A 144,179-nucleotide genomic window follows, 5' to 3' on the forward strand; every position below is an offset into this window, starting at 1 on the left:
GTCTTATTCAACTATTCCGTCTCTCTCCTTTTTTGTTGCTTTGTCATATACCGGAGCACAAAAACCTTCAATTACACACACAACACTTCACAAAATTGCTCATACAATATTCTCTCTCTCGCATACCATAATATCACACTCAAATGAATCAATTCCATGTCGCCTTCCAAAAACCACATAACACGCAACATGAAACATGTAACCATAGGTTGGCTCAATCCGATTCCCAATCCATATGTAGACCTAAGAAAATTGATAATAATCTTCCCACATGTTTTCTTGATCACCTCAAACTCAAAACTAATCACCAAAATCATCCCAAGGATTCTGCACCACACGTTACACCAAAATAACTTTGTTCTTCCTAAGTTACCAGTTATCAAATCTTCTATTTTACACGAGAATCAATATCGGAGGCTAAGATTGTGAAATAAGATGCCTCAAACATCTAATCATCTACCTCTTACACCACAACCAAAATGGATATCTGCACAATGTACTTATACTCTGCCACATACTCTATTCCACCTTCTAGACTTAAGCATAAGTGAATATCAAATATCTCAAACTTCCAATAGATCACTTCTACATATACCGAATATCATATCTGATCTGAGTTGCCATCAATGACAACTTCAGAACAACTTCTAAGAACATATCATCATTGGTATAGTGTCTCTTGCCAACACATTAAACTTATCGGAAGTGAATTCACCACCTCTATCAAATTTGAGTCACTTCAACTTCAGTCCAGTTTTAGTCTCAACCATAACTTTGAAAATTTTGAACTTCTCCAATGCTTTAGATTTCTCGCTTAAGAAAGTAACCTACATCATCCTTGAATAATCATCAATCAGCAACATGAAATGTCTGTCTCCCTGCAAACTTCTCACTCTAGAAGGACCACACAAATTAGTATGCACAAGATCCAATAATTAATTAGAATTATACTATTTTCTTTTGAAATTAACTCTTGTCTACTTCCCTAATGGACATTCCTTACATACTAGATTAGTAGGCTCTACCATCTTAGAAAGATCTCTTACTGCTTGAGTGGAACTCATCTTAACCATGCAATCCAAATTCACATGATGCATCCTCCTATGCCATAACCAACTTTCATCAACCTGAGCAATCAAACAACTTTTACCACCAGCATTCAAATGAAAGATATTAGCTTTAGTCTTTATCCCTAATGCAATCTCAATTCTAGAGCCACTAAAGATTTTACACTTGTCATTCTTGAATTGCAAATCATGTCCCTTTTCAACCATTTGTCCAACACTAAAAATATTATGCTTTATACCTTCAACATATAAGGCATCATCAGTATTATGATTACCATCAAGAGAAATAGATCCTTTACCATGAATTATACCAGTTTTGTCATCATTGAATCTTACTACACTACCATCATACTTTTCTATACTCACAAACTTACTCTTATCACCTATCATATGATGAGAGAAGGAACTGTCAATAACCCATTCATCTTTCTCTTCAATTTTAGCAACCAAATATTTCTCCTCATTAATGCAGCTAGTAGAATTAGTAGTAACCATATAATCTTCCTTGATAGAAATGAATTACCCATTTGTCTCCTAAATTTCCCTTATCAGACTCATCATCTATCACACCTTCATCAACAACATAATGTTAGGTCCCAGAGACAACTGAGAGGGGGGGGTGAATCAGTTGTCCAATAAATTCAACCAAAATTAACTTAACCAAAACTTAATGCTTAATGTCGGTAAACCAAACTTTATGCCGGTAGACAGTTTTATCAGTTAATTGCAGTACCGGTAAAGGTTAATGCATGAAATAGAAAGACAACAAAATCCACAACACATAACACAAATATTTGTACGTGGAAACCCTATAAGGGGAAAAACCATGGTGGGAAGCCTTACCCACAATCAAATGATACTACTGCAGATAGTATGTGTGTACAATATGGAGTTTGCACATGTAGAAAGGCCAGCTTCCTAGAGTTCACCGCTCAATCAAAAAATGGGAGTCATACTGACTACAATTGGATAGTTAAATCCAATGATAATGTACTACATAAAATAGCATCTTCATATGCTAGATTCAGTACCGGTTGTTCTGATTGTCTTCACAAAAACCTTCCTTCAACCTTCAAATGATGTTTGTGTGTATAGCTCTGCTTATGTTTGCATATATCCTATTACAATCATTTTCCTTATCGTATATCAATCTCACAAATGAGATCTTACATTTATTCCATAACCTAAGACCAATTGAATAGGTCGGATCACTAAGAATATTACAATAAAATCAATTACAAATGAATCAATAAGTGATGCCTCATGTCGGCTCAATGCATTTATAATAATAACAAATCATCTCCATAACGTGTCATGCTGATCTGGAATAGAGATGCTTGTCGGTGCATAACCTGGACCTATTTGTCGGTAACAACAAATATGCAAACCCAAATAGACCAATAACCAAATCACCAAAACCAAGTAATCAAATAATGTCTTTCACATAACCAAGTAGTCTCCAATTCATTCTAGGTGCCGGTGAACAATATAACCTGCCGGTGAACCAAATACCGGTGACTGTGCATGTCACTGACTTGCTGATGAACATAACCAAAGATCTCCAAGTGCTGACAAGTGTTGATAAGTGTTGACATTAATGACAAAACCATATCAACATATCCAAAATACCAACAATATCCCCCTTTTTCATTGATGGCAACACAAGATGGAAAAACCATCAAAGTGCCAAAATAGAAATGCCAAAAACCAAAAATCAACAATCTCCCAAAGAGATCATTAACCAGAAATCAAAATACATAATGTCTCTCCCCTAGGAATGATTTCTCCCAAAAGATATCTCTCCCCAACATGTTTTTCCATAATATCTCTCCCCCTTTGACATCAAATGCCAAAGCAATACAAAACCAAATACAAAATACCAACTCATTAAAAAATACCAACTACTCCCCCTGAGAAGTAGCTCTCCTCATCAAAGGAGGAATAAAATATTTCTCTATTAATTCCATCGGTTGATGACAAACATCAACGGTCTAAGTGTCTACCAGTGGGGGTAGAACTCCAAGCTGCTCTCTGAGATATTCAAAAGTCTCCTTAGGCAAAGGCTTAGTAAAAATATCTGCAATATACTCTTTAGTATTCACATAAACCAATTTTACTTCTTTTTCTTCAACATTTTCTTTTAGAAAATTGAATTTGATAGAAACATGTTTAGTCTTTGAATGAAATACTGGGTTCTTTGATATATCAATTGCTGCCATATTATCATAGTAAATAGTTATAGGTTCCTTGCATTTTACCTTTATGTCCTTCAACATTTGTTTGATCCATAATACCTGTGTACAATTGGTTGTTGCTGCAACATATCCTGATTTAGCTGTTGATAGTGATGTACAACTCTGTTTCTTGCTCAACCATGAAATTAGTCTGATACCAAGAAAAAATGCTCTGCTGATGGTGTTTTTTCTGTCATCTACAACTCCTGCCCAATTAGCATCTGTGTATGCACATAAATAAAAATTTTCATCTCTAGGATACCATAAACCAATATTTGTAGTGCCTTGTAGGTACCGGAAAATCCTTTTCATTGCTGATTCATGATTTTCTTTAGGATTACTCTGAAATCTTGAAACAATACATACTACATTCATAATATCAGGTCTTGTTTGTGTCAAATACAGTAAACCTCCTATCATAGACTTGTATCTAATTAGATTAACATGTGTTGATTCATCCTTTAAAGATAGTTTATCAGTTGTAGTCATAGGTGTGCTTACCGGTTTAGAGTTTTCCATGCCAAATTTCTTTAGTAATTCCTTCAAGTACTTAGATTGACATAAGAATATACCTTTATCAGTCTGTGAAATCTGCAATCCTAAAAATAATTTTATCTCTCCAATCATAGACATTTCAAATTCTTGCTGCATTTTGCTAGACAAGTCTTTACACAATCCATCATCTCCTCCAAATATTATATCATCAACAAAAACTTCAATAACCAAGATTTCATCATTAGTCACTTTGTAGTATAGATTTCTATCAGCATTACCTTTAGTGTATCTGAGCTTCAAAAGATATTTGTCCAATCTAGCATACCAAGCTCTAGGAGCTTGTTTTAGTCCATATAAAGCTTTCCTTAACGTGCAAACCATATCTTTGTTATCTATCAAAGAAAATCCATCAGGTTGTTCAATATAAACTTCTTCCTAAATATCTCCATTCATAAATGCACATTTAACATCCATTTGATATACTTTATAGTTCTTATGTGCCGCAAAAGCCAATAAAAGTCTGACTGCCTCAATTCTAGCTACCGATGCAAAGGTTTCATTGTAATCAATTCCTTCTTTTTGTGAATATCCCTTACACACTAATCTTTCTCTTTTTTTAATTACCTTTCCATCTTCATTAATTTTATTTCTGAAAACCCATTTAGTTCCAATTACATTTTTGTCTTTAGGCCGGGGAAGTAATGACCAAGTGTTATTTCTTTCAATTTGTTCCAATTCATCTTTCATAGCTTTAATCCAATATTTATCTTCACATGCCTCATTAATTGATGTAGGTTCAATTTGAGAAATAAGACATACCTATTCATTTTCCAATCTTCCTCTAGTCATAACTCCTTGAAATTTGTTTCCAATTATATGATCTTCAAAGTGATTCAATCTTACATACCGGGGTGTTTTTACTTGTTGTTGTTCTTCAGTAACTATTGAATCCTCTGATGATGCCGGTGTAACTGGATCAACATTCTATACCAGTGTACTCATAGTAGGTTCATTTGTGATTATCTCTATTCCCAGTTCAGAGTCCATGTACCTTGAATTTCCTCTAAACTTTTCATCAATCTTCATATTTGCACTCTCAACAATTTTCTGCAATCTTTTGTTAAAACATCTATATGCCTTGCTCTTAGATGAATAACCAAGAAATATTCCTTCATCACTTCTAGGATCAAATTTGCCAATATATTCATCTCTTCTAATATAGCATTTACTTCCAAATATTCTGAAATATTTGAGAGTAGGAGTATTTCCAAACCATAATTCATGAGGGGTCTTACCGGTTTCACCTTTGATATGAACTCTGTTGAATGTATAAACTACTGTATTGACCGCTTCTCTCTAGTATATATGAGGTATATTTGCTTCTGATATCATACTTCTCGATGCATCCAAGATAGTTATGTTTTTCCTTTCAACAACTCCATTCTGCTGGGATGTCCGGGGTGTTGATAAATGTCTTTTGATCCCATTCACTTCATAGAATGTATTAAATTCCTTAGATGTGAACTCACCTCCTTGATCTGATCTCAAACATTTTATTTTGTTGCCGGTTTCATTCTCTACCATCACCTTGAATAGTTTGAATTTCCTTAATGCTTCAGATTTCTCCCTAAGAAAAGTAACCCAACACATTCTAGAATAGTCATCAATAATTAGCATAAAATACCTATCTCCTTGTATACTTCTAGTTCTTGCTGGACCACATAAACTAGTATGAATTAAATCAAGAACATTGTTAAACTTCTCTAGAATACTTTTGAAAGTTTCTCTAACTTGCTTTCCAAATTGACATTCCTTACATATCGGATTGTGAGGTTTAACAATCTTAGGTAAATCTCTTACTGCCTTAGTTGTACTGATTTTCATAATGCAATCAAAATTTACATGACAGTCTCTTATGCCATAGCCAACTTTCATCAATATGAGCAATCAAACATGCTTTCTCATTATTGTTCAAATAAAAGATATTACCTCTAGTTTGATTACCGGTTGCAATTTCCAAACCAGTTCTATTTAAGATTTTGCATTTACCATTCTTGAATTGTAACTGAAATCCTTTCTCAACTAATTGACCAACACTCAAAAGATTATGCTTCAAACCTTCTACATAGTAAAAATTATCAGTATTGTGCTTACCATCAAAAGATATAGTTCCTTTTCCTTTGATCATACAAGCTTTATCATCTCCAAATCTCACTAGACCTCCATTATAATCCTGAAAGGTAAGAATTTTCTCTTATCACTAGTCATGTGATGTGAACATCCTAAATCAATGATCCATTCATCCTTATCTTCAACTTTGGCTGTCAGGGCCTATTCTACCAGTTGAACAATAGGTGCCAGTTGATCTTCTGTTATAGCAACAAAATCCCATCCATTGTCTGTCGGATCCTCATCAGAATCATCAGTAACTCCCTCATCAACATAATAACAAGATTTGTCTCTATTCTTCTTAAACTTGTACTCTGATAATCAAGGTTAGGCTTATATGTTCTTTTAGCTTCTTCTCTTAGTCTTGCATGTCTATTAGGACATCTAGAAGCCATATGACCAATTTTATTACAGTTAAAACATTTAAATGGTGCTTTACCTTCACACTTACTTCCAACTGGACCTTTAGGCATTTTCCTTGTAAATAGTGCTTCAAACTCTTCCAGTTCTTCATTCTCCTTCCTGATATCTTCAAGTTCTCTTGCATAAAAGGCTTTCCAATCAGATTTCTTGGATGATGATAATGATGTTGCAGATGATGATGATGCTTTAAAAGCTAGAGCTGTCTTAATAGTAGCAACAGGACCAAATTCCTCAAGTTCAAAAGCTGAAAGTTTTCCAACCAAGGTGTCTCTAGATATTGATGCATTATGCATTGTTCTTAATTCATTTATAGCAGCAACTTTCATTTTATATGCCGGTGGCAATGCTCTTAAAGCTTTAGAAACAATCTCATCTTCACTTAAGGTTCCTCCACAACATTGTATACCCAAAACAATTTCATTTACTCTTTCCATAAAAGGAGAAATTCTTTCATTTTCTTCCATTTTCAGATTTTCATACCTGACCAAAAAGCATTCAATTTATGCAATTTTGACTGTGGAATCTCCTTCATTCCATGTTTCCAATTTGTCCCAAATAGCTTTAGCAATAGATCTATCTGATAATCCCATGACTTGCTGATCTAACAATGTGTTCAAAAGTGCTTCTCTTGCTTTGCAATCATTTTCCTCATCTTTAGCCAAGTTAGGTGGATTAGGTTGACCTTGAGTAGGAGCAGTATAACCATTCTTTGTAACATCCCATATGTCCTTTCCAATGCAATTCAAATTTGTCTCCATCTTGATCTTCCATATGCCATAGTTGGTTCCATCGAGTTTCGGACTGTCCTTCCTGAAATAGCTAGAAGACATTGGATCTCCTCAAGCTGTTAAACTTCTGCAAAAAGAGGACTAAGCTTTGATAGCAATTGTTAGGTCCCAGAGACAACTGAGAGGGGGGCGGGGTAAATCATTTGTCCAATAAACTCAACCAAAATTAACTTAACCAAAACTTAATGCTTAATGTCGGTAAACCAAACATTATGTCGGTAGACAGTTTTATCAGTTAATTGCAATACCAGTAAAGGTTAATGCATGAAACAAAAAGACAATAACATCCACAACACATAACACAAATATTTGTATGTGGAAACCCTGTAAGGGGAAAAACCATGGTGGGAAGCCTTACCCACAATCAAATGATACTACTGAAGATAGTATGCATGTACAATATGGAGTCTGCACATGCAGAAAGGCCAGCTGCCTAGAGCTCACGGCTCAATCACAAAATGGGAGTCACACTGACTACAATTGGATGGTTAAATCCAATGATAATGTACTGCATAAAATAGCATCTTCATATGCTAGATTCAGTACTGGTTAAGTTTTGATTGTCTTCACAAAAACCTTCCTTCAACCTTCAAATGATGTTTACAGCTCTGCTTATTTTCACATATATCCTATTACAATCCTTTTCCTTATTGCATATCAATCTCACAAATGAGATCTTACATTTATAACATAACCTAAGACCAATTGAATAGGTCAGCTCACTAAGAATATTACAATAAAATCAATTACAGATGAATCAATAAGCAATGCATCATGTCAGCTCAATGCATTTACAATAATAACAAATCATCTCCATAAAGTGTTGTGCTGATCTGGAATAGATATGCTTGCTGATGCATAACCTAGACCTATTTTCCGGTAACAACAAATATGCAAATCTGAATAGACCAATAACCAAATCGCCAAAACCAAGTAATAAAATAATGTCTTCGACATAACCAAGTAGTCTCCAAGTCATTCCAAGTGCCGGTGAACAATATAACCTATTAGTGAACCAAATATCAGTGACTGTGCATAAGTCACTGACTTGCCGGTGAACATAACCAAAGATCTCCAAGTGCTGACAAGTGTTGACAAGTGTTGACAAGTGTTGACATCAATGACAAAACCATATCAACATATCCAAAATACCAACACATAATAACACTTCTTCTAATATTTAGGCCTATATATTTTAAATGGCTTCTTAGAAACTCTTTTCGGACACTTTGAGGCAAGATGTCCTATCTTGTTGCATGAAAAGTATTTAATAGGAAGCTTACCTTCATACTTATCGACACCTTTAGGCAATCTTCTAGCAATAGGCACTTCAAGCTCCTCAAGTTATTTTTCTTCTTCTTCAAGTTCTCTCATTTTCTTTTCATATATGGACACTTTTGTAGAACTTTCTCCCGGATCATATCTTTGCTTCCCAGAAATAGTAGCTTTGAATGCAAATTCAAACTTAGGAAGGGATTCTCCAAATTGCCTCAACTCAAAGGTAGAAATATTACCAATCAAACTATCTCTAGTTACATCACTCACCATTTGGATCTCTTCTATAGAAGCAACTTTGTGTTTGTAGGAAAGAGGCAAAGATCTCAACACCTTAGATACAATCTCAAATTCATCTAACACTCCACTGGCACATCCGATATTTGGGACAAGCTCATTCACTTTCTGCATAAATCATGTAATGTTTTCATCTTCACCCTTCTTTGGCATCTTAGAATTTCCTTTAAGGCTCTGCAACATAGCAACTTTTACATCACTCTCACCTTCATACATAGTCTCTAGCTTCTTCTAGATCTCATGTGTTGTCTATAGATCCATCACATTAGTCATCTTAGAGTTTATCAAGGCACTCAGCAAAGCTTCCATTTCCCTAATATTGAATTCAACTTCTTTAATCTCATCTAGAGATGAAGGGCCATTCTGAGGAACATTATACACATTCTTTGTAATCTTCAAATAGTCTTCACCAATGCATTGTAAGTGACACTCCATTTGGTTCTTCTACAAAGAGTAGTTTGGTCCATCAAACCTCAGACTATCCATCTTGTAAGTGTAGGTTGTCATCTCAGATCTCCTCAAGCAGTCAATCTTCTTCCCGAGGATCTAGCTCTGATACCAATTATTGGCAACAAGATGAAAAACTGAGAGGGGGGGTGAATCAGTTTGCACAAATAATTATACAACTTAAACTTAAACTCATATCTGATAATTAAGAATTAAGCCACAAATAAACACCACATCAATAACACACATAAAATCAAGATTTTTGACTTGGAAAACCTGGTTAAGGAAAAAACCATGGTGGGAAGCTACCCACAATAAGATGATCCTCTGCTAGAAGTATATGAAATATCACAATGGGTAATGCACATGCATTTAGGCACATTTCCTAGAGATCACTGCTCAAACTACAATAAGGGCTACAACCCTAGGGAAGACTCACTATCTTATAGAAAGTTCAAATTATATCTGGAAGATCATGAACTGCTAGAATAGCATCTCCTGATGCCTAGTTACAGTTTCAATTAAGCTCATATACTACTCTACAACACTTCTCTCACACTTATCTTCTGCTACTAAAATATCAAAGTGTTATTCGCACTTTACATACACTTGTAGATTTCACAAATAGATTTGCAACAAAAAAATTACATCATTTTATACAAATCATCAACCTTTATTTCAAGGTTGGCTCAAACCACAATACAAATTACAAAATCTAACCACACATGCTACAATGAAATACATGCAGATCAAAACAATGTCGGGTTAGATATAGTATGGACCCAAATCACTACCACAATCATGAAACACCTCCAATAATTATGCCTCGAACTTTCGCTACACACCACAACCAACATGAATGATGCATAACACAAAGAACACCATCGGACCAAGAGAAACATAATCAATGCACATAATGATCAACGTGGACCACCAACACAAATAGAACACGATCTAGAAACATCCACAACATTAAGACTTACTAGAATATTCATCATCATTATATCGAACCTCAAGAAAACTAACTCAACTAACTATCAAACTGAAAGATACGGTTGCAAATATCCAAATAAAAAACCATCTAAATTGAAGACACAACAAAATGTCCAAAACACTCTGCCAAATCTGCAAACAAAGATATTGCAATCCTGGAGAAATGCGGAGCAAAATCCAAAATACTAAATAACATGAACAACTGAAAAACCAATCACAATACCAGACCATATAACTGAATTAAATTGTCATGTGAACCACTAAAACTTCTTTTGAATAAACTAGAGATACTTATCTCAAAACCCTTTAATCCATAGTAACTCAACTAGAACATACTGACCAAACCAACTCATTTAATTTGACTGCAACACTAGAATACACAGAACAATATGTTGACATCAATGAGAAAACATCATTCCAAAAAACTTGTCAACAATATCCAACATTTCCTTCTCTATACAATATCTTGAAATGAGGTATAGTTTCTAATCAGGTCTTCCTCTATGAATGCTTCATGTGAAATAGTTTTAACAAAAGAACCAAAGTGATACTCATGATCACACATTCTCTCTTTCTCAAACCTCAATTAATAGTTGATCTTCATATAATTCTACAATTTTTCTAACATATTTGATCCAATGAAAAAATTTGCAAACGTAACATGATGGGGCAAGAATGTCCCCTTCTTCCTTCTCTCTATCACTTCCTTCTCTAGCCACAACATGTGTCACATAAATTCCATAAAATCAAGTCTATCTAACACAAACAAGGGTAGAAAATGAGGAGTCTTGGGGCACCCATATACCTTGATTATGGTGTGATCTCCCATGTAAAACCATTCAGCAAAGTTGTGAGTGTGACCCTTTTCAAGATCATAGGCTAGTGGCCTCAAAACCCTCCTTATATCAAGTGATAATCTTTCAACCTGATGATTAAGGGAACCAAAAATAACAATGACAAAGGAGTCACGAAAGATCTTGAAATCAGAATCCTTGCACCTCTTATCCCATAGGTAACACCAGAATTGTATCGGTATTATGTTGCTATTCTCATCCACTATTCCCAAAATCTTGTCCATTTTGGTATAAGATAATATAACACAACAAAGAATAGTGGCGGAAATAACAACTCCTCTTTTCTTTCCATGCCACCAATTGATCATTAATTTTCTTTTGCAAGTAAGATGCAAAATCAAATTCAAGATTTACCTTAGAATTTTGTATTCTCATGGCCATGTACATCAATGATACTAGAATTTTAGCCTTGGCATCCTCTCCAAACAATTGACATAAGGTAAAGTCTATTCTCTGGAAGTAGACAAGAAAATCATCCACAAGGAAGGATTCACTACTTGTAATCATCATGGGCTTATTATTTATACCCCTCCTCCTATAAAATGGAAGCTCATCATTCCTGAATGTTCTCTATAGTCTATTATAGTCCATTTCAAATTGTTCAAGGTCAACCTTGGTTAGGGCTTGCTTGTTCAACATAGAAAAATCAATGATGGTCGATTTTGTGACTACCAACAAAGGATTCCCACTAGGAATCCTAACTGTTCTCGTAACAGGGTGGTAATGGTCTGCTAGCAGCTAAATTAACTTGACATCTATGAAAACATTAGCCACAATTAGTTTAGCAATGTCAAGGGTCCAAGGGCTTGATACAAGGATCTTTCCATATTTTTTTCTGTAGAAATACCAAAATAAATCCCTCCCTAAGATGGGAATTATGGCATCCCTACAACCTTCCATTTTATCTTTAAATACATTTTTACCTCCCATGTCTACCGAGCTAGGTAATGCATCTAACAACAATTTTTGCATGGGACTTTTAGCAAGGTTGGGCATTCTAGGTTTTCTTTCAAAAGTTTCTTCCCCTTTTGAACTTTCACTTTCCCTAGGTTCTTCTTTCTTCCTAGGCATTTTATCCTATGCTCTTTCTTGAAAAATCAAATGTCTTTTACAAATTTGACAGTTGGAGAGGTAACTGAGTACTTGTGACTGTTGCACACAATTTTGGCTCATTCTTCCTTGTCATAGAGCTCACTTCACACAATTCCTCAGCTTGAAATGAGAAAATTGAGGTACAAATTAGTTATTAATGGTGACCTTTTGAGGTCTTTTCTATATTAAATTTGTGTGTGCCATTAATAGCTCAGCCACCCTTTTTAAATTTTGATTTATGAAATTGCTGACATCAAACTCAACTTGCCTCAACTCATTGTTTTCGCAATATTGCAAACCTTTGAAATAAATCTTTTTTTTTTTTTTGTGAAATAGTGATAACATGTATCACTATATTGTAATATTCCTTTTCCCTTTATTTTAGCTCCCTACAATATAGCGAAACCAATTTTGACCATTATCACTACATCGTAACTGTTGGCATTATGTGAACGGGTATGAGGACATAATGATATTGTATGTTGTCATTGATGTCAATATGTGAAGTGAAGTGAACCGGCATATGTGATATGTGAAGAGAGAACCAGCATATGTGTGAACCGGTATATATGCCAAAGTGAAGCGATATATTTGTTCTAGATGAACAGGCATGTCAAGGTGAACTGGCATGTAGTTATGGGAACCGACACATGGAAGCATTGTATGACTACCGGTTGGTAGGTAGTTTTCCACTTCAGGATTTCCGGTTGGAGTATCTCAAGCCTATGTGACTCAATCAGTGATCTTTGTGTGATGAGTTAGCAGTATAAGAGAGAATAGATCATGTTGCCACATAAGCCCTATGTGCATGAAGGATCTTGCATGAAGAAGACTATCCCTACACACCTTGGGAATGTGCGAGGTTTGTCAAACCGTGATAACGCATGATGGGTTATCAGCCGCCTGAAATCGGTGGATAATGGACGATGTAGAATGTCTTGAGATCGATTCAAGAGTGTTGCATTTAATGCAGTATGATTCAACGGTCAGGATTGAACCGTTTGAATTGCTTAACCTAACAGGATTAGGGTTTAGGGTTTTTGCTACCGACTTGTCTGTTTCCTATAAGGTCGATGTTGTGTTTCTTTCTAAAGTTGTTGGCAAAAGTTGTATGTGTGTATCCAAGGGAAGTGATACGTAATTCTTGCTAGACCAAAGGAGAGAAGAGATACCTGCAAAGTGAATGTGTAGAAGGTGGAGAGGAGCCAAAATGGATCTGCATTAGCATTGAGTGTTGTTACCAGATCATTGTAATTCTTGTTGATCTTTAACCACTTCAATAGTTGTGAAATCCCTTAACAAGGTAGCCTTAACCGGGTTGATACGCAAATCCCTTAACAGGGTAACTTGAAGATATTGAGTTCTGGGAAGCTATAGAGCTCTGGAGATCCTTTAGCTATTGAGTTCTTGAAATCATCTAACAAGGTAACCCTAACTAGGTTTAACCCTTAACTAGGTATTATAGCCATCCCATAACCGGGTAATCCCTAACAGGATCGGTTCCTAGCAGAACCTATTGTAATGTCTTTAACCGGACAAGGCTCCTAACAGAGTGGACTTCTAAAGAGTTCAACAACAAGCTTGTGGGTACTCATCCCCACCGTGGTTTTTCCCAGTTGGGTTTCCATGTGAAAAATATGTGTGTCATGTGTGATGCTTTTATCTTGTGATGCTTTGGTGTTACCTGTTAAGCATATGATGGTTCTGTGTTTTATGCCTGTCAATAAAACATGTTGAACTAGCTGTTGTGAAGATATGATGATAGATTACTTGTTCATACTTAAGGGTGAAATGGTAGTGTAGTTCTAAGTTGAGTAGGAAGATAAGTGAGTAACCGGTTTATGATTGTTTTAGTTGCTCTGGGTTTTACCGGTTTCACTTTGCTGCAAACCGGTGTCACTGTTTGCCAGTCATTTGGAGTAAAAGCTGGGGAACCAGTTTAGAAACAGTATTTTGCTTGTACTGACTCACCCCCCCCCTCTCAGTACTGGTTTGGTACTATTTGCTAATCATTGAGTTATCAATTGGTATCAGAGCATCCTCCAAGTCCTCTATGTTTTAAGCTTAACCACTTGAGGTAAAGATCCCAGTCAAATGATGAAGAGGGAAGGTCCAAAGTTTAATAGGGAAAATTTTGGTATATGGAAAGATAGGATGAAGATATTCATCAGAAGCATGGGTGCTCAACACTGGAGTTATGTTGAGAATGTCTATGTTGTCCCTACCAGTACTCTCACCGATGACCAAAAGAGAGAGATACAAGAAAATGGGCAAGTCATGGAAGCCCTTATTAGTAGTCTATCTGACATTGAGTTTATTGATGTTTAGGACAAGGTAAATCCCAAAGAGGTATGGGATGCTCTTGAAAATATCTATGGTGGTGAAGAAACATGTAAAATAGGCTAAGGAAAAAAGCCTGAGAGGGAAGTTTGAAGATATGCAGATGGTTGAAGGTGAGACCATTCAGCAGTATGGAATAAGGATCAAAACAGTTGTTGGAGAAATCAAGAGTGCAGGTGGGAAAATAGAAGATTCCATTGTGGTAAGCAAAGTCCTGAGATCCTTGTTGTTGGTCTATGCAATAAGGGTTGCTGCTATTCAGGAGCTAAGATCAATAGACAAGACTAAGGTATCCTTGGACTCCATCATAGCCAGGTTGACAGCCTATGAGCTAAATAGTTGTAATGCCCCTACCCTAGTCGGACTTGTAAAACCCATTTGACCTTGATTGACTTCCTATGTGGCATTCTTGAATGGTAGGTTAATCGTGATGCAATGTGTAGTTTAGATAATATAAATGATTGTGTATACCTATTATTGTGCTCTTGCATCGATTCTTGTGTAAATGTAATTGTTTCCTAACCCTTGTGATAAATCTCGAGCTAACGACTTCATTGAATATGTATATGTACATGTATGCTTGCGTGATTCATGGGTGCAGGAGATTGTAGGTACAACACCACCTAGGGCGAGGTTCATCTCCTTTGGGATTTGCAGGGTTGAGTATACCACCTTCATCCTTAGAATTCAGATTTGGTGGTCATAAAACTCTCGTCTTGCCTTAGCCATGATCAGGTGAGCATCGTGTTTGGATTTGTGGGGCTTTCTTTTCATTGGGTTGCGTGTCGTGTGATTTGGTGGACTTCCTCGATTTGCATGCCTTGTGCAGGGTAAGTGGAGTTTGTTATCCTAAGTATTTAATCCTATTTAATGTGAGAATGTATGCATTAGTAATGTAGAAAATTTAAAATAGGTAGTTTCTTTTATATGATGAATCGTTAATTTAAAGAGATCGCTTTAATTATAATTGTAGCAAGCTTAAAGCATTTAAATTGAAATAATGTGTTCATTTACGCATTAAAAGTTGAGGAATTAAAATAAATAGGTTCCTTCATGAGATTAGTCATTTATTTAAAAAGGGTCATTTTATTATGTTGTAGTGAGTTAATTTAATAGTTAATTTTAATAATAACGAATTTAATGAGTTATGCGTTTTAGAAAGGAAAGATTTAAAGTCATTTGGGAAATAGAAATAAATTAATCATTTTCGCATTTTGGAAGAGAAAGGGTAAATTTTATTATTTAAAAGAAATTATTATTTTTTTTACTTGTAAAGTTGATATAGTATAAAGGATTGATTTTTGAAAATTTAAATTAATTTAAATACCTTACCCTTGTTAAATAGTTCAAAATATAAATGTTGGCTAAAGTAATATGGAGAAATTAAAATTAGAATTAAATAAGAAATAGAGGCATTTTAATTTTAATTAGAAAAGCAATAAGATGTATTGAATAGTGGAAAGGAATGATTTTCCATTCTCATTCTCTTTTATTTTAAAAATAAAAATGCCTAAATTCGAAATTAAAAATTAGGTCAAAAAAAAGAGGTTTCTCATTTAACCTAGTTTTGAAAATATTTTTGGGGGGTTTTTTTTTTGGGGAGTTTTTTTTTGGAAAAATGGAGATGGGGAAATTTTGGAAAAATGGAGATTTGCTTTGAGTTGTAGGTGGGGCTCTTCATCAAAACTCTTCCCGGAATGCATTTGGAGGTAGGATTCCAATCTACCCTTTTATTTATTGTTGAATCAAAAAAATTTGGTGATTGAATGCTCTCCATGAAATGCTGGAAAAAGAAATGATAATACCCATGAATGTTTAAAGATTTAGTTTCAGTTTCTTTTTGAAAGCTTGGTTGTCTTGGATTCAAGGGTTAGTATGTTTTCTTGAAACATTTTGAAGAGAGAAAACGGTTCTGAAGACCCCTTTTATTTTACTGTAAAAATGGTGTCCAAACTGTATTTTTTTTTTTATTAGTTACGTTTAGGCCATGTGTTTCTTTTTTAAAAAAAGAATATATATATATATATAAAAGAAAAAAAATCTTATTATCAAAATGGCAGGCGTTAGGGTTTGGCGAGCGGAGGAGCCGAGGGCTCAACTCATGCCGCCATCCCTGCCCCCCCCTCTTCTCCTTCCTCATGGGTTCGCAGTCCTCCTCGCGACCACATTGTGGGCCACAAGGACCTGCGTCCACAATGTGGGCCGCAGGGCCTGCGTCCACACTGTGGGCTGCAGGGGACCTGCGTCCACAATGTGGGTCGCAGGACCTACGTCCACACTGTGGGCCGCAGGGGACCTGCGTCCACAGTGTGGCTCGCAGAACCTGCGTCCACACTGTGGGTCGCAGGGACCTACGTCATAGGTTAGGGTTTATTAAAAAAAAATAAAGTTTGTTTTATTTTTTTTATATATTTTTTTTGTTGTTAAAAAAAAAATAATATATAATATTGACATTTATAAAATGAAAGAAAAATGTCATGGGGAAGTATAAAAGAAGTTGTAATATATTTGTAGGAAGACCTATTTTATTTGAAATTAGATTTTAAATGTCAATATATATATATATATATATATATACACGTTAAATACAAAGTTTGCGTATATTTAAATTTGTTGATAAAAAAAAGGGGGTATTCATTAATCATGGATTATTAGATTTATATTAGTTAACATTTAATTTTGGGGACAAATTCTAATCGGGGAGTAATCTTTGGAAAAGAGATTAAATATGGTCTTATTTGGAGATCTTTGAAATAATTATACTCTGGTTAACGTTTGGTAATACATGTTAATGAGAAGTTTTCATGGAATATGAATCTAAATTTATCTTCGTATATTTTGTTATTACTTCAACGATATGCTAGTAGGATGCATGTAAATTTTGATATCGTATCGATTTTAAAAAAAAATGTTGTAAGTTTAAGTTCCGTATTTGCCTTGTTTAGAGTGGCGGCAAACCTTGATGTATTTGTTTCAGACCCTGTCATCTAGTTACTTGTGTTGGTCATAGCCAGATTACACCCCTAGTCAGAGTATCGTCAGTCATTAGAACCTGTATTTGCCTTGAAGTGTTCAGTTGGATCCGCTTCAGAAGGGATCATTATGTAAATTCCGACTGAGGTGTCTATTGTATATTGGTTGTGTTCGCCTAAGAGGCAAAGATGTAAAAGACTTATAAATTATGTATTCCTAACGATATAATACCAAAGGGGTCTTGCAGTTGAGCAGACCCAGAGATGTAGCCCTTTAGGGGTGAACTCCGAGATCATATCTATGTTATGCGATGTTTTAGCTTCCTTTGTTTCATGCTTTAAGTTATCATGTATGGTTGTTATCTTGTAAAGTGTACGATGGGAAATTAATGAATTCAAATCTAAGTGCATAAAATTATTCATCTTGACAAATGTAGTAATCACGTTCATAAAAGATTGTAATTAAGATTATGGAAAAGTAATTTGATAATGTTAATTAAAGGTAGTAATAGTGGAAAGAATCTTGCTGGGTTACATCATTGGATTAACTTGTTATTAAGCATGTAAATTTAACGAATGTGAATGGAAAACAAAGTTAGAATTAATGTTATAATTCCTAGATTGAAATCTAAAGGATGAACATCATATAGGTATTTACCTTTTTATCTTAGTAAATGAGTAACGCCATGTTAATTATGTTACACTATATTGGATGAATTTGTTTAGTTATTTCACATTTTAATCTTAACAAATAATCCCTACCAAATTAACTTGATAATTGGGTGAACTCAACTATATAACCATAATTATAACCCTAATAAAAGAATCTCTTATGATTGCTAAAAATGAACTAAAATGGGAAGTATTTGTATAGTTGTTTATATCTTAATTTTAGTAAATGTATCTTTTCATATTAACTTCATTTAACTAAAAGGAGTGACATGCAATAAGATAGTTATATTCTAATCCGAAGGGGAGAACGTCACTATGAACTTATATTTTAATCCTGTAATGATGAATATCATCTTGCAAAATATATCTTAATTTAAAAGGGATGAACTCATGTGGCCCTAATTACATTTTCACCTTAATGAATTTAGTCCATCTATTAGCATTATTAAAACTTCGATGAGTGAACTCTATGGCTACTTGCATTCTATCCTCCATAAAGAACTACAACTCTTCAATTTGGTTATGCTTAAACTTTAATGAGGAAACCTCACGCTATTAATTGTAGTTTAATCCTTAATGAATGAACCTCATCTTATTAACCATACTTTTAATATTTAAGAAAGATATCAAATGTGGGTGGTTATCTTAAAACCAAATGAATGAACTTCGTAGATTAATTGCATTGAACCTTAAGGGAGGCCTCTTAAATTAGATAGGTGTTAATGTGCATTGAGTAAATAACCTCACGATGGCCTCCTAGCCACCCAAAGTAAATGAACGCTTCCTAAAATTCTAAGATGTCAATTCATTGAACATTCATATGACCATGTCGAATGCATTATCTCGTAACTAAGTCATCCAGTTTATTGGATCAATTGACGCAAGTTGAGTTAGGAGTAAGGTTATGTAATCGCATTGGGAAACTCCTTAGGTTTGTTTAGCCTTCCGCTATGGTATCTAAGTTTTAGATGACTCCTAATTATCTTAATGTTGTAACTAGTCAGTAATACTCTTAACTATTATTATAAAAAATATATATTTACACTCTATTTGAGTGTTTTTAACTTAAACCCTTAGGGGTTTCCTGGCAGGGCATTACAATAGTTTTGATGGCAGTGTTCAAAAGACTGAATCAACATTTAAAGCCTCTGCTATACCATCCAGAAAAGGAAAAGAAGCTAGCACTAGTGGTGAACCTAGACAAAGCAGAGAAATGAATGATGAGGAGATTTTGATGGCATTTGAAGCTCTCCTTGCCCTGAAGCTTCCTAAAGGAATCGGTAAATACAAAGGTAAGTTACCTTTGAAATGCTTTTCTTGTAACTAGATAGGACATATTGCTATAAACTGTCCTAATGGCGATAACAAGGACAAACCAGAAAGGTTCAGGAAATTCAAAGGAGGAAACCGGAGAAACTATTTTGTGGCAATTGATGAAGGTGTCATAGATGAAAAAATAGAGGATGAAGAAAATGAAGATATTGTGTTTGTTGCTATGAAAGAATATGTGTTAGACAAGAAGGCTCTTGTCTCCCGGTTTGATAATTCCAATGAGTGGATCATTGACAGTGGTTGTTCTCACCATATGATAGGTGACCGGAGCAATTTTCTATCCTTGGAAGAGTATGATGGTGGTGTGGTTCGCTTTGGCAATGATGCACCATGCATGGTCAAAGGCAGAGGGTCCATCTTTGTGAATGGAAAGAGTAGTGCTGACAATGTGTACTGGGTTGATGGTCTCAGAGACAACCTTCTGAGTGTTGCCCAGCTGAATGACAGTGGCCTCACTCTAGAATTCAAGAATGGAGTCTGTAGAATCAAAGAAAAAGATGGTGAATTGGTGGCCATCGGCATGCAGACCAAAGGTAACCTATTTCATCTGAATTCAAATATAAGTACATGTCTTATGGCTAAGTTTGATGATAGCTGGATATGGCATAGGAGACTCTGCCATATAAACTTTGATAACATTGTGAAGGCTAGTAAGATCAAGGCAGTTAGAGGGTTGTCGGTGCTAAGAAAACCAGATAATACCTTGTGCAGAGAGTGTCAATTGGGTAAAATGTCTTCCTCAACCTTTAAAGGTAAATCTTTAATTGCTGACAACTTGCTTGATCTTATGCATACTGATTTGTGTGGTCCTATGAAAACTAGAAGTGTGCAGGGTGATAAGTACTTCATGATTCTCACTGATGACTGCTCAAGAATGATGTGGGTCACATTCTTGAAAGACAAGTCTAAAGCCTTTGTGAAATTCAAAGCTTTCAGAGCATTAGTGGAGAAAGAAGTGGTAAAAGGATCAAGTGTCTCAGAACTGATCAAGGAGGGGAATTCACTTCCGGTGAATTCAACAAGTATTGTGAAGAATTTGGCATCAAGAGGCAACTGTCTGCCCCTCGGACTCCACAACAGAATGGCCTAGTAGAGAGGAATAACCGAACTGTGGTTGAAGCAGCTAGAACCATGTTGATTCAAGGAAAGGTAGCTCACACCTTTTGGAGAGAAGCAGTGAGCACTGCAGTCTACACAATGAAGCGGGTACTCATCAAGAAAGGTAAGGACAATACTCCTTATGAGTATTGGACCGGTAAGACACCTGTGGTTAGCTACTTTAAGGTTTTTGGTAGCAAATGTTACATCAAGAGGAGTGAACATCAGGGCAAATTTGAAGCTAAATGTGATGAGGGAATATTCCTAGGATATTCAACCAAAAGTAAAGCTCTCAATTGTTACAACAATAGGACTCAGAGAATTATGGAAAGTATCAATGTAAGAGTTGATGAATCCTCTGAGAAAACTGAGGAAACCGTAAGCAAGCAAACTGTAAATGAACTGGTTGCAACCTTTTGGGAACTGGTTGTCAGTCAACCAAGTACCAGTAACAGTGTTCCTGAACCAGTGAATGCTGATACTGATGAAGATGAGGATGAAGAGGAAAAGAAAGAAGAACTTGTAAAGACCATTCCTCGGTATGTCAAGCTGAATCATGAGCCTAAGCAGATCATAGGAGATAAGGATACAGGAATCCTTACAAGAAGAAAGATCAGAGAAAACTCATGTATGATCTCTGAATTTGAGCCTAAATCATTCAAAGAGGCTCATAAAGATGAAGACTGGATCAAGGAAATGGAAGAGGAACTTGACCAGATAGAGAAAAATGGTACATGGTCCTTGGTACCTAGACTAGAGCATAAAAATGTCATTGGCACCAAATGGGTGTTCAGAAACAAGCTGAATGAGGATGGCACAGTGATTAGGAATAAAGCCAGATTGGTGTGCAAAGGATATGCTCAAGAAGAAGGAGAAGACTATGGAGAGACCTTTGCTCCTGTAGCCAGATTGGAAGGAGTTCGTATGCTTCTTGCATATGCAGCTTTTAAAGGATTCAAGGTATATCAAATGGATGTAAAATTTGCATTCCTAAATGGTGTACTTGAAGAGGAGGTGTATATAGAGCAACCAGAGGGGTTTTCCCTATCTGAAGATAGTGATATGGTATGTAGGCTACATAAAGCCTTATATGGTCTAAAGCAAGCACCTAGGGCATGGTATGAGCGCCTACATTCCCATCTTGTGAAGATAGGATTTGAGAGAACAAGTGAAGATAGCAATATCTACTTGAAGTCTGGAGGAGATCGGATCCTGATCTGTGAGGTTTTTTGTTGATGACATTATCTTTGGTGGAGATGACAAGATGAGTCATGAGTTTGATGATGAGATGAAGAAAGAGTTTGAGATGTCACTCATAGGGGAGATTAAGTTCTTCATTGGACTGCAAATCTAGCAGATGAAAGACAGAATCTTTATCACTCAGTCTAAATATGTCAAAGAGGTTTTGAAGACCTTTGGCATGGAAGATAGCAAGCCGGTTGGTACACCGATGGTGACCAGTTGCAAATTGTCAAAAGAGGATGATTTTGCACTAGTTGATGAGAAAAAATACAGATCAATGATTGGTAAGTTGCATTATGTAGTGCATAGCAGACCAGATATTGCACATGTAGTTGGCATTACTGCAAGGTTCCAGAAAAGTCCAAGAGAATCCCACTTGGTTGTAGTCAAGTGGATTCTTAGGTATCTGAAGGGAACAGTTGACTATGGATTGTGGTACCCATATAGCAATGATTTCATTCTAAAAGTATTCACAGATGCTGATTAGGCAGGTAATGTAGATGACCGGAAAAGCACAACTGATGGTGCATTCTTTCTCGGTGGTAGACTAGTCTCATGGATGAGTAAAAAGCAGAGTTGTATCTCTCAGTCTACAGCGGAAGTAGAGTATGTTGCAGCTTTCATGAACTACACTCAGACAATCTGGATGAAGCATGTTTTAAATGGCTTCAAAATCCCTGTATCTGAACTGATAAGTATATTCTGTGATAACACAAGTGCTATCAATATTTCAAAGAATCCAGTTTTACATTCTAGAACCAAGCATTTTGAGCTTAAGTATCATTTATTGAGGGAAAAGGTTCAGAATAAAGAGATTGTACTGGAACATGTTTCCAGTAAGAAGTAGTTAGCAGACATATTCACCAAGCCTCTCCCAAAAACTACATTTGTGCATTTAAGAGGTGAATTGGGGGTATTGCCCCTTCAGGAGGTGAACTAAAAGTATTTGTTCCACATCAGTTAGGTATTGCATAGTCAATTTTTTGTTGATTGATGTGTTGAAGAATGCTACTCCTCAGGGAGAGCAGCATAATGGAACAGGGATGTTTATGCCTCCACTTTGGCATTGTTGTCAAAGGGGGAGAAGATGTGAAGCAGAGAGATATCTTTGTATATTGCCATCAATGCCAAAGGGGGAGATTGTTGGCATTATGTGAACCGGTATGAGGACATAATGATATTGTATGTTGTCATTGATGTCAATATGTGAAGTGAAGTGAACCGGCATATGTGATATGTGACATATGTGTGAACCGGTATATATGCCAAAGTGAAGCGGTATATTTGTTCTAGATGAACAGGCATGTCAAGGTGAACCGACATGTAGTTATGGGAACTGGCACATGGAAGCATTGTATGATTACCAGTTGGTAGGTAGTTTTCCACTTCAGGATTTCCGGTTGGAGTACCTCAAGCCTGTGTGACTCAAGCGGTGATCTTTGTGTGATGAGTTAGCAGTATAATAGAGAACAGATCATGTTTCCACATAAGCCCTATGTGTGTAAAGGATCTTGCATGAAGAAGACTATCCCTATCCACCTTGGGAATGTGCAAGGTTTGTCAAACAGTGATAACGCATGATGGGTTATCATTTGCCATGAAATCGGTGGATAATGGATAATGGAGAATGTCTTGAGATCAATTCAAGAGTGTTGCATTTAATGTAGTATGATTCAATGGTCAGGATTGAACCATTTGAATTGCTTAACCTAACAGGATTAGAGTTTAGGGTTTTTGCTACCGACCTATCTATTTCCTATAAGATCGATGTTGTGTTTCTTTCTAAAGTTGTTGGCAAAAGTTGTATGTGTGTATCCAAGGGAAGTGATATGTAATTCTTGCCAGACCAAAGGAGAGAAGAGATACCTGCAAAGTGAATGTACAGAAGGTGGAGAGGAGCCAAAACGGATCTGCATTAGCATTGAGTGTTGTTACCAGATCATTGTAATTCTTGTTGATCTTTAACCACTTCAACAGTTGTGAAATCCCTTAACAGGGTAGCCTTAACCGAGTTTATACAAATCCCTTAATAGGGTAACTTGAAGTTATTGAGTTCTGGGAAGCTATATAGCTCTAGAGATCCTTTAGCTATTGAGTTCTTGAAATCCTCTAACAAGGTAACCCTAACCGGGTTTAACCCTTAACCAGGTATTGTAGCCATCCCTTAACCGAGTAATCCCTAACAGGATCGGTTCCTAGCAGAACCTATTGTAATGTCTTTAACCGGACAAGGCTCCTAGCAGAGTGAACTTCTAAAGAGTTCAACAACAAGCTTGTGGGTATTCATTCCCACTGTGGTTTTTCCCAGTTGGGTTTCCATGTGAAAAATATGTGTGTCATGTGTGATGCTTTTATCTTGTGATGCTTTGGTGTTACCTGTTAAGCATATGATGGTTCTGTGTTTTATGCCTATCAATAAAACATGTTGAACTAGTTGTTGTGAAGATATGATGATAGATTACCTATTCATACTTAAGGGTGAAATGGTAGTGTAGTTCTGAGTTGAGTAGGAAGATAAGTGAGTAATCAGTTTATGATTGTTTTAGTTGTTCTGGGTTTTATCGGTTTCACTCTGCTGCAAACCGGTGTCACTGTTTGCCAGTCATTTGGAGTAAAAGTTGGGGAACCAATTTAGAAATAGTATTTTGCCTGTACTGATTCAACCCCCCCTCTTAGTACCGGTTTGGTACTATTTACTAATCATTGAGTTATCAATAACATGGTTTTCATTATTTACATCCTCCTTGTGATATAGCAATAGTTCATTAAGTTATCGCTAAATCGCATCCTCCTGGACCCCTTAGTAACCTTCTTCAGTGAAATAGAAATACACTTTTGTTCTATGGTGATCACTATATCATTGTTCCTTTTATTTATTATAAATCATCCCTTGCAATATGGCAATATTATGTGGGCTTAAATCCTCTCATCACTATTTTGCGGATCGTCCAACTCAATAGGATATGAATTCTATGAAATGGCAATAACACTTCATAAGCTCTGTCTCCTTTATCACTATTTTGCAACTTTTTCAATATGATAGGATGTGACTCTCACAAAATGGTGATACTTTTATGAACTATTATCCTCCTTCTCGCTACTTCATGGGATGTCCAATTTGATGAAACATGAATTCTGCAAAATGGAAATAACATAGTATGCATTGTACCCTTCATAAATGGTTTGCTGGGTGATTAATATAATAAGATGTTAGTCTTGAAAAATAGCGATAGCTATGTAGACTACATTTTCTTTGTCATTTTTTCGCAAGATGCTCAATATAACAAAATAACCATTCCATGAAATAGCGATAACTAACGATTTTTCTTTATGGTGGGTCATGTATGCATTTTCAAAACAATGAAGCAAGGTATGAATGTATTAGCTAATGAATAGGGTTTTCATTAAGGATATGATATTTGTATAGGGTCTATTTGTAGCTCAAAATTTGACTTATTTGTTTTTACCCCCTACCTTCTTTTTCAAGAGTTTCTCATCCACGGGAAATCTTTTCTTCCTTGTCATTATTGCTCTATCGAAGGATCCTTGCCGCATCGGAACTACGTTTGTCTTTCCTGACTTATGGTTTCACCTGATATCGCGATAAAGTGAAGAGTTAGAATGTAGTACCCCTACCCTGTTCAGTGGCTTAGGTGGATGGTTGATTTATTGTGATTGTGATGTTTTATTTTGTTATGATGCTTTGGAGTGTGATTTGGTGAATATGAATATACATTATTGCTTATTGATGAGTAGTTGTAAACTCTACTTGTGCATCATATTTTATAAATGATGAAATGTTAAGTTTATTTATGTGTTGCTAACGATGAACTAACACATTTTCTTCATGTGCGAGTTGCTTTATGTATATGTCGTCATGTTGTGTGGAAGTGTATGAGGTGCGAGGAGATGATTTTTCATCACTCATTTCGGTGAGACACGAAAAACTCACAATCCTCCTTCACCAGTGTGTTTACCATGTTTGTGTATATAAGTGTATGTGTGGTTCGGTGATGCAGGAATTGAAGGTACAAGGTACCGACTCCACCTAGCTCCACAAGTCTGAGCATACATAATTAACCCAATGGAAGTGGAGAAGATAGTTCTACTGCCCTAATGTTAACCCTAGCCTTGTTTGTTTATGAGTGTCATCAGTCTTGTGTCTACCCTGTCGGATTGCCAAGTAGGCCATCATTCTGACGTTGGTATGTACATCATGTTTGTATTTGGTTTAAGTTGAGTGCTGAGTGTTATGTGTTTTGTGTATTTAATTATTCTCTTCTTGATTAGTTAATGAGTAATTAATGTGTGTTGTGTTTTTTAGTTGAAATTAAGGATAAATTAAATTAAGATCATTTTTGTGGTTAATTAGATAATCAGTTACTCTTAATTGTCTAGTTAGAGTGAGTGTTGAACTATTAGTGAAAAATTATATTATGGCTTGAGTAATTTTTTTAAAAAATAAATAAAAGAGAAACTAAATCAATTTTTACTCATTAGTTATTAAATATTTTATGACTTTTGTGTTGAAAAGAATAATAGAATTTTTGAATATAGTCATGCAAATGTTTTAAAATGAAATTAGATTTTTCAATTTTTATAAAAAAAAGTGAATTTATGCCCTAAATGAGATTTTTGAAAAAAAATGGCTTTATCATTTGGAAATTTTTGAAAAGGGGGATTATTTTCATGGTGGAGATTTTTTTTCTCCTCTCTACTGGTTATCGGGATTTGGTGTGAACTCTGGTATTTTGGGGAGGATTGGGATGGCTCTTCTCAAATTTCCTCCAAGAAAGCTCTTGTAGGTTGGTTACCAGAATTCCTTTGCTTGTTCTTTTTTTTTAAATTGTCTGTGATTGTGTAATTGTTTGTTCCTTTCTGTTGGAGAAAAAATGGATTCTTGGGTTTTGAGATTTCCCCAATTTTCTGTTTGGGAAGAAAAAAATTGGACAGTTTTAGTATTTGAATCTTTGATTCAGACTGTTTAACAACTATTGTGAATGTTTTACCCTTTTATTGGGTTGCCAAATATTTATACCCAGTTGTTGGGAAGAGGATTGGTATTTTATTTGTTTATGCTACTGGAAAACTCTATTCTAGAATTTCATTTGAAAATTTTGTTTAAAAAATTTTTATCAAAAAATTTATAAATTGTTCCATCAAATTTGGCAGAGGGGGAGTTGTTTTAAAAAAATTACAAAATGAATATATTTTGCACTCTTTTCAAGTATGTTTTTTTGTTTCCATTAGAGTTTCTTGGTGGGGCATTACACTTGGTATTAGAGCCAGGTTTGCAAACACTAGGATCTCTGGTGCAACTTGTGCCCTTAGTTTGGTGTGTGGTATGTAGTCTTTTTGTTGTATTCTTGTCTCTCTGATGTATGCTTATGATTAATTCTTGGGATCTTGAAGATCTTTGATGTTGGTGCTCTGTTTCTTAAACTCACTCTTTCTTAAAACCCTAAATGAGTGTAACATGTGTATGTAGTTCTTGCTCTTCTTGATTGATGATTAGTGCTTTTTGTGTGATTATATGTGTGTTGTTTTCTTCTAAGATGTTTAGGTCTACAATTACTTTCATTTTCTGAGATAATTGGATGTATCTTCTTAACTGATAGTATACTCTTTAGACCAGCTTATTAGGTTGGATAATGCATTGTTTTAATTCTGAAAGTATGATCATGCGCTTGTGTTATACCTGTAATTGTACTTAGTGTTGTAATTATGAGAGCTTGTAGAGAAAATGTTGAGTGCATATTAATAGTGAATTATATGTATTTCTTCCATCCTCCTCTCTAGAAATTAAAATATTGGTATGTTGTGTATTTATGTTTGGGTATGTCCTCTTGCTGCGAATAAATGTTGTGATTTCCCAAAACCCTTATGTGAACCTTGGACAGGTTAGTGTGTGTTTGAATGTTAGAAGATATCTTGGATGGGTAAAGGATTATGTTATAGTGGTATAGGAGGGAATTGGATGTGTTTTCATTAAGGATTTCACTGTGTGTTTTATATGACCAACTCGGATAATGATCTGTAAGAATAGTACAATAATGTAATTGTAGTTGGCATACTAAATTGACTTTGTATTAATAGGATGTGTATATGTGGAATGTGTATGATGTTCCTACATAACCCTTTATTAGTTAATGAGTAATCACAATTTTTCGTCATCTCCTCATGTTTTGGCATTCAATGAATGGTCATAGTTAATGATGTGTTTATATCAATTAAGAGTAGTTAGTGGTTTCGGTATAAAGTTAGCATGTAAGGAAAGATTGTATTTTATTATTCTCATCTGGAAACTAAGACATTAATGGCATACTTAATGTAAGGAAATATCATGATAAGCCAATTTGCATTCTTTTATATCGATAGTGAAATGAAAAATGGTATAATAAAGGCGATAGGCATATAGGGAGAAATCTAGTCTTACTTATGTAATCTTGTTAGTTTACGTACATGTGTGTGAATTGGTTGACTATTGAAAATTTTCTCCCTTCTCTTTTTATCTAATTATGAATATTTGTAGAAATTCTATCAAATTATGTAATTGAAAATTAAATAGAAATAATTGATTGTTTGCAAACGAATATTATGAGGCATGTACTAAGGAATGTTTATTTCATTTTGCATTGAAAACCAAAGTGGTTTGTTTTGCCTATGAGTGCATCATGTTTAGTAAGTAGGTAAATGGAATATATTTTTGCATATACTCTCTAGGTAGTCCATGTAATTTATATGTTGATAGATCATGATGGGAAAAAAGTATTGATTAAGATAATCTTATTACTACATGTAGAATGTGTGTGGAGAATAGGAAATTAATCTTTTGTGATTTCATTTTATTTTGAAAAAAAAAAAAGAATTGTTAGCTTCACAAAAACTTTTGTGTAATTGTTAGGATCTATGATAATATAGTGTTTGGTTATTGAAAATATATAAATGATGTTACTTCCTTACCTTATTTGATTTGTGAATTCTAGTAATATGGATAAACGATAATGTTGGGAAAGTAATATTTGTGATAGAGATTGTGTGGCATTAAAGTATAGTAGTTAGTCTAATGGCCTTAGTGTATATGGTTCACTCTCTAACATACTCAAGACGTGTGATCTTAGATGTAGTGTAGGGGTTACTCCCTATGATGTGGCTGAAAATGGTCACTTTGTTTTGTGTTTTTATTGTGACAGTGTTTTGACTATCTTTTGACTTGTGTTTTGTGGCTAAGGAGCTAGCATTTTTTATTTTATTTTTTGAAATTTCTTATGACGAAATGACTACTAAACTCTCGTTCCTTTTTATTTAAATTTTAAACTTGTCATGTTTTTTATTTTGTTGATTTTCAAAATTGTCGGCATTTTTCTTATTTATCATTGTATTTGGCGATCACCATTTGGATGACATTCTTTTGGGATCTTTGGTGGTCATTTTGAATGTTTGTATTGGCTGGCCCTAGCTATGTGTTAAGTGTTATATCTATCATGTTCACTTTAACCTCTGATAGTGTGTTAAGGGAGAACACCATAGAGAGTGATTCTAGGCATAATGAGGTAACTAAATAAATAATGAGATTAGTTAAGGAAATAAGCATATTTTCTTTAATGAAATTGGTTTGTAATTGTCATAATTATAAGATGTAGTAGGAAGAAGTGTGAATTGGATATAATAGATTGTGTGATAAATTTTAGACAAATATTTTTGATCTGTAGACTTATTGTCTCATTGAGTGTTTGAAAAGCCTACATGAGTTCTAAATTAATTAAGTAGATATTAGATGGTTGGATGTAGGTAATTATATTTGTTTCTTCTTTCGCATGAGGTTGTATCTTGCCTCAGGAGTTATGTTTTGGTGTTGTTATTGATATGATTATGCACCGTGAACCTTTATTCATTTAATGTGTATGCATTATGTACCTTAGAGGTACTATGAAATAATAGTTACAACTGAATTTTAGAGTTTAATTTGAAAGTATGTTGTGATGAACCTGATAATGCAAGGAAGTGTATATAATTAGGATGTTGTAGTAGACGTGTGAATATCATCTTTATGATGCTTATTGATGTAAAATAATTTTTTCCATGTTTGGATAGACTAAGTGATGATGATTTGTACAATATGATATGTATATTTTTGGATAAGGATTTATGTGGAAGATCTTTTCTTGTATGAATGTATGTTGGAATAGTGGTTTCTAGAAGTTGAATAGGGGTGTAAGTATGTTTAACCTAGGTAATTAAAGATGACGCATCTTATTGTAACTCTTTTAACGCATTGAGTTTTTTAATTAAGGAACATAAAAGGAAGATTGTTCAATGTTAACTACTTGATTTAGAAAAGGCGGGAAATGTTTATGTTAATATAGTTGATTTGGGATTTGTATTTCTATACATTAGTATTTTGATTTTGTGGATTGCATTCTTCTTAAGTTAAGTTAGTATTTTGGGTTATGATATGTGAGTGTGATGACTTAGGTGTCCTTGTTGTTCCATCCTAGCCTTACGACTTCCAAGAGTAAGTCGGATCCTAGGGGGTAGAATGTACTACCCCTACCCTGTTCAGACCCTTTTTGACCTCGTTGACCTAGGGTTGACTTTCCAGTGGCTTAGGTGGATGGTTGATTTATTGTGATTGTGATTTTTTATTTCGTTATGATGCTTCAAAGTGTGATTTGGTGAATATGAAGATACATTATTGATTATTGATGAGTAGTTATAAACTATGCTTATGCATCGTATTTTATAAATGATGAAATGTTAAGTTTTTTTTATGTGTTGCTAACAATGAGTTGCTTTATGTAAATGTCATCATGTTGTGTGGAAGTGTATGGGGTGTGAGGAGATGATTTTTTGTCGCTCATTTCAGTGAGACATAGAAAGTCATGATTCTGTTTCACCAGTGTGTTTATTGTGTTTGTGAATATATGTGTATGTGTGGCTCAGTGATGTAGGAATTATAGGTACAAGGTACCGACTCCACCTGGATCCATAGGTCTGAGCGTACCTAATTAACCTGATGGAAGTGGAGGAGATAGTTCTAAGGCCCTAATGTTAACCCTAGCCTTTTTCATTTGTGAGCGTCGTCAATCTTATGTCTACCCTATTAGATCGCCAAGTTGGTCATCATTCCAACGTTGGTATGTGGGTCATGTTTTTATTTGGTTTAAGTTGAGTGTTGGGTGTTATGCATTTTGTGTATTTAATTATTCTCTTCTTGAGTAGTTAATGAGTAATTAATGTGTGTTGTGTTTTTTTAATTGAAATTAAGGATAAATTAAATTAAAATTATTTTTGTGGTTAATTAGATAATCGATTATTCTTAATTGTCTAGTTAGAGTGAGTGTTGAATTATTAGTGAAAAATTATATTAGGGCTTGAGTAATTATTTTAAAAATATATATAAAAGAGAAAGTAAAACAATTTTTACTCATTAGTTATTAAATGTTTAATGACTTTTATGTTGAAAAGAAAAAGTAAAAGATAATAGAATTTATGAATATAGTCATGCAAATGTTTTAAAATGAAATTAGATTTTTCAATTTTTATTAAAAAAAAAAACGGTGAATTTATGCCCTAAATGAGATTTTTGAAAAAAATGGCTTTATTATTTGGAATTTTTTTGAAAAGGGAGATTCTTTTCATGCTGGAGATTTTTTTCTCCTCTCTGCTGGTTATGGGGGTTTGGTGTGAACTCTAGTATTTTGGGGAGGATTGGGATGACTCTTCTCAAATTTTCTCCAGGAAAGCTCTTACAGGTTGGCTGCCAGAATTCCTTTGCTTGTTCTTCTTTTTTTTAAATTGTTTGTGATTGTGTAATTGTTTATTCCTTTTTGTTGGGGCAAAATTGGATTCTTGGGTTTTGATATTTCCCCAATTTTTTGTTTGGGAAGAAAAAAATTGGACAGTTTTAGTATTTGAGTCTTTTATTCAGACTGTTTAACAACTATTGTGAATGTTTTACCCTTTTATTGGGTTTCCAAAAATTTATACCCAGTTGTTGGGAAAAGGATTGGTATTTAATTTGTTTATGCTGCTGGAAAACTCTATTCTAGAATTTTATTTGAAAATTTTGTTTAAAAAAAAATATTATCAAAAAATTTACAAACTGTTCTATCGAATTTGGCAGAGGGGAATTTTTTTTTTTTTTAAATTACAAAAAGAAAAATATTTTGCACTCTTTTCATGTATTTATTGTTGTTTCCTTTAGTGTTTCCCATTAGGGCATTACATAGCACTTATTGGGTGATGAGCAACGAGTTTTACATTTCCTGCTTTAATTTTTTAGCCGACACCTGATAACCTTTCCCAATGCATATTGGAATATTGGGGATTTTCAGACTATATTCATGTCCACCTCTAAATCATCCATCACCATGCACAATTTCCAAGAAGGTGAACTAATTGGGATTTGTAAAGTACCATCATTATTAATGAGATGAAATGGTTAAAGACATGCAAAGGTGGCGACACAAGTGATAATTCTTGATGTTGTTATTCTCTACAAGCTAAAATAAATGTCGTCTAAAGTAATGTATGTCATCATGAACTTCCCCTGTCGAAATGGTCTTCCCTCATGATAAATTGTCATTTGATAATCCAGACTTGAATTGGCCAAAAAATCAACAAGGAAACATGAAAAAACATGAACGAATCCTATAGGAAGAGTTAGCTATTGGAAGGAATCATGGTAATTAGTTCTTAAGATATTTGAGAAAATGGTGCTTAAGGGAAAAGGCCCCCTTATATAGCCAGATGTCGAATACATGCAGGATGATATTCTCTTCGACCTAACTAACCTCACCTAGGAACTCATGGGAGATGCAGATGAATTTATAGTAGTCTTGTGGGTCCTTAGAGAAGAGGAGACGAAAGCAAAAATCATCGACAGACAGATAGCTAGTCAGAACCTGGTACCTAAGGAGGAGGAGGTGTAGAGCCAACAGTTTTTTATGATATGGTTTTTGTTTTTCCTGGTAATTTTTGGTTTATCTAAAAATCATGTTCATGAAGGTCATTTTCAAAACCGTTACGAAAAGACAAACTGTTTCTTGGAAATGGAAAAGTTTTGATTAGATATAAAAAGGGATGATTATTAGATAGAAAAGGGGGGGGGACTTTCAGAATATCAGACTTGGTTTTGCTTTTTGAAATGCAGATGGATTATATAGTTTATTTCTTAATATGGAAACCTTAGAACCATTTATCTATACTTAGACTTTGTGCTAATATGGATAATCTTTGTGTTCTTCCTATGTGAATGCTTATGGTTCAAGTTTCCATATGATGAACTATTTCAAAGCTTGTTTTCCCTAATTAATCCAATGCTATAGGATGTTCATCTTTGTGTGAATACTGTATGGCAATGGATAGTTAATGAATTGAGAAAATTCATTTATCATTTTTATGGTTGTTATAGTTAGGAATTTTGCTTTTCCTTCTTTCTGGTTAAAAGCACACCCTAGAAAAACCCAAAATCATATCATAAGAGGGAGTTGTACCTCTAAAATTCAGAGGAAAGTTGCAGAGATAATTGCAACTTATCCAACTGTTGATTGATAGTTTGTTCTCTTGTGGGACATAGAGTCATATTTTTACATTTCTTAAGGGAACAAAATCTGTTAATGGACAAATTTTTTGGGGACACTATTGGGGAAAATGAAAAGATTGATGCCTTCTTGCTTCAAATATCTATTAGTGCTTCCCCAAGAATGGAGGCTGGTGACTCAATTTAATTAAAGATCACGGAAAGATGATTCAGTGCTAGACAAATGCAAGAAAACAATTTAGATCCAAAGGACGGCCTACACCAGCAATTGAAGAAATATTAGTTAAAGATAACAAGATACTTCATTCTTTTTGGAATTCTTTCAGAAAAAGTATCTTTGAGGCTGAAAATAAAAGATTACATCCATATAAAGCTTACAAATATGCACTGCTAGTTAGAGGTTTATGGCATAGATATTACTTTCTCAAAGACCTTGAACAAGAGATTCATAAGTTACAAGTAGCAGTAGAAAGATTAATGAAGCAGTCACCGATAAGGAAGGACCTCAAGGAGATCAGTCCAAATCGGTCAGCAAGAGTAAACACAATGGAAACACTTGATATGATGGAGGCAATGCAGAACAGATAGCTTTATTACATGAAATTTGATTACATCCAACCGACAATAACCGGGTTACAACATACCGACACACAGACCTGGTAGAATAGGTCACACTGGACCTTGAATCAAAAGATATATCTTCTAGGCACATTCTATCTATCTGATACTTCTTTTATTCTCTACTTGATTCCTTACATTCTAAAGAATGATTAAATATATATATATATATTGATCCAAAGGATCCAATTGGCCCAAAAGGGATCAAAACCCAAAGAACAAGACCAGACATGCAAAATGAACAAGGTCAGCCTCCACCAAGAGATTCCTCCAGAAAATCCAAAGGATGAAACATAGAAGGTCAGCTACACGCCAAGAAACATCGAGATCAATGTCCAAGGCTCTGCAAGCTTCGAAATAGGTTCCTATAGATCACCAAAATAGGTCTCAGGCAACTGATAACAAAGGAACAACTAGAAACAAGAAACTATCATGGAAAATGGTAGCGATATCTTGTCAAAAAGTGATTCAAATGAGATGCATTTTGAAAGAAAGAAAGATGATAAAGTCTTCAAGTAGAATCCAACTCCACAGGATCCAGTGAGCCAAAACTGGGACACACCGAAAGGAAAACTGAAACTACAAACAGAAAAGAAAATAGAAAAGAAAATATTTTTGGTTGATACAAGATTGTTGTGAACCAGGGATGCTCCTACATCAGACATCTAGGGTTAATGAAAATTGATCCTCACACTTTCTTGGGGTTAGAGGGAAACCAAGGCAGTCTACCTCTACCTGAGAAATCCAAGATGAATCTTCAACTGGTCTACTCTTCCACTTCACAAGATATTCTTTGTACTCACTATTTCAGGTACTACGCCCAATCCTACTATCCAAAATCTCTTCATTCTGATCTAGTTCCTTTTGTGGCAATTGTTTCTCAAGGTCTACAACACTGTCCTCACTAAATTTTGGTTCATGGTACTCATGAAGATCTGCAATGTTGAATATAGGTAAAGTACTTAGACTATCTAGTAGATCCACTTCATATGCATTTCCAAAATTGAACTTTCTCAAAATCTTACAAGGTCCAAACTTCTTCATCTACAACTTATTATAAGTTCCAACCGGAATCTCTCTTTTCTCAAGTATACCATCACCTCATCGCCAACTTCAAATTCCTTGTGTCTCCTCTTCTCATTTTCCTTCTCCTTATATTTTCTATTCACGTCTTCCAAATGTTGTCTAACCTGAATATGAAATGTTGCCATGTGATCTGCAAAATATTTAGCTCTGAACTCTTTCGGTCTTCACTGTTAATGTCTCTAAATTCTATTATTCGTCTAGGATGCAATCTGGTAACAATCTCAAAAGGTGTTTTTCTGGTACTTCTATTCATTGAATTGTTATAGGAAAACTTTGCTTGTGCAAGGATCAAATTCCAACTTCCCATTTTATCTCCCACTAAACATCTCAGCAAGTTTCCCAAACTCCAGTTAAATACTTCTATCTATCCATCAGTTTGTGGATGAAAATTAGAATGGAACTTCAAATTCTTCCTCATCTTCTTCCAAAGTGTTCTCCAAAAATAGCCAACAAACTTAGTGTCTCTGTCTAAAACTATGCTCTAAGGTAATCCATGCAATCTCACCACTTCCTTGAAAAATAAGGTCTACTACATGCAATGCATCTGATGTCTTCTTACAAGGTATGAAATGAGCCATCTTTGAAAATCTATCCACTACAACAAATATAGAATCATTCCCTCTCAGTTTCTTAGGCAATCCAAGTACAAAATCCATGCTTATATCTTCCCAAGGTCTTACGAGTACTGTCAAAGGTTTATACAATCCCACATTCTGACTACTACATTTTGCAACTTGACAAACTCTACAACTCTGCACATATCTCTTAACATCCTTATGAATCTGGGGCCAAAAAAACTGCTCACTCACCAATGCAACTGTTTTATCAATGCCAAAATGTCTAGCTAAACATCCACTATGTTTCTCTTTGATTAGGTTCTCTCTCATGGAACTCTCAGGTATGCATAATTGGACTCTCTTTAATAACATCCCATCCTGAATGAAATAATCCAGCCATTTGCTTCTATCAACCATAACCAGTTCTCTACATGCTTTCCAAGGTTCTACAAAATCTAGGTCTTCATCACACAAGGTCTTCAAATCTTCAAAACCTAATACTGTCACTCTCACCTCTGTCAGCAAATTCCTTCTCCTACTCAATGCATCAATAACTTTGTTAGATTTTCCACTTCTATGCTTCAACACAAAGGTGTGACTCTGCAAGAGTTCGACCCATCTCATATGTCTCGGATTCAACTCTGACTGTTCAAATACTGCAAAGCTTGATGATTTGTATACAATACAAACTCCTTAGGCAACAAGAAATATCTCCATTTCTTCAAGGCTTGAACTATGGCATAAAATTCCTGATCATACACTAAATATCTCTTACGGGCATCATTCAATTTTTCATTGAAATATGCTACTGCTCTCCCTTCTTGACTCAAAACTGCTCCTATTGTTGTTCCACTTGCATCACAATCCACTTGAAATAGTTTATTGAAATATGGTAAAGCCAACATAGGTTGCTCAATCACTTTCTTCTTCAACAATTTAAAACTTTTTTTTGCTCCGGTGGTCCACTTGAATTCCTGCTGATCTCCCCTCATGGTCTCAGTCATAGGGTTACAAACTAAACTGAAATTTCTGATAAACTTCCAGTAAAAACTAGCCAATCTATGAAATGATCTTATCTCTCCAATACTTTCTGGTGTAGGCCACTCAATAATGGCTTTCACTTTCTCAGGGTCTATCTTCAAACAAACTTCAGATATCACAAATCCTAAATAGACTCACTCATCCTCCATGAAAGTGCACTTATTGATATTAATCAGTAACTTTTCTTCTATCAACCTCTGCAAAACTTGTCTTAACTGCAACAAATGCTCCCCTTTTGTCTTACTAAAAATTAGAATGTCATCCAAATAGACAATAAAAAATAGCCAATAATTTCTTCAATACCTCATTCATCAGCCTCATGAAAATACTGATGAATACTAAGAGCGGGGGGTGAATTATTATGCCAAAAATATTTGCACTTAAACACTTTGTAAGACTGATAGTAAATCGGTAAAACAATTTAGCAAACAAACCGGTTAACAAACATGCAATACAAATAGCTAATAATGCATTCACCCATAGAAGCACAAACACCACAACACAAGAGATTTTGACATGGAAACCCAAATGGGAAAAACCACAATGAGATGGAACTCACAAGTAACTATCTACAGAATAGGAACTAGACCGGTTAAGGTCAAACTGGTTAAGGTCTTACAATGTTCTTTACCAGAATAGATCCTGTTAGGAATCTCAATCTCCGTTAGGAGATAAGTCTGATTAAAGACTACCTTGCTAGAGGATTTTAATTCCACAGATGTGAACCACCTTGTTAGAGGATTTCCAAAAGGCTTTTGGGCCTACCCGGTTAAGGGCTACAGACTTGTCAAAGATGTGAGTAATCAACAAGTGTTTGATCTAGCTAATAGAATAGAATGCTTGGTTAGATCCTTGATAGCTCGTTCCTAATGCATTCCAACATTACTTCAGTCTTCTACACATTCATACTCTCTAGCTCCTCAACCACCTTAAACCCTAGCAACAATATCAATGATAGCAACAATCTAAAACCCTAGACATGATGTCCTTATAAAGGAATTTGATTTCATGTCGGTCCAATAGGATTACATTACAATTTCCTAGGTCAATGAACCTAGACATACTTGGTACCACGACACGAAAAGCACCGTTAATGTGTCGACACCATCAAACAATCGGTGGATGGTAACTCATCACAAAATGTCAGTTGGTAACTCATCACAGAGTATTACTGGTTCATACAAAATGTCGATTGCTGGTTTGACAAAAATGAAGACTGGTAAAAATGTGTTATGCCACTTTAATCCCTCATACTGCTTGGGATCTATGAACTACTTGGGGTCAACATGCTGCTTTAGACCGAGAAACACATTTTGCAAAACACCAATAGTCTAAAGACTATAATACAACATACTGGTTGGAACAAATACCGGTTGTGCTCTAAATCCTACATATAAAGAGGATCTTAATGCAAGTGTGTGTCCATCAATGACAATCACAACATAAACATCAAAAATGCCAACAAGTACCTAGTACATTAGTCAATCCAAAAGGCATCACTAACCAGTCATATAGTCCTTCATTTGTCTTAAATGTTGTCTTCCACTCATCACCTTTTTTATCTTGATCTGATGATATCCACCCTTCTAATTTATCTTTGTAAAGTATTTTTCTCCATTCAAACAGTCCATTATGTCATCCATCCTAGGTAAAGGAAACCGATATTTCACTGTGATCTTGTTTATTGCTCTTGAATCGATACACATCCTCCATTCTCCATTCTTCTTAGGTGCTAATATTATTGGTACTGCACAAGGGCTCAGACTCTCTTTGATCAAACATTTCTTCAATAGCTCCTGCACTTGTCTATTCAGTTCTTCATTATCTATCTATGTCAACTGGTGTGCAGCTTTGTTAGGCAAACTAGCTATGGGGACCAATTCCAAGAAATGAGATACTTCTAATAGGTGGCAATCCATCAAGTACATTATCTCAAATGATGTCCTCATATTCTGTCAACAAATATCTTATCTCTATTGGATGTCCTCCTTCTATTTTCGGTCTCTCAGTCTTCATAGGAATTAAGGAAAAACACACATTCTCATGTCTCAGTCCATTCATGAATTTTCTTCCATCTACTTAACAGATTTGGGTATTTGTAAAGACTTCACTCTTCAAAGGTTCCTCCAAAGGTAACAAGGTTTTCTTCATCCCATTGGCCACAATAGTGTATGTATTCCTCCTCCCATCATGTATTGCCTATCTATCAAACTGCCAAGGTCTTCCCAACAAAAGATGACAAATATCTATAGGCATAATATCACACAAAACTTCATCACGATAATTCCCAATTTTCAATTTTACTAAACACTGTTCACTTACTAACAACTTATGTTCATCCTAAATCCATGCTATCTGATAAGTCCTAGGGTGTTTGAATCTCTCCAATTTAAACTTATTCACCATATCTTATGACACAACATTATCTGAACTACCACTATAACTAACAACTTTACAACACTTACTAGATACCTTACATCTGGTCTTGAACAGGTTCTTCCTCTGCAAGGGTTCTTCATCTCCTCCGGTATAACACAAAGCTCTCATCATCACCAATAGTTCTCCATCTTCCAGTATTTTGTCTGATCTGGTGGGGTTTTCCTCCACCACTTTTTCTCTTCTGGTAGCCTCTGTCTTCTTACTTTCAAATGCACGGTGTCCTTCTCCTCCACACTTAAAGAAGCTTCCTCTAAATATGCTCTTGTCTTGTCTTCCAAAGTTCTCATTTTGATAACCATCTGGTTCTCTCCTCTAGTATAAATTTCTATCATCCTTCCGGTATGAATTACCTTCTTTGCTCACTTCCTTGTCCTTATTTTGATCTGTACCAGTTCCTCTTCTTCTGTTATATCCTCTTCCTCCTTGAAATCTTCCTCTATTAAACCTTCCACCTGTACCTCTCTATCTCTGCTCATATCTTTTGTTCAATTTCTCTTCAGCCTTTATTGCATACTAGTAAGCCTCTTCAACACTCTCCAATTTGATCATACTGAGTTCCTCTTGTATATACATCCGCAATCCATTCAAATATCTTGCAATCTATTCAACTTTGTCATCAACATGTCTAGATCTAATGTTCAACTTGTAAGATGCTTCGGTTTACTCCTTCACACTAGATTCCTTCCGTCTTAGATTCTGCAACTTCTGGAACAAATCCACTTGATAATTCATCGGGACAAACTTTGATTTTAACTTAGAAATCATCATATCCCATGTCTTAATCTTTTCCTTACCTCTTCTTTGCCTATCAACTTGCAAATTCTCCCACCAAAGAGATGCATCCCCTTCCAACCGGGTACAAGCATACTTCCTATCTTCTGTAGTGTTTTCAAAATCAAAATACTTCTCGATCTCCAAGATCCAATCCATCAATTTATCTGAATCTAACTTCCCATCATATTCTGGTGGGGTAAAATGAGGTTTAGTGTTAGCCCTACTCAAAACCCTTAAAAACCTTTCTTCCTCTAGATCAACTATCAGTAGGTTCACTTGTTCTGCTAGTGCTTCTTCTCCTTCATCTTCGCTTACATCCTCAATATGTTGGCCTTTTCTCTAGGTTGTCTCCACAACTTCTATCCGAGCTGCTATTCCTTGCAACATATCCATCATAGAAGGGTCTGCATTCCCACGTGCTCCACCATTACTAGTTCCTCTTCGTGCCATTAATTCATGCTAGTCCTCTGCAATTGCAGGTGGGATCCACAATCTGCCACCCTAAAACAAAATTTTAGGACATGCAACCTCTGGAATGAAACTTCACTCTGATACCACTTGAAGCAGTCACCGGTAAGGAGGAACCTCAAGGAGATCAGTCCAAACTGGTCAGAAAGAGTAAACACAATGAAAACACTTAGAAATGATGGAGGCAATGCAAAACAGATAGTTTTATTGAATGAAATTTGATTACATCCAACCTGTAATGCCCCGCCAGGAAACCCCGAAGGGATTAAGCCAAAACACAAGAATAGAGTGCAAATTTTATTTTTTTTTTAAATTACAACACATAAGATGCAACAAGATATCAGAGATTCAGATTGCATAGCGGAAGACTTCAACTAACACCTAAAGAGTTTCCCAACGAGATTACTTAAATTTCACAATTCATTTAACTCACACAATTAATCCAATAAGCTAATAATCTAACAATGAGATAATTCTTAATCAGGATAATTTCTTTCAAAGGATGGAAATATAATTCACAAGCAATGATTCATCCATTAAGATCCATTTATAATCTTCATTCAAGCTTTTCATTTAAAATTACAAACCATACATCTAACATTCTAATACACTAGGATTTCATCATAACATAAGAGATCTTTCCAAGCATATTTAAATTCCTTAACAACAACTGAGCATAATTCATTACTCTAAGTTACATTCTTTCATACTCCAATTCATTGCATTTAAAAAGACGATTACATACATGCACCTACGATAAATATCATCTAAACCACTAAGGCATTCGATCAACAAGACATTCAAGAAAGAACTGAATATAAGCATTTAAAGTTAATTCCATTTATCCACTTAACCATTCTAACATAAGCTAATCATACATGATAAAGCTGAATAAAGGAAACATAAGAGAATGCATCACATAACACCATAATGATCTCGGAGTTCACCCCTAAAGGGCTACATCTCCGGGTCTGCTCAACTGCAAGACCCCTCTGATAAATAATAAAATTAAGAGTACAAGAGGTTACACTATACAATCCAGCCATCAAGGCGATACGTAAGCAATATACAAACGACCACATCGGTCAATTAATACATAAACGATCCTTGAAACGAACAGGATCCAGCTGAACATAATCAAAGCTAAAAACATAAGTCCAGAATAGTATCCACAAGATTGAGCCATCACTACCCAAGGTCTAACATGAATCCGACACTCACAAGGGCAGAGACAAAAAGGACGACTCACAAAGGTACTCCTAACAGGACAAAACGACAACACACTAGCGAACGTAGGGACAAGTGTCATCACATGACCTGGTATGGATACCATGGCAAGTCTTCATAGGTCCCGGCCCCATACACTGGGTCACCCTGGCAACCTAATCCGAGCTTCTGGCCCATCCAAGCCTCATGTGGACCCACACATCCTCTCGTGAAGACAAGAATGGTGGTTTGCCATTTCAGGCCTTCTCACAGCATGTCGAATTTATGATAGCACTCGTCTCATGTGTGAGGCACATTATCTTATTTAGAGATTACATTCTAATCTACTTAAGGGTTATCACTTATTAGACTCACTTTTGACAGGTTACCCAGCAGCCACTTTGGGCGCGGCCCCCAATCGAAAGCCACTTTCCCATACGACACTAGACTAAACGCAGACGAACTCAAAACCAAGGAATACACATGGTCAGGCGAACGGAGTTCAAGAAGAGATACACAATCATCAGGTCATACACGACTCAAAAGTAATCACTTACTGACGGTACTCTAACTAGAGACCCGACCAACAACGGCCAACCACAATCATCATTCGACTCACACACAAGGAGGATATGATCAAAATGACACTACCACAATACAACAGTCAACTCGGAACAGAGGACTGAAACAGGTACACCAAATCATTTCATACGACAGGGTCCTACTAAACAAAGCAAAACATGCCATTTCATAATTAAAGGCGAATACAAAAATTAAACTCGCAAGGCAATAATCAGAGAAGACAATATTTCCTCAAATTGATTTAATCATTACAAGACGATCAAGTTTTCTACATGATCTAAAATAGATAACAGTTATCTACCTCATCAAGGGATAAGTTGTTCTTGGTTTTCTAACTCCTAAGGTTCAAAGGATCGAACAGGCAAAATAAGCCATAATGAGTTTTTAACCAATTCATATTAATAAATCTCAGACAACCATTAATCAACTAAAATAAGATATTTAATCTCCAATCAAACGTCATTAACATACTGGTCTAAAATCAATCTCTACAGATTCATAATTTCAATTCCAGTTACATAATACGGATTACGGAAATAAAAATGTAGAAAGAGAATCTAAATGGAGATAGTCATTCCCAATGCATATCGTTAAATTTTTAATGCCCAATGATAAATATTTCACTACTTTACAATTACTCAAATGATATGTTCTACGATAAAATTTAACATCATCAAGCAGTAATTACATCGTATTTCCAACGATCAAGATCTAGATTCATTAATCCAAGATCGATCAGAATATAATCTACAATATTAAATTGCAATATTACAGTCGTAGAACTTAATTGGAAAGAGGGCATAAGTCACAAAATGAAGCTAAATAACAATTAACCTATAAGCTCTATTATAAGATTAATCATTATCAAACTGACATTTGGGATGATTAATGTCTCCTTAAACAAAATTAAGAACTAAAAAAAAACTCAACATTAAAATAACATACCTCAAAATGTCATTACATAACATATGCATTTTTTTTTATACAAAAAAAAACACATTAAAAAAAATGTTTTATAAACTATGCTTAAATCGAAGCGCATTAAAAAAAAGGGCAAAGCGAGGCGGCCGTGCCCTAACCCTAGCCAAGGGAAAGGGGCGGCGGCACTCGCGGGCCGCACCACGGTGGTGCCCGCAGGTGCCGCGGCGCCCTGCGGCCACCGCGGCCCCTGCGGCTACCGCCGTGGAACGCAGCCGAAGCAACAACACAGGTGAGCGGAGGTAAGGGGGGGGTGCGAGCAGGGAAATGGTGGACGTGTGGGGGAGGAGGGGAGGAGGAGCGGGTGGAGCTCCGCTCCCCGCCTCCAATCCCCAAATCACAGTCCGAAACCATTAAAAATGCGCCCAGCTCGGTTATCATAACAAATTTTGATTAAAACATGCACAGTTCGAACATAAAATAATATATTTTCTGTTTGCACAGTTCGAACTTGGCTAAAAATGCCATACCCAAATAAGTTTAATAAATTTCGATTTGCCATGATCTTGGTTTAAACGAACTGCGTTAGGATCTCTTTTCTTTTTGATGGTTTTGCTCATCCTTAACATACACCCAAGGGTTTCAAATGCCCAAAAGCAAGGAGGAATTAACAATACCTCAACAACACTACCAGCCAAGCTGGTTAATTTACTAAATCAAACAAAAACATGGCATTCAATGGAGAATCCAAAGCCAAGATAAAACCCCCATTTTCATTTCAAACAAAAAAACTAAAATTGAGAGAGTTGGATCCTACCTTAACACGCAATCCTGGCATAGCTGAAGGAGAGCCCACCTCCCAGATCCAGCAAAACTGCCTCCTCTCCAAAAACCTCCAATTTCATTTCCAATTTTCTTTCCAACCAAAATTTTCCAAAAAAATGTCCATCCCTCAAAATCTCCCCAAATTTGGGTTATATGGAAGAGTTGACCCAGAATTTCTATTTTTGGAATTTAAAATTCTTATTTACAAATAATACTCAAAAATTAATTCTTTCTAACTATCAACAAATTAACTTGCTTTATCAATTCAAAATTCGATTTCTCATCTAATCAAATTTAACCTTTCGATATAATAATCCAACATAATGCAATTAAATCTATTGCGATAAAATATAAAACTTCCTATTCAACAGCATAAACAAAATGCATTAAATATTCAAAAACAGTCATTAAATCAATTTTACTTCCCAATATAAAACGAGCAATCCAATAACAACGAAAGTCGCATAACGGAAACCAGATTAATTTAGCCCATTAATCTTCAATGCACAAATGCATAAATACTCAAAATAATCACTAAGGACTAATTAATCAATTTAACCAACACACCAGGCACGCAAATCGAGAAGGCCAACCAAACAGACGACTCGCAAACCCAAACAAGAAGGGATTACCGACGACTGGCAATGCTCACTTGAGCACGACAAAGGTCGACTAGGGTCTTACGACCACCTAATCCAACTCTAAGGATTAAAAAGGTACACTCAAACCTGCACATCCAGGTGAAGACGAATCTCGCACTCATGCGGCGTTGTACGTAAAATTTCCTGCAACCAAGGATCATACATGGATACATATATAAAATTTAATGAAAGCGTTAGCTCAATATTATTACCACGAAATAGGAACACTAACAACTTGCATATAACTAGTGAGAAAACCACATCAATAGCTATGCGTAAAATCAACATCTGACTATAACATAATATTACGATAAACTAATCAAGATTAAACCAAGGTAAGAAATAGATTAGGGTAGGGGTACTACATTCTCCCCCCCTAGGTTCCGACTTACTCCTGGAAGTCGTAAGGCTAGATGGAGAACATGTCGTACGCATCAGCCCTGAAACTCATTCAACAAAGATCAAATTGCACATAGAAATCTTTCCATAAATAAATGAAATATAATTGCAAAATCCTTTGCAAACGCCATTATCCATTGGCCAGATACATCTAAAACCATACATTCCTTAAAATATTCTAGGAATTATCCACAATCATAGCAAAGAAACAAGAAATTTCTTCCTTTCATTTCACCAAATTAAAGCATTACAAGGAGGTAAACAACAATTACCATAATCATCGACCAAAAATGACAAGAAAAATGCCATAATGATCCATTTCCTTTACCAATCCATCTTTAACATAAACTTAATAACATAGGACTAGCTCAAAATATCAATTTCTACAACCAAATTAACTTTCATGAAATAAGAGCAACATAAATAACTCAATTGTTTACACTTGCCAGGTATAAGAAAACCTTTCCAATGACTATGTCCCATAACATAGTGACAAGCTATCACAATTTACTCCATGATACAAATAATAACCATCCACATAACTGGAATGCATAACAGAAAAGGCCACATGTGAGCATGTCTAATGCTCGGTCAAGGATAACATGCACGATCAGCATCTCTATGCCTGATCTCATAACAACAATATGATCATAAGATTCCAATATCTCACTCAAAGGCTTGATGGTGCTAGGCACACCATAGCGGTGCTACCTTCCATACAAGACCTTTGTGAATATCCCTTGTTGAACAAGGTGGTTAGCCTCCAAGAGATAGTCACCACACATAGGTAGGTAGTGGGTACTAGCTGCGTCATAGCCTCACATACCCCCTATCCTCACGGTTCCCTATATCAACTTCCTCGCACACACTCTACCAATTCCGTATCATACGTCCTTGGAGAGGAATTTCACATCTCAACACAAGACCAGCATCCGAAAACAATAATGATAAACCAGTTTAGCCACCAAAGTACAGATGAAAAAGGATAATAAATCATCAATTCCAACAATAAGGTAAGAAAATAATCCGGAATTTCAACACCAAATCAAAGTGCAAAAGATCACAAGATTGTGGCCAAACCTTCAAAGTCAAGGTAAAATAAATTGCTGATCCCCAAAAAAATATAAAGAATATCACAATTGCACATAACATCACTGTGTGACTAGCATCTAGCCACCAACGAGGAAGGAAGGAACATCTGACTAGCTATTGCAGTAGCTCATCATGTGGTGCGACATAGTCACACTATCCACATGGCATGGCGGTGTGCACCTTGACATCACCCCGCATCACGTCGTCACGTGGCATGGCTCTACCCAATACCTAGCAGTAGGCCACATGGAAATGTCTACTACATCCCGCATCGTGTCTCAGCACGGCATGGCAATACTCCAAGCAGACAAGGCACGCAATGGACGTATCCCGCATGGCAGTGTACCCCGCGGATGAGGCACGCGCTGGTCACACTCCGCATAGCGATGTTCCTCTCAGGATACTCGCCGTAAGCAAGAGGTATACATGGCTAAGGTCTACCCACAAGTCTACCAACACTAGTCAGTTGGCAACTTATGTAAGAACAATAACACGCCTCTCATGAAGACAAGGCAACAAATGCTCCAAATCATACCATCACTATACACAAGAATCACCATCCAAACTACTCAATTAAGGAAGAGGAATAGGCTGACACACATAAACCTATAAATAGGTTCATCAAAGGGAAAGTATTGAGTACACCTTGATACAGTTTAGTAGTACAACTATATCATTCCTCGAAGTAGAGAAGCTAAAGTTGCTTCGCGCCGACATTACTCGTACGCCAATCCATACTATTCAAGGAATGGTCGCTTCGAATACTACCCCTTAACATACTGAGTTACCCACCACCCGAGGTTTGGTACTCAGCAGGGAAACAAATAAGCAACATCACATAAATAGTATGGTTTCCCATACTCATAAGCAACATATCCTCCATGGTTGATTACTTCACCAATCCATGGGCACAAATAATAAGCACTGGTTTCTCACAATACACACAAATACACCAGCACTGGTTTAGTCACATTACGGGGAGTACTTTTCAGTACGCTAACATCTATACAAGGAAGATTTCAATTATGCTTTCTATATAAATAACTGAATCAAGTTTACTCTAGATACAATTACTGAATTCATTAACAATTCACAATTATATAAGGAATTAACATCATTCCTATATCTTTCTCGAATCTCACTAAGCATTCATAATTAAATTACAAGCTAAGCAAATTCATTTCTAAAGCTTAAGACATTCATCTATCACTATGAAGCCAAAAGCGAACATACAATTTCACATGTTTTATAAACATTCTATTTCAATCAATGCACTCTTTAATATCATTTCTAAAATTCTCATGATTAGGCAAAGAGAAGGGAAAGAGAGTTTGATAATCAAACTGTTTCCTACAAAGACACAAGATCAATCAAGATCACGCTATAATATTAAATTTCTCACTATAAGCCTATCATTTCAATTACACGGTTTTCATCTTGCTACCGTTAAGAAGGACGACAATCAGCCTAACAAAACATTTCCAATAATTACGGTTGCAGCAAGAGGTTCTAGTTTTCCAACAAAACAAGGATCAAGAGAAGCAATCTTTTCGATAATGCAAGACCTCATAAGAACACTCACTTATAATAATACAATATAGACACATGTCATAATTTGCAACCTATTAGAGAAGATCACATTACGATCAAAGATAAGCAGGAGCTATTACCCAATAACACATATTAATGCATGCACATCAAACAAGCTTTTCATTCGCACTTTCTAACCACATTAAGGTAATTACATATACCCAAAAGCGAGTTCAATGGAGCATTTGCTAAAATAAATCTTCAATCAGACTGGTGTAATGAAACACATAAAACAATCTTTCGGAAAACACATTAATATTCTCTCGAAGCTACAATAACCTGCTCTTTTTAATACTTCTTCTACAAACCAAGCAGTTTCACATAATTCAACTATTCGCATAGCAAAGCACCTTACTAAGGTAGAATTTAATCATGCTACTCCTACAAGATACACATGGAGAATTCTTTAAACGTACACCTACAGTTTTCTCCCAATAACCAATATGAACTTTGAAACCCATAGCCCCTTTAATAATCTAAAAACATAAACATCATAAGGCTCACTCAAGGGTTCAAGAAGTCACACCCTTTTCTCTTTCCAACAAGAAGCTCAAATCAAAGATAATTACACATATCCTAAATTATTTTAATTTCCAGAAAGAGAGAGAGAAATGGTGATGATCGTTTAATCTTCTACAAAATAAGCATTCAATAATAGCCATATTAGTCCTTCAAGCGAACAACACTAAGCTAGATCAAATTCTTTAAACAAACACAATTCGCACTTTCAGATTCAAAACAAGCACGGACCAACCCCAAATGGATTAGTCTAAAGAGTACAACACTCAAATGCCAACATCAAGAAGGCGAAAACAAGGTGTGAACACACATGTTACACACCAGCTAAGGTCTGCTCAATCACTCACATGCAAAATGAGGACAAGCATACACATAAGGTCGATACACCTCACACCAATAGAGGGCACACGCGACACCAGAGATCCCAATGTTTGCAACATGGGCTCTGATACCAAATGTAATGCCCCGCCAGGAAACCCCGAAGGGATTAAGCCAAAACACAAGAATAGAGTGCAAATTTTTTTTTTTTTAAAATTACAACACATAAGATGCAACAAGATATCAGAGATTCAGATTGCATAGCGGAAGACTTCAACTAACACCTAAAGAGTTTCCCAATGAGATTACTTAAATTTCACAATTCATTTAACTCACACAATTAATCCAATAAGCTGATAATCTAACAATGAGATAATTCTTAATCAGGATAATTTCTTTCAAAGGATGGAAATATATTTCACAAGCAATGATTCATCCATTAAGATCCATTTATAATCTTCATTCAAGCTTTTCATTTAAAATTGCAAACCATACATCTAACATTCTAATACACTAGGATTTCATCATAACATAAGAGATCTTTCCAAGCATATTTAAATTCCTTAACAACAACTGAGCATAATTCATTACTCTAAGTTACATTCTTTCATACTCCAATTCATTACATTTAAAAAGACGATTACATACATGCACCTACGATAAATATCATCTAAACCACTAAGGCATTCGATCAACAAGACATTCAAGAAAGAACTGAATATAAGCATTTAAAGTTAATTCCATTTATCCACTTAACCATTCTAACATAAGCTAATCATACATGATAAAGCTGAATAAAGGAAACATAAGAGAATGCATCACATAACACCATAATGATCTCGGAGTTCACCCCTAAAGGGCTACATCTCCGGGTCTGCTCAACTGCAAGACCCCTCTGATAAATAATAAAATTAAGAGTACAAGAGGTTACACTATACAATCCAGCCATCAAGGCGATACGTAAGCAATATACAAACGACCACATCGGTCAATTAATACATAAACGATCCTTGAAACGAACAGGATCCAGCTGAACATAATCAAAGCTAAAAACATAAGTCCAGAATAGTATCCACAAGATTGAGCCATCACTACCCAAGGTCTAACATGAATCCGACACTCACAAGGGCAGAGACAAAAAGGATGACTCACAAAGGTACTCCTACAGGACAAAACGACAACACACTAGCGAACGTAGGGACAAGTGTCATCACACGACCTGGTATGGATACCATGGCAAGTCTTCATAGGTCCCGGCCCCATACACTGGGTCACCCTGGCAACCTAATCCGAGCTTCCGGCCCATCCAAGCCTCATGTGGACCCACACATCCTCTCGTGAAGACAAGAATGGTGGTTTGCCATTTCAGGCCTTCTCACAGCATGTCGAATCTATGATAGCACTCGTCTCATGTGTGAGGCACATTATCTTATTTAGAGATTACATTCTAATCTACTTAAGGGTTATCACTTATTAGACTCACTTTCGATGGGTTACCCAGCAGCCACTTTGGGCGCGGCCCCCAATCGAAAGCCACTTTCCCATACGACACTAGACTAAACTCAGATGAACTCAAAACCAAGGAATACACATGGTCAGGTGAATGGAGTTCAAGAAGAGATACACAATCATCAGGTCATACACGACTCAAAAGTAATCACTTACTGACGGTACTCTAACTAGAGACCCGACCAACAACGGTCAACCACAATCATCATTCGACTCACACACAAGGAGGATATGATCAAAACGACACTACCACAATACAACAGTCAACTCAGAACAGAGGACTGAAACAGGTACACCAAATCATTTCATACGACAGGGTCCTACTAAACAAAGCAAAACATGCCATTTCATAATTAAAGGCGAATACAGAAATTAAACTCGCAAGGCAATAATCAGAGAAGACAATATTTCCTCAAATTGATTTAATCATTACAAGACGATCAAGTTTTCTACATGATCTAAAATAGATAACAGTTATCTACCTCATCAAGGGATAAGTTGTTCTTGGTTTTCTAACTCCTAAGGTTCAAAGCATCGAACAGGCAAAATAAGCCATAATGAGTTTTTAACCAATTCATATTAACAAATCTCAGACAACCATTAATCAACTAAAATAAGATATTTAATCTCCAATCAAACGTCATTAACATACTGGTCTAAAATCAATCTCTACAGATTCATAATTTCAATTCCAGTTACATAATACGGATTACGGAAATAAAAATGTAGAAAGAGAATCTAAATGGAGATAGTCATTCCCAATGCATATCGTTAAATTTTTAATGCCCAATGATAAATATTTCACTACTTTACAATTACTCAAATGATATGTTCTACGATAAAATTTAACATCATCAAGCAGTAATTACATCGTATTTCCAATGATCAAGATCTAGATTCATTAATCCAAGATCGATCAGAATATAATCTACAATATTAAATTGCAATATTACAGTCGTAGAACTTAATTGGAAAGAGGGCATAAGTCACGAAATGAAGCTAAATAACAATTAACCTATAAGCTCTATTATAAGATTAATCATTATCAAACTGACATTTGGGACGATTAATGCCTCCTTAAACAAAATTAAGAACTAAAAAAAAACTCAACATTAAAATAACATACCTCAAAATGTCATTACATAACATATGCATTTTTTTTTATACAAAAAAAAACACATTAAAAAAAACGTTTTATAAACTATGCTTAAAACGAAGCGCATTAAAAAAAAGGGCAAAGCGAGGCGGCCGTGCCCTAACCCTAGCCAAGGGAAAGGGGCGGCGGCGCTCGCGGGCCGCACCACGGTGGTGCCCGCAGGTGCCGCGGCGCCCTGCGGCCACTGTCGTGGGCCGCAGCCGAAGCAACAACACAGGTGAGTGGAGGTAAGGGGGGGGTACGAGCGGGGAAACGGTGGACGTGCGGGGGAGGAGGGGAGGAGGAGCGGGTGGAGCTCCGCTCCCCGCCTCCAATCCCCAAATCACAGTCCCAAACCATTAAAAATGCGCCCAGCTCGGTTATCATAACAAATTTTGATTAAAACATGCACAGTTCGAACATAAAATAATATATTTTCTGTTTGCACAGTTCGAACTTGGCTAAAAACGCCATACCCAAATACGTTTAATAAATTTCGATTTGCCATGATCTTGGTTTAAACGAACTGCGTTAGGATCTCTTTTTTTTTTGATGGTTTTGCTCATCCTTAACATACACCCAAGGGTTTCAAATGCCCAAAAGCAAGGAGGAATTAACAATACCTCAACAACACTACCAGCCAAGCTGGTTAATTTACTAAATCAAACAAAAACATGGCATTCAATGGAGAATCCAAAGCCAAGATAAAACCCCCATTTTCATTTCAAACAAAAAAACTAAAATTGAGAGAGTTGGATCCTACCTTAACACGCAATCCTGGCATAGCTGAAGGAGAGCCCACCTCCCAGATCCAGCAAAACTGCCTCCTCTCCAAAAACCTCCAATTTCATTTCCAATTTTCTTTCCAACCAAAATTTTCCAAAAAAATGTCTACCCCTCAAAATCTCCCCAAATTTGGGTTATATGGAAGAGTTGACCCAGAATTTCTATTTTTGGAATTTAAAATTCTTATTTACAAATAATACTCAAAAATTAATTCTTTCTAACTATCAACAAATTAACTTGCTTTATCAATTCAAAATTCAATTTCTCATCTAATCAAATTTAACCTTTCGATATAATAATCCAACATAATGCAATTAAATCTATTGCGATAAAATATAAAACTTCCTATTCAACAGCATAAACAAAATGCATTAAATATTCGAAAACAGTCATTAAATCGAATTTACTTCCCAATATAAAATGAGCAATCCAATAACAACGAAAGTCGCATAACGGAAACTAGATTAATTTAGCCCATTAATCTTCAATGCACAAATGCATAAATACTCAAAATAATCACTAAGGACTAATTAATCAATTTAACCAACACACCAGGCATGCAAACCGAGAAGGCCAACCAAACAGATGACTCGCAAACCCAAACAAGAAGGGATTACCGACGACGACTGGCGATGCTCACTTGAGCACGACAAAGGTCGACTAGGGTCTTACGACCACCTAATCCAACTCTAAGGATTAAAAAGGTACACTAAAACCTGCACATCTAGGTGAAGATGAATCTCGCACTCATGCGGCGTTGTACCTGAAATTTCCTGCAACCAAGGATCATACATGGATACATATATAAAATTTAATGAAAGCGTTAGCTCAATATTATTACCACGAAATAGGAACACTAACAACTTGCATATAACTAGTGAGAAAACCACATCAATAGCTATGCGTAAAATCAACATCTGACTATAACATAATATTACGATAAACTAATCAAGATTAAACCAAGGTAAGAAATAGATTAGGGTAGGGGTACTACACAACCGGTAACAACCGAGTTACAACTTATCGGCACACAAGCCTGGTAGAATAGGTCACACTGGGACCTTGAATCGAAAGATCTATCTTCTAGGCACAGTCTATCTATCTAATAATTCTTTTATACTCTACTTGATTCCTTACATTCTAAAGCATGATTACAAATATATATATTCATCCAAAGGACCCAGTCGGCCCAAAAGGGATCAAAACCCGAAGAACAAGACCAAACATGCAAAATGAATAAGGTCGGCCTCCACCAAGAGATTCCTCCAGAAAATCCAAAGGATGAAATGTAGAAGGTCAGCCACACACCAAGAAACATCGAGATCAACGTCCAAGGATCCATAAGCTTTATAATAGGTTTTGGTAGATCACCAGAATAGGTCTCAGGCAACTGGTAACAAAGGAACAACCGAAAACAAGAAACTGCCATGGAAACCGGTAGCGATATCTTGTCAGAAAGTGATCCAAATGAGACGTGGTTTGAAATAAAGAAAGATGATCAAGTCTTAAAGTATAATCCAACTCCACAAGATCCGGTGAGCCAAAACTGGGATGCACAGAAAGGAAAACTAAAATTGCAAACAGAAAATAATTTTTTTTTGGTTGATGCAAGATTGTTGTGAACTGGGGATGCTCCTGCATCAATTAAGGTTTCTTAGTAAAGAACCAGAAAGTGAAAACCAAGGTTCTTATAACTTTTCTATTCTTGGTAAACAAGAATCTATGTAAGTATTGGCTAAGGCTAGTAATTTGTCAACACTATGGAATAACCACCAACAACCAAAAATAATTTGAATCAAATTGAAGGTAAAGAACAAAAATATTTCTTGGCATGCATGAAAATGAGTGAAATCGAGCAATCATTTATTTCTCAATAAAAAGAGGTGCTACTAGAGGAACATAGTGTTGATTTTATTGCAAATTGGTGCTTGGAAGGTCCAGATGGTGACTTTTTGTGTGGAGTTGAGGATGAAAATGGTTATGTTACTGAATTTGGAATAGATTCATTCATTTACAACTCCAGAAATATCAAAAGAGGTATGGATGAGGCTTTGTTTGAATCTCTTGATAAAAAGTCTAAGGAGAAAAAATTATTAAAAGAAGAAATGCATGCAAGTAAAAATAGTTTAGTTGAACCTATCAAAGGCATGAATAATTTACACTCTCAGCCTACATTTATCCTCAATGAAGATTTTGTTTGTGTTCTCAATGATAACTTTCTTTGTGTGAGAGGAGTGTTTTTTGTCAGATTTGATCCCATGCTGGTAGAATATGAATCAACATTAGCATTCACCGCATGCCTAGAGGCTGATTCATCTTATGATCCACAAAAATAATCTTTAATTCTCAAGATTCCTTTGTGTATTTAAATGAAATCATAATAGGTGTTGCACCTGAAAAATAATGTTATAGAAATGATGAAAATGGGGAAGCGATTAGAAAACCTTGAGAATAAAAATGGTTGGACCAGGTTCAATGCATTATATTTGCCAAATGAATTTTGTGTAGATTTAGAAGTTAGGGAAAATCCCCTCTTTGAATTATATGATTTTGAATCAACTAATGATTTATCTTCTCATGATAGAAATGACCTAGATGGATTTGTTTTGAGAAGCAACTATGTGAATAATGACATAATCATGCATAAACAAAAAAGTAGAAATCGGATCTTTACTGATGGCTGTTTGCTTAAGAATGAAGATGATTTTTTACCTGATGAAGATGAAGGTATGGAGTTGGTACTCAAAGAAAATAAATCAATTGAAGTGTTTCTTCAGTAAGTAATAATCCTATGATCGACAATGTTGATGACAATGATAGCACTTTTGATCTTTGTCAAGGGAATTTTGATTTGAACCAGGCATACAATTTGTGTTCTTTCAAGTGGATAATTCTCAGTTATCTAAAGTAGATTGTGAAGGTATGGCTAGTTATGTCTGAGAGGTGTATAATGAAGAATGGTTGTTTGGGCATGAATGTATGTACAAGAAGTCCTTACACCCTTCCAGTTTGAGAATTATCACCAAAATGGTTGCCAAGTTGCTATTACTCCCAATCGCATCTTGTGGGCGTGATCCTCTTTTTTATAAAGGCTCCTACTTCTCTCAACCAATTTATTGCTTCACATGATCAAATCTATAAGTGCTCCAAAATTAGGGCTTTATTTCCATGTATATATTTTAGGAAATTTTGGCATGGTTTTCTTTCTCTTTGCTGGTTTTTGGCTTGTTCTTTTGGGTTTGCACCCTCCACTGCTTTTTGCATGAAGCATGTCATCATCCCTCTTTTTTTGACTTTGTAGCCCAATGGGCCAGGCATTGATCCTTCCATGTAACTCTATATTCTCTACATCTCCATGATCCTTGTCCCCAAATAGAGCCAATTGTTACCCCCTACCTTTTTGTTCAAGAGTTTCTCATCTGCGTGAAATATTTTCTTCCTTGTCACTATTGCTCTATCAGAAGATCCTTACCGCATCAAAACTATGTTCATCTTTCTTGACTTTCGATTTCACCTGATATCATGATAAAGTGAAGAGTTATCACTTATCAGGTGATGAGCAACGAGTTTTGCATTTCCTGCTTCTAATTTTACCTAAAACCTGATAACCTTTCCCAATTTATATTGAAATATCAGGGATTTTCAGACTATATTCATATCAACCTCTAAACCATCCATCACCATGCATAATTTCCAAAAAGCTGAACTAATTGAGATTTGTAAAGTACCATCATTATTAATGAGATTAAATGGTTAAAGACACACAAAGGTAGCGACACGAGTGATAATTCTTGATGTTGTTATTCTTTGTAAGCTAAAATAAATTTCATCTGAAGTAATGTATGTCATCATGAACTTCCCTTGTCGAAATGGTCTTACCTTATGATCAATTTCCATTTGATAATATAGACTTGAATTGTCTGGAAAATCAACAAGGAAATATTATTCAAGGGTTGCATGCTCATGCATGGAAGCAACAAACTGATTTCATTGGGTATAGAAAGATTGTTTCCTTTTTGAGAAACATTACAACACAAGCTAAAACTCATGAATGGCTCCTACAAGAAAAGTTAGCTGCTAGAAGGAATCATGGTAATTAGGTCTTAAGACATTTGAGAAAATGGTGCTTAAGGGAAAAGGTCCCCTTATACAATTGAATGTCGAATACATGCAGGATGATATTCTCTTCGACCTAACCAACCTCGCCTGGACACTCATGGAATATGAAGATGAATTTACAACAATCCTGGTTCCTTATAGAAGAGGAGATGAAAGAAAAAATGATCGATCGATAGATATCTAGTCAAAACCCAATACCTGAGAAGGAGGGAGTATAGAGCCAATAGTTGTTTATGATATGGTTTTTGTTTGTCCTGATAATTTTTGTTTTATTTGAAAATCATGTTCATGAAGGTCATTTTCAAAACTGTTAGGGAAAGACAAACCATTTCTTGGAAACGGAAAAGTTTTTATTAGATATAAAAAGGGATGATTAGTAGATAAAAAAAGTGGGGGGGAACTTTCAGAATATCAAACTTGGTATTGCTTTTTGAAATGCAGATGGATTATATAGTTTATTTCTGAATATGGAAATCTTATAATGGTATATCTATACTTAGACTTTGTGCTAATATGGATAATCTTTGTGTTCTTCCTATGTGAATGCTTACTGTTCAATTTTTTCATATGATGAACTGCTTCAAAGCTTGTTTTCCCTGATTAATTCATTTTTATATGATGTTCATCTTTTTGTGAGTATTATATGGAAATGGCTAGTTAACGATATAAGGAAATTCATTTATCATTTTTATGGTTTCTATAGGAATTTTTTCTTTCCTGCTTTTTGGTTAAAAGCACACACCAAAAAAAACCAAACTCATATCATAAGAGGGAGCTATACCTCTAAAATTCAAAAGAAAGTTGCAGAGATAATAGTGACCTATCCAAGTGTTGATTGATAGTTTGTTCTCTTGTGGAGCATACAGTCATATTGGTACATTTCTAAAGGGAACAAAATCTGTTAACCAACATGTACAAGGATTTTGGTATTTATGTTTTGGGATTTTGAGCTAGAAAACACATTGAATTATTTATAATCATGTAACTCAGCTTGTGCATGGATATATGTCTGTTTTATTTGAGGACAATAGTGGGAAAGTAATTTAGGACTATTGGCATTTTTAGTTTATTGGCATTTTGCATATAGATTGCATTAATGATATGTTGTCATTGATGTCAATTGAACCGGTGAATGATATTCATGATATTGTTGATGTTATTGTTGTTATTGCCATTGTCTTATAACTAGTATGATAAACTTTAAGGAAGATGGTGTAAACCGATATATGGTAGTTTGTAAGTTGAATCAGTGTAAAGGGTTAAACCTTTATATGTTATGTAATTGGTAAACCCTATCATTTGTTTTCTGTTAAACCCTAACTAATCAAGTTTGTTGGTTTAAGATCTGATATTGAGCGGTAATGATGGAGACATGTATGATCATTGTACAAGGATAAGCTCAGATTGATTTGGCGCGTTTGTTATCTTGAAAAGGAGCAAAGTGGATTGCATCTAATGCATAGTACGTGATGAGTTACAAAGTACAACGAAGTGGTGGTCATGGCATGGTTAGAATTTTATTGAAGAATGTGAAGAGATTGTTATGATTTCTAATGGTCAATATTGTACCAACTTGTTTGTAATCATGATGATGAGAATTAGGTTTTTGTTGTGTTACCGACCTAGCTGATTTGTATCTAAGATCGATGATATTGTTTTGTTAGCTGTTGGCAAAGTCGACAAGATTGGGAGAACCAGTTGAGTGTGTGTTTGCCTAACTCGTGGATGGATCTGCAGTTTGAGTAAAGGCAGATTGAAGCTTAAGAAGGATCTGATCAAGCAGATGTGGTGCTATTCTGAAAGATCAAGAAAACATGTTGTTCTCTAAAAATTATAGCAGAAATTGAAATCCCCTAATCGGGTAAGCTCTAACAAGTGTGGTTACTTTCTAAATCCTCTAACAAGGTGGTCCATTAGTTTGGATTCTCAAATCCTCCAATGAGGTTACTCCTAATAGGGTATTGTGCTTCTCATCAAGGTATATTTGTAAATCCCCTAACTGGGTGATTCCTAACTGGAATTAGTTCTTAACATGACTTATTGTAAAAGCTTTAACAAGCTTGGCTCCTAACAGGGCAAACTTCAAGAGAGTTTAGATAGCTATCCTTGTGAGTCTCAGCTCACCATGGTTTTAACCTATTTGGTTTTTCCACGTATAAATATTTGTGTCAAGTGGTGAATGCTTTTGTGGTTATGATCTTATTTGTTGATTTGATTAACTACTTAACTATTCTGATCAGGCATGATAATTGGAAGCATTGAGAGATGAATATATTGACATATGATTAAGCATTTTTTATGTTTACAAAATTGAATTTGTTTACTATTAAGTTGTCATAACAATCAAACCGGTTGATGTTGAGTATTGATCTTGATAAGTGAAAGTTTACTTTGTGAGTTTGAATTTGAGTTTGGGAGTTTGTATCAGTTTTTAAGCATACTGATTCACCCCCCCTATCAATATTCTACTAGATACTTATTATTTCATCATACCATCAAGGAAATCATGATTATTTAGGAAACTCACTATTTCTGTAGGTTCCAATGGTATCTCTAGTTGCAGATGAATGACTGTAACATCCATAGCAACAATCTAAGGAATCTTTGGGGTGCAAAACAAAAGGTAAAAAGAAAACAAGAGAGGGGGAGGGGGAAAACCTAAACTATTGTGCATTGAAAATACTTTATTTTTAATAAAAGAAGTGTTCCGAGAATTGTCCATGCACTGGCAATTATTGATTTTCTCTGGCCATGTTCTGCAAGTAGTAAGAATCTTCTGTACATTTGTCTATGATGACAAATGGTCCTATTCATAAAGCTTCAAAAATTTCATACTTCCCTTTATCCTGACTCTTAGCATTCCACATGAGAACCATATCATCAACCTTAAATTTTCTTTCTTTTTCCCTTTTATCATGTAGGTATTTAGCTTGTCGTTGCACCTTAATATTTTTCTTTTGAGCCTTTGTTCTAATATCATCCAATTCTACATATTCCTCCATCCTTTCGGCCATGAGTTCAACTACATTTATGTCCTACTACAAGATGAATATCTAGATTGGCAATAAGTTGTGTATAGGCATTCTTTCCTATGCCCCATATACTAATTCAAAAGAATATTTATCAATCACCTTCTTTACAGTTATTTTATTTACCAAGACAACCAATCTTAGCTTAGAATCCCATGCTTTCTTATTATTCTCTAGCATCCTCTTGATTATTTTTAATATACTTTTATTGCTTGATTCAACTTGTTCGTTTCCTTGAGGATGATAAGGTGAAGAATATGAAATAGCAATACCATATGATTCACAAAATTCCTTGAAATCCTCAGATCTAAAACTATCTCATTGTTCATGACAAGTTTGACAGGTACCCTAAAGCGTGTAATGATATTGTCCATCAAGAAATTTATAACCACCTTGCTAGTAGCTTGTTTAGTGAGAATAGCTTCCACCCACTTAGTAAAATAATAATTTTCTACTATAATCCATTTGTGTCCTCCACTAGATTTATCAAATATCTCTTCAATAAAATCAATTCCCCATTGATGAAATGGTGTTTCCACTTTCATAGGTCTCAAAGGAAATGTTGCCTAGTACTTCAATTTACCAGAAAACTTTGGCAGGGTTCACACTTTCTTACATATTGATAAGAATCTTTGAACACTAAAGGCCAATAATAGCTAGCCCTTATTATATCATGGCTTGTGGTTTTGGATGAGAAATACCCTCCATATACTCCCTCATGTATCTCTCTTAAGATGATTCCATCCTACCCTTCATCAAGCACAATAATAAGATCCCATCCTTATCCTTCCAGAATAAGTCCCCTTTTACAATGACATACTTAGAGGCCTGAAGTTTTAGAGTTGTTTTTTGATTTTCATTCATACTATTTGGGCATATTTGTGTTCTCAAAAATTATAATATATTAGTATACCATGGAGTATGTTCTATGCTATAAATAGCGCCATCCTAGCCTTCCACATTATCTACCCGTGTTGCTTCACAATTTGATTTGGCCATTAGCTTTGCTAGACCTTATCCTCTCACTAATTTAGTGATCTGGATGTCAATAATGAACTCCTAAATTCTATTAATCCATCTCCATCTCCTACCCATGGCGTCTATTTGAGAAAACACATCCTTAACTATTGCATTTGGCACATAAGCTACTACTGGTGCTCCCACCAAATATGATCTAAATTTTTTTTACTACTAAAATGAAGGCATAGGCTTGTTTCTCAGTAATGTCATATTTTAATTTAGGCACCTGCAATAACTTACTGAAGAATGAGATAGGTTGTTCATTTCCCTCATCATTTTTATACAACATGATAGCTGCAATGGTGTGAAAGGATACAAATGAAAAAAAATTGCAAAGGTTTCCTAAAGTCTAGTGATTTTAGCATGGGGGCTTCCATAATAGCCCTTTTTTCTAAATGCAAATGCCTCTATAGCCTCAGATGTCCAATCAATCTTTTCTTGACAATTTCTACAAATTTAGAAATGAACCTTCTAACAAAATTAGTTTGCCCAAAGAAAGATTGGATAGCCTTTACTATCTTGGGGATTGGAATATTGTATATGGCCTCAACTCTTTCAGGACCAATCCTTACTCCTTCCTTAGATACTATATGCCCAAGCAGCTTACCCTCTGTTACTGTAAAATGACATTTCTTAGGATTTAATTAAAACCATATTCTAATGTCTTGTTAAATATTTTCTTCAAGTGCATGCAGTGATCCTCATCTTTCTTTGAATATGCAGTCAAGTAATCCTGATACACCACCATGATAATATTTATCAACTCAACAAAAGCTACATCCATCGCCCTTTGAAATGTTGCATTAACATTAGTCAAACCAAAAGGTATTCTAACATAAACATAGGTTACCTAGGTAGTAGTGAATGTTGTTTTATACTATTCAGACTCTTTAACCTTGACTTGATTGTAGCCTGAAAAATTTGTCCATCATGAACAACAATTCACATCCAGTCACCTTTTGTAATAGAGCTTCCATATTTGGCAGAGGATAATTGTCTTTTAGAGATTATATGTTCAAATTCCTGAAACCTACACATAATCTTATATCTTCATTCTTTTTTCTTATGGGAACCAGATTCGACTCTCAAGCCGAATATCTAATTGGTTTAATTATGCCACCATCTCTGAGTTTTTGAAGTTCCTTAGGGGCTAATTTAGGATTGATAGGCCTATGCTTTTATCTAAATGGATAAGCATTGGGTTTCATTGGTATTTCATGTTGAAAAATATCTTCTCTATAAGATTTTAGATCATCACATGACTAGAAAAATACATACTTATACTTTCTTAACAAATCTATGATTATCTGTCTAACTTTTACGCTGATTTTTCTACCAATATATAACTTCTTTTAAGCATTGTCTATTCTCAAGTTCACTTCTTCCAAGTATCCATTTTTTGTCGAGATGACATTTGTATTCATCCTATCATTTCCATCAAATACCCTCTCTAAGGCTACCAACCCCTTAGGCATTTTGTTTGTCTTTAACTGCACTACCTCATTCCCAAAAATAGTTTCTTTATTGTCCACTACTTGGACTAGAGCATTACAGTCTATTTCTTGGGACTCATATTGATCCATACATTGTAAAAACTTCAATAAATCATCATCATCATCATTAAATACCTACCAATGATACACATTATCTAGGACTGAAGGCCTTGCTTTAATTTTTACCTCAGTTATACCAGCAAGAGTCAAATCATTTTGCCTCAGAGCAATATTTAACAGGAATTCTGCCATTATGTTTTTTGATCTGTCAACCCAATCAATTGAGAAGACATCTAACATTTCCATGGAATCCCATACCGCATGCTTATACTGCTTTAGCCTTTTTTTCTATAGGAATACTTAGATCTAACTTGTGACACTATTAATTTTGAATCCCCAAAAACACAATAATTTTATGCCATGTTTGATAGCCAAATTTAATCCCAACATTAGTGCTTCATATTCAACTATATTATTTGTGCACTCGAATGATAACAAAAAGGAGTATTTAAAAGTTTTACCACTTGGTACAATAAAGTCCACACCTGCCCCAGTTTCTTCGTTACTGCAAGCTCCATCAAAATACATTTGCCACACCCTCTTCATCCAACTGTAATTCTCTATCAATTGGGTGAGTATTTTCAAGTTGCGGTTGTTGGCTTTATTGGATGAATTGATTATGTGTTTCATTGATGTTTTGTTATTGATGTCAATTCTAGTTATGGTTGGTTACCGGCAAATAGGTTTTGGTTATCGGTAGAAGATCAAGTGTTACCAACAGAAGAGACTATCTGTTAGACACTTTCAGAATGTTTGGATCAATGGAATGTCATTGGTTACATGTGGTACGTGCTTTTGGAGCATGTCTTGGTCAGATGGTATTGACTTGGTAATTGGATGCTATCATACACTCTGGTAAACCCTTACTGGCACTAGTTTAAGGCTTTACCGACAGAGCTCTCACTGAGGAATCTTGACAGGATGCATAATTGGTGTTGGTGCAGCTTCTACATGGATTTTAGGATGCTGAAGATGTTCTTTGATCGTGCGTCAACTGCTTGAAGACATTGCTTTGGCATGGTGGACCCAGAATAGGTCTGATACCTATCTAAGTCATGGATCGGTATCATGTTAATGTGTACTCTACACGTTACCAAGATGTTTTGGGATGTTTTATGGATTTGTTATTGTTGTTTTGGTCTTAAGCCGACATGGCATATCATTGTAATATGGATCTATCTTATTGTAATATCTTTTAGGTGGCCGACCTAATTGGTTGAGGCCTTAGGGTTTTTATAAAATGATGTAAGATCTCATTGTATATCATGGTATGGTATGGAATAAGAAGTCATGGTCTTGAAATGAAATATCATATATGAAGGAGACTTGGTCGATCATAGGTGATTGAATTGGGATTAAAGAAGAGGTGAAAGGCCTCTGGTGTTGAGCTTAACTGGGACTGTAATCAGGCATGGTAGATGCTATCTCTGGCAGTTCACTCTACTGGATTTTTGTTCATTTATCTTGAGATGGTTGTTACCTCTCTATAGTTAGTGAGAGTCTTTTTTAATGAGCAATATGCTCTAGGCAGTGTGCCTTCTTGCATGTGCAGGCTCCTCATTGTATCACATACTTTCTGCAGAAGAATCATCTGACTGTGGGTAGGCTTCCCACCATGGTTTTTCCATTTCCAGGTTTTCTACATACAAATCATGGTGTTATGTGGTATGGTTTCTTTGCATTGATTATCTATTTAATTGTTTACCAGTATCTGTTTCTGCTTTACCGGTACTTAATCTGTTTAATGGTTATTAAGTGGATTAAATGTTATAATCTATTAACAATTCATTGAGCCCCTCCCTCTCAATTGTTCACCGGTTATCCTAACAATTGGTATCAAACCTTTAGTCCTCTTTTGTAGAAGCTAACACTTCTAATCCACCAACAATTATTTTCAGAAGAGAAATCCCTAAGCTTGATGGAACAAATTATGGGATATGGAAAATTAGAATGGAGACTCATCTTAGATGTCTTGGCAAGGATATTTGGGACATCACTAAGAAAGGATACACACCTTATGATTCAGCATCTGGAAATCCTGCTCCTATAGACTTGGACAAGAATATTGAAAATGATTGCAAAGCTAGAGAAGCCCTCTTATGTGCACTTACTAATCAGCAGATCATGGGATTGACTGATAAATCATCGACTAAGGTTATGTGGGACAAATTGCAAACTCTGAATGAAGGTGATCCTACTATCAAAATTTCCAAACTTGATGGCTACCAGGTAAGATATGAAAACTTGAAGATAGAAGATAATGAAAGAATTGTTGTGTTTATGGAAAGAGTAAATGAGATTGTTATGGGAATTCAATGTTGTGGAGGTTTTCTGAGTGAAGATGAAATAGTTTCCAAAGTCTTGAGAGCCCTTCCACTGGCCTACAAGATGAAGGAAATTTTAATTAATGAGTTGAGAACAATGGCAAACTCTTCAGTTAACAGAGACATTCTGATTGGGAAATTATCTTCTTTTGAGCCTGAAGAATTTGGATCTTTTGGAGCTGTAAAGTCTGAACCTGCTTTTCATGCATCACCATCATCATCTACCGGCAAAAGTGATTGGAAAGTTTTATATGCAAAAGAATTGGAAGACATGAGGAAAGAAGATGAAGAATTTGAGCAACTTGAAGCCTTATTTGCTAGAAGAGTACCTAAAGGTCCGACAGGAAGTAAGTATGAAGGAAATTCCCCTTTTAAATGTTTTTCATGTAATAAGATTGGTCATTTTGCATCTAGATGTCCTGAAAGGAAAGCAAGGTTTTAGGAAAGAGTTAAGAAATCATTTAAGCCTAACCAAAACAGATATAGATTCAAGAAAAGTAAACAATGCTACATAGTGGATGAGGAAGGAGTAACTGATGACTCTGTAGATGAATCGACAGAAGACTGTGCTAGTGGATCTGGCAATGGAAAGGAATGTGTGTTCTATGATTTAAAGGAAGATGAACTGGAACTGGCTATCATAAATAAAGAAAAAGCCTTGGTAGAAAAAGTTAAACATAAGGATGAATGGGTAATTGATAGTGGATGCTCACATCATATGACTGGAGATAAAGGGAAATTTCTATCCCTACAAGAATACAATGGTGGTCAAGTCAGATTTGGAGATGACAAAGCATGTATGATCAGAGGTAGAGGTATTATTTTTTTGGGTAGTAAGCATAACACTGATAATGTCTATTATGTAGAAGGTTTAATGCATAATCTCTTGAGTGTTGGTCAATTGGTGGACAAGGGTTTCCAACTTCAGTTTAAAGATAGAAAATTCAAAATCATTAACAAGACTAGTTTGGAGATTGCAACCGGTATTCAGACTGGAGGTAATATCTTTCACTTGAATACTGGTAATAAGACATGTTTGATTGCTCATATTGATGAGAGTTCTTTATGGCATAAGAGGTTGTGTCATGTTAATTTTGATTGTATTGTTATTGATTAGTTCAACTAAGGTAGTTAAAGATATACCTAAGATTATGAAGCCTTGTAATCCGGTATATAAGAAATGTCAATTGGGAAAGCAAGTTAGAAGTTATTTTAAGAGAATACATGATAAATCTAATGATGTACTTTATTTGATTAACACTGACTTTTGTGGTCCAGCACAGACTAAAAGCTTTCAAGGTGATAATTATTTCATGTTGATTATTTATGACTATTCTAGGATGATGTGGGTGACTTTTCTTAAAGAGAAGTCTGAAGCTTTTGAGAAATTCAAGATCTTTAGAGAAAAGGTTGAAACAAAAAATAGATTGAAAATCAAATGTCTAAGATCAGATCATGGCAGCGAGTTCACTTCTCATGAATTTAATAGTTATTGTGATACAAATGGAATAAGGAGACAGTTATCTGCACCTAGGACTCCTCAGCAGAATGGAGTGGTGGAAAGAAACAACATAACCATTTTGGATGCAGCAAGATCTATGATGATGGAAGCCAAATTGCCTCATATCTATTGGAGAGAAGTAGTGAGTAAAACAGTCTACGCATTCAACAGAGTTCACATCAAAGGTGAAACTAGTAAGAGCCCTTATGAATTATGGTTTGGACATACAACTACTGTTCAGTATTTCAAAATTTTTGGAAGTAAATTCTATATCAAAAGATATGATTCAATTGGAAAGTTTGATCCTAGATGTGATGAAGGGATATTTCCTGGTTAATCAATTCAAAGCAAATCATATAGATGTTATAACAAAAGATTAAAGAAAATTGTGGAGAGTGCTAATGTGAAAGTGAAAGAGCAGAACAAAAATCATTCTATATCGTATGACAAGGAACAAACAATGGAAATGATCATAACTAAACTGACAATGACTCAATTGGTACATGAAACTGAGACAATTACACCAGAACAATCAGAAAGTTCAACTATGAATGATGATCAGAGCAGTGAACCTGAAGTTAAGAAGACATCAAGGTATGTAAGATTAAATCATTCTGAAGATCAAATCATTGGAGATAGGAACAAGGGAGTTATGACAAGAAGAAGACTGGAAAATGAAGAGGTATGTCTTATTTCTCAAGTTGAACTGGCATCTGTTATTGAAGCTTGTAAGGATGAACATTGGTTAAAGGCTATGGAAGATGAATTAGATCAGATTGAGAAGAATAAAACTTGAACTTTAGTTCCCCGACCTAAAAATAAGAATGTTATTGGAACTAAATGGATTCTTAGGAATAAATTGAATGAGGATGGTCAAGTTGTAAGAAACAAGGCTAGATTGGTTTGTAAAGGATATTCTCAAATGGAAGGAATTGATTATGGTGAGACATTTGCACCTGTAGCTAGAATTGAAGTTGTTAGACTATTTCTTGCCTATGCAACTTATAAGAACTATAAGATTTATCAAATAGATGTTAAATCTGCATTTTTGAATGGTGAACCTTAAGAAGTATACATTGAGTAACCTGATGGATTTTCACTAATAGATGATAAAGATATGGTTTGCAGATTGAAGAAATCTTTATATGGATTGAAACATGCTCCTAGAGCTTGGTATGCAAGATTGGATAAATATCTTTTGAATCTTGGTAGTGTTGATAATAATTTATATTATAAGATCACTAATAATGATATTCTAATTATTGAAGTATTTTTTGATGATATCATTTTTGGAGGAGAAGATAAATTGTGCATGAAATTTTCTAACAATATGAAGAATGAATTTGAAATGTGCATGATTGGTGACATGAAATTTTTCTTTGGTTTGTAGATTACTCAAACTGACGAAGGCATTTTTATCTATCAAACTAAGTAAGTGATGGAATTATTGAAGAATTTTGGTATGGATAATTCCAAACCGGTAAGTGATAACACATTGATGAACAAATAGTACCCAACTGATACTGAGAGGGGGGGGTGAATCAGTACAGACAAATACACACTCTTGAACCGGTTTGTCTATAGACACTGTGCATTGACAGACAAACAGTGACACCGGTTCTTAAACATAGTACAATCGGCAAAACCCAGAATAACTGAGACAAGCATAAATCAGTTCACACTTATCTTCTCATACAATCTAGCACTTCATTTCCATTTCACCCTAATGCATGAACATGTAATCTACCATCAAAGATATACATATAAGCAACTAGATCAACATGATTCATTGCTAGACAGAAAACAATATAGCATCACATGAAAAAGACATCACACATGACACACATATTTTTCATGTGGAAACCCAACTGGGAAAAACCACGGTGGGGATGAATACCCACAAGCTTGTTTTGAGCTCTTTAGAAGTCCGCTCTATTAGGAGCCTTGTCCGGTTAAAGACTAATACAATGGGTTATGTTAGGAACCAATCCTGTTAGGGATCACTTGATTAAGGGATGGCTAGAATAATTGGTTAAGGGTTAAACCCTGTTAAAGGTTACCTTGTTAGAGGATTTCGAGAACTCAATGGTTTTGAGTCACCCTGTTAAAGGATTTATAGCAAACCTATTAAGGCTACCCTGTTAAGGGATTTCTCAACTATTGAAGTGGTTAGAGATCAACAGGCATTACAATGATCTAGTAACAACACTCAATGCCAATGTAGATCCGCTTAAGCTCCTATTCACCTTCTGCACTTACCCTCTGCAGGTATCACTTCTCTCCTTTTGTCTGGCAAGAATCACGTATCTCTTATCTTGGATACACACACACAACTTTTGCCAACAACCCTAGAAAGAGTCATAACATTGACCTTATAGGAAAATAGATAGGTTGGTAGCATAAACCCTAAACCCTAAACCCTAAACCTATTAGGTTAAGGAATTCAAACGGTTCAATCCTGACTGTTGAGCACACTGCATTAATCTCCATCGTTCGTTGTCCACCGATTTCATGGCGGCTGATAACCCATCACACGTTATCACCATTTATAGACTTCGCACATTCTCGAGGTAGATAGGAACAATCTTCTTCATGCAAGATCCTTCACACACACAAGGCTTACATGGAAACATGATCTGTTCTTTGTTATCATGCTAACTCATCACACAAAGTCACCGGTTGAGCCACATAGGCTTGAAGCACTTCAACCAAAAACCCAAAGTTGAGATTACCAACCGGTAGTCATACAACACTTCCATGTGCCGGTTCCCATAACCATATGTTGGTTCACCTTGAACAAGCACACAGCTTCACTTTGGCACAAATGTTGGTTCATAGTGTTATACCGGTTCTCACATATGCCGGTTCTCACCTCTTCAGCATATTGACATCAATGACAACATACAATGTCATTATGTCCTCATACCAGTTCACATAATGCCAACAATCTCCCCCTTTGGCATTGATGGCAATATACAAATATATCTCTCTACTTCACATCTTCTTCCCCATCTTCTGCAGATATCTTCTCCACTTCACATCTTCTCCCCCTTTGACAACAATGCCAGAGTGGAGGCACAAGCTTCCCTGTTCCATTATGCTGCTCCCCCTGACGAGTAGCATCCTTCAACACATCAATCCAAAAAAAATTTGACTATGCAATACCTGACTGATGTGGAGCATATGCCTTTAGTTTACCTCCTGAAGGGGAAACACCCCTAATTCACCTCTTAAGTACATAAATGTAGCCTTTGGGAGAGGCTTGGTGAATATGTCTGCTAACTGCTCCTTACTGGAAACATGCTCCAGTGCAATCTCTTTGTTCTGAACCTTTTCCCTAATGAAATGATACTTAAGCTCAAAGTGCTTGGTTCTAGAATGTAAAACTAGATTCTTGGAGATATTAATTGCACTTGTATTGTCACAAAATATACTTACCAGTTCCGATACAAGAACTTTGAAGCCATTTAATACATGCTTCATCCAAACTATTTGTGTGCAATTCATGAAAGCTAAAACATACTCTGCTTCCGCAGTAGACTGAGAGATACAACTCTGCTTCTTACTCATCCATGAGACCAGTCTACCACCAAGAAAGAATGCACCACCATTTGTGCTCTTCCGGTCATCTACATTACCAGCCCAATCAGCATCTGTGAACACTTTTAGGTTAAAATCATTATTGTATGGATACCATAACCCATAGTCAATAGTTCCTTTCAGATACCTAAGAATCTGCTTGACTGCAACCAAGTGGGATTCTCTTGGACTCTTCTGGAACCTTGCAGTAATGCCAACTGTATGTGCAATATCCGGTCTGCTATGCACCACATAATGAAATTTACCAATCATTGATCGGTATTCCTTCTCATCAACCATTGCTGAGTCATCCTCTTTGGATAGTTTACAACCGGTCACCATCGGTGTTCCAACTGGTTTGCTATCTTCCATGCTAAAGGTCTTCAACACCTCTTTGACATACTTGGACTGAGTGATAAAGATTCCATCTTTCATCTGTTGGATCTGCAGTCCAATGAAGAACTTAATCTCCCCTATGAGTGACATCTCAAACTCTTTCTTCATCTCATCTGCAAATTCATGACTCATCTTGTCATCTCCACCAAAGATAATGTCATCAACAAATACCTCATAGATCAGGATCTGATCTCCTTCAGACTTCAAGTAGATATTGCTATCTTCACTTGTTCTCTCAAAGCCAATCTTCACAAGATGGGAATGTAGACATTCATACCATGCTCTAGGTGCCTGATTTAGACCAAATAAGGCTTTATGTAGCCTACATACCATGTCACTGTCTTCAGATAGGGCAAACCCATCTGGTTTCTCTATATACACCTCCTCTTCAAGTACACCATTTAGGAATGCAGATTTTACATCCATTAGATATACCTTGAAGCCTTTAAAAGATGCATATGCAAGAAGCATACGAACTCCTTCCAATCTAGCTACAGGAGCAAAGGTTTCTCCATAGTCTTCTCCTTCTTCTTGAGCATATCCTTTGCACACCAATCTCACTTTGTTCCTAATCATTGTGCCATCCTCATTCAGCTTATTTTTGAAGACCCATTTGGTACCAATCACATTTTTAAGCTCTGGTCTAGATACCAAAGACCATGTACCATTTTTCTCTATCTAGTCAAGTTCCTCTTCCATTGCCTTGATCCAGTCTTCATCTTTATGTGCCTCTTTGAATGTTTTAGGCTAAAATTCAGAGATCATACATGAGTTTTCTCTAACCTTTCTTCTTGTAAGGATTCCTGCATCCTTATCTCCTATGATCTTCTTAGGATCATGATTCAGCTTAACATACTGAGGAATGGTCTTGATGGATTCCTCTTGTTTTTCTTCTTCATCCTCATCTCCATCAGTATCAACATCTACATTTGCCAGTGTAGGAACACTGTTACTTGTAATTGGTTGGCTGACAACCGGTTCCCAGAAGGTTGCAACCAGTTCATTTACCGCTTGCTCACTACCAGTTTCCTCAGTTTTCTCAGAGGTTTCATCAACTCTTACATTGATGCTTTCCATAATTCTCTGAGTCCTATTATTGAAACACTTGAGAGCTTTGCTCTTGGTGGAATACCCTATAAATATTCCCTCATCACATTTAGCATCAAATTTGCTCTGGTGTTCACTCCTCTTAATGTAACATTTGCTACCAAACACTCTAAAGTAGCTAACCACAGGTGTCTTACCAGTCCAATACTCATAAGGGGTTTTATCCTTACCTTTCTTGATGAGTACCTGGTTCATTGTATAGACTGCAGTGCTCACCACTTCTCTCCAAAAGGTGTGAGCTACGTTTCCTTGAATCAACATGGTTCTAGCTGCTTCAACCATAGTCCGGTTATTCCTCTCTGCTAGGCCATTCTGTTGTGGAGTCTGGGGGCAGATAGTTGCCTCTTGATGCCATGTTCTTCATAGTATTTGTTGAATTCACCGGAAGTGAATTCCCCTCCTTGATCAGTTCTCAGGCACTTGATCCTTTTACCGCTTTCCTTCTCCACTAATGCTCTAAAAGCTTTGAACTTTACAAAAGCTTCAGACTTGTCTTTCAAGAATGTGACCCACATCATTCTTGAGTAGTCATCAGTGAGAATCATGAAGTACCTATCACCCTACACACTCCTAGTTTTCATAGGACCACACAAATCAGTATGCACAAGATCAAGCAGATTGTCAGCAGTGAAAGATTTACCTTTAAAGGTTGAGGAAGACATTTTCCCCAATTGAAATTCTCTGCACAAGGTATTATCTAGTTTTCTTAGCACTAGAAATCCTCTAACTACCTTGATCTTACTAGCCTTCACAATGTTATCAAAGTTTATATGGCAGAGTCTCCTATGCCATATCTAGCTATCATCAAATTTAGCCATGAGACATGTACTTATATTTGCATTCAGCTGAAATAGATTACCTTTGGTTTGCATGCCGGTGGCCACCAATTCTCCATTCTTTCCTTTGATTATGCACACTCCATTCTTGAATTCCAGAGTGAGACCACTGTCATTCAGCTGGGCAACATTCAGAAGGTTGTGTCTGAGACCATCAACCCAATACACATTGTCAGCACTACTCTTTCCATTCAGAGAGATGGACCCTCTACCTTTGACCATGCATGGTGCATCATTACCAAATCAAACCACACCACCATCATACTCTTCCAAGGTTAGAAACTTGCTCCGGTCACCAGTCATATGGTGAGAACAACCACGGTCAATGATCCACTCATTGGAATTATCAAACCGGGAGACAAGAGCCTTTTTGTCTGACACATCTTCCTTGACAGCAACAAACACAATATCTTCATTTTCTTCATCCTCTAATTCCTCATCTGTGACACCTTCATCAACTACCACAAAATAGTTTCTCCAGTTTCCTCCTTTGAATTTCTTGAACCTTTCCGGTTTGTCCTTGTTGTCACGATTAGGACAATTTACAGCAATATGTCCTATCCGGTTACAAGAAAAGCATTTCAAAGGAAGCTTACCTCTGTATTTGTCGGTTCCTTTGGAAAAGTTTCCTAGCAAGGAGAGCTTCAAATGCCATCAGAATCTCCTCATCATCCATTTCTCCGCTCTGTCTTGGTTCACCACTAGTGCTAGCTTCTTTTCCTTTTCTGGATGGTACAGCAGAAGCTTTAAAAGCTGATTCAGTCTTTGAAACACTGCCATCAAAGCTATTTAGCTCAGAGGCTGTCAAATTTGCAGTGATGGAGTCTAGGGACACCTTAGTCTTGTCTATTGATCTCAACTCCTGAATAGCAGCAATCCTTATTGCATAGACCGGCAATAGGGATCTCAGGACTTTGCTTACCACAATGGAATCTTCCATTTTACCACCTGCACTCTTGATATCTCCAACAACGGTTTTGATTCTTATTCCATACTATTGAATGGTCTCACCTTCGACCATTTGCATGTCTTCAAACTTCCCTCTAAGGCTTTCTTCCTTAGCTTGTTTTACATGCTCATCACCACCATAGATATTTTCAAGAGTATCCCATACCTCTTTGGGATTTACCTTATCTTGGACATCAATAAACTCAATGTCAGATAAACTACTAATTAGGGCTTCCATGACTTGCCCATTCTCCTACATCTCTCTCTTCTAGTCATCAGTGAGAGTACCGGTAGGGGCAACATAGGCATTCTCAACATAGCTCCAGTGTTGAGCACCCATGCTTCTGATGAATATCTTCATTTTGTCTTTCCATATACTAAAATTTTCTCTATTAAACTTTGTTAGGTCCCAGAGACAACTGAGAGGGGGGGTGAATCAGTTGTCTAATAAATTTAAACCATAAACCATTTAACCAACTTAATGCTTAATATCGACAAACCAGTTAAGTATGCCAGTAGACAGTGTTAACAGTAAATTGCTATACCGGTAAAGATTAATGCATGAAACATAAACATAAAGTCATCCACAACAAATAACACCAATATTTGTATGTGGAAACCCTGTAAGGGGAAAAACCACGATGGGAAACCTTACCCACAATTAGAGGATACTACTGTAGATAGTAAGTGTACATAAATGGGGTCTGCACATGCAGAAAGGCCAACAGCCTAGAGCTCACTGCTCAATCACAAAATGGGAGTCACACTGACTACAGTTGGATGGTTAAATCCAATAAGATTGTACTGTACAAAATTGCATCTTCATATGTTGGATTCAGTACTGGTGTAATACTGATATGCTTCTACAAAAACCTAGCTTCACCTTCAAATGATGTCTTCATGTATACCTCTACTTAATCTCGCATATACCTTCTCACAATTATTTTTCACATTCCACATTCGATCTTACAAATAAGATCTTACATTTATATCATAACCTAAGACCAATTTTAGTAGGTCGGCTCTACAAGATATTACAATAAAAACATTTTACAAATAATATCATATCTGATGCAATAACCGATTGAACATGTCGGCTTAATGCATTTACAACAATAATAAATCATTTCCATAGCATGCCATGCTGATCTGGAAAAGATAAACCTACTGGTGTAACCCTAGGTAACCTTGGACCTATTTGCCGGTAAAAGCAAATATGCAAATATGAATATACCAATGATTAAGTCTTCAAAACAAAGTGTCCATATGATGTCTTCGACATTACCAAGTGTCTTCCATATCATTCCAAGTGTCAATGATCATTATATCCTGTCGGTGAACCATATACCAGTAACTGTGCAATAGTTACTTGCTTGCCGATGAATGTTGTTGGATCTCCAAAGTGCTAGTGTTTCAGTAGGTGTTGACATCAACGACAAAACCATACCAAAATACCAACAATCTCCCCCTTTGGCATTGATGGCAACACAAGATGGAAAAACCATCAAAGTGCCAAAACAGAAATGCCAAATACCAAAAACCAACAATCTCTCCTAAACAATCTCTCCCCTTGGGAGCAACATGTGTTTATCCAAAGTTTTATTTTCAATACCAATCTCTCCTCAAAAGATAATGTGTTTTTCCATAGATATCTCTCCCCCTTTTTACATCAAATGCCAAAGTTCATATACAAAATACCAATCAATTCAATATACCAACTACTCCCCCTGAGAAGTAGCTTCCTCATCAAAGAATGGAGTAAAAGATTTGTCTTTCAATTCTGTCGATTGATGACAATCATCAACTGTTTAAGTCTCTACCGGTGGTGGTATGACTCCAAGCTGATCTCTGAGATATTCAAAAGTCTCCTTAGGCAAAGGTTTTGTGAAAATATCTACAAGTTGTTCTTTAGTATTCACATAAACCAGTTTTATCTCCTTTTCTTCAACTTTTTCCCTTAGAAAATTCAGTTTGATAGAAACATGTTTTATTTTAGAATGTAATACCAGATTCTTAGATATATCAATTACTGCAGTGTTATCACAATATACAGTAATAGGTTCCTTGCATTTTACCTTTATGTCTTTCAACATTTGCTTAAGCCATAGTACCTGTGTACAGTTAGTTACTGCTGCAACATATTCTGATTCTGCTATTGATAAAGATGTACAACTCTGTTTCTTACTCAACCAAGAAACTAATCTTTTTCCATGAAAGAATGCTCTGTCGATGGTACTTTTTCTATCATCCACATCTCCTGCCCAATTTGCATTTGTGTATGCACACAAATCAAAATTTTCATCTCTAGGATACCATAATCCAAGATTTGCAGTGCCTTGTAAGTATCAGAAAATCCTTTTTACTGCTGATTCATGATTTTCCCTAGGATTACTTTGAAATCTAGAAACAATACATACTGCATTCATAATATTAGGCCTAGTTTGTGTCAAATACAGTAAACCTCCTATCATAGATTTGTATCTAGTTGGATTAATAGGTGTAGATTCATCCCTTTGAGATAATTTGTCATTTGTAGTCATAGGTGTGCTTACCGGTTTAGAGTTCTCCATCCCAAATTTCTTTAGCAATTCTTTCAAGTACTTGAATTGACAATTCCTTACATAATCCATCTTCTCCTCCAAAGATTATATCATCAACAAATACTTCTATAATCAAGATGTCATCATTAGTTATTTCGTAATATAAATTGTTGTTTGCATTTCCTTTAGTAAAACCAATCTTTAAAAGATACTTATCCAACCTTGCATACCAAGCTCTTGGGGCTTGTTTTAGACCATACAGAGCTTTTCTTAACCTGCAAACCATATCATTGTCATCTGTCAAAGAAAATCCATTAGGTTGTTCGATATATACTTCCTCTTCAAGATCTCCATTCAAAATTGCACATTTAATATCCATTTGATAAACTTTGTAGTTCTTGTGAGCTGCAAAAGCCAAGAATAATCTGACTGCCTCAATTCTAGCTACTGGTGCAAATGTTTCATTGTAATCAACTCCTTCTTTCTGAGAATATCCCTTACACACTAGTCTTGCTTTATTTCTGACAACCTTACCATCTTCATTAAGTTTGTTTCTAAATACCCATTTGGTTCCAATTACATTTTTATCTTTAGGTCGAGGAACTAATGTCCAAGTATTATTTTTCTCAATTTGTCCTAATTCTTCTTCCATAGCTTTAATCCAAAATTTATCTTCACATGCCTCATTGATAGATGATGGTTCAATTTAAGAAATAAGACATACCTCTTCATTTGTCAATCTTCTTCTTGTCATAACTCCTTTAAATTTGTTTCCAATTATCTGATCTTCAGAATGATTCAATCTTACATACCGGGGTGTCTTAGTTTGCTGTTGTTCTTCAATTACTATGGAATCCTCTGATGGTACCGGGGTAACTGGATCTTCATTCTATACCGATGGATTTAGTGTAGGTTCATTTGTCACAATTTCTGTTGCCGGTTCAGAGTCTATATACCTCGAACTTCCTCTGAATTGTTCATCAATCTTTACATTTGTACTCAACAATTTTATGCAATCTCTTATTAAAACATCTATATTCCTTGCTCTTAGAGGAATAACCAAGAAATATTCCTTCATCACTTCTAGGATCAAATTTTCCAATATACTCATCTCTTCTAATATAACATTTACTTCCAGAATTTCTGAAATACTTAAGAGTAGGAGTATTACCAAACCATAGTTCATGAGGGGTCTTACCGGCTTCACCTTTGATGTGAACTTTGTTGAATGTATAGACGACTGTGCTAACTACTTCTCTCCAATATACATGTGGTAAATTTGCTTCAGATAATATACTTCTTGCTGCATCCAAGATAGTTCTATTTTTCCTTTCAACAACTCCATTCTGCTATGGTGTCTGAGGTGCTGATAACTGTCTTATGATTCCATTCACTTCACAGAATGTATTAAATTCCTTAGATGTGAATTCTCCTCCTTGATCTGATCTTAAACATTTGATTTTCTTACCGGTTTCATTTTCAACCATTGCTTTGAATAGTTTGAACTTTCCAAGTGCTTCTGATTTTTCTTTGAGAAAAGTAACCTAACACATTCTAGAATAATCATCAATAATTAGCATGAAATATCTATCACCTTCTAAGCTTTTACTTCTAGCTGGACCACATAAATCAGTGTGAATCAAATCAAGAGCACTATTGGATTTTTCTGGAATACTTTTGAAACTAGCTCTAACTTGTTTTCCAAATTGACATTCCTTACAAATTGTATTTTGAGGTTTCACAATTTTAGGTAGATCTCTAACTGCCTTAGAAGTACTAATTTTTACCATGCAATCAAAGTTTACATGACATAGTCTCTTATACCATAACCAACTTTCATCTATATGTGCAATCAAGCATTCCTTTTCACTGTTATTCAAATGAAAGATATTACCTCTAGTCTTATTACCGGTTGCAATTTCCAAACCAGTTCTATTCATGATTTTGCATTTTCCATTTTTAAATTGTAACTAAAATCCCTTCTCAACTAATTGTTAGTGTCATGCTTACCATCAAGAGATATTGTACCCTTACCTTTGATTGAACAAGCTTTGTCATCTCCAAATCTTACTAAACCTCCATTGTATTCTTGAAAGTTTAAGAATTTACCTTTGTCTCCTGTCATATGATGTGAGCATCCTGAGTCAATAATCCATTCATCCTTTACTTGAACTTTAGCTGCTAGGGCTTGTTCTACTGGTTGAGTAGTAGGTGCCAGTTGATCTTCTGTTATAGCAACAAAAACCCATCCATTGTCTGACGGATCCTCATCAGAATCATCAGTCACACCTTCATCAGCAATGTAACAAGATTTGTCTTTGTTCTTCTTAAATCTGTATCTCTGATATTCAGGATTACACTTGTATGTTCTTCTCTCTTCTTCTCTTAGTCTAGCATGTCTATCAGGCCATCTCCAAGCCATATGACCAATCTTATTGCAGTTGAAACATTTAAAGGATGCTTTACCTTCATACTTACTTCCAATTGGACCTTTTGGCATTTTCCTTGCAAATAGTGCTTCAAGTTCTTCAAGCTCTTCATTCTCCTTCCTAGTTTCTTCAAGTTCTCTTTCATAAAAGGCTTTCCAATCTGATTTGTCAAATGTGGAGTAGATGATGTTGATGCTTTAAAGGCCAAATCTATCTTTATAGTAGCAACAGGACCAAATTCCTCAATTTCAAAAGCTGAAAGTTTTCCAATCAATGTATCCCTAGTTACTGATGTATTAGGCATTGTTCTCAACTCATTTATAGAAGTAACCTTCATTTTATATGCCGGTGGCAATCCTCTTAATATTTTTGAAACAATTTCATCCTCACCCAAGGTTCCTCCACAACATTTAATACCCAAAACAATTTCATTTACTCTTTCCATAAAAGCATAAATTGTTTCATCTTCTTCCATTTTCAGATGTTCATACCTGACTCAGAAGCTTTCAAGTTTTGCAATCCTGACTGTGGAATCTCCTTCATTCAGTGTTTCCAAATGATCCCAAATAGCTTTAGCAGTAGACCTATCCGATAATCCCATGATTTGTTGATCTGATAATGCGCTCAAAAGTGCTTCTCTTGCTTTGCAATCATTCTCTTCATCTTTAGCTAAGGTAGTTGGAGCAGTCTGACAAGCTACAGTAGCAATATAACCATTCTTTGTAACTTCCCAGATGTCTTTACCAATGCAATTCAGATGTTTCTCCATCCTAATCTTCCATATCCCATAGTTGGTTCCATCAAGTTTAGGACTATCCTTCCTGAAATAATTAGTAGACATTGGATCTCCTCAAGTTGTTAAACTTCTGCAAAAGAGGACTAGGCTCTTATACCAATTGTTAGGTCCTAGAGACAACTAATAGGGGGAGGCTGAATCAGTTGTCTAATAAATTTAAACCATAAACCATTTAACCAACTTAATGCTTAATACCGGTAAACCAGTTAAGTATGCTGGTAGACAGTGTTAACAGTAAATTGCTATACGGTAAAGATTAATGCATGAAATGTAAACATAAAGTCATCTACAAAACATAACACCAATATTTGTACGTGGAAACCCTGTAAGGGGAAAAACCACGGTGGGAAACCTTACCCACAATCAGATGATACTACTGCAGAGAGTAAGTGTACATAAATGGGGTCTTCACATGCAGAAAGGCCAACAGCCTAGAGCTCACTGCTCAATCACAAAATGGGAGTCACACTGACTACAGTTGGATGGTTAAATCCAATAAGAATGTACTATACAAAATAGCATCTTCATATGCTGGATTCTGTACTGATGTAATGTTGATATGCTTCTACAAAAACCTAGCTTCACCTTCAAATGATGTCTTTGTGTATACCTCTACTTAATCTCACATATACCTTCTCACAATTCTTTTTCGCATTCCACATTCGATCTTACAAATAAGATCTTACATTTATATCATAACCTAAGACCAATTTTTGTACGTCGGCTCTACAAGATATTACAATAAAAACATTTTACAAATAATATAATATCCGATGCAATAACTAATTGAGCATGTCGGCTTAATGCATTTACAACAATAATAAATCATTTCCATAGTGTGCCATGCTGATCTAGAAAAGATAAACCTGCCGGTCTAACCCTAGGTAACCCTGGACCTATTTGCCGATAAAAGAAAATATGCAAATATGAATATACCAATGATTAAGTCTTCAAAACAAAGTGTCCATATGATGTCTTTGACATTACCAAGTGTCTTCCATATCATTCCAAGTGTCGATGATCATTATATCCTGCCAGTGAACCATATACCAGTAACTATGCAATAGTTACTTGCTTGCCCATGAATGTTGTTGGATCTCCAAAGTGCTAGTGTTTCAGTAGGTGTTGACATCAATGACAAAACCATACCAGAATACCAACAAACTTTGGACCTTCCATCTTCATCATTAGACTGGGATCTTTACCTCAAGCGGTTAAGCTTATAGCATAGAGGACCTGAAGGGCACTCTGATACCAATTGATAACACACTGATGAATGAATAGTACCCAACCAGTACTAAGAGCGGGGGGTGAATCAGTATAGACAAAAACACACTCTTGAACCAGTTTGTCTACAGACACTATGCATTGACAGACAAACAGAGACATCAGTCCTTAAAAAGAGTACAACTGACAAAACCCAGAATAACTGAGACAAGCATAAACCGGTTGACATTTATCTTCTCATACAATCTAGCACTTCATTTCCATTTCACCCTAATGCATGAACAAGTAATCTACCATCAAAGATATACATATAAGCAACTAGATCAAAATGATTCACTGCTAGACAGAAAACAATATAGCATCACATGAAAAAGACATCACACATCACACACATATTTTTCACGTGGAAACCCAACTGGGGAAAACCACGGTGGGGATGAATACCCACAAGATTGTTTTGAACTCTTTAAAAGTTTGCTCTGTTAGGAGCCTTGTCCAGTTAAAGACTGATACAATGGGTTCTGTTAGGAACTGATCCTGTTAGGGATCACTCGATTAAGGGTTAAACCCTATTAAAGGTTACCTTGTTAGAGGATTTCAAGAACTCAATGGTTTTGAGTCACCCTGTTAAAGGATTTATAGCAAGCCTGTTAAGGGATTTCTCAACTATTGAAGTGGTTAGAGATCAACAGGTATTACAATGATCTGGTAGTGACACTCAATGCCAATGCATATCTGCTTAAGCTCCTCTTCACCTTCTGCATTTACACTCTATAAGTATCACTTCTCTCCTTTGGTCTAGCAAGAATCACGTATCTCTTCTCTTGGATACACACACACAACTTTTTCCAACAACCCTAGAAAGAGTCATAACATCGACCTTATAGGAAAATAGATAGGTCGGTAGCATAAACCCTAAACCCTAAACCTATTAGGTTAAGGAATTCAAATGGTTCAATCTTGACTCTTGAGCACACTGCATTAATCTCCATCATTTGTTGTCCACTAATTTCATGGTGGTTGATAACCCATCACACATTATCACCGTTTACAGACTTCGCACATTCACGAGGTAGATAGGAACAATCTTCTTCATGCAAGATCCTTCACACACACAAGGCTTACGTGGCAACATGATCTGTTCTTTGTTATCATGCTAACTCATCACAGAAAGTCACCGGTTGAGCCACACAGGCTTGAAGCACTTCAACCGAAAACCCTAAAGTTGAGATTACCAACCGGTAGTCATACAACACTTCCATGTGCTGGTTCCCATAACCATATGCCGGTTCACCTTGAACAAGCACACCGCTTCACTTTGGCACAAATGTCGGTTCACAGTGTTATACTGGTTCTCACATATGTTGGTTCTCACCTCGTTAGCATATTGACATCAATGACAACATACAATGTCATTATGTCCTCATACCGGTTCACATAATGCCAACAGTAAGTACTCCTATGGTGACAAGTGAGAAATTATCTATCAAGGATACTTCTTCACTGATAAATCTGACAAGGTATAAGTCTATGATTGGTGGTCTATTATATTTAACTCAAACTAGACCGAATATTATGAATGCAGTAAGTATTGTTTCAAAATATCAAAGTAATCCTAAAGAAAATCATGAATGTGCAGTAAAGAGGATATTCTAGTATTTGAAAGGAACAACAGAATATGGTTTATGGTATTCTAAAAATGATGATTTCACTTTATGTGCATATACTGACTCAAATTGGGTAGGAGATATTGATGATAGGAAGAAAACTTCTGGTGGAGCTTTCTTTCTTGGAAAGAAACTGGTTTCATGGATCAGCAAAAAATAGTCATGCATTTCTTTATCTACTGCAGAAGCTGAGTATGTTGCAGCAGCAACTAATTGCACTCAAGTCTTGTGGATGAAGCAAATGTTGACAGATAGTTATCTATTGTGATAACTTTGCAGCTATTGATATGTCTAAGAATCCGGTATTTCACTCTAAGACTAAGTATATATCAATAAAGTATAACTTTCTGAAGGACAAGGTAGCAGTAAAGGAAGTAAAATCGGTTTATGTGAACACTAAAGAAAAAATTGTAGATATATTCACTAAACCATTGTCTAAGGAATCATTTGAGTATTTGAGAGGCAGGTTAGAGGTTTCTACCCCTACGGCAGAGACTTGATTGATGCAGTTTGTCATCAATCCGACATGCATTATCAGAGACATTATTCATTCTGGCACTGATGAATGGTGCTACTACTCAAGGGGAGTGTTTTGAGATACAAAGGTTTATATTCTTCATTTGATATTTTTGTCAGATTTCTAGCATTGATGTCAAACGAGGAGAGATATTGATGTGAAAAATTAAAAAAAGGAGTTGTATACATTAGGAGGAGAGTTATTGATATTCAGGAGATTGCTGGTTGTCTTCCATAGGGGAGACTTGTTTGGCATTTCTTAGTACTTATGTGTTTTTCACATATAGTGTTTCCATCAATGCCAAAGGGGGAGATTGTTGGCATTATTGGATGAATTGATTATGTGTTGCATTGATGTTTTGTCATTGATGTCAACACTAGCTATTATGGTTGGTTATCGGTAGACAGGTTTTGGTTACTGGTAGAAGAGACTATCTGTTGGACACTTATGGCATGTTTGGATCTATGGAATGTGATTGGTTACATGTGCTATGTTCTTCTAGAGCATGTCTTGGTCAAATGGTATTGACTTGGTAATCAGATGCTATCATACACTCTGGTAAACCCTTACCAACACTAGTTCAAGGCTTTATTGGCAGAGCTCTCACAATCTTGACAGGATGCATAATTGGTGTTGGTGCATCTTCTACATGGATTTCAGGATGTTGAAGATGTTCTTTGATCATGCTTCAATTTCTTGAAGGCATTTCTTTGGCATGGTGGACCTAGAATAGGTCTGGTACCTATCTAGGTTATGGACCGGTATCATGTTAATGTGTACTCTACACGTTACCCAGATATTTTGGATGTTTTATGGATTTGTTACTGTTGTTTTGGTCTTAAGCCAACATGGCATATAATTGTAATATGGATCTATCTTATTGTAATATCTTTTAGGTGGTCGACCTAATTGGTTTAAGCCTTAGGGTTTATATAAAATGATGTAAGATCTCATTGTAGATCATGGTATGGTATGGAATAAGAATTTGTGGTCTTGAAATGCAATATCATATGCGAAGGAGACTTGGTTGATCATAGGTGATCGAATTGGGATTAAGGAAGAGGTCAAAGGCCTCCGATATTGAGCTTAACTAGGATTGTAATTTGGCATGGTATATGTTATCTCTAGCAGTTCACTCTATTGGATTGTTGTCTATTTATCTTGAGATGGTTGTTGCCTCTCTGTAGTTAGTGAGACTCTTTTGTAATGAGTAGTACGCTCTAGGCAGTTTGCCTTCCTACATGTGCAGGCCCCTCATTGTATCACATACAATTGACAGAAGTATCATCTTATTGTGGGTAGGCTTCCCACCGTGGTTTTTCCCTTTTCAGGTTTTCCATGTACAAATCATGGTGTTATGTGGTATGGTTGTTTTGCATTGATTATCTGTTTAATTGTTAAGTTGTATTGTTTACTGGTATCTGTTTCTTCTTTACTGGTACTTAATCTGGTTAATGGTTATTAAGTGGATTAAATGTTATAATCTATTAACAACTAATTCAACCCCCCCTCTAAGTTGTTCACTGATTATCCTAATAGTGGCTATGAAGGTTCAATCCTAAAACTCCCTTGATCAACATCACAGAGACAATTTGTCAGATTAGAATCAACATATTGAGTCACATATTCAACTCTATGTTCCCTGTATAATCTAACATGTTTTCCATTTACTGGTGTGTTGACTTGAATTTCATCATACAAAGGAAATGCTTCAGGAAATCTAAACTCAGCCAATGAAACTACATGAAATTGATATTAAAATGAAAACCATATTATTACCTTCATGATTTAAGTCTCATTGTGTCCTAACTCCACTGCTCTTGGTTGCAGATGATTTTCTCTCAGACAAGCACTGGTAGCTTCTAAGATGGCATATGAAAAATGGACTAATAACTTATAGTTAACTGATACTATGTTATGCAATGCAAATGATTTAAGGCTAAATGGGAAATGCTAGATTGCTTCAAGACAAAAACTCATGGATGCATAAGTTTTCTCAAATTTTTAACTTGAAGACTAGCTCTTTCTCAACTCAAACTCCTACTTTTATAGACTTTTGAGAGGATAAGATGATGTGTCTAGGATCAACAGTCATGATCAGATCTATAAATTTGGATGGATGTGACCAAAGGTTAAGGTTGAGAGAAAGGGGGAAGGAGAAGACAAGTGTCACTCATCTCACCTTGACTGGGTTGTTGACTCAGGGAATCTAGCGATGATTGGAGAAGATTTAGGCATGAGAAGACAAGTGGACTCAAGTCCTTCCTAAGATGTAGGGATGTTGGAGAGAATATAGAAGAAGGTTAAGAAATATGTGTGCGTACACATTATTTCATTTATTTTGGAAGTTGGAGATAAGTGGCTAATAAATGTTTTATTTATTTAATTTTGTTGAATTAATTTAGCCTCATGATGGATGAGTTGGCAAAGGAAAGATGAAGTGGAGATGGAAGATGAGTTGGAAATGAATTAAATATAATTTAAGAAATCATTTAATATTTGAGACTATAGGATAGAAGAATAATCATTAAATACTAGATATTGTTAGTTCCCCCCAGTTTTCATTAAAATTTCAAACACAAAGGTTGCCTTTTAGTCTTTTTTTTCCCTTTTGGTCATATATTTTCTATCTTTGAACCCGAGTCCTTGAACCTTTTTAAAATTTCAAGGTTCAAAGTTCAAAACGCGCTCAAAGGGCTTCTCTTCGCGGCTTTGTTCTATCATAAGTCGTGTGCTTTGTTGTAATTTGTATTGAACTTGAACTGTTGAACCATTTTTGGTTCAAGGTTCAAGGTTCAAAGTTGGTCATGCATCAGTTTTTTGTCTTCGCTCATTAATTGTTATTTCTCGTGTTTGAACTTGAACCTTTGAACCTTTTGGTTCTTGGTTCAAAGTTCAAAGTCTGAATTCTTAAAGACCAAAAAGTTATATGCAGAATTGATGCATGCATCATAAAGTAAGGTGGCAGCAGGAAAAGAGAATATTCCAGGATTTCAAAAAGGTTAGCTTCTAAAAATTATGACAATAAATTATGATAGTTCGTGAGTCATGCGATGAAGTGATCTGAACATTAAATGCATGCCAACTATATGTCAAATCAGGTGATAGCTCGCATGAACTTCCTTAATTTGTACAGCTTGGTAAGTTTTAAGTGTACTTTTGTCTATCATTGTTGTGAAAGCTAGCAGTTGTCTCTAGAATTTTCTTCAGTAGTAATGCAGGCAAGAGAAATTGAAATTATTTTGTCTGTACGTAGAAGCTTTTCAAGATTTTGCTATTGAAACTGGGTTAGTTTTAGTCATTCTCTCTTCTGCTGTGTTTTCTTATTTAGGAAAATAGTTGTCGTTCGTTCTCATTTGTTGTGTATAAAGTTCATTGCATCCCTATAATTTCTTGTTTAAATGAGAGACACCATAATGAGGCCCACCTTGCCCAAACTAGGCTGCAATTCTTGCCTAGTTAGTTCGCTCCTAGAGATGGAAGATACTTCATTAGATTTAGCGGACCTTTCTGATTTTCTTGAAAGAGCCAAAAACCCAGTTCAAAATTCAATGATGAAAATAATAGTGAAGAGTGGTTTGGTTGAGGATGCCGCATTCCCCATTGCTTCACCATTCCCAGAGTTGGTACTAGAATTTATGAATAGGTATGATGTAGAGCACAGATGTATTAGGAATGTCAATGGTGAAGTGCTGTTAAAAATTGACAGAGAAACTGTAATGGCAGCCATGGGTATACCTCATAAAGAGCCATATGAGGACTGGACTATTGGCACATCATATTCATTCTTCTCTGAAAATAAAAGCACTTATAAAAGTGTGATTGCAAGAAATTGGCTACTAAAGATTCAAAAGGGGGGGTCTAGATTGCCAAGGCCACTTACTAGAGAACACTTCATAGAAGAGTTGCAGGAAATTGTCATTCTTTTGAATAGGTTAAAAGGGAATGCCCATGCCTTCTATTGGGAAGACTGGATGTACTTCTATATCCAAGCCATGTTGAATGGGAGCACCTGCCTTGATTGGGGGTAGGTAATTATAGAAAGATTGCATGAAAGTCTGAATAGATTTGTAGGAATGAGTGTCTTCTTTATGTCATCTTATTTGTTTTATATGCTTGCATGTACTCGAGATTGGAATGGGTTGCATCATGAACCCTAGATTGATGGGATAAAGGTGTATGAGTATTATCCTCACCTGTAGGAACAGAGATATGCAAAGAATATTATTAGGTGGAATGATATTTTCGCAAGGAGATTGGTTCATGAGTTGTAGGGAAATATAAATAAAGGATTGACAACGGAGGCCATGGAATTCATCGGCATTTATGGTAGTTGTTTTATCCAATTTCCCCAGTTCACTTATATTCGAGTTAGCGGTTTTCAAGATGAACCTTTCGGGTTGCCCTGGTTTGTGTTAGATAGTTATGTTTTAATTGAGGTTTGTCGTCAACTGGCATATATTGACCAGAAGAGTGGAAGGAAGTTCGGGGTGATATTTCCTGTAGAACTTGGCCACTATAGTTGTGCATCTATTTAGACACATTGAACCTTGAACTTGAATTCAAAAGGTTCAAGCTTCAACTGTATGTTGCTAGATACAAATTTGATAGTCCGGCATTTGCTAGAGAAAATTTAGAAGTGGATAGTGATTTTTGGCATGAACCTCAATTGGAGGATTATTGGGAGAACTATGTTGATGAGTTTGAAGTCTGAAGAAGGTTGTGGTCAAGGTTCACAGTTCAGAAAATTAAAACAATGTGCCTATCCATGAATGTTTCTATGGTGCAAGAAGAAGGAGATGAAGAAGTAGTCGACCCCAAGTTTAATGAGAAGATACAGGGACATCCTATCCTAGAAATTTATTGGAGTAGAAAGGGGATGATAGCATTCAGTCCAGAAACTTTAATGTAATCAGAAGAACAGAGAAATGGTTGAAGGATCGTCATTTCAAACAAAATCATGTTCCTACACTTAAGGATAAGAAAGTTGATCGAACTCATGCGGCTTCCAAAACATCTCTTCCTTCTTCTAATTTTGTTGTTGATATTACAGGTGAAAGGAAAAAAAGGATGGAGAAGACTAAGAATACAATTCTAGGAGAATCTTTTGTGGGTTCAACATCTGCTCGTGTTACCCGATCACATAGCAGGAAAAGTAATCAGAAAACCCTAGCAAGTTCACAAGTAGTGGAATTAGATTCTGAGGAGGAAACTCAAGAAACAATGGATGCCCAAATGCAAGATCAACCTCTCCCAAATGTTGCAAATAGTGGAAAATAAATCATGCAACCTGAAGATTTTGGGAATACTATGGTTGATGTCACTAGTAATCAACAATCACCATTGCCAAAGGAAACATCCACCACTCCTAAGTGGCTAAGTGCCTCACCTACCAAAAAGAGGAATGCAATTCCTATTTTGATCGCAATGGAGGATATGGTTAGTAAATGCCTGGTAAGGACTTCAAAGTCCAAAAGACTCAAAATAGAAACCATGATTAATGTGGATGAGCAGACGGGACACTGGGTTGTGGAGAATGTTACTGAGAAAGGCTTTATCATTGAAAAGATCGATCTAGGAACAACTTCTCGAGCCACTGATGTTAAATACTTGGAATCTTCAACTAAAAGGATTCTCACAAGGACCTGGAAGGATGAGAAAGAGAAGAGTGACATGAAGCAAATTATAATACAGGTGGCTCAATATATTAATGCTATCCAGAATCCAAATCCTCAGCCTCTCTCCCAAGTTTCTTTATCATTTGACCCAAAATCACCTTTGAATTAGAAGTTACTTGATTAGGTTCAAAGGAGCCAAATGATCACAGATGTTTTTAGCGAATGGACAAGTTATATCTCCTATTTGCACAACAAAGGACAAGTTATATCTCCTATTTGGTCAAAGTGTTTGAGAATATGGAATCTGTTGGGAAAGAGCTAGAAACAGAGATGTTTGCCTAGGAGAAAGAGAAAAGTAAATGGGTGGTTTTGTTAAGGCAAATGAGAGATACACAAAGATATGGGGTAATGAACTTCCTCTTCGAAAAGATAGTGCATGGCCTATATGACAACATACTCTTTGTTTGCAAAGGAAACATTGAGTGGAGAAACTCAATCATTTAGCAAGGACATGAATTCCTCAAGATTTTAAAAGAATTGAATGAGTTGACTGACACTATGCAAAAAAACATGAAATGCATAGATCTTTAGCTCTTAAGAGATGGTAAGCAAATTCTTGAGGATTCATCACAAATGATTCATGCCTTCAAAGATCGAATACAACAGATTCAGGAAGCAAAGTCCTTAACAATTGAAGACTTCTCAAAGGTCGCAAGAATCGAATCTATGTTGGTTGTCTATTTTGATCATTTGGAGATGTGTAAGAGTAAAGTCCTATGGATAGGTAAAAAGAAAGAAGTGTGGAAGCAGTGGATTTTGTACATAGGCCTCCCACATTACCAGCTCATCTTAAACTTGTCAACAAATCACCTGGAATGGCGTAACATTCGAAGTACTCCCGGATCACAAGATAGATAGGTTGATGCCACATCATCTGCTAGAGCTTGATCGTGCTTTCTTTTCTCGCGGCTCATGCTGCATTTTTGGTTTAGTTATTTCTTTTCAGTTTTATGAAACTAGGCTTCTTTAACTTTGGGATAGAGTTAATTATTTAACTCTGGTTTTATGCGTAACAAACTATCATAGCCTGGAGGCTATTTATATGGTTGGATAAGTCTTTTAAAAGGGTCCGAAAAATTTTGATTGAAAAAAAAAAAAAAATGAGTTTTCTTTGGATTTTCAAGATAGACAATTTTGGTTTTTGAATGAAAATAATATTGTGGTTCAATCTTCAAATCTGTGTGTTTGAAATATTAGCACTCTTTGTTGGGATATATGTTTATGCGTTGAATATATTTTCTTCATTACCATCTTTATTTTAGTTTGTGGATTCATTGATTTTCTTTGTTTAAATAGTACTTCATAGTTGTTTAAATGACTCTGATCCCCCTTGTCCTGTGAGACATGAGCGAGAATCGATCAACATTTTCATTACTTTGAGTATTATGGATGGAATAAATTTTATGTTGAATGAATGCGTACAGAGATAAATTATGTGAGCTTTATACTTTAAAATAAATATTTTTCAGCGTTCCTTTGTGTTGACAAATTAATGTGGAAGCCTTTCTTGCTTTCTGGTTAAAAATGTGTTTGTTTCTTGAGTAATTTGCATAAAAATTTATTGAACATCTTATGAGAAGTTGCACTCTTATGCAGAGGGTAAACCAAATCTTGGTTCACCCAACTGTTGGTACGTTTTCTTTTTCATAAAGGGTGTGCACGAGTCTTTATTTCAAAAACACATAAAAATTGAAGAAAACGCAAATTTGTTAACCAACAAATTTTTGGTGACTCTGTTGGGGAGTCGAATCATAAGAATGGTTACCTAGTTACAAGATACCAAGAATTGGATTGTCAATTTTTAAGAATTATTTTGGGTAAAATCAAAAAATTTCATTGTAGACAGACTAGAGCCAAGAAGATATACTAGGTCTCAAAGGCGGGAAGGAATAGTTGACTCTTTTTTTCAAAAATTGCAAAACCTAAATTTTCAGTCGTCCCTTTCACCTAAGAGACGAGCAAGAAGTAGACCTCCTTGACCGTCTCCTTCACTCCCTATATCCTCAGTTTGTCAAGCCCTAACCTTGCATGGTGTTGCTTTACCAAGTGTAATCAACCCAACCCCTCTCAATATCATTCTTCCAATGTCAGCAAACAATCCTTGGGGGGCCACAGTTGATGAACACTTGAATGCATTCAATGTTGTCTGCAGTATAATAGTTGTGCAACATGAAGATATTGCAATAAGGCTATTTGTCCAAACATTAACTGGAATTGCTACAGATTGGTTTTATCACTTACCAAATAGTGTAATAACAAATTGGCAGGACTTGAAAATGAGGTTTGAAGCAAGGTTGAAAGTAGAAGAGGATGAGCACTCTCTTTTGGCTCAATTAGCCCAGTTAAAAAAGGAGATTCCAGAATCTATGAGAGATTTCGTAGTAAAATTTGATAAGATTGTACATAAATTTTTTGTCAATCAGAAACCCTCAGACAACAATTTGAAATGTTTTTTATGAATTCCATGCCTTTAGAGATAGGTTTCTTGATCTACGGACAAAGAGTTGCAACTCTGAGTCATGTTAAAATGCTTGTCATTGAGTGGGAAGATGAATTGATCACTGCAAGTAAGTGGAAGAGAGAAATACAAGTACCTAATGCTCAACCCTCTACTTCTTCAGATCCTCTAATCCAAAGACTGATGAATGATGTAATAACTCTTAAAAGATAGCTACCCAAAGCTAGTGCATCTTATTCATCACCTTATCAAGACATATCTAGGAGGAATACAAATCAATCTTTGGGGATTGGAAATAAATCTTTACAATTACCCCCGACCCAACAAAGATTGGCGATTGAAGCCCCACCACCAAAGGGGAGTATGTTCATTTTTCATCTTACAGATGATCATGATGGCAATTCTTGTCCTGAAATGGTGCGTTATAAGTGAAGAAACATCTTTTAGGCAACCTGGTGACTCTGAAATCGACTTCCTAGAGTACGAGTCAGATTTAGAAAGAGGAGGTGATATTTTGGTTACTTTAGAGGATCCTTCATGTGTTGTGCTGACAAGGAATCAATAGAATGTAAAACCTCAGGGCATTTCTTCATCCTCTGCTATGAATTCTAAAGGTAAGGATATTGTTTTCAGATTTCATAACAATGATCATAAGCCTCAAGAACCTTATCAAGACATATCTAGGAGGAATACAAATCATTCTTTGGGGATTGGAAACAAATCTCTACAATTACCCCTGACCCAACAAAGATTGGTGATTGAAGCTGCACCACTAAAGGGGAGTATGTGTATTTTTCATCTTACAGATGATCATGATGGCAATTCTTGTCCTGAAATGGTGCATTATGCACAGCTGATTAGTTCTAAAGAGATTTCGAATGAATTAAGTGAAGAAGAATCTTTTAGGAAACCTGGCGACTCTGAAATCCACTTCCTAGAGTATGAGTCAGATTCAGATAGAGGAGGTGATATTTTGGTTACTCTAGAGGATCCTTCATGTGCTATGCTGACAAGGAATCAACAAAATGTAAAACCTCAAGGCATTTCTTCATCCTCTGTTGTGAATTCTAAAGGTAAGGATATTGTTTCCAGATTTCATAAAAATGATCATAAGCCTCAATAACCTCAGTTGATAAAATCTATAGAGATAGAGGGTTCATTTGATATTGTAGAGTTTTGTAAATCCTCCCAGATTCAAATTACACTAGCCAAGTACCTTAAATTAAATCCCAAACAATTGGATAGATTAGCTAAGTTTGTAAAAGGAAATAATGTATTACAAGCTAATGGGGCACAATAGTTAGTAAATGCTACATTGCCTTCCCAAAGTGATGTGTCAACTCATCTTGTTACTCGTGAAGTGATCCCTCAAATAACAGCCCTTCAAACTGATGATACTTTATCTGTCCTTGAGTCAAAACCTAAGCCTTTTTATATATCATTGTTCATAAATGGTCATAAATTAAACAATTGTATTATAGACTCAGGTGCATCAGATAATATCATGCCATCTGCAGTAGCCAAGGCGTTGGGGTTATCCTTAACAAAAACCTTTGGCAGATGTTATTCAATGGAATCCAAGCAAATACCCCTTTTAGGATAGATCAAAGATGCTCAAGTAGTCCTTATTGCTCATCTAAATAAAAGAATCAAGCTAACTATTTTAATAGCTAATATCCCTGCAAGCTATGGCATGTTACTAAGTTGTACATTCTATAGAGACTTAGGGGGTGAGATAAAGATGGATTGGTCTCAAGCCACTATTCCCATAGGAAAATAGCGAGTCATTTGGCAGCCTAAACCTAAATCTAAGTTCACCATTTTTCCCTCTGATGATCCAAAGGCTCAAATTTTGTATCATGAATGTCAATTCAGAAATTACATGATTATATCTGATAATGAAACTGCAAAAAAATGTGTCACAACTAGAGGCAGAAGAAAATCTATGGTTGATGGAGTTTGATGGGAGTTGTCCACCATCAGGTTCTAGTGTAGGGGTAGTTCTTATTCCTCCCTCTGGTGTTCACATTCCTTTTTCTTTTAAACTAGAATTCAAAAACACAAACAATACTATTGAGTATGAAGCTTTATTGTTGGGATTAGCCAAAGCAAAAAAATTGGGAGTAAAGCTTCTCCAAGTCAAGGGAGATGTGGAGTTGATTGTGAAACAGGTCAGAGGATTGTTCAATGTGAAAAATGAGAGATTGAAGCATTACCAAAACAGAGTTTGGGATGAAATTGAATATTTTGATGCATTTTCTATTGAAGCCATTCCTAGGGAACAAAACTCCAAAGAAGATTCTTTAGCAATATCGGCTTCTTTATTAATTCCTCATCCTGAGTTTACCAATGATACCTATCGAGTGGATTTGATATATAGGCCTAGTGTACCTAATAATTCTGAGTTTTGTTAGGTCTTCAAAAATGATAAACAAATTAACAACTTCATGCAGTGTATAGAAACATTCGCTACTACATTCTTTGAAGGGTCAGATGCGGAATGTAAAGAGTTTCCATGAGAGCGGGCTAGAGAGCTGAGCGATAGGGTTATGCAGTTAAAAGGGTATAAGATTCCTAAAGGGTTGGTCTCTTTAGAACGTCTTTTTGAACGCCATGATGCTTATAAGAAAAGAAAAGATGAACAGATTCTTGCAGTCGAAGATGTTGGAGGTTATGAAAGAATTAACATCGACATTAAGGAAGATCCCAAATATATAAATCTAGGAAAATTTTGCACACCTACAGAGAAAGAAAGGTTCATTCCTCTCCTATTGGAATTATAATATGTTTTTACTTAGTGTTATCATGACCTGAACAACTTCAGGGAAGGAAAATTTCAACATCACATTCCTCTAAAGCCTGGAGTGAGTCCTTTCCGGCAAAAGCTTAGAAATTTTAATCCTAAGGTAGCTGAAGCAATATTTTAGGAAGTAGACAAAATGTTGAAAGCCAGGATTATATACCCTATTCACCATTCTACATGGATAGCCAACATTGTCCCTGTCCGTAAGAAAAATGGAGAAATAAGAATTTGTGTGGACTTTACGAACCTGAATGAGGCCGGTCTCAAAGATAATTACCCATTACCTTCTATGGATCATATTTTGCAAACAATTTCAGGTTAAAAAATAATGTCCATGCTTGACGGATTTTCTGGTTATAATCAGATCAGTGTTTTAGAAAGTGACTAACATAAAACTGCCTTCATCACTCTCTAGGGTACTTTCGCTTATAACAGGATGTCATTTGGTCAGATCAATGCAGGGGTGACTTTTCAGAGGGCTATGGACTTATCTTTTGGTCATCTGAAAGATAAGATAATTGTTGTATATCTTGATGATTTAACTATTTTCTCAAAGAGGAGAAAGCATCACCTGAGAGACTTGAGGCAAGTGTTGCAAAGGTACTGCGAACATGGAGTGTCACTGAACCCAAAGAAGTTAGTATTCAGGGTGACAGAAGGTAAATTGTTGGTCACGTTGTCTCTAAAGAAGGAGTAAGAGTGGAACCTAAGAGGGTAAAGGCAATTTAGCAGATAAGTCTACCATCAAACATAAATGCAATCAGATCTTTCTTTGGACAGGTAAATTTTATAAGGAGATTCATTCCAGATTTTGCAAAAACCACTAGGTACATTGTAAACTTGATGAGTGAAAGGAAAGCATTCAAGTGGAATGAAGAGGGAAAGAAAGCATTTGAATCAATAAAGGAAGCCATTGCTCAAGCACCTGTTCTTGTTAATCTAAATTTTAAGAAGGATTTTATTATCTACTATTATGTCTCAAAGCATACCATGTCAGGGATTTTGTTACAAAAGAGTGAAGGTAATGAAGAAGTTCCAATATCCTTCATGAGTGTTCACCTTAAGAAACACAAGCTGAAATATTCCCTGATGGAAAAGCAAGCGTATGCACTCATGAAAGTTGTAAAACAATTTAGGTACTATATCCTTCATTCTCAAGTAGTTGTTCATGTGCCTCATTCTATAGTTAAGAGCATTTTAACACAACAGGATATAGGAATGAACAATAGAGCCTCATGGCTATCTAAGATATAGGAGTTTAATTCGGACATTAAACCAATAAAATTAGTGAGGGGACAAGGCCTATGTAAGTTGATTGCAGAAAGTAAGAATGAAACGACTGAGGAGCTTCCCTTAGTCTTATTTGTTGGGCTTCAAGATTCCTGGTTTGCAGACGTTGCATATTACTTAACCTATGGGAACTGTCCAACACATCTCTCTCTAAGAGAAAAATGGAACTTGAGACTAAAGGCTGCCAAATATGTTATTTTTTATTATGTGTTGTACAAAAAGGGGTTAGATGGAACTTTCTTGCACTGTGTGGATAAGTCACTTCAAGAGTCACTGTTAAAGACCTTTCATGATGAAGTCTATGGTGGTCATTTTTCATCAACAGTAACTACTTACAAAATCTTGAGAAATTGTTATTATTGGCCAAGTATGTTCAAAGATGCATACGCTTGGGTAGCCAAGTGTGAAAAGTGTAAATTATTCACATGGAAGCCACAACTTGCAGCATTACCTCTTTGATTGGTAGTTGTGGATGAACCATTCAAACAATGGGGTTTAGATTTTATAGGTCCCTTGTCACCTACCTCAAGTGCGGGGCATACACACATATTGACAGCCACAGATTACTTCACCAAATGGGTTGAAGCTATTCTAGTGCCGAAGACAACTTCTGAGATTGTTTGTAGTTTTCTTAAAGAAAATATTCTAGTTCGATTTGGAGTTCCTCAGAAAATCGTGGCTGATAATGCAACTAACTTCTCTTCTGCTGAGATTTCATTATTTTGTTATGATCATGGGATATCTCTCGCTCACTCTTTAGATTATTACCGTCAGGATAACGGCCAGGTAGAGTCAAGTAATAAAAATCTAATAAATATTATGAAGAAATTGGTGAGTGAAAATGTCAAAGACTGGCACAGAAGATTGTATGAATCTCTTTGGGAAGATCGTACATCTCTAAAAAGAGTTATAGGGATGTCACCTTTTGAACTGGTATATGGTATGGGGACTCAAGTGTCACTTCCCTTAGAACTTGTGGCTTCAAAGTTGCAGACTATCATTGAGGATGTATATTTTCAAGATTCCTTGGAGAAGACGATTATGCATTTGATGAGGATTGATGAAGAAAGAGACAAGCTAGTTGATCAGATCATAGAACATGAAATGAGGGTCAAAAAATATTTGAGAGGTGAGCCAGGCCACAAAAATTCATGTCGGGTGATCAGGTTTTTCATTGGGACAGAAGAAGGGAACCAAAAGGGGCACATGCAAAGTTTGAATTTGTCGTGCCCAACTTTTGGGCACAAAAACGGAACAACAAATTTTTTTTTTTGACATCATGAACTCGCAACATATCCTACAATATAATAACTTTATTAGAGTTTTGTCTTATCGAGGATATAAATAAATTCACTTACTAAGGTTAAGTTAATTAACCAACTCGAACGAGCGACTTGTTTGGTGGAGATTGATTAGTATCACAGATTAGTTAGCTAGCTCAATTACCTAAATCAAGTTGTCGCTAATTAAAACAACGGTTAATTTTTTTTATCTTAATGTATTAAATCATTCCCAATCATATAATGATAATGCTATTGATTAATTGATGCAAATGCAAAATTTATTATTTAAATCCAACTGATGAGGGTTCGAATTTCTATAATGTCATTTGCCCACTAAACCAACAATAAGCTAAAGCCAATTCTAATTTTCCTTAAACCCTTAATTTTGACGATTTAATTTCGATCCGGCCAAAATCGGTCTCAAGGGCTTAAGGTTCATGAAATTAATTTTACAATTTCTCCTTTTTAAATTTTTCCCCATTTACAATATAACCTACTGTCCACAATTAAATTGAGGATAATCTATTGACTAATTAAATAAATTAATTTGGTTTAGGGTATAGTTTGCCAAATATATTAACTTTTCGTTTTTAAACCCCTTTGAATTAACTATATTAAAATTCAAATTCTCTAAGGAAATAAAAAAAACATATAATAATTCAATTATTAAAATAACCCTATTTATTAATTAAAACCAAATTTTAAAGCTCCCATATATATATATATATATATATATATATTTCCTAAAATGCTAACCCTAACCCGAAATTAGGTTAGGGTTGCATTTCTATATATTCCCCCCCTTGTTTTATTTTCTTATTATTTTATACCCTAACCTGAAATGGGTTAGGGTTTATTATACTACTATTTTTTTTTTTGTGTGTTTAGAGTGAGTGTGTGTGTGTGATTGCAGGTACGGGAGGATTAGGGCACGACGGAGGGTTTTCCGAAGAGGGAAGAGCGAAGAGATTGGCGCGGGGTTCTCTCGGACGCCGCAGTGCGTACACACAGTGGCGGGCAGCGCCGCCCACTGTGTGCACACACAGTGGCGGGTGCCGCTCACTGTGTGTAGCACAGTGGCGGACACGTCCGCTAGCACTGCCCACTGTGTGCACACACAGTGGCGGACGGGCTTACCGCCACCCACTGTGTATACACACAGTGGCGGGTGCCGCTCACTGTGTGTAGCACAGTGGCGGACGTGTCCGCTCCACTATGTTTACACACAGTGTGGTGCCCTTCGGTGCCGCCCACTGTGTGTGAACACAGTGGCTCGGCCATGAGCCGTCCACTGTGTTAACACACAGTGGCTCGGCTCGGTACTCCCGTTTCCAAATTTTTTTTTATGGGTTTTTTTTTTTTTATATTTCGCTCTCCTTTTTTTTTTATAAAAGTATATATTTATATATATATATATGTATATTTTTATATATATATATATAAATACATTTTCATATATATATATATATATATATTCACTGCTATGATCAGAATACATACATATACCCCTTTTTCTTTTAAAAGGGTATCCATTGAGTATGATTCAGATGCAGGGGTATATATATATATATATATATATATATATAAGATGCAGGGGTATATATATATATATGGTTAGGATTAGGAAGTTTATTTTGATTTATTTTTAACACAGCAGCATGCAATCCTTTATATATATTTTTTTTGTAACAGGGATACACAAGTTCAAAATATGTCTCTTTCTTTGTTGTTGGAGGGATATACACATATAGAAATTTATATATATTTTTATATATAGGTATATATTTTTCAATATATATACTTATATATTTATAGATATATATATATATATATATATAATTAAATTGTTAAGACAATAGGATTGGAAGCCCTTATTTTGTTTTGGGATTCTAACATTTAAACATTCTGATCTTAGTCTTTTAACAACAATATGAATGAATCTTATTTTTCTTCTCTCTTTTTTTATAGTCTTACAACCTGTTTTCTACAGCAATGTATAAATGCTAGATCCTTTTTTCAGCTGTGCCTAAATAGAGCAAAAAGTAACAAAATAACAGTAAATAAACTTTGCAAGAAATTACTCAACATAATGCATTCTCTTTTCTTTTCTTTTTTTCTTAACTTATATTTGTAGAAATAAACATGGCAACAGAATTCTCTTTTTTTTTTGATACAGAATTTGATACAATTTACACCAACCTAATAAATGTTCAGAACTTAAATAAAAGGTATTTTGCATACAGAATATTTGAATACTAGGGTACACATTTACAATGGGTGAAAAATAACCCCAACTAGTCTCTCATTCTTAATGATGAGGACTTGAATAAAAGAATAGATTTCTTTAAACAAAAATAAAAGAATCAACTTAAGCCCTTTATTTACATTGTTTTCCTTTGTTTTGCAACAATTCATAAATTACATTTTTGCTTTCCTGCATCTAAATAGAAATCTGAATCTGAATAAAAATCTGCAACCAAACAAATCTGCAACTCCTAGTCTCTTTTCCAAGCAACCTGCATGTAAAACTTTAGGACTGTGAGCATGGGATGCTCACCTCCCAGCCTAGGCTTACCAGAAGCCACCCCCGAGCTTGGAGAATCAAGACCTAGACGGGGTTACAACCAAGCAATACAACAAGCAAAGGGGAAGAAAATAACACAACAGAGACACCCCTTCCCAAGCTAAAAACTCCATCACAAAATGTGATGCCTTATTAGGGTGGAAGTGGACCAAGTACCCTAGAGGAGAAATATGCTAAATCAAAACTTACAGCCAACTCATGGCACCCATGAATGCATAACCAGAATTCATCCTTAATCCCTACACCCTTATGACCCCCAAAAAGGCAAACATGCCATATTTGCTCCCCCTTATGACCCCCAAGAGAAATAACACAAAAGGAAGCAGCAAGGGTCTCATGGACAGACCCTTGAGATCACTCTCAAAATGAGAGCCTCTCACCCTAAGGGCTATCAAGCTTCTTCCACCCCCAAGACCAATCTTTCCTCCCATGGAAAGGATGATCTTGAACACTCCCCAAACACAACATTACATAAAACAGAAATAAACAAGAAACACATAAATTTTACAAATACAACACAAATAAAGAGTTACAGCAATTTCCATTCCAACATTCTATAACATTTTTACATTTACATAAGAGGGAAAAATAACACCAACCTTGACCTACCAAGGGAAATCTAAGAGAAAGCTTGATGAAGAGCTGCCCAATCCTCTAATATTTTTCTGCCAATTCCTTAGCCCACAAATCTGCTATCCTAAAACTGGTTTTTCCTCCAAAATTTCTCCCAAAAATCTCCAAGGATGGAGAGTGGGTGATTAGCTCACTAAGCTTTCATTCTTAGCCTAAGAAGACCTCTCTCACTCCTTCCAACCTCTTGGATAGAGTGAGGGATCCCCCATTGGCTTGGTCTTCCCTAGGTCCTACACACTCCCTAACCTAGGTATCTAGAGAAGGGAAATGGAATGGGGAAGAGGGATTACTCCCTTCAAGAAGGTTATCCTACCAAGGATGGCACTCCTATAGATGGAATTCGTCCATCTTGGGAAAACCACTTTTTTGGGTGGTTAAACAAGTCCTAAGGGAAAGACACATGGCCAATTTTGGCCTTCATCCATAGGTACCCCATGAGGCCTAATAGAAATGCTCTAAAATTGACTCTAGGAGTTGATCTGACCCTCAGAAAGGCCACCTGAAGTTAATCTACGGGTCAACTCTGAGTTGACCCTCCTTGTGGCTCACTAACCTAGATTTCTTGGTTCCTTCAAGGATAAATAGGAGATATAACAATTAACAAAAAATAAAACTCTCCAAAAAGGTGACATGACAAATTGCCAACACAACATACTACATAGGTGTCAAGTGACACTACAACATAATTCCACATCACAATTACCTACATGGCGATTGTCCCTTAAACGATTTAAACAATTCAATAAATACAATTTACACTCATGCAACATTTTACATTTACAAATAAAATACAATACATATGGGGTGTTGTCTCTCCAAATAGACAACCCCTGGTTTTACTAATGCACATAGGCCTAGGCTTGATTCTCCATAATATTTCCATGGTCACATGGATAATCTCCTGCACATCTCAATTTAAACATTAGTACTTCCCAATAGCCTCATATAATATAAAACACATAATCAGAATACAATACATCCATTCTGCAAAGACTTGTCATTATAAACTACGATTTGTCACCAATCAAAGCAATTCATCATAATCCTCAAAATTTGATCCATCTACAAGATATGCAAACATATTTCTAACATTATAACAAATCCTGAAATTCAAATAATAACATACATCATCACAATATTGCCCTAATCTAGAATCATATAATATTCTATAATCCAGAAGGCATAGAAATGGAGCATCAAATATATATGAATATTACCAAAAATCGTGGGATCATAAAAAAGTTCTATATCCATAGTGTGTCAAAACTAGCATCCAAAATAGTTCCAATATGAAAATAACTGAAGAGATAGGATGGGTCGGGGTAGGGCCTCACACCCTCCCCCTCTAGGCATGAACGTCCTCCTGGAGTTCATCAAAAAGATGAGGGTATTGTGATCTCATACGTGCTGCATAAGGGGCTCTATGAGCCACCATGATAATTTAATCTCGCAAACCCACAGGAGAGGGTACATAGATGCGCCCTCTATGGCGTAATAAACCATCGAACTCTAAAGAGTAGTCCACAAACTTCCCCTCCAGGGCCTCCTGATTACGGATCCTCTTACAAACCTCTAGATACCAACCATCCTCTGGCAATCGCTGCAAAATACGGTCTCTCAAATCTGTGCTCATGGATATGGTGTAAACCTCATGTCGTCTCCTACTTAAGGGCATCTGCGACCACATTCTCCTTTCCTTTGATGTAGTGAACATCAAAATCATACTCATGAAGGAACTCCATCCATCTCCTCTGATGTGCATTAAGGTTAGGCTGGGTGAAGATGTATTGCAAACTCTGATGGTCTGAATGAAGCTCGAAGTGATGACCTAAAAGGAAGTGTCTCCACCTCACAAGTGCATGTACAACCACTACAAGCTCTAGGTCATACGTAGGGTAGTTAAGCTCGTGAGTGATAAGTTTCCTAGACTCGTATGATATAACCCTACCCTCCTGCATAAGAACTGCTCCCAATCCATCTAAGGAAGCATCTGTGCATACCATGAAGTCGGCCGTGGGGTCTGGCACAATAAGAATAGGTGCACTAGTAAGTGCCCTTTTCAGATCCTGAAAAGCCCTCTCACACTTCTCTATCCACTCGAATTTCTTCCCTTTTCCCTAGAGGGATGTGATGGGGTGTGCAACTCTGGAAAATCCCTCCACAAAATGTCTATAGTATCCTGCTAAGCCCATGAAGCTCCTGACCTCTGTCACACTGGTAGGCGCTGGCCAATCCATAATGGCTCTGACCTTTGATGGGTCAACTAAGATCCCATCGCCGAATATAACATGCCCTAGGTACTTGACCTTTGATCTAAAGAAAGCACACTTCGACAAACTGCCGAACAACTGGTTGTCCCTCAAACACTGCAAAACCTGCCTCAAATGCTCCTCATGCTCCTTCTCATTCTGGGAATAGATCAATTTGTCATCGAGGAACACAATCACAAATCGGTCGAGGAAGGTGCGGAATACCCCATTCATGCGACTCATGAATACAGCTGGAGCATTCATAAGACCAAATGGGACCATAGTGAACTCGTAGTGGCCATATCTGGTGCGAAACGCGGTCTTGTGGATATCACTTTCCACAATCCTCAACTGATGATATCCTGACTTCAGGTCTATTTTGGAAAACACCTTAGCACCCTGAAGCTGATCAAACAAGTCATCGATCCTCGGCAAGGGATAGCGGTTCTTGATGGTTACTTTATTCAGTTGCCTGTAATCCATACACAACCGAAGGGATCCGTCCTTCTTCTTCACAAAGATGACTGGTGCGCCCCAAGGGGAGATGCTAGGATGAATGTGACCCTTCTCTAAGAGTTCCTCTAGCTGCATCTTGAGCTCATTAAGCTCATGAGTGGTCATCCTATAAGGTGCTCTCGAAACTGGCTCGGCTCCTGGTACCAAATCTATGTGGAAGTCAATCTCTCTGCTAGGCGGCATACTGGGTAGCTCATCTGGAAACACATCTGCAAATGCCTCAAGGATGGGATGATCATCTATGGAAGGCTCCTTCTCATTTTCTTCCACTCTGTCACTGATCGTGATAGCAAACAAATGGCATCCCTTCTGCATGCTCCGCTTAAGCTGCATAGCAGATATCATATGAAGAGACACAGGTCTCTGAATCCTAGTGATTACTATGGGAGCACCATGATCATCCTCACACTCGATCTTTTTCAAGTGACAATCCATCTTGGCTCTGTGGGCGTAAAGCCAATCCATGCCAAGTACGATGCCATAAGATCCGAGTGGTTTAACTCTAAGGTCTACTAAGGTGGTGGTATTGCCAATCTGGAGCGGACATCCCCTAACCTCTAAATCAACTGACACTCTAGCCCTTGAAGCTAACTCCACTTCCCAGCTGACACTTTGTCTCACTGCCACTAGCCCGCAACGCTCCACAACCAATGGAGATATAAAGGAGTCAGTCGCTCCTGAGTCAAATAATATAGAAATACTGCTACCTCTGATCTTACCTGCAGCCTCGATGACTGTGGCTTGGTGCTCTGCCTGGCGGTTGTCAACCACTGCGAAGACTCTATGGGACTTGTCGATATCCCCAACTGTAGGCTCTGATGTCGCCATCCTCTGATTTCCTGTCATCTGACCCTATGGACACTCTCTCGCCATGTGCCCCATGGCTCCACATGTGATGTGAAGCAAACACCGCGTGCCTGGAACTGTGTGCCCTGCGGCCTGGAAAAAGGATGCCCACCTGTCCGGCTAGAACCACTGTACCCACCCCTGGAGGGCTGCTGAGCCCATGCCGGGGGTGTGTATGTACCCTGTACTCTCTGGTCACGCCTAGGACCCTGTGATTGCCACTGCTTGGGCTTGGAGCCCTGCTGTCCCTGAGGGGGCCTCTGTCTTTGACTCTACTGTGACTGCTATGGAGGAGGGGGTTTATAGGACCCCGAAACATTTATGTGGTTGCCTTTCCAATGGAGTTTTTGAAACCCGAAAAACTGGGGAGCCGGGTTTTGGTTCTGAAACCGATCCCTCGTGTCCTGTGGCCTAATCTGAATCTCCTCAACTATAAGGGCCTTCTCTACGGCAACTCGAAGGCTTCCGAGAGCGGCCATCCTCACTGGCCCTGCTATCCCAGCATTAAGTCCCCTGACAAATCGGTTGACGAGCAACTTCTCGTCCTTCAGGTAATCTACATAAGGTAGGAGCTCAATAAACTTACTCTCGTACCGGGTCACTGAGAGACCCTTCTACTAAAGGTCGTGGAACTCATCGATCCGATGCTGCCTAAAGTGCTCTGACAGGTACCTCTCTCTGAACCTCTCTATGAAGATTTCCCATGTGATGGTATCTGCAATGAGTCCACACTTGAATTCCTCCTGCTTCCACCATGTGGAGGCTGTCGATCTCAGAAGATGGGCTGCAACTCGTGCCTTCAGATTGCTTTCATAACATCGCAATGCGAAGCACCGATCTAGGCTCAAAAGCCATGCCTCAACCTCTACTCCGTCAGTAGTTCCTCCAAAAGATGGTGGCTAGAGGCGCAAAACCTCTCTAATCAGGTCTCCTGGTTCCTAACATGCTCTCTCAAAGTACACAGGTGCCACTACTGGAGGTGGTCCGGGCAGGTGAATGGACTCCGGCTCATGCTCTGCCTCACCCTCTATGGAATTAGGAGGTGGACTCCTACTCCGTTCCCTCTCTACTGACCTATGACTCCCTGAGTTCTGATTGTCTGCACGACGGTCCACTGCTAGAAGCCTATCCTGTATGATCCCAATCAAGTTCTGAAGAGCTAGCAAGATGTCTCGGTTAGGGTCAACCAGCGGTTCGGGAGGTGCTTCCGGGTTCCCTTCTAGAACCGGTTCCTCTCTACCAACATCCTAGCATGCCATACGTGTACACTTAGGACCCCTTCCGTGCTTGCGAGCTTGTCGCGTAGTTGGAGGCATCCTAATGAGAAAATGAAAAATAAAATAAATAAATAATTAAATAATTTAATTTTTCACATATTTATATATTTTTTTTTTTTGGAAAAATATTTGATTAATTTAGATAATTAAAGCGAAACATAATGGAGAAAGGTTCCTAGTGTCGGAAACCTTGCTCTGATACCAAAATGTCGTGCCCAACTTTTGGGCACAAAAACGGAACAACAAAAAAAAAATTTTGACATCATGAACTCGCAACATATCCTACAATATAATAACTTTATTAGATTTTTGTCTTATCGAGGATGTAAATAAATTCACTTACTAAGGTTAAGTTAATTAACCAACTCAAACGAGCGACTTGTTTGGTGGAGATTGATTAGTATCACGGATTAGTTAGCTAGCTCAATTACCTAAATCAAGTTGTCGCTAATTAAAACAAGGGTTAATTTTTTTATCTTAATGTATTAAATCATTCCCAATCATATAATGATAATGCTATTGATTAATTGATGCACATGCAAAATTTATTATTTAAATCCAACCGATGAGGGTTCGAATTTCTATAATGTCATTTGCCCACTAAACTGACAATAAGCTAAAGCCAATTCTAGTTTTCCTTAAACCCTTAATTTTGACGATTTAATTTCGATCCGACCAAAATCGGTCTTAAGGGCTTAAGGTTCATGAAATTAATTTTACAATTTCTCCTTTTTAAATTTTTCCCCATTTACAATATAACCTACTGTCCACAACTAAATTGAGGATAATCTATTGACTAATTAAATAAATTAATTTGGTTTAGGGTATAGTTTGCCAAATATATTAACTTTTCGTTTTTAAACCCCTTTGAATTAACTATATTAAAATTCAAATTCTCTAAGGAAATAAAAAAAAACATATAATAATTCAATTATTAAAATAACCCTATTTATTAATTAAAACCAAATTTTAAAGCTCCCATTTAAATCTTCCACATATATATATATATATATATATATTTCCTAAAATGCTAACCCTAACCCGAAATTGGGTTAGGGTTGCATTTCTATATATTCCCCCCCTTGTTTTATTTTCTTATTATTTTATACCCTAACCCGAAATGGGTTAGGGTTTATTATAATACTATTTTTATTTTTTTGTGTTTAGAGTGAGTGTGTGTGTGTGATTGCAGGTACAGGCGGATTAGGGCACGGCGGAGTGTTTTCCGAAGAGGGAAGAGCGGAGAGATTGGCGCGGGGTTCTCCCGGACGCCGCTGTGCGTACACACAGCGGCGGGCAGCGCCGCCCACTATGTGCACACATAGTGGCGGACGGGCTTACCGCCGCCCACTGTGTATACACACAGTGGCAGGCGCCGCTCACTGTGTGTAGCACAATGGCGGACGCATCCACTCCACTATGTTTACACACAGTGCGGTGCCCTTCGGCGCCGCCCACTGTGTGTGAACACAGTGGCTCGGCCGTGACCCGTCCACTGTGTTAACACACAGTGGCTCGGCTCGGTACTCCCATTTCCAAATTTTTTTTTGTGGGTTTTTTTTTTTTTAATATTTCGCTCTCCTTTTTTTTTATAAAAGTATATATTTATATATATATATATATGTATATTTATATATATATATATATGTATATTTATATATATATATATATATAAATATGTTTTCATATGTATATATTTATATATATATATATATATATATATATATATATATATATATGGTTAGGATTAGGAAGTTTATTTTGATTTATTTTTAACACAGCAGCATGCAATCCTTTATATATTTTTTTTTTGTAACAGGGATACACAAGTTCAAAATATGTCTCTTTCTTTGTTGTTGCAGGGATATACACATATAGAAATTTATATATATTTATATATATATAGGTATATATTTTTCAATATATATACTTATATATTTATAGATATATATATATATAAAATTAAATTGTTAAGACAATAGGGTTGGAAGCCCTTATTTTGTTTTGGGATTCTAACATTTAAACATTCTGATCTTAGTCTTTTAACAGCAATATGAATGAATCTTATTTTTCTTCTCTCTTTTTTTACAGTCTTACAACCTGTTTTCTACAGCAATGTATAAATGCTAGATCCTTTTTTCAGCTGTGCCTAAATAGAGCAAAAAGTAACAAAATAACAGTAAATAAACTTTGCAAGAAATTACTCAACATAATGCATTCTCTTTTCTTTCTTTTTTTTCTTAACTTATATTTGCAGAAATAAACATGGAAACAAAATTCTATTTTTTTTTTTGAGACAGAATTTGATACAATTTATAGCAACCTAATAAATGTTTAGAACTTAAATAAAAGGTATTTTGCATTTACAATGGGTGAAAGTAACCCCAACTAGTCTCTCATTCTTAATGATGAGGACTTGAATAAAAGAATACATTTCTTTAAACAAAAATAAAACAATCAACTTAAGCCCTTTATTTACATTGTTTTCCTTTGTTTTGCAACAATTCATAAATTACATTTTTGCTTTCCTGCATCTAAATAGAAATCTGAATCTGAATAAAAATCTGCAACCAAACAAATCTGCAACTCCTAGTCTCTTTTCCAAGCAACCTGCATGTAAAATTTTAGGGCTGTGACCATGGGATGCTCACCTCCTAGCCTAGGCTTACCAGAAGCCACCCCCGAGCTTGGAGAATCAAGACCTAGATGGGGTTACAACCAAGCAATACAACAAGCAAAGGGGAAGAAAATAACACAACAGAGACACCCCTTCCCAAGCTAAAAACTCCATCACAAAATGTGATGCCTTATTAGGGTGGAAGTGGACCAAGTACCCTAGGGGAGAAATCTTCTAAATCAAAACTTACAGCCAACTCATGGCACCCATGAATGCATAACCAGAATTCATCCTTAATCCCTACACCCTTATGACCCCCAAAAAGGCAAACATGCCATATTTGCTCCCCCTTATGACGCCCAAGAGAAATAACACAAAAGGAAGTAGCAAGGGTCTCATGGACAGACCCTTGAGATCACTCTCAAAATGAGAGCCTCTCACCCTAAGGGCTGTCAAGCTTCTTCCACCCCCAAGACCAATCTTTCCTCCCATGGAAAGGATGGTCTTGAACACTCCCCAAACACAACATTACATAAAACAGAAATAAACAAGAAACACATAAATTTTACAAATACAACACAAATAAAGAGTTACAGCAATTTCCATTCCAACATTCTATAACATTTTTACATTTACATAAGAGGGAAAAATTACTCCAACCTTGACCTGCCAAGGGAAATCTAAGGGAAAGCTTGATGAAGAGCTGCCCAATCCTCTAATCTTTTTCTGCCAATTCCTTAGCCCACAAATCTACTATCCTAAAACTGTTTTTTCCTCCAAAATTTCTCCCAAAAATCTCCAAGGATGGAGAGTGGGTGATAAGCTCACTAAGCTTTCATTCTTAGCCTAATAAGGCCTCTCTCACTCCTTCCAACCTCTTGGATAGAGTGAGGGATCCCCCATTGGCTTGGTCTTCCCTAGGTCTTACACACTCCCTAACCTAGGTATCTAGAGAAGGGAAATGGAATGGGGAAGAGGGATTACTCCCTTCAAGAAGGTTATCCTACCAAGGATGGCACTCCTATAGATGGAATTCGTCCATCTTGGGAAAACCACTTTTTTGGGTGGTTAAACAAGTCCTAAGGGAAAGACACATGGCCAATTTTGGCCTTAATCCATAGGCACCCCATGAGGCCTAATAGAAATGCTCTAAAATTGACTCTTGGAGTTGATTTGACCCTCAGAAAGGCCACCTGAAGTTAACCTACGGGTCAACTCTGAGTTGACCCTCCTTGTGGCTCACTAACCTAGATTTCTTGGTTCCTTCAAGGATAAATAGGAGATATAACAATTAACAAAAAATAAAACTCTCCAAAAAGGTGACATGACAAATTGCCAACACAACATACTACATAGGTGTCAAGTGACACTACAACATAATTCCACATCACAATTACCTACATGGCGATTGTCCCTTAAACGATTTAAACAATTCAATAAATACAATTTACACTCATGCAACATTTTACATTTATGAATAAAATACAATACATACGGGGTGTTGTCTCTCCAAATAGACAACCCCTGGTTTTACTAATGCACATAGGCCTAGGCTTGATTCTCCATAATATTTCCATGGTCACATGGATAATCTCCTGCACATCTCAATTTAAACATTAGTACTTCCTAATAGCCTCATATAATATAAAACACATAATCAGAATACAATACATCCATTCTGCAAAGACTTGTCATTATAAACTACGATTTGTCACCAATCAAAGCAATTCATCATAATCCTCAAAATTTGATCCATCTACAAGCTATGCAAACATATTTCTAAGATTATAACAAATCCTGAAATTCAGATAATAACATACATTATCACAATATTACCCTAATCTAGAATCATATAATATTCTATAATCCACAAGGCATAGAAATGGAGCATCAAATATCTATGAATATTACCAAAAATCGTGGGATCATAAAAAAGTTCTATATCCATAGTGTGTCAAAACTAGCATCCAAAATAGTTCCAATATGAAAATAACTGAAGAGATAGGATGGGTCGGGGTAGGGCCTCACAGAATTGTTATGGAAAGGACCATTCGCAATTCAAGAGGTAAAGGCCCTAACTCTTTCAAATTAGCATATCAAGATGGTAGTGTTCTTCCCCTAACCTATAATGGGAAGGATCTGAAGCTATATCAATTGTAAGTGAGGGTCCCTCGTGAGTCTTGTACATAAGTTTTGGTTTGTTTAGTTTGTTGTCTCGGTTTTGTTTTTGTGTTTGTTTTGGTCCTTTCTAATAAGGCTTGTTTGTGAAACCAGAGATCCTAAGGTTAATGCCATGGTCTCTTACCATCCCAGTCCCCAGTCAGAGCCAATGTTAGCTCCCCCCTAGTTTTCATTAAAATTTCAAACACAAAGGTCACCTTTTGGTCTTTCTTTTCCCTTTCGATCATATATTTTCTGTCTTTGAACCTGAGTCCTTGAACCTTTTTAAAAGTTCAAGGTTCAAAATTCAAAATGCTCTCAAATGGCTTCTCTTCGTGGCTTTGTTCTATGATAAGGCGAGCACTTTGTTGTAATTTATATTGAACTTGAACCGTTGAACCCTTTTTGGTTCAAGGTTCAAGGTTCAAAGTTGGTCATGTGTTGGTTTTTAGTCTTCGCTCATTAATTGTTATTCGTCTTGTCGCGAACTTCATGTTCTATGTTTTTTTGTGTTATTTCTCATGTTTGAACTTGAACCTTTGAACCTTTTGGTTCTTGGTTCAAGGTTCAAAGTCTGAATTCTTAAAGACTGAAAAGTTCTATGCAGAATTGATACATGCATCATAGAGTAAAGTGGCGGTGGGAAAAGAGAATATTCTGGGGATTTCAAAAATGTTAGTTTCTAAAAATTATGACAAGCAATTAGATATTTCGTGAGTCCTGTGATGAAGTGATCCGAACATTAAATGCATGTCTTCTATATGTCAAACCAGGCAATAGCTCGCATGAACTTCCTTAATTTATACAGCTTCGTAAGTTTTAAGTGTGCTTTTGTCTATCATTGTTGTGGAAGATAGCAATTTTCTCTAGAATTTTCTTCAGTTGTAATGCAAGCAAGAGAAATTGAAGGTATTTTGTCTGCATGTAGAAGCTTTTCAATAATTTTCTATTGAAACCAGGTTAGTTTTAGTCATTGTTGTGTTTCCTTATTCTTGAAATTAGTTGTCGTTTGTTCTCCTTTGATGTGTATAAAGCTCATTGCATCCATGTGATTGCTTGTTTAAATGAGAGGTGCCATAATGAGGCCCACCTTTCCAAAAGTAGTCCACAATTCATGCCTTGTTAGTTCACTCCCATAGATGTGAGATACTTCATTAGCTTTAGTGGACCTTTCTAATTTTCTCGAAAGAGCCAAAAACCTAGTTCAGAATTCAATGATGGAAAGAATAGTGAAGAGTGGTTCAACTAAGGCCACTGCATTCCCCATTGCTGCACCATGCCTAAAGTTGGTACTAGAATGTATGAAAAGGTATGATGTAGAGCACAGATGTATCAGGAATGTCAATGGCGAAGTGCAGTTAAAAATTGACAGAGAAACTATAATGGCAGCCATGGGTATACCTCATAAAGAGCCATATGAGGACTGGACTATTGGCACATCATATTCATTCTTCTCTGAAAAGAAAAGCACTTATAAAAGTATGATTGCAAGAAATTGGCTACTAAAGATTCAAAAAGGGGGTCTAGATTGCCAAGGCCTCTTACCAGAGAACACTTCATAGCAGAGGTACGAGACTATCATTATTTTGAATAGGTTGAAAGGGAATGCCCATGCCTTCTATTGGGAAGAATGGATGTACTTCTATATCCAATTCATGTTGAATGGGAGAACCTACCTGGATTGGGGGCAGTTAATTGTAGAAAGATTGCATGAAAGTCTGAACAAGTTTGCAAGAATGAGTGGCTTCTTTATATCATCTTATTTGTTTTATATGCTTGCATGTACCCAAGATTGGAATGGGTTGCATCATGAACCCTAGATTGATGGGATAAAGGTGTATGAATATTATCCTCACCTATAGGAACAAAGATATGCAGAGAACTTTATGAGGTGGAATGATATTTTCATAGGGAGATAGGTTCACAAGTTGCGAGGAAACATAAATAAAAGATTGACAACGGAGGCCATGGAATTCATCGACATTTATGGTAGTTATTTTATCCAATTTCCCCAGTTCACTTATATTTGATTTGGTGGTATTCATGGTGAACCTTTCAGGTTGCCCTGGTTTGTGTTAGATAGTTATGTTTTAATTGATGTCTATCGTCAACTGGCATACATTGACAAAAAGAGTGGAGGGAAGTCAGGGGTGATCTTTCTTGTAGAACTTGGCCACTATAGTTGTGCATTTGTTTTAGATAGATTGAACATTGAACTTGAATTCAAAAGGTTCAAGCTTCAACCATATGTTTCCAAATACAAATTTGATAGTCGGGCATTTGCTAGAGAAAATTTAGAAGTGGATAGTGATTTTCGGCATGAACCTCAATTGGAGGATTATTGGGAGAACTGTGTTGATGAGTTCGAAGTGCGAAGAAGGCTGTGGTCAAGGTTCATGGTTCAGCAAATTATCACAGTGGGCCTATCCATTAAAGTTTATGGGGTGCAAGAAGAAGGAGATGAAGAAGTAGTCGACCCCGAGCTTAATGAGAAGATACAAGGACATCCTATCCTAGAAATTGATTGGAGTAGAAAAGGGGACGATAGCATTCAGTCCAGAACCTTTAATGTAATCAGAAGAACAGAGAAATGGTTGAAGGATCGGCGTTTCAAACAAAATCTTGTTCTTGTACTTAAGGATAAGAAAGTCAGTCGAACTCATGCAACTTCCCAAACATATCTTCCTTCTTCTAATGTTGTTGTTGATATTGTAGGTGAATGGAAACAAAGCTCGGAGAAGACTAAGAATACAAGTTACCAGATCACATAGCACAAAAAGTAATCAGAAAACCCTGCAAAGTTCACTAGTAGTTGACTTAGATTCTAAGGAGGAAACTCAAGAAACAATGGATGCCCAAATGAAAGATCAACCCCTCCCAAATGTTGCAGATAGTGGAAAAGAAATCATGCAACCTGAAGATTCTGAGAATACTATGGTTGTTGTCACCAGTAATCAACAATCACCATTGTCAAAGGAAACATCCACCACTCCTAAGTGGATGAGTTCCTCACTTACCAAAAAGAGGAATGTAATTCCTATTTCGATCCCAATGGAGGATATGGTTAGTAAATTCCTGGGAAGGACTTGGATGTCCAAAAGACTCAAAACAAAAACCATGATTGATGTGGATGAGCAGACAGGACACTGGGTTGCGGAGGTAGCTCGACCTCCATCAAATAAAGAGATTGAGAATGTTACTAAGAAAGAATTTATCATTGAAAAGATCAATCTAGGGACAACTTATCGAGCCACTAATGTTAAACAATTGGAATCTTCAACTAAAAGGATTCTCACAAGGACCTGGAAGGATGAGAAAGATAAAAGTGAGAAGAAGCAAATTATAATATAGATGGCTCAATATATTAATGCTATCCAGAATCCAAATCCTCAGCCTCTCTCCCAAGTTTCTCTATCATTTGACCCAAAATCACCTTTGAATAAGAAGTTACTTTATCAAATTCAAATGAGCTGAATGATCAGAGATTTTTTTAGCAAATGGCTTGAATCAATTGCACAACAAGGGACAAGTTATATCTCTGATTTGGTCAAAGTGTTTGAGAATGAGGAAAATTTTTGGAAAGAGATAGAAACAGAGATGGTTGCCTGGGAGAAAGAGAAAAGTAAATGGTTGGTTGTGTTAAGGCAGATGAGAGATACATAGAGATATGGGGTAATGAACTTCCTCACCGAGAATATGGTGCATGGCCTATATGAAAACATACTCTTTGTTTGCAAAGAAAACATTGAGTGGAGGAACTCAATCATTCAGCAAGGACATGAAGAATTCCTCAAGCTTTTAAAAGAATTGAACGAGTTGACTGACACTATACAAAAAGACATGAAATGCATAGATCTTCAGCTCTTAAGAGAGGATAAGAAAATGCTTGAGGATTCATCACAAATGATTCGGGCCTTCAAAGATCAAATACAACAGATTCAGGAAGCAAAGTCTTTAACAATTGAGGACATCTCAAAGGTCGTAAGAATTGAATCTATGTTGGTTGTCTCTTTCGTTCATTTGGAGATGCATAAGAGTAAAGTCCTACAGGTAGGTAAAAAGAAGGAAGTATGGAAGCAACGGATTTTGCATATAGGCCTCCCACATTACCAGCTCATCTTAAACTTCTCAACAACTCAATTGGAATGGCGAAACATTCGAAGTACTCTTGGATCACAAGATAGACAAGATTAAGCCACATCATCTGTTGGAGCTTGATCGTGCTTTCTTTTCTCGTGGGTCATTCCACGTTTTTAGTTTAGTTATTGCTTTTCAGTTTTTTGAAACTAGACTCCTTTAACTTTTGGATAGAGTTAATTATTTAACTCCGGTTTTATGTGTAACAAACTATCATAGCCTGGAGGCTATTTATATGGTTGGATAAGTCTTTTAAAAGGGTCCAAAAAAATTTGATTGAAAAAAAAACAAAACTGAGTTTTCTTTGGATTTTCAAGATAGACAATTCTAGTTTTTGAATGAAAATAACATTGTGGTTCGATCTTCAAATCTATGCATTTGAAATATTAGTAGTTTCTGTTGGGATATATGCTTATGCACTGAAAATATTTTCTTCATTACTAGCTTTATCTTAGTTTGTGGATTCATTGATTTTCTTTGTTTAAATAGTACTTCATAGTTGTTTAAAGGACTTCGATCCCCCTTGTCCTGTGAGACATGAGTGAGAATCGATCAACATTTTCATTACTTTGAGTATTGTGGATGGAATAAATTTTATGTTGAATGAATGCGTACAAAGATAAAGTATGTGAGCTTTATACTTTAAAATAAATATTTTGCAACATTCCTTTGTGTTGACAAATGAATGTGGAAGCCTTTCTCGCTTTTTGGTTAAAAGTGTGTTTGTTTCTTGAGTAATCTGCATAAAAATTTATTCATCTTATGAGGAATTGCACTCTTATGCAAAGGGTAAATCAAATCTTGGTTCACCCAATTGTTGGTATGTTTTCTTTTTCATATAGGATGTGCATGAGTCTTTATTTTAAAAACACATAAAAATTGAAGAAAAGGCAAATTTGTTAACCAACAGATATTTAATTGATTAGAGGAATAATTAAATATTAGATATTTAATTAATTAATTAGAAGAAAAGGATAAACTAATTAATTAATAAAATATTTCAATTAAATTAATTAATAGAAAGACATGAAATGAATTAAATAAATTAATCTTTTCAAATTAACTATTTAATAGAAGAATAATTATTAAATAGATATAAAATATTTATTTAATTGCTCATAGCCATTTTATGTGTATACATGCCCCATTCAAAATCATCAATCACCCTTCCAAATGGTAATTGTAAAATTAACCTAGGTTAATTTTATTCTCATTTGCATCTTTGTCAACTTGTGGAGTGAAAAGAACTGTCTTGGTGAGGTGGCAAAATGGTTATTTCATTCGAGAACCATTGATTTGAGCACGTTCGATGATATCAACGACCTCCTGACTATAGTTATCCAATATGTACCTTATTCCAAGCTTAATTTCAACTTGCCATACTAATTTCCTTGTTTTTCGACATGTTTTAGGTTTTGTTTTGAATTTTCCAATTTTTTATTTTGCGTGTTAGCGCTTTTGCTTTCTTGGTTTGCGCTTTTGCTTTGTATACTTTCGCTTTTGTTAAGTTAGCACCGTTGTTTGTTTGGTTATCACTTTTTCTTGGGATGTTAGAAATTTTGTAGAATTCACGCTTTTGCTTTGTGTGTTCACGCATATGTGAAAAAGGTTTGTGCTTTTGATTGATTTAACGCTTTTGACTTGTCGGTTAGCGCATTTGTTGAAAATGTTAGCACTTTTGAATGATTTAGTGATTTTGTTAAAAAGGTTAGCACTTTTACTTTAGATGAATTTGTTTGATTTTGTTCATGTTAAAATTCTTTGAGATGATTTTATTTAGGCATTTCGATACACAAATGTGATTGATAGGTATTCAATTGATGTCTTGATTGATATAAATTTTGATAATGTTGATTGATACGATAAATGATTGATTGATTTGATTGGTATATTGATAGATTATCTCTAAGAGACCAATTCAGTTTCTGATGAAGAGCATAGCAGAGTTTGATTGAACTGATTGATTGATAGAAAACCATGATTGATAGTTTTAGGTTGATTTCATATCCTTATTTTCTTCACTGAAAAGATTTATCAATTGTTGATGTGGTATATTAGAGATCCCTTTGACTTGATAGATAGATGATTGATTATTGATAGAGATAAAATTCTCATGTTAAATAGGAGAAACTTGATGTTCTCCAGTGTTGGGAGAAATTCCCGTCCATGCGCCATTTAGTTCTAGAGCTTACCCAGGCTGAGATTAGACATATAGATGCCCGCGGATTATGGAATTTGTTATACATGTATGATATTATCCATAATAGGGGATTGTTGACTGCCTTAGTAGAGAGATGGCATAGTGAGCATAACACTTTCCACTCATCCACTGGTGAGATTAGTGTGACACTCGAGGATGTCTATAGGATTCTTCACATCCCCATGACTAGTGAGTTAGTCTAGTATGATTTTCAGGATCGTGGAGGGATAGAGGCTTGTAGAGCCATATTTGATGATGACAACATTTCTAGAGGAGAGATCTGATGGGAGGATATGATCATGTACTACGATACTCTCCCAGTGATTCTTGCAGGTTTGATTGGCGGATTCATCTATCCACACATGAGATCTCGAGGTTTTTTAATTGGTTGGGGTGAGATTCTTCAGAGTATGATGCAACATCGAACTCGATATGTGTGGGGTGTTTGCATGCTTGCTCATTTGTATCATAATATTCATCACGTTATTTTTTATGATAGTGCTAGTCTGTCTATAGGATGCACACTTTTACAGATCTGGTGTTGGGAGCACATTGCTATTACTCGGCCTATCCATCATAGAGTTCGTGGTGAGAGGCAGCCATATGTCTATTTATATGCAGGTATCCTTACTCAGCATAAGTTGGGTAAGATGGAGTATTGGCGTTGGATTCTAGATTCACTAGATAGCATCATTTGGAGACCTTATATCGACTGTGAGCCATGGATGGATGATGCACGGACATTACCATATATTTTGCAGAGTAGATATCTCATTGGTCGTACTCCATACATTATTGAGTGGAAATTGATGAGTCGCATTTTGAGATAGTTTGGTATCATTCAGCACATGCCTATTGGTGTCACGTGTGGGATAGGCATCTGGAGGATCTTCTCGTCCACATCCACAGAGGCAAATAGACTTAGGTGGTATTGGCATAGGACAGCCTTGACTTGATTTATATTGATGAGGCACTTGTATTATTGATCCGATATCATTGTATACTTGGACTTTTTATTGTTTTATGATGATATATGTAGACATGGACTCTATATGATGATTTTTGGTTTATTATGCATGTTACTCTATATGATGATGATCTATATGCATTGATTGCATGGATGATGATATGATGATCTTCTCTTTCCTTTATTTTCATGATGATGATGTTCTATATGATGATGCAATGAAAAATGCTTTTTATTTTTTATTTTAATGATCATGGATGCAAATGAAAATGATTACTAACTTAAATGGTATTCTTTACTTAAATGATGCAAATGCAATGATTTATATGGGAATGCTTATAATGATTTTATTTTATTTTTGATGTGTATGTATATAATGATTTTCAATTGTAAATGATCGATATGAAATGTTTTTTATTATTATATGTAATGCTTATAATGATTAATGAATCTAAGTGCAAAGATGAAAATAAATGATCTTAATGGATAAAAAGAACTACAATGAAAATGATCCTAATGCAAATAATAATGATGATATACTACATGATTATGAAATGCACTTAATGGAATGAAAACTAATGCAATGAATGAAATTCAACTAAATGAAATGAATGATGATAATTTAATTGATTCTAAAGATGAATGCACCTACAATGATCAAATACAAATTGTTTTTGTTTGTCCAAGTATACCCAATCTTTATTTAACTATTGATCTCTGATTTAAATGAAATGCTTATAATGGAACCGATAATGAATGCTTATAATGCAGATGAATAATGAGCTAATATAAAAATGATCTAACTAAAATGATACTTCCATTCTTCATATGTTGTCTTGTAACAGTGCTTGATTTCATCATTGAGCTTTAAAATGTTGTAAGAAAATACAAGCAACTTGACATAATGATCCAAGATGACCTGAGTATTTCTTACATGGATTTTGATATAAAAATTTTATACAAGCAACTTAATATAATGAATCAAGTTGACCTGAGTATTTCTTGCAGAACAAACAAGGATTATCAGCTTTCATGCATGACTCGAAGCATCCTCCTTGATCTTTTGTCGATCATATCCTTAGACAAGTACATACCTTAATAAGAGATAAACCACTGAAAACAAACAAAAATAATTATTATGCCCCATCATAGCTTCTCTAGTCATGGACATCCTTGAGTCGCATAGAGTACATGATTAGCAATAAAATCTAGATATAAACACTGAATCTTGTATGTCATTCACATGTTCTCATGGTCATTAACTAATATAATCATCTTGATGAATGATCATTAATAATCTTTTATTACTTGTTAGTTTATTGTTTGTTTTCTGAGTTTCACGATTTAGTTGTCATAAAAGGCCTTGATCTTCATTGCTTTGTTGCTCATTATCTGTTTCAAAACCCTAGGTGTTTTTGGTTTTTCTAAATTTTTTGAATATTTTGGATTTTCAAAGATTTAAAATATCACCTTAGCAAAAGGAATTAGGATTTTGACCCTAGTGGAAACAAAACTTTATTATGGATGTATGAATTGATCAAGATCCAAACCATGGCAGGATATAAATGCAGATTGATTGATTATGATAAAATCTAAGACAATGACTATGACAAGTATGTCAAAAATTCATAATTGCTGGTAAGTTGCATATTTCCTGCTAATGGTTCAAAGCAATGAATGCGAAAGATGAAATGAATGAGCTAGGATAGATGGAAGTGGTAGATGCGATTAGGATGGAGTGGATAGGTGCGCAAAGTGATCTCATAGATGGAAGGACTCACTTTTAGATTGCAACTGTTTACCAGGTTTTCACTGCCTAAATTTATTGCATTTTTTCCATATTTTGATTTTTTTGTCTTCTTTTGTTTTCATTGTTTTATGCTTTTTAGGGATTTTCTGTTTTTTTTTTTTTACTACTTTCTTCAGGACTTTATATGCTTTTTATTGATTTTTTCCAGCACTTTATATCTCAAGCATAGAATTTCTTAAGATGGATGGAATTGATAGGTTCATCAAACCAATCACCTTCAGGAGTAGATAACTTGTATTCTCTTGAGCCATATGCTACTACTATGACAAAAGGACCTAACCAATTTGGTTCAAATTTACCCTTTTCTCGGTCTTGTTGATTTCTTGGATTCTCCCTTAGAACTATATCTCCAATCTAAAAAATGTGTGGCTTGACTCTGTGATTATAACTTCTTGCCATTCTCTATTGATATGCCTTCAAATGATCTATTGCATTTTGACGACATTCCTGAATCAGCTCAAGTTCTTGAAGTCTAGAGACTCGTTATTCTTCTTCAGGTATAAGACCTTTCAAGGAAACTTGTAGAGAAGGTATATCTACTTCTACTAGTAATATGGCTTCTGATCCATAGACTAAGCAATATGTAGTTTCCCCCGTTGGTGTGTGGATGTTGGTTCGTGGTGCAGGAGCACCTAGTTGAGTCAAACTCCCATTTTTGGGTATTTCATGCTTTTATGTTTGTAAAGTCTTGTGTTAGGTTGTTTTTGTTGTTTTAGGTTGTTTTGGATCATTTTTAGTGGTTTTGACCTCCTTTTGGGTTTAAGAGATCAAATCTTGCATTTTAGGCCTTGAGTTGACAATTTCTGGCAAAAATGTGAAAAATTGCCAAAAAGGTCTCCTAATGGTTTCAAGAGAATTGAAACATGTTTTTTTAGTGTTTCTAAGCATGTCTAAGTTGTTTAGGCAAGTTGATAAGGCTAGGTTGTCAAAAATGCCTTTGTGAGCAAGAAAAGTTGTCATTTGGCTTAAGAAAGTTGTCAAAATTGTCAGTTTCTTGAAAAATGTGATTATTAAAGCCTCTTATCCATACAAGGGCATGGAAAACAACTAGGGAAACTATATAAGGCCTCCATTTTCCTTGGAAAGGGTTGGTGATTGTATTTGCAAGAGTAACTCAATAGAAAACAAGTTTTTTTGGCTTTTATGACTGTTTTTTGTTCCTTTTGAAGGGCAGTCTGAACTGTAGCTGTACAAATTTGTACTGTTCCTTCTTGGAAGTTGATATGTTTGTGTAACAAGGCTTCTCATGTAATTGTTTCATTAGTTTTCCATTTTCAAGGTGCTTATTCAAAAACATTTGTAAATTGTGTATCTGTTGCCCTGCCAGGGGTTTGGAGTAGTAAAATGTGTCAACTTGGTTGATCCAAGTCTGGGATTCCTCCAATGGATTCTTCCAAGTTGAAACATGTGTATATAATGTGCATTCCTCTCTTTTTGTGCTAGGAGAATGGTTTGAAGATGTATTTGAGTGTGAACTAGGCAAGTTGGAGCAACTAGGCTAGTTCATGATTAAAACTCAAGATTGTCATCCAAAGGTAATTTGGAATGGAAAAATCATTGAGACAGAGGTCTAGAAATGTGACTAAGGATTTGAAACACCATCTTGATGTATTAGAATAGCTTACTCCTTGTAATCATTCTCATTTTTTAGACAAAACAGTGAGTTCACTATTTTTGTGAAATTTGTTGTCATTTTGCTAAATGGAATGCTTCAAAGCATTATCCACACCTTGGAACACTAAAGGCAACATAATAGGAGTTCTTTTAATGCTTCTCAGACCTCTTTGAGGTATTCTCTCTATACAAATACTCCCTTGTGCAAGTTTTAAAGTGAAGACATCAGTTGACTATCAATAGACAGTGACAGTGACAGTTTCCTTCTTGTTGGCCAAGTGTTTGGCATAATGCCTATCCAAAAAAGGTAGGGAGAGCTTCAATATGGTGAGGTAGAGGTATCCAAGAAGCCAGGGAGTTTGAAACAAGTTTGAAGGAGAGTAACTATGGTAGAAGCACTCCAAACCCTACAAAACCCTCAAATTATGCCATAAAAAGTGGACGGTCTGAAAAACTACACTAACAGTGGGCTAAACCTCAAAAATCCTTGAGAATAAACTCCCAAAACACCATCCCAAACTTTCTTTGTGGTTAAAAATTCCATCATTGGTTGGAGGGAGAAAAACAAGGCTAATTAGGCCTCCATGGGCTAGTAGTCCTGCTGCATAACACACAACAAAATGATAGTTTTTGTAGAATGCATGAACCCGATGGGAAAATGGAACTTGGAGGCTTATGAAGAATAATGAAAACATTTCAAATAGTGTAACAAGAGTACTTGGGATCCATAAACAGTGTGCAGCCTCATTTGGGGTAGTTGAGCCTTATTAATGAGTTTGAGTAAGTTGAGGGTTCTAGACCTAAAACAAGATGATGAGCATTCAATGATGAACATTACCTTACTACCCCTATATTTCCATGTGGAAGACTGCTAGTACACATTGAAACTAAAGGTTGAAGGCCCTAAGAGCCAAGCATGAGCAAGTGTAGTTGGAAGGGTTAAGCATTTTGAGTAGTTTTGTGCATGGGAAAGAGTCATCACCAGTAAGGGAGTTTGCTAGGCAAAATAACCATGGAGTATTTGGCATCATGACAATCGGGTAGATTGAGTAATCATATACAATAGAATCTATAAGTCTTTGGAAACAAATTGATCCTTTTTGAATAAATTAACCTTGTGAGCACTTCCCTATCAAGCTCCCTATCATAGTGGTATCAAAGTCAACAAAGATTCAGGGGAAAGACACATTAGGCAAACATGGTGACCAATGTAGAATTGGCTAAGAAGGTTGAGGACCAAGAAGAGGAAAATAGGAAACTCAGAGAAAGATTAGATCAACTAGCAATGAAACTAGCTGAAGTAGAAGTCAAAACTGAAGAAGTCCATGATAAGGTTGGGGATCAGGGCAAAATGATGGCAATAGAGGATTAAGTCCCCATGCTCAATCCTGTCATTGAGCAAGAACCATTCTTGAAAGCCTTGAGAGCTATGAGTGGTAAGACCTTAGAAGGAGTGGCTCTTTTCAGTGGGAAGATGGATCCAGATGCTCTAATAGAGTGGATTGAAGAGTTAGAAAACCATTTTGAGTGTGATGGAGTGACTGAAGCACAAAAGGTCAAGGTGGAAAAATCAAGGCTGAGAGGGGCAGCCTTAACATGGTGGAAATTCATCCAAGAGGAAAGGGTGAAACTAGGCAAGCAACCACTACCTGGAAGGCAATGGTAGCCAAAATCAAAGAGACCTACCTTCCTAAATACTGTGAGATACAACTTCACAAGAAAAGACAAAACTTGAGACAAAAAGATCTAGATGTCAGTAGATACATTGAAGAGTTTTAGAAACTATGCATGAGATCCAGAGTAGTGGAGGATGAAACTATCAAAGTGGCAAGGTACTTGAATGGGTTAAGGTGGAACATCCAGGAAGAGATGAGCTTGTTGTGCCCACAAACCATACACAAGTGCTATCAATTGGAACTTAAGGTGGAAGAGAAAGGTAGAAGAAAGCAAGAACAAAATAATAGAGGAAGAGGTAGGGGAAGAGATGGTAGAGGCCATAGAGGCAGTTTTGGGGGAAGAAACATAGATCAACGGTCCCAAGGAGAGTCTAAGCTTATCGTGCAAAGTGGGGATTCTTAGAGAAAACCCAACTATAGGGGTAGGGGATCAAGCAACCTGCGTAGGGATAGATCTAATGGACTAGGGAGAGGGTCCTACTTCTCAACCATGAAATGCTACAACTGCCAAAAGTTAGGCCACCCTGCCTATAGATGCCTAGAGAAGCCTAGTTCATCCTATGGAGGTGAAAAGAGAGTAAATTATGTTCAAGAAGATGGAGGTAATACCAGAACTTCAGCATTGAACCACCTAGCTTCAGAAGATGGTGAGAGTTTGATGATCAAGAGAGTGTTAATGAAGAAACCACATAGTGCAGAGGCCTCACAGAGAAGAGAATTGTTTAGGATTAAGTGTAAAATCATGGGAAAGGTGTGTAAGGTGATCAAAGATTCAGGATCCACAGATAACATCATATCCAAAGAAGCAGTAAGAAAATTGAAAATACCTAGGATACAACACAAGGAGCCATACAAAGTCACCTGGTTGAATAAGGGACAACATGTGTTGGTAAATGAGCAAGCTTGGGTAGATTTTGACATTGGGGGATATGTATATAGGATCCTATGTGACATCCTTCCTATGGATGCTTGCCACCTGTTGCTGGGTAGACCATGGCAGTTTTATCGAAAAGCACAACATGATGGGGAAATAAACTCCTATTCTTTTCAAAAAGATGGAGTAAGCTATCAAATTCAATCCCTCATTGAAGAAGGAGAGAGCAGCAATAGCGTGCCTAACATCTTGTTAGTGAATGAGAAAGAGTTCATAAAAACACTAGAAGAGGGTGAAGGAGTAGGATTTGCACTCATAGTGAAGCCTAAGGAAGAAAAGGTAGAAAAGAAAGTTGAGATACCATATGAAGTGCAAAAAATCCTTGATAACTTCAAACAAATAATCAGTGATGGTACACCTGCAGCCTTACCACCTCCTAGAGCCATTAGCCATCAAATTGACTTCATTCCTGAAGCCTCTTTGCCCAATAAGGAAGCCTACAAGATGACCCCTGACCAAAACAAAGAGGTAGAAAGACAAATACAAGAACTCTTAGACCAAGGGCTGATTAGGAAAAGCATTAGTCCTTGTGTAGTACCTATAGTGTTGGCACCTAAGAAGGGTGGAACATGGAGACTTTGTATAGATTCTAGAGCCATAAACAAAATCACCATCAGATACGGATTTCCCATACCCAGGATAGAGGATTTTATGGATTGTTTGGGGGGTGCATAGTATTTCAGTAAGATTGATTTGAAGAGTGGCTACCATCGGATAAGGATCAAAGAGGGGGATGAGTAGAAGACAACTTTCAAAATGAATGAGGGTCTCTATGAATGGCTAGTCATGCCTTTTGGACTCTCTAATGCTCCCAGGACATTCATGAGGCTCATGAATGAAGTTTTACATGATTTCATTGGCAAATTTGTTGTAGTGTATTTAGATGATATTCTTATTTTCAGCAAGACTAAGGAAGAGAACTTACTTCATTTAGCTAATGTTTTGAAACAGTTATCTGATGAACAGCTAACCATTAATCTTGAGAAATGTGATTTTATAAAGGAAGAATTAGTCTATCTTGGTTTTGTGGTATCAGGAGGCAATCTAAAAATGGATCACTCAAATGTTGCAGCAATAACCAATTGGCCAACTCCTAAGACAGCCAGTGATGTTAGAAGCTTCCATGGTTTGGCTCAGTTTTATAGGAAATTCATCAGGGGATTCAGTGAGATTTGTGCTCCAATGTTGGACACCATCAAAGGGGTGTAAAGGTAAAGTTTCAATGGAAAAATGCAGCAAATAAGGGGTTTGAATTACTGAAAACTAAAGTAGCTACTCAACTAGTGCTCATTTTGCCTAGTTTTGATAAGCTTTTTACTATTGAATGTGATGCTAGTAATATTGTAGTAGGAGTTGTTTTAAGTCAAGAAAATAGACCAGTTGCATTCTTTAGTGAAAATTTAAATGATGCAAAGAAAAAGTACTCATCCTATGTTTTAGAACTTTATGCATTAGTACAAGAACTTAGGAAATGGAGACACTATCTTCTTCCTAAAGAGTTTGTTGTATACATAGATAATCAAGCACTCAGTTTCTTGAACTCACAAGATAAACTAAATGATAGGCATGTTAAATGGGTAGAATATTTACAAGCTTACACTTTTACTCTTAAGCATAAGAAGGGTCAGTTGAATAAAGTAGCGGATGCTTTGAGTAGAAGATTGTTAACTATTCATGAGATTCAAGTTTAGAGCATTGGTATTGATAGTTTCAAGGACATGTATCCTACTGATAATGATTTTGCTGAAGCTTATAAAGTTTGTAAAGATTTTGAGAATAACTTCCATGGTGCATATGCTGATTTCACCTTGTAGGATGGTTTGTTATTCAGGGGTGGACAGTTGTGTGTTCCACAAGGTTCTATGAGAGAGAACCTCATTCAAGAGAAGCACAATGGGTGCTTAAGTGGACATTTCGGTCTCAATAAGACCTTAGAGCTAGCTCAAAGGTTCTATTATTGGCCTAAGAAGAAGAGAGACATCAGGAGGTATGTTGAGAAGTGCTTGGTATGCCAGAAAGCAAAAGGTAACTCCTCTAATGCTAGTTTATATCAGCCTCTTCCCATTCCACATAGGCCTTGGGATTGCATTAGCATGGATTTTGTAGTAGGATTACCTAGAACTCAAGCACGATTTGATAGCATCTTTGTAGTAGTTGACAGATTCAGTAAGATGGCTCACTTCATTCCTTGCAAAACAACACATGATGCAAGTCATATTGCGTATTTGTTTCTCAAAGAATTTGTTAGAATTCATGGCTTACCTACTAGCATTGTTTCAAATAGGGATGTGAAGTTTCTTGGTCATTTCTGGAAAACATTGTGGAAGAGATTGGGTACTATTCTCTCTTTTGGTTCAGCTTATCATCCACAAATTGATGGCCAAACTGAAGTTGTGAACAAGTCTCTTAGAAACATGCTTAGCTTCTTGACAAAGGACTATGGGAAGAGTTGGGATCAACTCATTCATCAAGCAGAATATGCCTACAATGATAGTGTTAACTGGTGTATAGGTAAAAGTCCATTTGAAGTTGTTTATGGTATGCATCCAAGGGGTATAATGGAGTTGAGCGATATCACTAACTTTCAGCATAAGAGTGGGATAGTAGATGACATGGCTCACTCCATGAAGGAGGTTCATGAGCAAGTGAGACAAGCTCTCCAAGACACCTCTCAAAAAGTCAAGGCAAGAGTGGATGCTACAAAGAGAGATGTTCAGTTTTCCATAGGTGATTATGTAATGGTTCATTTGAATAAGGCAAGGCTACAAAAGAGAGTTCCAAGCAAGCTTCAGGTGAGGAGGATAGGCCCTTGCAAGATCTTGGCTAAGTATGGGTCTAATGCTTATAAAGTTGATTTGCCTACTAATGTTTCTTTGTCCCCCATTTTTAATGTTGCAGATCTGATTGCTTTCAAAGGGAAGCCACCTTAGGAGGTTCAAAGAGTTTCAGATGTCTCTTAATCCCTTTCTAATCTATCTCTCCCTTCTCTTTCTTTTCCCCATATTGAACAGGTTCTAGACTCCAGAGTTCTAAAAAAGACAAGGAATCACACCTACATGGAGCATCTCATCAAGTGGAAGGATCAGCCTATCTCAGAGGCCACTTGGATACCTAAAGCTAACTTTTATAAAGTTGGCATTCCTTCTTCTTTTCTGCCTTAAGGACTCACATGACTTCTTTGTTTTTGGGGGAGTATGGTGCAGGTGCACCTAGTTGAGTCAAACTCCCATTTTTGGGTATTTCATGCTTTTATGTTTGTAAAGTCTTGTGTTAGGTATTTTTTGTTGTTTTAGGTTGTTTTGGATCATGTTTAGTGGTTTTGATCTCCTTTTGGGCTTAAGAGATCAAATCTTGCATTTCAGGCCTTGAGTTGACAATTTTTGGCAAAAATGTGAAAAATTGTCAAAAAGGTCTCCTAATGGTTTCAAGAGAATTGAAACATGTTTTTTTAGTGTTTATAAGCATGTCTAAGTTGTTTAAGCAAGTTGATAAGGCTAGGTTGTCAAAAATGTCTTTGTGAACAAGAAAAGTTGTCATTTGGCTTAAGAAAGTTGTCAAAATTGTCATTTTCTTGAAAAATATAATTATTGAAGCCTCTTATCCATACAAGGGTGAGGAAACCAACTAGATAAAATATATAAGGCCTCCCTTTTCCTTGGAAAGGGTTGGTGATTGTATTTGCAAGAGTAACTCAATAGAAAACAAGTTTTTTTGGCTTTTATGACTGTTTTTTGTTCCTTTTTAAGGGCAGTCCATACTGTAGCTATACAAATCTTTATTGTACCTTCTTGTAAGTTGATATGTTGGTGTAAAAAGGCTTCTCATGTAATTGTTTCATTAGTTTTCCATTTGCAAGGTGCTTATTCAAAAATATTTGTAAATTGTGTATCTGCTGCCCTGCCAGGGGTTTGGAGTTGTAAAATGTGTCAACTTGGTTGATCCAAGTCTGGGATCCCTCCAATAGATTCTTCCAAGTTGAACCACATCTATATAATGTACATTCCTCTCTTTTTTTGCCAAGAGAATGGTTAGAAGATGCATTTGAGTGTGAACTAGGCAAGTTGGAGCAACTAGGCTAGTTCATGATTAAAACTCAAGATTGTCATCCAAAGGTAATTTGGAATGGACAAATCATTGAGACAGAGGTCTAGAAATGTGACCAAGGATTTGAAATACCATCTTGATGTATTAGAATAGTTTACACCTTGTAATCATTCTCATTTTGTAGACAAAACAGTGAGTTCACTATTTTTGTGAAATTTGTTGTCATTTTGCTAAATGGAATGCTTCAAAGCATTATCCATGCCTTGGAAAACTAAGGGAAATGTAATAGGAGTTATTTTAATTCTTCTTAGACCTCTTTGAGGTATTCTCTCTATACAAATACTCCCTTGTCCAGGTTTTAAAGTGAAGACAATAGTTGACTGTCAATAGACAGTGAAAAGACAGTGATAGTGACAGTTTCCTTCTTGTTGGCCAAGTTTTTGGCATAATGCCTATCCAAAAAGGGCAGGGAAAGATTCAATATGGTGAGGCAGAGGTATCCAAGCAGCCAGGGAGTTTGAAACAAGTTTTAAGGAGAGTAACTATGGTAGAAGCATTCCAAACCCTACAAAACCCTCAAATTATGCCATAAAAAGTGGACAGTCTAAAAAGTACACTAACAGCGGGCTAAACCTCAAAAATCCTTGAGAATACACTCCCAAAACACCATCCCAAACTTTCTTTGTGGTTAAAAATGCCATTGTTGGCTAGAGGGAGCAAAACAAGGCCAATTAGGCCTCCACGGGCTAGTAGTCTTGTTGCATAACACACAACAAAATGACAGTTTTTGTAGAATGCATGAACCCGATGGGAAAATGGAACTTGGAGGATTATGAAGAATAATGAAAACATTTAAAATAGTGTAAAAAGAGTACTTGGGATCCATAGATAATGTGCAACCTCATTTGGGGTAGTTGAGCCTTATTAATGAGTTTGAGTAAGTTGAGGGTTATAGACCTAAAACAAGATTATGAGCATTCAATGATGAACATTACCTTACTACCCATGCATTTCCATGTGGAAGACCCCTAGTACACATTTAAACTGAAGGTTGAAGGCCCCAAGAGCCAAGCATGATTAAGTGTAGTCGGAAGGGTTAAGCATTTTGAGTAGTTTTGTGCATGGGAAAGAGTCATCACTAGTAAGGGAGTTTGCTAAGCAAGAAAACCATGGAGTATTTGGCATCATGACAATCAGGCAGATTGAGTAATCATATACAACAGAATCTATAAGTCTTTGGAAACAAATTGTTCCTTTTTGAACAAATTAACCTTGTGAGCACATCCCTATCAAGCTCCCTATCAGTTCTTTATGTCCAAAGAGAAGGATTTAGCTGAATGTGCTCGTCTTTTCCAGCTTCATTGAGTGTTTTCTTTAGGATTTTCAAGATAGTCTTGTTTGATGCCTCATCTTGACCATTTCCCTATGGATAGTATGGTGTAGAAAACCTATGTTGGATATGGAATCGCTCACATAGTTCCTTCAAATCTTGATTCTTAAATGGTTGTCCATTATCAGTGATAATGGTCATAGGAACTCCTTAGCGACAGATTATATAATTCAAGAATAATGATAATATTTGTTTTCCTGTCACTTTCGTCAAAGGTATTGCTTCATTCCATTTAGTAAAAAATTTAGTAGCAGTCAGAATGAGCTTATGTCCATTAAACGATGAAGGATTTATCTTACCTACCAAATCAAGGCCCCATTAAGAAAATGACCATGATCCTGCCATAGGATGCAATTCTTGTGTTGGTGCATGGATGAGATTCCCATGGATCTAGCATTATTTACATTTCTTGGCATATGTGAATGAATCTCTCTCCATAGTAATCCAATAGTAACCCATACGAAGAAGTTTCTTAGCCAGTGTTAATCCACTTGAGTGTGTGCCACAAATACCTGTGTGAACTTTGTTAAGAACTTTCTCAGATATCTCTTGTTCTAGACATCTCAGTAGAGTTCTATCTAGACCTTGCCTATATAAGGTATCAACAATAATAGTATAGAAAGATGATTGACGGATAAAATTTCTTCTCTGATTGCGGGATAGGTCAGGAGGAAGGATATTCTCTTTTAAGTATTGATAAGTCTAGCCGTATAAGGATTGATCAGTTTCGGCTATATAGAAAATAATGTAGGTATGTTGGGATTGAATAGTAGGGGTTAAGATATCTTCTACCAAGAATTTGTAACGTTGTTGATTCTCCCGATTCTGCAAGAGAGATTCTATTGTAGCCATTGCATCTACTACTTTATTCTCATTTCTTGGGATCTGAGTGAATGATACTTCTTCAAAGTGTTCTTTAAACTCTTCTACCAACTATGTGTAGGGCATGAGCTTATCATCCTTAGTTTGATAATCATCATTTATTTGGTTTATGATAAGTTGTGAATCACCATAGACATGTAATTCCTTGATATTACATTCAATAGCCATTTTGAGCCCAATAGTCAATGCTTCATATTCTACAGTATTGTTTGTGCATGGAAACCTTAGTCTATATGATTTTGGGATTGTGTGTCCCTGAGGTGTGATGAACAAAATTCCTGCGCCTGATTCATATTGTGTATAAGAACCACCAAAGTACAAATCGTAAAAATTTGTACTTATTGTTAGAATGTCTACATCAGAAAATTCAATGTGTAATGGTATGTCATCTTGTAAGGGTGCTTCAGCTAATTGATCAAAAATGACCTTTTCTTTGATAGCTTTTCAATCAACATATTCTATATCATACTCAATTAGTACCATAACACATTTTTCCAGTCTGCCTGTCAAAGTTGACTTGTTCAGCAAAGACTTTAGTGGATCTATTTTAGCTATCAATTTCACAAAATGAGTCAGCATATAATGTCGCATTTTCAGAGTTGCAAATACAATTGCTAGGCATGTCTTCTCTACTGATGTATAGTTCAATTCATAGCCGACAAGTGTTCTACTAATGTAATAGACTACTCTTTCTTTACCTTCTTCATCATGCAGTGCTAAAAGGCTCCTAATGATACATTTGTCACAGAGATATAAAGAAACAATGGTCTCCCTTTGATTGGTGATATAAGTACTGGAGGATTCATGAGATACTCTTTGATTTGTATAAAATCCTCTTCACACTTCTCATCCCATTTGAATGGAACTTTTTTATGTAAAAGATGAGTGAATGGATGACATCTATCTACTAATTGAGAGACGAACCTTTTGATTGATTTCAATCTTCCTTGTAAAGAACGCAATTGACTTCTGTTCCTAGGTGACTCCATTTCCATGATAGCTTTGACCTTTTCTAGATCTAATTCAATTCCACGAGATGATATAATGTACCCAAGAAGTTTTCCAGAGGTTACTCCAAATGTACATTTCTTTAGATTTAATCTTAACTGATATTGTTCAAGCCTATCAAAGATCTTGCCCAAGATGTTCAAATGTTCTTTCCTTGTATGAGATTTTGCAATTATATCATCTATATAATCTTCCATAAATGTGTACATCATATCATGAAAAATTATCCTCATAGCTCTTTGATAAATTGCTCCTGCATTCTTAAGCCCAAATGGCATAATATTCCAGTAGTAAGTACCCCATGCATAGGTGAATGTTGTCTTTTCTTGATCTTCAAGGGAAATTCTTATTTGATTGTATCTTGAGAATCCATCCATTAATGAAAACATCTCATGTCCTACTAATAAGTCCACAATTATATCAGTTTGGTAGTGGGAAATCATCTTTAGGACATGCATTATTCAAATCTCTAAAATCGGTGCAGACTCTTATGCTTTTATCTAGCTTTGATATTGGCACAATGATTGAAACTCATTCTGGATAGGCAACAAGTCTTATGAAACCCACATCCTATAGTTTCTTTAAATCGGCTTTTAAGAGAAGAGTGATGTGTGGACGAATTTTCCTTAGCTTTTTCTTAACTGGTTTTTCCTTTAGATCCACATTGGGATGATGCATGATAAGATATGGATCAAGTCCTGACATGTCTGCATAGGACCAAGAAAAAATTATATGTCTTTGTCTGAAGAATTCTATATATTCTTTCTTCTCTTCATCTAATAATGATGCACCAGGATGAAGTATCTTGGGATTTTTGGGCGTGCCAATGTTTATTGCTTCTATTGGCTCTATTAGAATAGTAGATCTCTCCTAAAAATATATAGGGAGGATGTCAAATTTTCCAACTTTTGGCACCTCAAAGAGGTTTTCACCATTGAATACGTCATTTATTTTTCCTCTTGATTGATCTAGTGTTGCCATGAAATGGTTTTCAACACTAGGTTGTTTTCCTTGTTTTATTTCAATTTTGCGAATGGAAAGTTTGGCATTCTCCTAACTGCAAGAAATGTTAATTGATTCCACGATGGAAGATATCTTAGATGTTATGGGTTCGACAACATTAAGATACACAGCTAAGTCATGGTCATTGAAAAAGACATCCAATTCAGAATTTTCTAGGTTATCCCAATCAATTAGTTCTAGATGAAGAAGGGGTAAGTCATAGTCATTGTCATTGTTAGGTGCTTCAAGGTTCATGACATAATAGTCATAATTTGGCATAGAATAGGTAATTTCATAGAGAGAACACTCTTGAGGATAGTCTCTTCCAAGTGTTCTCCAACTAGTTCTAACAAAATCAGTATTGGTATTTTGTGGTTCACAATCAAGTGACTAACATTTGTCCCTCAAACGAATGGATTATATCAACACACACATCTTTAACACTGCACGTTCCTTCTTGATTAATTTCAATAGATTCATTTGTGTTTTGAAGTTGACATACTTGTGTACATGACATAAAGGATTCTTTTTCTATATTTTGTTTTCTCTCGAACTCAGCTTCTTCTAGACTAATAGTCAATCTTGCTTGAGTATCTATTAGTTCTTCCATGGTTCTTCCATACCTTGGTACATTTTCCTCATCATTTTATAGAAATATGATATTTCATGATACTTGATCAATAACTGTTTGTGTTTCTTGTGGTGTTCTTTTTCTTTTTTATCCTCTTTCTTTTGTTGTCTTGTATATGCCTCTTTTCTCTGAATTCTGAGTTCTTCTTGTCTTCTTTCTAACTCTATCCTTTTTTTATAAAAGAAAAGTCTTCATTTGTAATAGTTTCTTGCTCTTCATTCTTTTCTTCACTTGATACACTAGATGATAGATCTAGACCTCATTCATAGTCATTTGAATCTGTCTTTGAACCATTGTCTAGGATTACACCACTATACCATACAGGAATATTGTATGGTGCAAATAGTTCTCTGATTTCAGCCATCTCTTCTTTCACTGCTTTTGGAATATCTTGCTCAGATTTAGCACTTTCTTGTACTCTTTGAACTTGTTTACAAGATTCTTCTTCTCTTTTGATTGCAAGTTCTTCCTGTTGTTTCTCACATTCTTCTTGTTTTTGTTTATTTGCTACAATTTATGTTGCTTGATGTAGCTTTTCTTGCCATGGTTCTTCTTTAGGGACTGCTTTCTTTCTCCACTTTGGTTGTTGATAATTATGTTGCTTTTGATTTGATTTTAGATATCCAGGTCCTGATTTATCTTCTTTAGATTGAGAGTGAGGACAAATAGGTTCTAAAATTCCTTCTTGTCGCTTACCAATTAGTCCTTTTCCTTCATATCCCATTTTTTGCATGATCTTATAACCATTGCCATATTGCTCTGTGGGAATATTGACTTCTGTAACTATTTCTATAGTTTCATTTTTATCTTTGCACAACCAACTAAGAATGTCCTTGTCTTCAGTTTCTTCTGCAAGTTCTCCAGCTCTAACAAATGCTCCATCAAATATTTCTTTTGATTTTTCTGAGATCCATGGTTGAACATTTGTAAGCTTTCCATATGATTTAGGTGAAAGTGGCAAGCTATGTAAGGAATATTTTCTCATTCCTTCATCATTTAATTTGAGCTTTTTCTCAAAGGTTTCCCATAACTTTTCTTGAATTTATTCGATAGGATAGAGTGATTCTCTGTTATGCAGAACTCTTGTATCTTGTGTTGGCTTTAGATTATTTCAATATTAGCTGGGTACTGCAATTATAGTGACTTCTTGTCCCTCATGAGGAAACTTTACACATTGGTGATATGTAGAAGGAATTGCTTGCATGTTGTGAATACATGGTCTTCTTAGAAGAATGTTATAGGATAGATTCAAATATAAAACCTAGCATAATGTATTCCTTTCCACAGGTCCTATTTTAATTGGTAACACCACAGTTCCTTTAGAAGAACATTCTTCTTCATCATAAGCCTTAATGGTTATTTTCTTCTTTGGATCTATTGCATTTTCTGAATATCCCAAAGCCTTTATTAAACTTAATGCACAAATGTTTAAGCCAACTCCACCATCTATGAGTACATGTTTGACACAAATTTTGTGAATGGCGACTTCAACATGTAAGGGAGCATTGTGAGGATGTTATAAGGATGTGTCATCATTTTTTAGAAAATGATAAGCAATGAGGGGCTATAAGGTGTCCCACCATGTTTTGGAACTAATCTACATCCACGTCTTTTGAAACTATTGTTTCCATTAGAGCTTTTTCCAAATTTTCCTTATGTATAGGTGAAACTTTGAGAAACTCCAAAATTGATATTTGAGCGGGTAGTCTTTGCAATTTTTCCACTAGGTTATATTGTCATGAAGTGGATGTTGATTCAGTTGTTATACCTAGAAATGTAACCTTCGCTTTGCTTCTTCTAATGATGTTGATTGGTTCTGAAAGTGTGTTATTTTTAAAGATGATGGCATTTACCAAATCATCATACGTATAAGTGTAGTTCACTTTGGCCTTGCCTTTGTCATATTTTGATTTAGATTTTTCACCTTTTTCATAATTTGGAAGTGGAGTTTTGAAGGCTAGATGTGATTTGTTTGTCTTATGACTATCCACTGTGATAGTTCCATTATCGATTAAATCTTGGATAAGGTGATTCAATATTTGACAATCATTAGTTTGGTGTCCTTTGTTTCAATGGTAATTGCAAAAATGATTGTCATTCCACCAATTAGGTTTGACTTGTGGTTCATAAATTCTTGCTTCTGGTAAAGTAATTAGTTTATTCGCAAGAAGCATTTTCAAACCTAATTCCAAGGGTTCTCCAATATTTGTGAATTTCCTGCAAGGATTGGAGAAGAAAGACTTGGATTTATTTTTTTCTTGATTGTTATTTTTTGGGATTTGACTTGATAGATTAAATATTGGTTGTTGTTTTGTATCATTATTATCGTCATTTCCTCCATTGACGATATTCCTATTCTTTGACCAGAATTTGGGTTTGTCATTGTTGTTGTTGTTGTTGTTGTTGTTGTTGTTGTTGTTGTTGTTGTTGTTGTGATTGTTATTGTAGGAATTATTGTAAATATTTAGCTCTCCTTTCTTTACCATTGTGTCTTCTATTTTTAGACCATTACCAATCATCTTGGCGAAAGAAGGAGGACAATGCATTTTTAGACAATAACTCATTTCACTGATAAGATTATCAATGAATATGTCCATTTTTTCTTGATCAGGTACATCTCTTGGATAACTATTAAACATTTATTTCCATCACTGTAAGAAGATCATGAAAGATTCACCATTATTTTTCTTAACATTGCATAAATCCAGCATTGTTATCTTATTTCTTACATTGTAGGAGTATTGTGAAATACATCTATTCACAAGTTCTTCAAAAGATTTGATTCTAGATGGTAGTCTTGAGAAACATTCTATCGATTGTCCATTTAAACTCCTAGGTAATAGATGCATCAGGTAAGTTTCATCGTGTGCAAATTCCATACTCATAATATAAAATTCCCTAATGTGATCTTGAAGATCAAATTTCCCATCATATTTACCATATTTAGGGATTTCGCAATGCTGTGGAAATGGTATCATATTTAAACTTTTGTCAAAAGGATACAGGAAGATATCTTCCAAGGAATACTTCTTGGAACTCGTTCCATTCTACAATTTTTGTATTTGTTGTTGTAGAGTTTGCATTTGTTGAGTGAGATTTAACAAGGGATTATCCATGGTTTCTCCTTGTCTCTTCATAAGTTCTTCTATCACTACGCTCTCTTCTTGTGTCATCATGTTCTTTTCTTGTTTTATCTCCCCTTGTTTCTTCATGGCTTTCTTTGTTTATATCCTCATTATTTGGATCATCTGTATTTTGAGTGTTACTCATCCCCGCATCTCGTTTCAAGCCTTCTATGTTAAAGTCTTGTGGCAATTTAGCTCCTGATTTTTCCAACATTAAAATATAATTTTCTTTTTGCTTCGCTAATAATTTTTCCATTAGTCTATCAAATTTGAAATCTTGCTCAAGGTCTCTAATGGTGTTATTGACTGCTTCTTCATCAACAACCATATACCCAAAATTTTAGAACGTTGAATTATCTTCTTCTTCCATTTGTTTTTGTTGTTTTTTGAATTGTTCATATTGAGGTCTAATCCAAACTGGCATGTGATTGCTTTGAAAAACTTTCTGAATTTTTGACCTTCTAAAAATAACTCAATAGATGATTATTGGTTTAGGAAGGTATGCTTTGTTGATTTTATCACTATTGTTGGTTCGTTGTAATAAAGCGCCTCTTTATTGAAAACCATGTCCTTGCAAAATTTCTCCATCAAATTCTATCCCGCGGACACGTAAATAGTGATGAAAACGGTGTAGGAATGTCCTATGTTTTAACAAGATCTTGCAATTGATGTACAAGAATCTTATCCTCTTCTGATTAGCTTTATAACTGCGCTTTCTTTTCTTAAGGAAGTTTTTTAAAGTCATATAAGCATATGATAGTTTACAAGTTTTCTTGATTCCAATGTTTGTGCAATTCTGATTTTGATATAACCTAGGTTCAAAATAGGAACGATATATCCAAGATAATGAACAAAAGGTGGATTGATCATGTTTTGTGATAGAGGATTTGATATATCCTAATGAGAAATGGATAATGATATTGATTTTTGCACTTAAGATGGTTGAATCACTAGCTTGTTGAATATTTAATGCTTATGGAAACCGTTTTGGAAATAGCTTGTTGGATTGGTAACCCAGTTATCAAACTAGTTTGAAGATCTGTGATAGTTTAAAGACAATTCTACTCAAGAAGTGTTTTGATATTGACTTTGAAATTTTGGTTTGATATTCTTTGTCTCAGATGTGAGAAAGCATTTATGCTAACTTTTTGGTCAAAAGTGCTAACTTATGGGACAAATGCGCTACTTTGTTGCTTGAAAGCGCTGCTCTGACTGTGTTTCAAAGATTTTTTAATTTTTCCAGCAAGTTGTTAGATTTTTGCTCATTTTTAGATGATGATTTTCTTTAATGTTTTACCATTTTAAGCACGTTATAGACACAAAAGACACAATATTTGAAAAAAAATGAAATCTTATGGCAGACTGAGACAATAATTGTTGAATCTCACATGGGGTTTCCCCCAAGGCTATGCGATTCAAAGCGGATAGTTAGATGCTTGACCCTACTGGCTCCATCCTCGACACTCACTTCTCCAGGGCAACCAAGCACCAATTTCCAGGAAAAATCCCCATGGAAAACTTTATATCTCTACTAAGAATCGTATGTGTATGAGCCACTTCAGAGGTCCGACCTCCTACGCCGACAATTAGAAGGATTTTGGCAACTAGTACAAGTGTTTTTTAGTAAAGGCTTTTGGTCATCTGGCCATACATGCAACACTTTCAGCTCTGTAAATACAGAAGGTTCCCAGCCTATAGAGGTTATGTTCCATAGGGTTTATGGGGAAACATAGTGTCGGTTTGAACTTATCAGCACATGTTGTTTGTGACTTTTGTCACAAACACAATTTATTTAGAGTGGATTGGAAGGACTCAGTATTAGCCCATTTCCACTTTGGGTCATTCCCCTCTCACTAGCCCCCTCAAGGCAACTTGAGAAGGAAGGCCCTCTAAAGGTTACACATAAAAGATAGTAGGTATGGTTTTTTGATCACCGTATGAAGGTGAGAGCATACTTACCTACTACTTCATCAAGTATGGAAAACACAAGTTTATTTTAGCCCTCTACAATCTATGTGCAACTACTTTAAAGAAGTAACTCAAAATGCAAGTTGCATGCTATCAATTTATCCCTTAGTTAAGCTAAATGAGCAAGATATGATGTGTTACTTTTAAAAATAAAACTCCTAATTCACTACGTGAGGAAATGCATGAAATTTTCTTTAAAATAATCCTGGACATAGATATGTTAGTAGTTTAAAATTTTTAGTTCTTGGACATTCAAACCTACAGAAAAAGTTTGTTAGTTGCAAATAAAAGTGCTATCCTATAAAATGTGTTGTTCTCCACCTCAAAAGAACTGATGTAGAGGACAAAAGCGTGAACCTACGATATGAAAGCACTGCTTTGCAGACTAATATTGGAGAATTCATAGACAAACGCGCTAACTAAAATCAATAATGCATTAATCTCAAAGACAAAAGCGTTAATCTAAGGATCAAATGCATTGATTTGTCAACAAAAGTGCTAACCTAAATGCCAAATAGGATAACCTGCAAGATAAAAGCGCTAATATATTAAATGAAAGCATTGTCAAAAATCATGCAAGCATGAATATGGATTACAAATGCATTAAACTTATGTTTGTGAGAGCTAGATAGGATATTAGAAAGATATAAGCGAGGCTCCAGCCCCACGGTGGGTGCCAAAATGTGTCGACTTTAATTTCATCATCAGAATACTACCTGCAACATATTAGTTTCACAAAATACAAATGAAATGCTATAGGAAATCAAAACTCAACCAATGAAACTACATAAAATTCATATTAAAATAAAAACCATATTATTAACTTCATGATTTAAGTCCCATTGTGTCATAACTCCATTGTTCTTGGTTCTAAATGATTTTCTCTCAGACAAGCACTAGTAGCTTCCAAGATGGCATATAAAGAATGGATTGATAACTGATAGTTAACTGATACTATTATATGTGTGTCGACTTGAATTTCATCCTCAGAATGTTACTTGCAATAAGTTAGTTTCACAAAAAACAAATGGAAATACTACAGGAAATGCAAACTCAACCAATGAAACTACATGAAATACATATGAAATAAAAATACTAATATTACCTTCATGGTTTATGTCTCATTGTGTCCTAACTCCACTATTCCTGGTTGCAGATGGTGTGCTCTCAGACAATGCACTAATGGCTTCCAAGATGGCATATGAAAAATGGATTGATAACTTGTAGTTAACTGATACTATGATATGCAATACTACATGATTATCCTAAAATGATTATGCTATTACTATTTTCTATTTGCTATTTGCTTCAAGATTGAAACTCGCAGATGCATATGATTAGCCTGCAAATGCACGTGAAGTCTCTTGAAGTCTAACTCTCTCTCAATTGAAGCTCTTGATTTTATAGACCTTGAGAGGATTAGATGATGTGGCTTAGATCAACGGTCCTAATTAGATCTACAGATTTGGATGGTTGTGAGAAAAAGTGAAGGTTGAGAGAAAGGGGGAAGGAGAAGACAAGTGTCACTCATCTCACCTTGACTAGGTTGTTGACTGAGAGAATCTAGGGATGGTTGGAGAAGATTTAGGCATGATAGGACAAGTGGACTCAAGTCCTTCCTAAGATGTAGGGGGTGTTGGAGAGAATATAGGAGATGGTTATGAAATATGTATATGTACACAATATTCATTAAATTTGGATGTTGAAGATAAATGATGAATTAATATTTAAGAAATATTAATTTCCTTAGCCACATGTTGGATGAGTTGGCAAAGGGAAGATGAAGTGGAGATGGGGGGTGAGTTGTAAAAGGGATTTAAATAATTTAGAAATTATTTAATATTTGAGACTATAGGATAGGAGAATAACTATTAAATATTAGATATTTAATTGATTGGAGGAGATAATTAAATATTAGATATTTCATTAACTTGGTTAAAAGGATAATTAAATATTAGATATTTAATTAATTAAAAGAATAGAATAGATGAATTAATTAATAAAATATTAATTAATAGAAAGACATGAAAAATGAATTAAATAAATTAATCTTTTCAAATTAACTATTTAATAGAAGAATAATTTTTTTTTTAAATTTTGCAAGGTGGCAATGCCACTTGATATATTTTATTAATAATAAATAATTTTTACAATATATTTAAAAACTGGTTCAAACTGAGCTCCCAGAGAAAAGAACCAACAAGAAAAACTTTGGTCATTGCTCATCAACATGATTATAGAAGAGAAGTAGTGAACAATCCTCTAGCCGAAGCTAGTTACAAAATAGAGATCAACAAAGGAGCATGCAGGCTCTTTTACACATAGGAGCATGCAAGCTCATTTTATAGAATAGGAGCATGCAAGCTTATTTACAAAATAAGTTCCTAGGCTATCTTGAATGTCCTACAACAAAGAACTCCTACAATCAAAATTGACATGCCCCTGCACCAGAAAACAACTGCAACCAAAAAAAAAATATACTACAGAACGCAGAGAATTTACAAGAAACACAAGGTTCCAAAACATGATTGACACCAACGACATGAGATCTGTGGTCCGCCATTATAGACAAATGCCAAAGGAGAAGGGGTGAATGCAGAAATGATAGAGAGAAATGAAGCCCAAAATTTTTATGTCGTAAATGAAAAGAAAGAGGAGATATATCATACAAAACTAACAAACCAAAAGAAGCGGCATACAGAGATAATCATGCAAACAACGCTTCGTCAAACTTTAAATGACATATGAAGGACGGATTCCCAATGTGAAAATAAATATCTCCATATTTCGCACCAGAAGAGAGTACCAAACACACGAACAACATCAATAACAACCAACTCATCATTAATGAATGCCAAGTGATGATCAAGTAAAGCAAAGTACCTCAAATCAAAACCAAATGGAATTATGAAAAGAAATACCTCACCAAGAGAAGAGAATATCAACTCGTATAAACAAGAAATCATATAATAAGAAAGATTAAATCCTCAACTCTCTACGGGCTATAATTAATAGGTTTGGGAAGCTCATCAAATCACCCCCCAATCGAGAGGAATCAATAATAGTTTTGTCACAACCCATATTAGCGAGGCAATCAGCCAATGCATTACCTTCTTGATAAACATGTGAGATGATGAGGTGCTCAAACGTATCAAAAAGGGTCCATATTTGTTCAAGAATATACCGAAAATGCCAATTATCATCTTTTCTTGCCTTGCAAGCATTAATGACAATAGCTGATTCACCTTCAATATGAAGGTATTTGAAATTCAAATCCTTATCCATAGAAAGACCTTCCAAAAGAGCACAAGCCTCAGCCATATTATTTGTGCCAGGAGAAATTGGAATAGCTTTTAATGCTAATAAAGAACCCAAATTATCATGAAAAACTATCCCTATTCCTGAATCACCAGGGTTTCCACAGGAGGATCCATCAAAATTTAATTTACAAAAAGGGGCATTAGGAGGATGCCATTTTATGGAATTTCTATCTACGGGTGTTTTCCGAATCCTTGTAAAGGCGGGTGATACAGGAATAATGATACTTTTCCAAGAAGAGATCATAAAATTGTCCCAAGAAGAGAACTTTGAATTCATGTTAAAATATTTCTCAACATGAGCATTAACTTGCTCAATAATACTTATTTCCAAAATCCTGGGAATAACCGATAAATCTGATGAGTCACATCTAAAAATGCACTTGTTTCTTTTCCACCAAATGGCCCATATGACTGAAGAGGGAATTATAAACCACAAACAAGCAAATAGAGAAGATGAATACAAAACTGGCCAAGACCGAAACATGTCCCATAAAGATAAAGGTAAAGGGAATGAAAGAGATAAATTTTGTAGGACAAAATGCCAACAACTACTTGCAAACTCACAATGAAGAAAAAGATGATTGAAATCTTCAAGAGCTTTACCACATAAGACACAAGAAAAGGAGGCTGCAATATTAAATTTGACTAAACGATCACTAGTCAAAATTCTATTTTGCAGCGCGAGCCAGGAAAAAACACCAGCTTTAGGTAATACTGAGTTATTCCAACAGAACAAAAAGGCATGATGAGGAGCATTTTGATTGGCCATTTGTTGTATAGCAAAATATCCTTCTTTAATAGAGTAGTTTCCCGATTTAGAAGGGCACCAAATAAGTTGATCTTTGATGTTAGAAAGGAAAGCCACTCGGTCTTGCAAAACAGATTTAAAATTTTGAATTTCCTGCAAGGACAATGGCAGAGTAGAGGGATCCTTCCATGAGACCTTGTGAGAAAATAGATCAACACTATCTACATAATCAACCAATCTAACTCCCCATGATTGAGAAAGAACAACTGAAACAAAAGCAAGAGAATCATGCTGCGAAAGAGGGGGAAAGCCATTCTAGGAGTCTTTCCAAAAAATAATATTCTCCCCTGAATGGACCTGCCAGGAGAGAAAATTAGAGACCACTTCCCTACATGAGATCATAAAGTTCCAAATAGCAGACCCCTATGGAGGATTAGAAATTGTGAAGATCCTAGCAGGGTTTTGGGAATCCAAATACTTAGCCTGCATAATTTGGCACCACAAAGATTGGGGCTTAGTATACATAGACCAAACAAGTTTTCCCCCAAAAGCCCTATTTCTTTTAGATAAGTCATGAATCCCAGCACCACCAACTTGCTTGGAAAGAGACATCTTGGTCAAAGAAATCAGTGGAATTTTTTTATCTTCTATCATGTTGTTTTTCCAAAGAAAAGATCGAATAATCTTTTCAATTTGGGAAATGACTGATCTGGGAGCTTGAAGAACTAAGATATAGTAATTGGGAATGGTAGATAGGACTATTTTAATGAGAAGTATCCTACCTAAAAGAGACAACCACCTAGCCTTCCAAGCAGAAATACAAGATTTAAGTCTCTCAATAACCGAATTCCAAATAGAAGACTTAGCAGATCCCATAAAGAAAGGAATCCCCAAATAGGTAGAAGGAAGAGAGTCTACTGGGAAACCTAAGATATTCACAAGTCTATCAGCCACCAATTGAGGAGTATTAAAAATGAAGATATTGGATTTATGTGGGCTAATCTATTGGCTAGATCCAGCAGTATAAGTATCTAGAATAAATTTAATATGAGTAGCCTCTTGGATAGAAGAAGACCCAAATAAAAGTGTATCATTGGCAAAAATGTTATGAGTGATTGACATATCAAAGTTAGGAATTAATACCCCTTGCCAAATGCCCAGATCCCTTTGCTTAATAACCAATCGACTAAAAGCTTCTACCATAATGATAAATAAGAAACGAGATAAAGGATCTCCTTGTCTAACACCCTAGGTTGAAGAAAAGTATCCAGAGGGAGATCCATTAATGATGATAGAAAATGAAGCAGCAGAAATACAACTCTTGATCCATTTACACCAGCTTTCAGAGAAACCAAATTTTCTCAAAACTTTGATCAAAAAAGCCCAACAAACTTTATCATAAGGCTTTCACCATATCAAGTTTGACCACAAAAGATGGGATATTGGACGTATTTATGGAATGTAAAGTTTCATTAGCAACAATTTCTCCCTCATGAGTTTCCCAACCTAGAATAAAACCTCCTTGTTGAGGAGAGATGATATGAGGAAGGAGAATTTTAAGTCTTAAATAAATAGCCTTGGTGAAGATTTTGTAAATAGAGTTGCACAAAGAAATGGGTCTAAATTCAGCAAAAGTTTGGGGATTCTTAGATTTCGGGATAAGGGCAATATAAGTAATGTTAAATTTTTTTTAGGATATACCCACCCCTCCTAGACTCTTCCAAAGCCATTAATAAGTCAAAACTAATAAAATCCCAACATTTCTAAAAGAACAAAATAGTAAACCCATCAGGACCTGGAGCTTTGTCAGGGGCCATGGAAAAAACAACAAAATGAAGCTCATCTAAAGAAAAAGACCTCATAAGAAAGTCATTATCCTCATGGGAAACAAGGGATGGGATAGAATCTAAAAGCAAATCCACATGATGATCCATGGAGGAAGAAGAAAAAGAAGGAGATAACAATTCCATAAAAGAAGACACCCCCTCCTCTCTAATCTGCTGATCTAAATTAAGGACATAACCAGACTTAGAATCCTTAATACTAAAAATTGTAGAAACAACTCTTTTAAGCTTGGCTTCAGCTTGAAAGAAGGCAATATTCCTGTCACCTTCTTTAAGCCAAACCTCACAAGACTTTTGCTACCAATAGATTTCAACCCAGGAGCAAAGGATCTCCCAGTAAGCTTGCAATTTCTTTTAAGCATCATTAGTGGAGGAATTAGTGCCATGTCTAATAATATCCTCATTAACAACCTTCAAATCATTGGCAACTGCCTCTTTTTCATAAAAAATATTCTTGAAGACCAATTTATTCCAAGCCATAATTTGAGATTTCACAAATTTCAGTTTGGAATAAAACTGGAACATCTTAGTCCCCTTGCAAAATGGAGCACTTATCCACCATTGCTTTAATAAAGAAAGAAAATGAGGATGAGTGAACCACATTTTCTCAAACTTAAAAGAAGGTCTAACAGAGGGAACATGATCCAATTCATCAAAATTGAGCAAAATTGGGAAATGGTCATAATCTGAGGAGGTAAGAATCTCAGAAGAAAAGGAAAAGTTGCTCAAACGTAGGTTTAGGGAAATAAGAAATCTGTCAAGGCGAGAGGAAATCTGGCATTTAGATCTCCTATTAGTCCAAGTGAAAGAACCATTAGAAGGGAAAATATCGAATAACGCACTATTTTGTACAAAGGAAGAAAAGTCATTAATAACCTTCTGAGTTGTAGGATTACCCCCTCTTTTTTCATTCGAGGAAAGGAGAGCATTAAAATCACCCCCAAGCACAATAAAAAAATCATTATATCATAAAAACAATTCAGATAAGGAATCCCATAAGTTGGTTTTATCTGAAGGAGAAGTCAGACCATAAATATTAAACAGAACAAAAGAGACTTCAAACCAGTCAACCTTTAACAACTGCCAATGAGAAGCAAAAGATGACATCTCAACTTTGACTGATTTAGGATTCCATAAAGCTATAGGACCACCAAAAGCACCCAAAGAAGGAACATGAACAACTTTCCAAAGGGAGCATTTGGAAATTATGTTATCAAAAGAATCCTGAGAAAGTTTAGACTCTTGCAATAAGATGATGTCCACTTTTGAAGAATCAAGAAATTTTTTGATCCTTCCCCTTTTGTCACGAGCATTTAAGCCCCTGACATTCCAAGATAAAATCCTCATTTATCACAAGGAGAGCAACATGCCCTCCTTGTTTTGACATGGGAAGAAAATTTATCTACAATAGTGGATTGAATACCAGCCGCAATCTCCTCCTTTATTTTAGCGAATTTTGGCTTTCGACCCCTCTTCTTAGGAGTTTTAACAATAAGCGGGAATACAGAAGGAGATTGCTCCAAGGCTACCTTCTAAGAGAAATCAAATCCATACACATTAGAAACATTTGAAGAAGGACTATTAATAAGATTCACATCCACACCTTCAACTGAACTTGGCTGAGAAGAGGAAACATGACAACCATCATGGACAGGCCCCGAAGAGGTAGAAGCAGAAGAAAAAGAAAATTCAAGAAATTCCTTTGCAACAATCTCATCAAATAGATCAGAAGAAACTGAAAATAAAATATCTGAAGCAATAAGCTGAATCTTCTCTTTAGAAATGGAAAGAGAAGAAGGAGACCTTGGAATGGGCAAAAAAAAATCACTATCAAAAATCAAACTATGAACAATTTTGGTATCATCCACCAGACCCACAAAATAAGAATGAGGAGAAGAATTAACAGAACAATGGTTTGTGCAACCATTCGAAGGTAACAAAAATTTTGGAAATGGAACCGAAGGACAAGAAATTTGAAAAAAACTCACAGAAGAGAATAGAAAAGGTTCAAAATGAAATTCAGAAGACCAATAATCCTTGAGAGGACTAGGAAGAAACTTAACAGAACAAAACCGATAAATGGCAGAAATAACAAAGAAGAACATGGCCAGAGAGTAGAGAAAAGTAAAATTCATCAGAGGCACATCACATACTGTATATCCAGAAAAAGGAATGAGAGATGTAACAGAAAGAGGTAAAGGAGAAGAATCCTTAACATTATGATCCTTTAAAGACTGACAATCCTTACTTTTAAAAAGGGAACATTGGTGAAAATCAAATGAAAAATCTGAACAAACTTGTAAAGGTGCATCAGAATCACCACAACATTGAGAGGTGAAATGGCCAAGTAATGGAGCACAAGAATGAATAGCGATCGAATCTTGAATCACCACAAGCTGAATCCATGTACTATATTTGGAGAAAACAGTAATCTCAGAGGGAATGGGTTCAGACAGATTTAATAACAAGCAAACCCTAACCGGAAGATGAGGTCATTTGAAAGGAACTAAATCATGCTTAATAAAAATGCCCAATTTTTTTGCCAAGATTTCAACCATATACATATCAGGATACTCCAAAGGAAGACCCGGGAAAGTTACCCAAAAGGGCATAAACTATGGCTTCACCGATTGAATATCAAAATGAGGAGACCAAGCATAGGTAAAAATTCCTATCCCAAAACAAAACCACCCTTTAAATTTATGCACACAATCCCTATACTTTTTAGAATCAAAAATCACAGTGAAATATAGAGAATATTTATCAAACAGAAATAAATCCTTCATACCATCCCAATAAGACTTTGCCCATGTTAACAGTTTACCAAAAGAAACTAGAGAAAGAATCTTACCAATGAGGACAATAGAACGCAATAACTTCACAGAGTCCTGAATCATGTAATCGGGGAATATAACCTTATACTGCACAGAAGAATGTGGATTACCCCTTATCGAATTGGAAAATGCAAAGGGAGAGTTATGGGGAAGTGGATTTGGATGGAAGGGAGCTCGTTTAGCAACATGAATGTCATTCGGGGAAGAAAGGAAGTGAGGGTTCGA

This window comes from Cryptomeria japonica, chromosome 3 (genome assembly GCF_030272615.1).
Source record: "Cryptomeria japonica chromosome 3, Sugi_1.0, whole genome shotgun sequence".
Taxonomy (NCBI): Eukaryota; Viridiplantae; Streptophyta; class Pinopsida; order Cupressales; family Cupressaceae; genus Cryptomeria; species Cryptomeria japonica.